We start from the raw sequence: 129,398 nt of genomic DNA on the forward strand, positions 1-129,398 counted from the left end.
GGGCACACGGGCCATGGTGGCCGTAGGACGTACAATTATTTTCGGGGCTTCACGGCCAGACCGCCGTGAAAATCCTACCCTGGTGCACTCGCAGAACTCACGTTCTATGACTGAGTGACTCTGTATCACGATAGATATATCTCTGAAAAGGCATATCGTGGAGACCTAATATCGTCTCGACGATATATATCGTCATATCGCCCACCCCTACCTTGAATATCCCCCTGTATACTTATATGCTTTCACAAAATACATTAGAGCAAGCAGTGCAAGATTTGCTGATGAAAATTGATTTAAAAGTTTGATTGATTTCTCCTTGATTTTCAAAAGGTACAATTGGAGTCAGAGGGTCACACTGCTGTACAGCCAACCGAGTTCTTCCTTGGTGAGGATTGTCATTCATCTCTACTCATCATCCTCAGGAATGAAGACATTGCAGAGCACATTTGTGAGGTAATTGTTCTGCTTGAGACAAAGATTATGACAGGACTTTTTCAATAAGTATTCACGCATTAATGACTCTGATATTTCAGGTCCCGCATTTGCTTGAGCTCAGGAAGTCCCCAGTTGTGCAGTTCACTGGAATTGACGAACCAGATGATGTTGTGAATCTAACCCATCAAGAGCTTTTCACAAGGGGTGGCTTTATAATGTTCGACAGAGCAGGCCTGGAGCACCTGAACCTTTGTATGTGCACTTTTCACTGAAAAAACAAATGTATTGTTATTTCATATTGTGTTATTTAAGCAGACAATTGTACTCATTATATAAACTTTGTATTAATTTGAAGGCAACATCAAAAAAACGTCAGAGGTTTTGCAAGAGCTAAGCAAAACGGGGAAGTGGAAATGGATGTTGCACTACAGAGACAGCCGTTGGCTAAAAGAAAATGCAAGGTAGAGGTTAACTTTTGAAAATATGTCTACAAAAAACCTCCCTATATAGCAATACACAGATGTTCAAACTTATTTGGGATAATTTATACTATATTTCTGACCTGGCACTAACCATGGTTTTCCATAAATTGAGATATTTAAATTGAGATATTTTTCACAGATTTTCCTAATATTTTCAGATACCATAGTGTCATCATTTTATGAAAGAATAATGCCGAATGCAAAGTTTAAAACCTACTCTCATATGCAGGTTGAGTTTGGAGGGAAAGGAGAAGCAGAACTACCTGAACTGTTGCCAAGAAGCTGGAATATTGGAGGTCTTGCCTTATCATGAGTGCGACCTCATGTCAAGAGATGGGCCAGACTACCTTGCTTGTTTGGTCCGTTTGCAGGTCCAGAATATATCAGCACGTTACCCTGTGTTTATAACCGGTGAGACACTAATCTACAAATACATTATCTGTACCTTTTACATTCAATGAGACTCACGATACTGTCGTTTAATTTTGAAGATGCCGTTTGCAAGAACTCTACAATTAACATCCCAGTAATTGCTTTCAGTGATTCATTTGATTGGACTTTAGAAAAAAAAAAAAGATCCTCAAAAGTCAACCTGTAGAGGTGTTAGTCATTGTGCAGTGCAAAAAAAATGACATGTTTTTCTTATTCTTACAGACACAACGGCAGAAAACGCATTTGGAAAGAAAGGAATATTAACAATGACTTTCGACTCTTTCCTGACGTATTCTCCAAGCTTAACACGTACAGCCTGAACTGGAAAAAGTCAGATGGCGTATCTTAAGTTGTGCTATTCAAGAACACAACAATAACAAAAACTCACTCGATGCGAGTAATTTACCTTATTATGGTGATTTCAAACCTACTACATTTTATTATTTATTTTTTGATGAGGCCTTCAGCAGTTAATCTCTTTTGTATGAAGCAATTTATTTGTTATTTGACATTATTTTTCTATAATGGTTTGCAATTTATCGTTATCAGTTAATGGATAGAGCTACACACATATTGAAATAAAGGCAGGTGTAGTGTATATACTATATGCATTTTGTATATTTTGTAAATTGTATTTTTACAGTGTATACTAAGTTGTGTTGTGTTAAATGTTGACTTCATTCAAGGAGATGATACTGAATGTTCAGTCTGCTTTGGTTAGGCAGGGTTTTTGTATGAGCATGGCTCAAAGAAGAACCTTCAGATACAGCCATGACATTAGTGTTTCAGGCGGTTTCAAATATTTTATATATTTAAGTATTCTGACACTGATTCTTAATTATTGACTTATATATAGTTGAAGCTAAGCAATTTATCATGTTGACTATGCACTTGTGTTCAAATTCATGACTGTATAGAGATATTTTACTGAGAATAAAGTGGTTTGTTTGTTTTGCTTTAAGGAAAAAAAAAATGTTTCAATAACAATGTAAGCTTTGGGGGAAGACTCAGGTTTTAAGTTACTTTCAGTCCATTCACACATTGGCAATACAAAGCCACTCATAAATGAAAAATATTACATTTCAATATCAGTAGACAAAATTAGGATGTGCAAATCTATCCAAAGTGCTTTTACCCGATCCTTAGCATGTTATACTATTTGTGGAGTTTAAGTCTAAAATTAGGTCTTCTGAAGATGTAATCAAATTAAGTTATTGAATAATACTGCATAATAATGCCGGAGGAATTCTGAGGTGAGGGAGGTGTGAAGGTAATGTAAAAAAAGAAAATGTCTGACTGCACATTGTGGCACATGCCTGAGTTCTGCTGATTTATTCTCCAGCTCATAGCCTCATCCATTCAAGCCTCCAGGAAGTGTGCCGGACTCTGATGAAAATAATAGGCTTGTTTGAGACGCGTTGCGGCTCGCCTCGAAAGTAGAGAATAGCCGATCGCTGCCGGGAAAGTTCTCAAAAAGCTCGCCTGAAGTCGGACAGCTCCGAGTCGGCTTCTTCTTCTTCTTCTTCTTCTTCTTCTTCTTCTTCTTCTCCTCCTCTCAGTTTTTTGGCGGATTGCAAACAACTTTAAGGTGCATCCCTCCACCTCCGGAGTCGGCTTGACTAAGTTTGCATTTATAAAGAGAATGCACACATGTGTTTAATCGTTAATGTCAGATATGTATTAAGTAAATACATTTGTTCCTGCTCAAGATTAGATTCAACTCTATTGTTATTGCACATATTACAGGTACTGAGACAACGAAATGCAGTTTAGCTTCTAACCAGGAATGCAACAAGCAGTAAAGTGAAAAGTAATGTACACAATCTACAGAATAAAAGATAGAATGAAGTGAATGATGAATAAACAGTGAGGGGTGTGAATCGTATGAATACACTAGATATACACTGCAGCCTGTGAGCAGTATGAATATGCTAAGATATATAAAGTATAAAAACGGTAAGCAGTGCAAGTATAGTATAACATATATAGATATTAATTTCATGATGATAAACATTGTGGAACAATGATGAAAAATGTGAATGGAAGTGGCGACGTAAAACAGACACCAAACAACAACACATTTTTGCCGAGCCAATTGGAGAGTTTCATCAGCAGCACGGGGTAAAAACCACCAATGAGCGCTCAGCTCGAGATAACAGCGAGTCGTTTCCCATCAAGCATTTCGCTTCCGCAGCCCGTGGAGAGGAACTGCGCCGCCTCGCCGCTCCTCGCTCTCAAGGCTGCGGGCGTCTTTGTCCCGCGAGATTTCAACGTCTCATGTGAGCGAGCCTCCAGAGCAAGTCGGACAAAATGACTAACCATCATGCAACGCGCAGGTCTCGCTTGTCTCTGTCACTACCCGATTCGTCCCCCTTCCCGATCGGTACTGCGCATGTGCGAGATGGTCAGCCATATTGGAGAACTCACGACGGCAACCCAGGAAGGACATCTGACACAGTGGCTTTTGGCAAAGCTGAAAAATAAAACGAGATAGAGATGAGTTATTGTTATTACAACGTGACTTCACTTTTATTTAACAACTCTTGTTATGGGGTTCTTTTATTTGGGGTTAAGTACATTGTCAGAATAAGTGAGAAATGGATTTAACTTCTGCTAGACAGCCATATGCCATACATGTTTGCATAAATTCACAGTAAATATTTATTCAGTATGATAGCTCTCTAACAGAAGTTAAATTCATTTCTCACTTATTCTGACAATGTACTTAACTCCAAATAAAATAACCCAATAAAAAGAGTTGTTAAATAATAGTGAAGTCACGTTGTAATAACAATAACTAATTTCGCTCTCGTTTTATTTTTGAGCTTTGCTAAAAGCCACTGTGTCAAGTGTCCATCTTGGGTTGCCGTCCGGAGTTGTCCATCTCGCACATGCGCGGTACCGATCGGGCAGGGGGACGCATGGTTATGGCTAGAAAGGATCCGTCTTGTGTAAATATGACGTCACGTTCTCGTTGTAACTCTCGTTGGAGCGGCTCGGAAACACATCTACAGAAGTAACATGATGCAACATACACATTAATGCAGCAGGATAATAGTAAAACACTGAAAGGGAACATTTTATTGCACCAGGAGCTATCTTGGGACTTTTACTGCGACAACGTTGACTTGCCTGTGAATAAAAAATAAACCATAGTGTTGGTGATCTACAGTGTTGTCATTCTTCTTTGAACAGCAAGACCGCTAACACCCTATTTCAACAATCACACTCCCTGTCATTGACATAATTAATAGATAGTTTAGCTTCTCACGATCATTTGCTGGGCCCACTGATGTTAACGATCGTAACTGAAAGGCTGCCTGCCAAACGTAAACATTCAGCCACGTGACTTGCGAGAGTTTTACAGACGGATCCTTTCTAGCCATAACCGGGATGGATCGGGTAGTGACAGTCTCAAACAAGCCTAATCATTTGTCCAAACGGCGGTACTACAATTTCCTTATCAGTCCTTGACGACACTGGGCCCAGAAAGACTTTTCCCCATTGCCTAAAATGAGGAAAGAGACGTCTGTAAATCAGCGGATACTTTTTATTAAACTAATTAAACTACCCAGTATGAACTATTGTATAGCCCTTATTAGAATCATTCTGTCCTTAAAGTTGTAAAATGCAGCCGAATCTAGATTTATTTTCTGTCTCCATTCATTCTACTGTGAGCGTCCATACCATATACGGGTTCTTCTGCTCTGACAGCTAGGCATGATGGGTAATTTGTTACGTTTCGCTCTCTGAAAATGTGGGCCATTCTGTCCTCATCCGCCAAGGAGCAGCTGTCATAGGAAATAACTAGACCCCGCCTCCGATGCTGTATCCAGTTCTTATTATACATCCATGCATCCAACTCTGTTCCCTTCTCTTTCTGAATCTTTTGGAGGTGGGGATTCACCGGGCCGTAACTCTGCCTGATAAAGCTTGTTCTGCCAGTTTTTCTGTATTTTTCAAGCTGTTTGCAACCTCGGTGTGTCCCCTCCTTTTTTTAGCTGATCAATGTGCTTCTTAAAAACGTATTTGTGTGCATTACACCCTTTCTTTTTTTCTTGGTCCATCTGTAACGAAGCATCTGTGACTTTTTGATGAAGCAGCCAGGAGCTTCAACAAAAGTATTTTGGATCTAGATTAGTACTTTATTGATTCTAAATTGGGGAATTATTTTCGAGCCACTCCCCCCTAGAAAAGAAGAAGGCAAAAGGTGTCTACATCGCTAGATTATGTAACAGAACAACACAGCATAAATAGTAAGACACAGTAAATCTATGGAATTAAAATAAAGTATGTGACTGTGACTAAGCAAGAAAGATTCAGTGTCATAAAATCCGGAAATGAAATTGAACCGACTCTCCTTAAAAAAACATGTATATCCGTAGGCTAGTATCTTCCGAGCACTCCTTCACAACATTCACCCTAAAAAAAAAAGCTGAAGTCAACAGTTTATACATCGATGCAGGAAAAAGCGCTGTCGGTGTTTTCTCCAAATTCAGCATGACACAGCGGTTGTGAAGTAAAAACCGAAACTGACCGTCGGTGTGAGACGTTAAAACCTCCCACTTAAATCGCTTGTAAATCGTTTTGATCCAGTTCCGTTCAGCCACATCTAAAGTAATTCATTAACCAATCCAACAGATTACCTGCCCCGGTTTGTGATTCATATCATGAACAACATGTATTGGACTAACGCATGGATGTATAAAGGGAAGCGGATTCGGAAGCGGAGCACCGTACATTCCTAAAAATTGCTCGCTGGCGCATGAAACTCAAAATGTAGCGACTGCTTCAGAAAGTACCCGGATCATCCGGGGCATTTTGCTTATGGAGCATGCGCACTTGAGTTTTCCTTAAGCCCCGCCTCCGATATCTTGCTCTCGGCTCAGTCAAATTAATGGAGATGAATTATTTAAACAAGGGCTAAATAAGGGTTCGTGATGGGTCGTTTATTCGCAAAAAAATAAGTATTGTTGTTAGTTGTTATTGTTATTGTTGTAATTGTTGTTATTGTTGTTAGCCATTGGGGAAATGGTCTTAGGGGAAATGGTTGAACTGACGTCAAGGACGCTGTCACGACAGTTGCACTGTTTGGCAACTTCAAAAAATCCGCTTCAGAGGCCGTTGCACTTCCTGGGGTTTGGATTATGACAAACGAAGTCGTTGCTGCGCAACTTCAGCCGTTGGTGAGCCGCTCGAACACAGCGGAGCCGCGGAGGCGGACACTGATTTCTGCGCATGCCCAGTCTGAATTTCGGGGATGGGTCTATCGATGGAATCAAGATGGCGACTCTGGCGAAAGCGCCAATATATTTACTGAAGTAGATGTTCAAAATCAACCGCAGTGGCGTGTTTTCTCAAGCCCCCGAGGGGTTCCGTGAAACATGAAGACTGAGAACATGTTTTGGGAGAGGAACTGACCGGGATTAATACCGTAACAAAGTCAGCAAGATGTGTGAGAGCTATGCCCGCTCGCTGCTGCGTGTTTCAGTGGCGCAGATCTGCCAGGCTCTGGGCTGGGATGCGGTTCAGCTCACTGCATGCGATCAGCTGTCCGATGTGCTGCATCGATACATCCAGCAGCTGGCCAAAGTCTGCCACCGGTACTCTGAACTCTGTAAGTGCTCGGTTTAGTCCCCAGATTACTTTTAGTAAGCCGTAAACCTGAAGAAGTCGATCACGTTGTTGTTGACTGGTTCTGTGGCTGGCGCCCCCTAGCAAAGGTTGATGTGTCAAAAAGTACAGTAGCTACAGAGCTAAATAGCCTTCATGTGTTGTTATTATTATGGCTATGATGCCCTTCAGCTGTGTTCCTCAATGTGTTAGTCGATTAGTTACCTAAGTATATTGTACCTATCAGTAAAATGATTCACTCCTCTAACCTGTTGAGTGCTTGGCTACTTCTTGCTTCAAAGATTCAAGATTCAAAGGTTGTATTGTCATATTCACAGTAGTTACAGTGTAATTATGGCAATTCAACTCTTAAGTCCCAGGCACCTCCAACAATGCGAAAATAAATAATATATACAAGATATAAAACACATTTTAAATACACAATACAAACAGTGCAAGAAGAAACAGATTAGAAATAGAATAGTGCAAGACCAATGTCCAAGTAATGCAGAAGAAGTACACTTCATACATGTCAAATGAAATACAATAAGTTACATGTTGTAAGTGACCAATTAAATGCAGGAGTCTATATACATGCAAATAGAATAAGATAAACAAGAACAGCATGTCAAATTAAATACTGTGCAGTGAAATTAATATGGCTTATTGAAGTATGTAGATGCAAACAGTTGAATGCTATATGTTGAATGTTGTTATATGTTGAATGTCAACATCACTCAGTGCACCTCGTTGTATGTGCAGCACAATCACTAGTATATAATCAATCTTTTGTCCAAGGCTATCATCAACCCTAACAGAATAGTTAAGTGAACCAGATGCATTTAGAGTGTGTTTGCAGTGGTTTCATGTCTTGTTGTGGGCTGCTGCATTTCAGATGGAAGAACAGATCCTGTCCTGGATGATGTCAGCCAGGCCTTCAGACTGCTGGGGGTGAGTCTGAGTGAACTGGAGGACTACGTCCACAACCTGGAGCCTGTGGCCTTCGCCCAACAAACGCCACTCTTTCCTGTCAGCAAAAACAACGTCTTGCAGTTTCCCCAGCCTGGAGCCCGAGATGCTGAGGAAAGGAAGGAATACATTCCAGATCACATGCCACCCCTGGTGTCCTTAGAAGATGGTCAGTTCATATAATGACAATACAAATGTGCACATCTGTGATTGTTTTAATGGCTATTTTTCGCTGTTCTATTAGTTGTTTTCAATATTTGATTCACTTCATTTCTATCAATAATTGTGGACTCAATATTCTGTCAACTCTGCGCATAACATTTTGCAAAAGCACCAAACTACATCCTCTAAAAGATTCCTCTAAGATCTTTAGTAATAGCTAAATATACCAAGGTTATAACATGACAATCATACATTTTATTTTCATACGGAATAATAATTGTAGTAACCATCAACATTAACAGCATCAACATCAAAAGCTAAACCAGGCAAAATTATATATTTTTTAACTACTATCACTATTATTATATATTTATATATAGATCAAGAAGAAAGAGCGGCCGGTACAGTTTTATTGGTACATTATTATCCAGTGTATAAAACCATATTTTTGGTTTGAGTCAAATCAGTTTGGATTTGTCTTTAACATATCCTGTATATGTGTTAGAACATGGCTGTGTTAGTGAGAATCCTTGGACTTAAAATTGAAAATGCTCAACTCTTTTTTTGTCCTTTTCCTCTCCAGAAGAGGAGGAGGAGGAGGTCCTTCCTGACATGGGCACCTCAGCCGAAGCTATGCAGGTGGCACTGGAAGAGGACGACGAGGAAATAGACGAAGATGAGACGGTCAACGATGAGAACCACCCACTGAAGAGGCACCGGGACCTGGACAGTCCGGATGCAGCTTTGGGCATGATGCCTACTAAGAGACCCCGCATGTACCCCGGCCTCAGCCCAGAATGGGGGGTTGAGCCCAGGGAGCCTCTTACCTCTCTCAACACTCAACGTGTTCCCCCAGGCATGCTGCCTTCTCATGATAGCCTTGACCCCATGTCTCCTGAAACACCTTCTGGAGCCCTGCCTTCCTTCAGACCTCAGCCAGTAGTACCAAAACACTCTGATCAAAAGGGCCTCACCACTCCAGGAAGAAAGTCTAAGGTCTCGTCACCTGGCAGACAACGGACTAAGTCCCCAAAAGGGGTCCTTCCTGTTCCGGTGGGAGGTAGTCCCCTCCATTCACCTAAAACGTCTAAGGAAAGAAAGAAATCCCCGGGGAGAACGAAGAGTCCTAAAAGCCCCAAGAGCCCAAAGACGGGTTCAGCCAAAGCACCCCAACCCCAGAGCAAGTCGGATGTTGTGCACAAGCTCCCGATGTCTGCGCTGAGCGAGAGGATGGGCAAGGAGAACATCCATATGCGTCAAAATATAGAGGACAGGGAGTTAGATGAGGTCCCCTTCAAGACACTAGAGCCTGAAAGTGCAGACATCGAGGACTCCATCGATGCTGTGATTGCAAGAGCGTGTGCTGAGCGGGAGCCGGATCCTTTTGCTTTCTCCTCGGGCTCTGATTCGGATAGCAATGGAATCTCCAGTCCAAGGAGGCTGACCATCATGGAGCCAACTACGCCTAAACTCCAGATTGGGATCTCTGCGAAAGACACATCAACACCGCTTCACCTACAGGCACACGCAGGACCCGGAAAATGGACTATGGATGATTCGATCAATGAGGTGATCCGAAAGGTCAACCAGGGGGGTCCTTCTGCACCCCAACAAAGCCAAGGGGAGTACGTCTCGTCGGGATCAGCTTCACCGCCTACACCTGAACCTTTACTCAAGGTGTTTGAGGAGAAGAACAAGATGGTGCCATCAGTAGATGTGAAGAAAAAGCTGAAAAAGGAGCTCAAGACTAAAATGAAGAAGAAGGAGAAGGACAAGCCGAAAGACAAAGATCGGGAAAAGGATAAGGGCAAGCTGAAAGAGAAGAACAAGGATAAGAACCGGGATAAAAACAAGGACTTTTTCAAGGATGGAAAGATGCCCTGGAAGGAGTTTGGAATGAAGGATGACGAGCACTTCCTTCAGCGAGACTTCACTCTTCCTGAGGGCTCCATCAAGATAAAAACCAGAGATGTAGATGTCCCTAAGAAGGAGAAGGAGAAACACAAAGACAAAAAGAAGGATAAAGAAAAGAGTAAAAAGGACAAAGATAAAAGGGACAAGGGTAAAGACAGGAACAAGGAGGACCGGCAGAAACAGTCTGCGTTAGCGCCCTTTGCTCTGGGTGAAATCCCCCAACTGTTCAGCGCCGCTTCCTGCCTGCGCATCCCCTCTATGCTCCCTCCTCTGGCCCCGATCCTCCAGGATAAGGAGATAAAGATCAAGGAGAAGGACAAGAAGAAGGACAAGAAGGAGAAGAAGAAAAAGAAAGACAAGGAGAAGGATAAGGAGCGAGAGAAGGCCAAAGAAAAGGAGAGAGAGAAAGAGGAGAAGAGGAAAGAAAAGGAGAGGGAAAAAGAAAAGCGGGAGAAGGAGAAGGAAAAAGAGAGAATTCGGTTGGAGAAGGTAATTTTATTTGCTTGATATGTCATGATGTGTTTGTTTTAGAGCAGGGGTGTCAAACTCAAGGCCCGGGGTCCAAATCCGGCCCGCGACTTCATTTTATGTGGCCCCACAAGTAGGGCCGCTCGATTATGGCAAAAATCATAATCTCGATTATTTGGGTCAATAATTGATATCACGATTATCCATTTACTTTGAAAACATCAATTTTTTGAAAAAATATATTCAAAAATTGAACAGTATGTTTTTAACAGTGGATTACCCTGAACTTTAAGTGTAATTCAACTGGAGAAAAAAAAGTTTTATTTTGATTATGTTGTTTTCCTAAGCGTTGCTAGCCAAAATCGTAATTGCGATTAAATATGATTAATTGAGCAGCCCTACCCACAAGAGCTTGCAAAGAATATAATATGTTTGTTATACGGTTACATGGCGATTTACAGAAGCACGTTGCCCATAAACTACATGTCCCACAATGCATCTCTCATTTTACTTTTTTCTCAGATTTGCCTTTTTTTCTTCTAAATATGCCTTTTTTCTCACAGAATTTGCCCCTCAGATTTGACTTTTTTTCTTCTAAATATGCCTTTTTTCTCACAGAATTTGCCCTCAGAATTGACTTTTTTTTTTAAATGTTTTTTTTTTTTTGTGCTTTTCTTTCAAAATCATTTTTGAGTTTCACTGATTGAACAGACTTACAATTATTTGCCCTAGATTTCTGCTTTCAGACCGAGTTGATTATGAAGTTATTACCCTATCCGAGAATAATCCAATGCAGAGGCAATGATGTAATATAATACATTATTTTATATATATTAAATATTTATATATGTAGACTATATATTTATATAGTCTTAAAGTTACAACCGGCCCTTTGAGTGCAACCATAATGTGAATGTGGCCCGTGATGAAATTGAGTTTGACCCCCCTGTTTTCGAGTGTCATTGATGTTTACCACGTCCTTCGTGTATCCTCAGGTGAAAATAGAGACTCCAGTAGTTCTGCCTTCTCCAGTGATCCCCAGACTGACGCTCAGGGTGGGAGCAGGCCAGGACAAAATGTAAGCACTCAATGAATGTTCCTGGAGATATTTCTAATCATGTTTCTTCCATCATCTCTTTTCATGTATCGTGATCTCCTCTCTTCTCTTTTTTGTTTTTAAATGTAAATTGTGTTTATCTGCAGCAGTATAATTATGACACATTTTATTAGTATTATTTATTGTTCCAATTTTACAAAGTTTCCTTAAAGTGCCTTTTCATTTTCACAAGTTTAAATACAAATACTACATGTTTCATTGCCTTTGTGCTTCAAATGACACATTTAGTTATATCATTATCATCATTTGTCTTTCTAGATTCTCTTGACTGTAACATCTCAGTTCAGACTAGAATGTACAATATTCAGTACAGTATGCCATTTACATTTGGTATAATGATCTTGGATTCATGTAATCCTGACATGAATGTTTTTCATTTATCTTCAACAAAAACTATACAGATCTACACAGTGACTCTCAATAGACCGAGATAGCTACACAAAAAACACGCACTTTTTTTTCATTTGACTGAAACAAAAGTTATGCTCATCAGGAAAAGTGGATTTTCACCAAAATAAAAGCCCAATAAATACTAAAAAGTTAAATCTTTTAAATCTCACCTTTTAACTTTTCCTCACTATTAATATAAATTGATCTTTAATTTTTGTGTGATTTTGCAAGACACATGGCCTTAAAATGGGGTTAAATTGTACGGCTTACACAGAGAGAAAAGTCTCATATCATAGCCGTATAATCATGACATACTTTATTATTATTATTATTATTATTATTAAAGTTATTATTTATTATTCCAGTATTGACATTTTCCTTAAAATGCCTCTTCAGATTCATAGTCTTTTTTTATTCTTTTCATACAGTACTTCCTTACTTTTCAAAATGTTGTTGTTAGGATCAGGAAAAAAATATCAGTAGTCAATAATCCAATAAAAACAAAGAAATTCATTAAAAATAGGTGCTATTACTACGTGCTACATTGCCTTTGTGGCTAAATAATTCTGACATTGAGTTATATTCTTTAAATTGTACAACTTACACAGAGTAAAGTCTCCTAATATTATTAATGATGACATATTATTATACTATTATTACCTTTTCTAAATACCAGAATTATTATCATTGTGCTAACTAGTATCTATCTTAATGGGTTTCCAGTGTCATCAGCAAGGTGGTTCCGAACTCGGAGCCCAGGACGCCGGTACCCAGGACCCCCGCTTCCAAGTCTGGACCAGGGAACCGCCCTCGGACGCCGCCTCCAGTCCTCGCGCCAGTCATCCCCATCCTGCCTCCAGCGCCCTCTCCTCTTCCACCAGCTCCTGCCACTTCATCGCTGCTCTCCGCGGCCCCGATACTCTCCCCCGCCGCATCCTTCAAGACGCCGGTCCGGAGCGTAGTAACAGAGACGGTCAGTACATACGTGGTGAGTGCTTGTACGTTATTGTTAATTGTGCATAGTATAACAGTCTATGCATATGAAACACGACTACATGCATTTCCTATCATCACTTTTCTTGACTCTTAAGGTGGGCAGTCAATTAAAACACCTAAGAGATACTAACTATATGGTTATTCAAGATTTATTCTACTATTGTGTCATGGAGCAGTGTGTTACTTTTGTTTCCTGTTGTTTGCATTTCCGGTAGATACGAGATGAATGGGGAAACCAGATCTGGATTTGTCCTGGCTGCAACAAAGCTGACGATGGCAGTCCCATGATAGGATGTGATGACTGTGATGAATGGTATCATTGGTAAGAGACCTACTTCAGTTTTATCTTCAGGCCTTATGACTCCCTTCATTGTGTTTTGAAATAACATCGTTCTGCATAGTGGACAATTAGGCTTGACTTTAACCAATTACAGATTTATAATTCACTGAATTGCACAATTGGGTGCTAACGATAGACAAAAATAGTGGGATGATATGTTTTCAGTACAACAGAGAAAACATTTTGGTGTAAAATGATGACTGATTGGCAATTAAAGGCCGGAAAAAGGTTAGTAGCAAAAAGTGAAACATATGTCAGTAATCCACTATTACATTACACTATAAACACTAAACATGTGCACTAGGGCAGCACGATATTGGAAAAAACTGATATTGCGATCAGGGTGTCCGCGGGGTCTTAAAAAGTATTAAAAGTTGATAAATCAATCAGCAGCTGTCAGAAGAGGGGGAGGAAAAGAGAGGCAGTCACCGTTTATTAAATATTATTATATTATTATACAGAGAACAGAGTCGTTATTAATTTGTTTTAAAGCTCAATAAATAATAAAGAAGACCTCTGACCGGCACTTTTCTAATTTTGTACGGAAGATTTAAACTTTAACGGACATGTTGACCGGCGGAACATTTTTTTTACGGAAACTGTCGCACGGTCCCCTCGTTCCTTGGAAGAGGCGGAGAGGTGGGTGTTTTTCATCTGCTGGTGGACTACCTGAGAGATACAGCAGGAGAACACGCCGTCCACCGCAGAGAATAAACAGAAGGGCAACCATGGCAACCATGCTTCGGGGTCTTCTTCGCTGCTTTTGGTGTATTTCGGGCGGCAGCATCGCCACTTACAGGCCTGACATATGTACTACATCGTTTCCAGCATTTCCAGCGGTCTAGTGTGAACGGACACGTTAATGAATCGAATGCGTGTGAACGGAAGCCTTTTTTGCGCTTGCGTATGCGTTTTACCGTATGCGTCCTTGTGGGGCCGGGGTCTAAGCCAAACTATATCCGGTCACAGAGATCTGCTATTTTAAAGTAAAGTCAACACATATAGACCCTAAATATAGTCTATATTAAGAACGAGAAAAATCTTAACATATATATCCTTTTTTGTAAACATATGACAAATGTGTGAGGGTGATGACGTCAGAGCATCGTCCTATGTGCCAGGGCTTAGCCCCGGACAGCCCCAGCCCAATTTAACCCCTGGGTATTTGTGAGGGAGCTCCTATATGGCATTACCCCGCTGAAGCTCACCAAAGTTTAACATATTTCATAGTTCAAAGTTTTGTCAATTGTTTTGTTTATTGGTCAAATACTGGTTTCTAATGGTCTCTGAGGAGTTTTACTGGAATGAAAGAGCACAGAGTCTACAGAAGCAACAAAGCAGCATACTGCATTAAACCTGACCTTCACAGACAGGTTGAAGTTCATGTGGAAAGGAGGCTTCAGTAGTCTGTCTGCACTCTGTTTAGTTTTGCTATCTTACAATCAATATAGTAAATGTGAGGTGAAGTGCGTTGCCAACGTAACCGGTTAGAACTCAAAGTTGCGATGAGGTCTTAAAATGTATGGAAAGGGTCTTAAAAAAGGTCTTAAAAGGTATTCAATTTGACTTCAGGATTCCTGCATATACCCTGTGCGATATATATATATATTTTCCCTGCGATATATATATAGCGATATGAACAAAATACAGGAATTGAAGAAAAGACAGTTTTTTTTGTCCGCAAACCATCCTTTCTTGAACTTTAATGCTATACAATTGGTATTTTTTAAACTATATTTAACCGGATGAAGGATTTTAGTCACGGACGTCTGGATCTTAAGTTATCAGAGCAACAAGCAGAGCTAGCTCGGTTAGCAGCACCGAACTGCCCTGGAGAAACACATGAAACGACTTTATTCAGTGTTTTTACCTTTAATCACCGGGTCTGTTTGCTTTAGAGATTTGATTGTGATTGGTGGTTTGCTGTGCATGCAGAGCCTGCATGTCACTCACTCAAGTACCCCTGACATGAGAGCCGCGCAAGTTTTCCTTCAGTAGCAAGCAGCAAAAGAATTGTAACATGACGTGTTTGAGCTAATTTGCCTACTTAATATCGCACGTCGTAAAAAAATGTACGTCCTGCGATGTGAATATCGCGCATGCGCATATCGCGATTATCGTCACGACACGATATATCGTGCAGCCCTAATGTGCACATTTATTAGCAATGTCCTCTTTACATATTTACATAGAAATATCTGATGTTCATTTTATTTTAGATGTATATATCTAGATTCTATAGCAAAATTAACAACATGTTTGGAAAATATTCACTTTTCTTTTGAACTCAACAACAATGCTGTTCATCATGTGTAGGCTTAGCTCTATGTGTATTACTGAAACTGATCAACAGACATCTTTTTAGCCTGCTTACTTTTTGTGGTTGTAAATTGAAATTTCAGCCCTAATTTTATTCCGCCCCCCCTCATTGTAGCAATTCACAGCAAGGAGGACGTCAGGGACACTCAGCGAGAGAGAGAGACAGAGACAGTCAGAAAGAAAGAAAGTGAAAGAGAGAGATGACACAGCATAAAGTTCAGTTCAGTTCAGTTTTCCTTTGAATAAATGTATTCTCTGATACAGATTGTTTTTCAGCTTTTCTATCTCCAACATGTTACTGCAACTTGTTCTATATGTTGATTCATTCACACACGCTGAGGACATTATACAGGAGTTATTTTCACATTTTATTTACAATATTATGATATTAAATCATAACTAGGGAGAGACAAAGCAAATATTTGTAAAATCAACACTCAGTAGCCACATATATACATGTAGTAGAGGAATAGATGGTGTTGCCAACCCTTTAGTTTGTTTTGAGTTTGCAGAGACATAACGTCACCAAACAGTAACAGGATGCCACACAGCTTTCATCCTTTCTACTCTTTGTCCAGTTGAATTCTGTATGTTCATGCTATTCAAACTATGAACAGCAACTTACACATTGAAGAATGTTTAGCTAGTGCCTCGTTTCTTTATTCAATAGAAAACATCACAATACTCAGGGCTGCACATAACTGGTGCGCAGGTCATTTGAAAAAAGGAGCATTTGCGTACCAACATTGAGAGAAGAGAAAAGAGAGGAGAGAGAGAGAGAGAAAGATATATGTGAGTTGCATGAACTCGGGGCCGGCCCCGTAGCACTGGCGTTGATGTTCGCCTAGGGCGCCAGATCTGGGGGGGCACTGCGCTGGCAGTTCTGGGAGGGAAAAAAACATTTTTGACCGTTGGTGCTCATCCTAATTTTCGGCCTTGATGTAGCAATATTCATAATTAAGTAAATGTAACACCCTTTTCACCCCGGTTACACTTTTCATTTGCCCTGTACGATGGGCGCTGTAAGTGATGAAAATGGGGGATGTTGGCTTATCTGGCGCCCGCAGCTCACAGCCAAAGTGCGAGTGAGCATGGGAGAGAGGGAGGGTGCACCGGTACCGGCGATGTTGTTATTAGAATATGGTGCTAGCTGCTCTAACGGATATAAGAAGAAGATGTTTCTACAATAATGTGGAGTGAGAGTCCTCTCCAGTCAGACTGAGAGGCTGATAACTACAGCTCAGTGAGGTAAAGGACTCTTGAGTGTTTAGATACTTCACTTTAGTCTAAGTTCAAGCGGTTTGGTCACAATTTATGTAAACACATATTTCCAAGGCACTCCTTTATAATTATTGGGATAAACAGGTTTGAAATCATTCCAATGTATACTAGGACAGTAACCAAAAATATCCTTTAAAACTGGAGAGATTTAAAAAAATGCATAAATAAATAAATGTTAACTAGGTCGAATAAGATATGAATGAACCACACAAATAAAATAAGTTACATTCATTTGCTATTGGCTACGGTAGGTTATTGGTTATGTTCACATACTTATTTGATTACATCCACTTGTCTAAGATGACAACAGAGACTTTCGACCCAAAACCAGCAGCTAATCGCAGACTCAACCAGAGAGAAGGTAGTAGGCCTACATCATCAGCTACCATGTCTGACAGAGAGGAAGACAGTGAGGAGAACAGTGAGGAGGGTAGTGATGACAGCTTGTAGGATTACTGGTCGTGCTAATGTTGTCTTGTGTTCACCTCTGCATGTGTGTTCTGTGTTCACCTCTGCACGTGTGTTCAGTGCCGTGTGTCTGGCAAATAAAGCCAAGACCCCCTCAAAAGTTACGGTTTATTTCATTTTAAGGATGAGCACCAAGCAACATCTCCAGGTGCTCCTTTGAGAACCAGGGCAAAAAAGTTATGTGCACCCCTGAATATAATCAAAGACTCTACCCACTAGTAGAGATCGACATATTTGTCCTTTTTCATCAATTGTCCTGCTGTCAAAGCTTTAATCCTTTAGTCACATGTGTTAGCCTTTCCTGGCTAGACAACTTCATGGACTCTTCAGACGTTGATGAACAGTTGGTCTGTCCGTTTTTTCCATTTAAGAGCAAGTGTTATAGGGATTGTTTGCATTTTTGAAGTGGGGTTGTAGGAGGTGCCTTCCCATAGTCAGTGCCTAACTTTAACAAAAGTGGTTGGCAGTCAGTACAGCCCCATTTATGGTCCTGAGCTATGCAATGTATTGCTGTGGAAGGGGGAACTATATTACAAACTATATTTTAGCCACGCCTAAAAAAGCAATATCAACTTAATTGTTCACTTCATTTAGAGCATTTTCACCGCTTTACCTTGCCGTCATTCTGCCTTTTCCGTTGGAGAAATTCAGCTGTTATCTATGTTCTGCCACAAGTCTATATTTAACACAAACAGTCATTTTGGCCTCCAGAGCATAGAGTTTCTGGTCTACAGCTGCCTCGATCAGTTAGTTTGTGTTATTGCGTGACTTTGGGGAATCCAAACTTATATTCTTATCTTATATACCCTTAATCGTCCCACAGAGGGGACATTTACATTCTGCATTTGACCGATCCTAGTGTTAGGCGCAGTGGGCTGCCATTATGTACAGCGCCGGGGAGAAACCAAACTAACCAATGTTACACAATAACAAACAAAAGCAGCAGATTCTTCCAAGGAAATTCTGTGCACACATTCCTGTCTGTCATCTACTTTCAGTAATGCATTCCACATTGGTACCTCATACAACACACTACCCTTAAAGAAATATCCCTTTAAGCTTATGTAACAGTTATTATTCAGTTAACTGGGCATATCCAAACTCAATAACTGTTGGGGACTATTGCTCTTCCTTTTAAATCCCTGCTAGAGAAATATGTGTTTCTTTCATTAACCTGAACCCTCTTCTATTTTTTTCTGCTCAGGCCTTGTGTTGGGATCCTTACCGCTCCTCCTGAGGACCAGCAGTGGTTCTGTGTTAAATGTTCCAGCAAAAAGAAGGACAAAAAACACAAGAAAAGGAAACACAAACTGCATTGAGACTATGCAAAAAGCACATTTTTGAACTTTTTTGGACTTGAAGCCATCACTGAACACTCGTGGCACTGCTGTAAAATAAAAAAAGAAAGTTTAAAATTGAGGCTGTTACTAACATCTGATAATTTTTAATAATGATGTCAGCCATTATGCGTTGTAAGTTGGAAGGAAGAAAAAAGGCTTTAACCAGCACATATCCAGCCTTAGTTCTCGTGTGGACTCCGTGGGTTTCTCTTTTCACCTGTACACTGTTTGCTTGTTGTTTTGGTTATCCAGTCGTAGGAGATCCTGACAATTACGTCCGTATAAGGTGACCATGACAATTTGATGAGAGCTCAAAAAAGCAGAAAACCAGAGAACAACTTAACATCATCGTCTTTTTTTCTGTTTCCTTTGTCGCCACAAAATGAATGACCACCAAGTCAGACCTTTCCCCAGTGTCCTGCAGTATCATTGACCTGTCATGTATATAATGATGATGGAATCAGGTGTGTATAAATGTGTCTACCAACTTCCAAGCAAAGTGCATTTTGTTCTTAGGATTTCTGACTTGTTAAATCCATTTTCAGATATTGGTTTTTAACTTGAGTGATTTTCTGTAATTTCTGTACATTTTTTAAATTTAAAGTTTGTATTTTTATTATTTCTTCACATGGATATGTCCTGGAGTTAATACTGTAGCTGTGCTTGTAATGTAATTCATTTAGCTGATATTTCAATATTAAAGTTGATCGGTCTGTGTACTCACAGACTTTACGATGTAAATCTCAATACAATCAAAAGTGTATGCTAAATTTCCTTTCAACCACTTCTGTGTATCCTTGTTTAATTACATTTTAAACAACACTGCACTGAATATACTTTCCAGTAGCTGATTGTTTGAATTTGCTTGGAAAATATATCAGATAGGAAATCTTTTTAAAAAACTACATTTCAGATGTTGAATTTATTTCCTACTAATTTTAGACTTTTTTTTTTGTCAGCAGTCAAATTTTGATCGTGACTTGCAGCAGTCTGTGCAACACATTAGCCCAGATTTAGGGCTTTTTTTGTCTAGTTATCATCTTGCACTTAACCTACATAAGATATTTAAAAGAGTGCTTGGCAGTCACATTGCACAGGGTGGCGTTAAAAGATATGTTGTGGATTGTAAGCAAATATTTTCTTATGTCTTTAGAAGTCTGTCTGATGATGCCTCCTGTTCAGTCAATATGCAGCAGAGCAGTTTTTGCTTTCCCCTCAATGTCCACATGGTGTCATTCTTTATACACGCACACTAGCATGCGGCTCATGACATGTACAGACTCCACAGCAGGCTCACACAGAAAAGGACCTCACAAACCACTTTATGAATGTAAGAAATGTGACAGGTGTCTCTAAGTTGATGCATGTGGAATCCATATCTCACAAGTAAAACCAGCTCCAGGAGGGCCCTCCCTCACTAGAGTACATATAGCTGACTTAGATTGCAAACAGGATTTACGGCCTCTCATAGATATATATATATATATATAAAGAGACTGAGATAGTTGTGTCTTTCGGAGTTATCATTTTTTACGAGGAAGGTTTTGCTTTCGGGTCAAAAGTACCAGTGAACGATTTGCAACTGTTATGTCTACCGTAGAAGGTTTTATAACCACAATTATAACTTCACATACTGAACTCTGAAAGGTTGAGATGTTTATTAGATTCTGTGCTTCTATTTCTGGCAACAATCAGCTGACAGATGCTGTCTGGAACTACTATAGCATTACTTTATCTTGGTGGAAAACTATTTAATGATTTATAAACTGTAGCAGTACTTTAAAATCAATTAGTTGACAGAGTGGTGTGATGTGCAGAGCAGCATTGATCTGAATAAGATGTCAGAGAGCTCTTAGGAAAACCTGAGGAAAGCACATTAAAGTCGTTCAACCTACAAAAGGGTAAAAGCATGGCTTACTCTAATTCAATCTTGTTCAGTTAATTATGTTCTAATGCTGTTATATTTTTTGGGTGATAGGCAGATTTTTGTCTGTATTGTTATTAAAAAACGTGTTCTTAATCATGACTTAACCCGAATGTCTTTCAGTCTTTCTACCAAGGAAATGGTGGCACACCCACTCACTGACTTTTTTGGTGAGTTCAGTCACAGAGGACACTCATAGTTTAGTAATATAAAGGACTTCAACTCCTTCGAAGGCCTTCATTATATATGAATGCTTTACATTATCTGCAGCTGAGAAGTACACCTGCCTCACTCATTCCCTTCTTGAAATTGAACTTTTCCTCTTACTTATTCATCTCTTTCTCTCATTTGGTGTGACGCTCCCATAGATGGCGTTGACGGAAATCTGCTCAGTGTCTTCCGATAACACAAAATTAAAGAGGAAGTGGAAAAAATGATGTGTGACTGAAGAGAAATGAGGAAGTTAAATGAATTCTGCCCATGCAAAACAAGCAGACACTTCAGTGTGGTGTTGCTTTTTATCATATGAGATGCATTCACTCGTGCAAGCACACATGAGCAGTCATTTTACACAGAATGAATTCACCAAAAGGTTATTAAGTATGAATTAAAATGTCAAGAAGTTCATTTATAGCAGTCTCCTCTAATGCTAAAAGTCTCTCATGCTGTCTGCCCCTCTCTTCAGTCACACATGCTGGTGTCAGGTCTCGTACAGTCGAAGCTTGTTGCTAGCATCTGTTGGCTCATAAATTTCACCTCCTAGTGCCGGTGAAGATAGAGCTCTGCCATGTCTGACATTAAAAGGATTAAGTCTTTATTTATGACTAAGTACAACATGTTTTCACCTTGTCCAGACACATCTTAACTCCCCCATACACAGGATATACATATGATGTAAAAGCATAGTATTCATTCTTCAATGTTAAAACACACGTGCAGCACTGCGCATTGGTACAAGCTGCAGGACACGGTGTGCACCGAGCTGTGATAGTTTCAGTGTTAATCCACCAAAACACAGATATTATTTGTTTGTGCAATCAGGTGTTAAATGTGGCAAAAAGGGAAAGCTGATGGTTGCTTTCACTCATCACGAGGCCACCTGCAGGGCTGTAAATATGTGCTGCTATTTAACTTGAGTGTGTTTTTGTCACGCACTAAGACACACTAAGGCACCAGCTTTCTCTTCACTGTGGATGCGAACAGGATGTGGTGGGTTTCTCTTAGTGATGCATCATTGCCGCATTTACTTACAGCTTTCACAAGATGCTTTTAATGTCATATTCCTACGCCATTTTGTGTTTTGTTATTTTTCTTCTTCAACCTCTTTTGAATGAGGTTTCAACTGGAAAGCATTGAGCGCACACTGTTATCATACTGAGCGTTTTCTGGTGCACTTACATGTTGGTAGATCATAGCTCTGTAAGATTCTGTGCTCTACATGACGCCCGTGGCACTGACAGTCATACTAAGCAGCAACACATCATACAGAACTGGATTTCAGCATCAGTGTTTAAATATTCATATCAGCAGAAAAGAGCAGGGCTGGAATGAAGAAGGTTTTGTGCCATGATCAGAGGAAGTGGAGCCCTTTCATGCTGATCTACTCAGTTAGATACCAGCACACCGACATGACCCTGTTTCAGATGACTTTCCTACTTAATGTCACGTTCTACTAACAGAACACAACACCTATGGGAGAATGAGACCTAGATTTTATATCTCCTGGGTTTTGCGTAAATAATATTTTGACAAATTGCTTTCAAATGTTTAATCTACTGGCAAAGTGAGAGCAAAACATGATTAAAGTGTGTTTGTTACGAATATGTGTACTGCAGCTTTAAAAACTGCACTGCTTTCAACATATTTTCAGTTTATGGCTCAGAACAATGGTTCCCAACCTGGAGGAGGCACCAAAGATCGTAGGGGGGGCGCCAGGCCTCAGATGATTTGAGGCCAAATATCATATTTAGACTTTTTCTTTCTTCTGCCCGTAAAGTGTCCAAACCAGGCTTTTCTGGATAAGCGCAAAAAAGGTTGGGAACCCCTGGCTCAGAAGAACACAGTCAAATGAGCTTTACTCAATGCAAATACATGCAAGGAGTTTTTAAAAGCACCATGTTGTTGAGCACCACCCAGTTGATGGTAAGGGCTTTTAGTGGTTAGATTTTAATGAAGAAACATTTTCTATCGTAAGATATCTTTACAGAAATATATGCATCCAGGTCGATTTCATGATAAAATATGCTCTTTGGTAGGCCTATTGTGAGCCTGAAGTAGAGTCTCAGGCAGTATTTGCATGTATTTGAGTAGTGGATTGACTGCAGTCTGAAATGGTGAACAATGGGGATTGCACTGTGACCTGTCCTTGTTAAACAAGTATTCATGCTGACAATGTATGCTTATATTCTAGCAGGCTATCTTTATCCTTACCCACTCCAGAATAATAATGACATTAGGTTGTCAGCTTTCAGCTCTCTACCTGTCACCCACTGGTTAATCATCAGCCAGCTCACGGAGGGACAGTCATCCACATCCCCACAGGAGCTGAATATAGAATGGCTGTAATATTTACCTACAACATGTACAGGTGCTCAGTGAGGAGTTGAATTATGAATGTTAAAAAAACGTAATGGGAACAGTTTTTAGGGAAGCAGGCTTACATGTGTGTAGGCCTACTTTGCCTTGGCCTTTATTTGGAGCAATTCACTGAATCATACATGCCGACACTTACAGAATGATGCCACAAAACCAGGACTATGGATGAGATACTGAGGCAACTGTTTCCATGTTTCCTCTAATCTATCCCAATCTGACAGTGGGAATAAATCATCCATGTCCAATTTGCTGAAGTTTTCCTAATATGGGTGTCAATTAGTGCAAGAGTGCTACTGTGGCCACAGCTTTTCAGGCAGCAAACTGGGCTGCCGCAGGCAGCACAATGCATTAGCGCACGATGAGCTGTCAGAGAGGATTATTTCAGCCACGCCAGTCAGCGAAGGGGGTGGGCGCCGCTCTGCTGCACTAAACCAAGGAGAAAGAGTGGGCGGGAGACAGAGAAAGGGAGAGAAACACATAGAGGAAAGAGGGAAAGAAAAGAAAGTGTCCATTTCACCGGTTGGATTTTTCCAGAGCACCGAACACCGATGTTGGAACACTCTTCTGAGCTGGCCCTGGTGCAGAGTTTGTATGCCAACAGCATGCGTTGTCCCCCCTCTGCAGCCGGGATCTCTGTCAGGAATGAGGACCTGCCTATGAGGTACGTTTGGGTTGGCCCCTCATTCAAATCTGGGCTAGCTTTTGTGGAGCAGCCCGTATTTGGACTGCTTCTTTGTCTGGGCTGAATATTGTCATAGGATGTATTGTTTCCAGCTGAGGCGTTCTCTCATGCTGTGTCTGTGTGACTGTGGGCAGGGTGGTGTTCCTCTGCTGTCCCAGTGTGGTTTCCCCCCCAGGATTCCCGAAACCATCAATTTTATTGTTTGAATATGGCCATTCATATAAATCCAATTTTCCCTCGTCAAAGAAGTGGATTAGTTTTAAGTTGTATTGGAATATAACAATGAATATACAGATTCTCATGTCATTGAATTTCCTTTCTCCTCTCAACAAGGACTCAGATACTTGCATTAACTGTTAATAAAGAAAGAGACACAAATGTGTCTGTGATGCAGGTGTTTGTCTCTGAATTGAAAAGGACAAAAACCCATGTAAAAAATATATCTACTGAAACCAACCCCAGCCTGTACTCTATCAGTCAAGAAACAACAAAATATGTAATTTATGTTTAAAAGAACAAGAAAGAACATCTTGTAATTTGCATAAATTGAGAGGAACTGATAAGGCAGTGTTATCATTATTAGCCTAGGACATGTTGACCCAGTAGATTTCCTCTGAAAGGATGATAAGATGAAGTTCTCTCCATTTTGAGAGCCCTTTAGTTGGTCGCCATTCTGCAGCTTTTAGGAAAGGCTGAGCTGAAAAAAAGTGTGACTTCAAGTTTGAGGCAACGTTTTCAAACAGACATGATGTGACCCATTTGGGTTTCAAGTTGGCCTATTTTTACACTGTGCAGTTTTTCACGAAGGGGTGCAAAATTAAATTTGATGATGATGATGATGATAATGATGATGATGGGGGAGTGGAGCTTCAGCTCTACTGCATGAAAGCAAATCAAACAAAAAATGGATCACAGCGGTAATAATACTAATCTAAGATTAAGAATAGGAGGCTATTATTAGAAGATGCAAGCAACCAGCCATCATCTCTTAGAAAGGACAAGGAGATGCATAAACTGGTGCGAAGGCATTATGAATTATACAAAGCTGTGTATATTTTACATACTCACGAAAGAAAGGAGCTGCTCTTTAAAAGAATGCTGCTTCTTTTAAAACAAATCTCTTCAACAAGATCCCCTGAGATCTAATTGAGTCAAAGGAAATATGTGGTTGCTGAGGATGGGATGACATTATTGTCTTTTTCCTCCATTTTAATGAAACCTGATTCTCCAGAGAGGTTTACTTTATCTTTTTATAGCAGGCCCTCAAGCTTAATGGTAATGCATGTTGCATATAGTGGGCTTGTATGCATGTATGGCAAAATAGGTCGCATATCACATTATGCATACAAACCTCTTTTAGGCACTGTTTAATAAAGCATGATCTGCACTGGTGCCAAGTTGCCTTGAAATTGCTATGGATACAAGGATTACATTGGATTCCATGAATAGGATGTTTCTTAACACTCGCTATGAATAATATTTTTGGATTTTGCAGCTGCTGGAGCAATAATGAATGATTTGATAATTAGGATAGGCCCCAACCTCTATGCTAAGGCAAACACTACTTGACAGCAGCCCCCCTACTGTTCCCCTCCAAGTTAGGAGGCCTCGCCCTGCAAGTCTAGCACAACAAAAGAAGATAAGCCTCCCCTCCCCCAGGGAAACAACAGCCCAGCACAAAGGGGAACATGACCTATGACCCAGGGGGAAAGCATGACTGAAGACAGCAGAATGAAACTGCATTTTAACTATTTGATTTGAAAAGATCTATGGACATTTGCGCCATGTAGGGCATTAAAAAAGCTGGAAATAGTCTTACTTATTCTCATAATCCAATAATATAAAATACAGGTTCCTCATTTGGACTCTTGATGAAATATGGAAACAGGGGCAGCACCATTAAGCTTCATGATAATATCCTGGGTTTATATTTAAACAGTTTAAATGGCCCTCTAATCAGGATCATTAGTCCCTGACTCACCCATGAAAAAAAAAAAACACTGGACATGATCTGATTCTTATAATGTGCCTTTTTTCCTAAAGAGTCTACGTGATATCAGTCATTATACGAATACAAACAGGGATGTCACAGCAGATAAAACATAATAAACTACAAATAGGTCACTACAGTCTTTATAGAATACCACGTGCAGGCCCTGTGGGACATTACAGTAATTTTACATCAGGGGGTAGGGGCTCGTGAGGCAGCAGAATCAGCAGGCAGCATGCTTTCAGACTTTTGTTGAAAAGGCCACGCCTCTGGTTTGCTGCAGCTCAGTGTGACAGCGGCTTGCCTGAATTTATTTCAGTCGGAGACGAGAGAGAAATTAGGAGGAAGGAATAAAGGCGGATACCGGTTCCCTCTCTCTCTCGTGCAGTTTTGAAGAAGACGCCCCCCCCCCTCCCTGCACCTGTTCTGCTCCGTCTTGTCTCGCAGGAGTTGAGCCTCTTGCGAGTGAAAGTCGCTTCTCATTGTTAGATAGACGTTGTTTTGAGCATGACTTCGGCGTACAACCTGGATTTCCACCCTCTGGCCGAAAGTCGGTTAATGGCTTCGAGCGACTCAATGTAAGTAAACCAGCTATCGATGTGCATTGTGTTCCCGTCTCTTTGTGGACAGATTTGTGAGTGTTTTTTTCAAAGATACAACAGTTCAGGGCGAATTAGCTACCGTTAGCTTACGATGCTAACGTTGCTAATCATACGAGCAGTGACGGTACGCTCACCTGGAGTTCAAGTAGTTTGTCTAACTTCGATAATAAGGGGACGTAACCTCAACTGAAGTCAAGTTAAAGTGAATGTAACACGACTCCCAAACACGACACGGTTTGGTGGTAACGTCAAATTACTGGAAGTTGCTGGCCGAAGAAAACGCAGTTTGCTAGCTATCGGATACTAGGCGCGCTACATTAGTCAAGTGACATGTGCTTCCGGAGATCACAAGCTTCGGTATCGTATCTAAAAACTGCATTTATTAGGTTTTAACAACAAGAAGCTGCCGAGTGTGTGTGTAAGTTAACTTGTAGGGACACGGCACCACCTTCAGAGTTAGGTGAATAAGTTTACTTTGAGGTGTGCGGGATCGAAACGGTAAGTTTGGTGTAAAAACGGTCAGTTATTAACGGTTAATGGGAAGTGCGTTGAAGGCAGTTAACGCGATAGTTTGTGAAAAATATGTAGTGTTGCACACCTGATACGTGATTTGCTTTTTGGTTTAAGCTGAACAGCAGAAGTGCAGCTTGTTTGTAGGCAGCACACGGGCTCTGCTTTGCCTGGCGCACAACCAGACCCTCCCTGCTTCTCTGCTAGCTCTCAAGCTAGCTAACCCCCTCCCCGTCCATGTTGAATGCAGAGTGCTTACTTAAAAACACGTGGTTTGCTACATTATTGAGCCATTAATGGACATCTTGTGACAGGGCATGTACACACAAGGGAGAAGAGACATTCACCAAGCACATATGGTTGCATATCTTGTTTATATTTATTTCATTTTAGTACTGTCAGTCCTGCACAACCATCCGAATATTTTTGCACATTTGTACACAAAGTCACCTCTTTTAATATCTGCACATGTTTATTTTGTCATATTATACCGTACGTAGTGTTTTGGTATCTCTATATTACCCTATATTTTCAATATTACAATAGATTTAGAAATAGAATTTTTTTTATTTGTTTTAGATAACTGTTTATTTATACACCAAGGCACATTCATGTATTTGTAAACCTTCTTGGCAATAAACCTGTTTCTGATATTGTATCGGCACTTCTTAAGGGCGTTAAGAACATAGTATTTGTACTTTAACTTTAATTTGTAAAGGATCTGAGTACTTCTTCTTCTTCTGAAATATAACACCTTCTCTAAATGACGCCAGCTAATCCTGTTTGACAAAAACCCAAATCCTTCTTTACATTTAAAACAGTCTTTTTGACTGTCTAAAATTTAAATACGTAACACTTTTAAAGAGTGCTATATTTATTTAGCAATAAAATAATCCGATTCTTGTCTTGCTTTGTGTCTTTCACTTCTGTAAATGTCATGACCTAACTGTTATTTTGTAACAGTATGTCTTCAGACTGTTTTTTTGCAGTCTTATCATTAACGAATGTCAGTGTGGTTGGCTGCAAGGCCAGTTCTTGATTTGTATTTTTGATCTTTTGTACCACATTTTGTTCTACTGTGATTTATAGCTGAATACATTCCCTCAAGACAACAATAATGGACATGGGTTTTGTCATTTTTCCATTTATAAATAATAACAGTACCTGGTTCCATCTCCTAAAATGTGATGGGTTAATGCTTTTCTTTTTCTAATGGGATAATAGATTCTATGTCTTTTTAAGGTTAATGTATTTTAGTTGGACAAAGCAAGCCATTTTAAAATATGACCTTAGGCTGACGGAAATTGAGAAAATAATTGGTTGAATAATTTCTCAAGAAAAAAAGTTTTTCGAGGCCATAACTTGCCTTAATAGGCCAAATTGAGGAAAGCTTGTGGAAATAATAGGGTGTTTATATCTATGACAGGTTAAATTGTGTATACTATTTCCCATTTGGGACTAAGGATATTCTTTGAACAGTATCTCATCGATCGGACATGGAGATGGTAAGGTGCTGATTAGATCCTGTCCCAGCTGTATTTGATTGATTTATGTTGTTCATTGTTGACATTGAGAGAGACTATTTGGGCTTAAGTGTGATCCTTTGGCAGCCAACACGGCCATAGTGCTATGTCAGTAAGCTAAGCGTCACAGTGATCCCCTTTTGTTGTGGTCGGGACGCTGTTGATCTGTGCAAAGTGTAGGATCTTGGCACAGAGTCTGGGGGCTGCCCCGGCCAGCTGTTCTGCTCTCTGAGGGTGGTGGCGGCGGCGGTTTGAGAGTGCCATGCAGCCAGATGTTGAAGGCCAAGTGTGGGAGGGCTGTGATCCGGCCTGTCACCTGTTTCTGTGCTCCTGCTGCTTGCTTGGCGCTGCAATAATTACACGACTGGCTGTCCTGGAGCTAGGTGTACACAGCCGTGGAACGCTCATAATCACGTCCCCTATGTAGGGTGGTGAGATCGAAGGTTGAGCAAATTACTGTGCATGCTTTGCAAACAAAAGATAGTGTGGGACAGGGTTGCATAGCACCAGATAATCCCACCATGTCCATGAAATTGTCATTACTGTGCGTCTGTTTAGTTATAAACAAAGCCTGTACCAGAGGCATATCAAATCAGCAAAATAGTGTATGGTACTATTAAATAGATGGATATAAATTAGCACATATTTTTTCATATTATGCACTGTTCGGGTCAGCATGCTTCTGACCTTGAATTCAGAAGCGTGTCTGTAGTCCACATGAATTGAAAAGAAAAAGCACTTCTTGAGAGGACAAGTCCAGAGTAGCAGTAATCGAATTCGGATTGGATCGAAGGCATGTGATGTGACAACAAGAGAACCTCTCGTTTGGATTGATGGCTTTGTGGGGCAGAAAGCTTCTGTCAGAAATTCGTTTTTTTTTATCATATGAAGTATTTGTCTGCTATTTTATTAGTTTGACTTGTATGGATTATATATTGCCCTTTTTTAAAAATACAGGCAATGCAATCAAGCATATTATTAACGCTACTTTCAGCTTATACTCAGAACAATGCACTTTTTCTATTATGGTTGCGATACAAAAGTGTTAAAAATGTGATTAAACATACTTTACTGGCTCACTATATTGTAAACTGTTATATTTTTTTAACATAGGAATTACCCCCAGTTTCCACTGGGTCCGTCTGCGCTGCGCCGCGGTTTTGGTCTAGCGACATAACCCACCGGACGCGTCCCAGAAGCGTTTCAGAAGCGTAGCGTCGTGCGTGCAGGCTCGCAGTTTTGTTATGGATTCTGGTTTAATTTGGGTATTAATTAACTTTAAAACATTAATATGTAGTTGTTACCTTCCACTCCACAAACTGCAGCGACTAAAAACCAGGCCTTGTCCTTTCTGATGTTGTCCTTGTAGTAAGCATTGGTTACATCATATAAAATATTGTGTTTTTCCACTTCCATGATGAAAACCTCGTCGTCCATTGTGCGTATCGTAGTGGAGGTGTTATGATGAAGGTGGGGGTTTTGCTAAATTAGTATATGTGGGGGATGGGCCTGGCCCGGATGCTCACCTTTCCACTTCCTGCGAGGGGGGGCTGTCTGCCCGACCTTACGTTACGGCTGCGCCGCGGCGAAAATAGGATTCATCCTAATTTTAGAGAAGCGCTGCGCCGAGCCGCTTCTGGGATGCTTCTGGACGCGGCGCATGTGGTGGAATAGTACCCATTGACTTGAGTGGCCGCGATTCTAATGACCGCCACGGCGCAGCGCGGCGCAGACGGACCCGGTAGAAACTGGGGGTTAGGGCTGCACGATATCGAAAAAAACGGACATTGCGATTATTATTATTTATTTTTTCCCCTGCGATATATATTGCGATATGAAAACATACAGGAATTGAAGAAAATACCGTTTTTTCCCCCCGCAAACCATCCTTTGTTTTGAACTTTAATTTGTATTTTTTAAACTATATTTAACCGGATGAAGGATTTTAGTCACGGACGTCTGGATCTTAAGTTATCAGAGCAACAAGCAGAGCTTGCTCGGTTAGCAGTGCCGAACTGCCCTGGAGAAACACATGAAACTACTTTATTCAGTGTTTTTACCTTTAATCACCAGGTCTGTTTGCTTTAGAGATTTGATTGTGATTGGTGGTTTGCTGTGCATGCAGAGCCTGCTCACTCAAATACCCCTGACATGAGAGCCGCACAAGTTTTCCTTTAGTAGCAAGCAGCAAAATGATTGTAACATGACGTGTTTGAGTTAATTTGCCTACTTAATATCGCAAGTCCTAAAAAAATTATAATAAAAATCGCACGTCCTGCGATGTGAATATCGCGATTATCGTCACAACACGATATATATCGTGCAGCCTTAATAGGAATCAATAAGCAAAGGAGTTCTTTTGGACACAGCCACATACAATGATATGGTATTTGTAAACATTACCTAAAAGCACAAAATTACATGTTAGATGGGGAGTTTTTTATTAAAATTGCTCTATTGCTTATCACGGGTTATGCTAATGGATGCCAAACTAAGTCAGGGCAGTAAGCACACTCTGTCAAGGTAATCAAGTGTAATTGCAGCGTTTAGTTTGTCTCTTCATTTGTGATGCATTAGTAAAGCTTCTGCCTGTTCGTTTGAGCTCCACCTGAAGATTTTAATTCAAGCTCCACCTGACACAAACAGAGGTGTGAGCATTGTTTATTTAGTTGGATGTGTTTGTTTGTTCACAGAAGCTTCGCTTTAGCAACGTCATCCGTATCCGCCAGGGATGCTTGTTGTGAGTATGGAGCTAATGGGGCGGGCCTTGTCATCAGATGCTGGCCGTCTGTTAACATGAGGCCCATTCAGAGGCTGATTGAACATGTCTGTCTTCATCATGGAGAATGCAACAGTGAAATCAGGCCATATTGAGCTGAATTGGAGTTAATGCCAGGAGGAAATATCATAATGACTTCTCATCAGAACCACAATGTGCTGATTAGGGTCGACCACTTGGTATGGAAATCGAATAACACACAGCCTCCTGTTTCTGCTTTTTAGCCTCAAGCGACATCCGTCCAGAGTTGTCATTTGTTTTTTCAAACCTGGGCCACGAGTCTGACTGGTTTTTCCTTAGGGGTCCTACAGCAAAGTTATGTAAATCCTGCTGCTGTCTTCTGTGACCAGTTTTGAAGTTGCAACTCAAAGCCTGTGCCGAAGATATTTTTATGCCAATCTTTTTGAAAACTACTTCAACGTGTCAAATAATATTCTGCCTCTTTTTGTAGTAGAGGAGAAAATAGATGGAGCTAAAAGAGTGAGCCCTCATGTTGACAGCTGTCAAAGATATTACCAAGTCATTAGAGGCATTCTGTGTCTCGTTTAATCGGCTTATAAGGCCGCTTGTTTCCTGAAAGAAAAGCAACTCAGGATTTTTCTGAGGGTATTGCAAGCAAACAGCTGTTTCAGTTGACTGATTTTCCTCTTTTCTCTGAAGCATTACGTTTGCCCATGTGATCTCTGACTTTCCTTTTATCCTGAATAAAGCTTGACAGCCAAAACAGCCCAGGGCTAATGAGTTTTATTTTATTACTCCAAACAAGAAGAGGCTCAACCTTATGTGTAGCATTGCCCTAACAGGACTTGTTCATTTAATATTTTAATTAAAGAAACATTGGGGGTTGAATACCAAATAACCATGACAGTATTAATATAAATACATTTAGATTATGTTTGTGTTGGTTTATTTTAATATAAGTGACCACAACAATTGCTTTCCGTCAGCTGTGGGTGCAAAACAAAATCATGTGATGAGACATGTGCTACTGCTGTGACCCCTGACGGTTTAGGGATGAGTAACGTAACACAATGCTGAGCTTTCAAAAAAGCTTTTCGAAATCTTGTGCATTACCAGTCAAATTGGCCGGCTTTCTATTATGGGCACAGCAAAGGTGTCGCTGGCATACTTGCGTGGTCAGAGGGAGCTCACCAACAGGACAGACACATGGTCCAAATAAATCACCTGTTTTTTTTATGGGTGGTGCAGCAGTAAGCATGCAACTGTCGTGGCTCTGAATGACTTGTCAGCTGCTGCAGGGTGTCTCGGGCTCCACGAGCTGCCACATCGCATGGCTGTTCGTGGACGCTCAGCAAAAGACCTCATTCCTGTCTGAAGCACCCTGCTGGGCTGGTAGAGAGCAGAGCCGGGTCGTATTGATAGAATCAACTATAATCTTTTTTTTGTTAGTACCGTTATCAATGATTTGCTAACATTTATTGTGTGTCTGTTAGTACTTTTTCCTTATAGAATATATATAATCTGCAGTAGGTATGACTGATTTAGCGTCTTGCCACTCCAGTTCTGCTGATGGACACTACTTAATGTCAGCAGGTGTCACTTCAAACTGATATGCTACTAGCAGATGCTATTTGGTTTCTTACAGAGAGTTGGATTTTACAGCATGGCTATTTCTTGGCCTGTACCAAGTTTAAGTGGTGCTAATTAAATGGATTGTGTAACATTTGGACAGAGCCAGGCTAGCTGTTTGTGTCTATTTCCAATCTTTGTGCTAAGTTAACTGGCCACTTTCTTAAGCTTCATATAACCTACTGATATGAGAATGGTTACAATGGGTCTCACAGTTAGGAAACACCCTGCGATATTTGTTTTTAAGCGACCCAACGGCCATATCTCCGGCTAGGAAGGTCGTATCAACGTGCTCCCGTCTCTAGCACCCCCGCAGGCCGAGCTACAAGTGAAAGAACTAAACTTACATGAAACTTCCGTTGGGTTGCTTAAAAGTCAAGCTTCAGTTTAAGATTCACCCTGTAATAGATGTAAAACATGTGATGGAGCATTACTAACCTGACTCAGATGGTTTGTTTCACCAAACCATCTAGGAAAGCTCCATTGGAAGCCATTTGAAAAGGGCAGACACAAAATACTTGGCAGGTGATTGGATCAATATGTCTATCACCTTCAATCATGGGCCACTTCTGATTGGTTAACAATGGCTGGTACATGTGGAGCACATCACTTCTGATTGGTGTGGATGAATGACACACAAGAAGAACAAAAAAAAAAAGTATAAAAAAAAAACGTTTTTAAAAATCGCACGCTTTGTGATTTGATAATCGCATAATTTAAAATCGCGATTTTGATTTAAAATCGATTCAGTCCTAGAACAAAACCTATACTCTAGAGCAGGGGTTCCCAAACTTTGCCATGCCAATGACCCCCATATAGAATTATCCTCTGGCGGGGACTCCCCCGTTGCAATTTGTATAAATGATGAGTACATTATAATGGAAAATATGACAAACATTTTTGTATTTATCTTTTGTTTGTCATTCATTACATTCATTGTGTCTTCTGTTAAAAACATTCTTAACACAATATTAAACAGTAATATCAACAGTAAAAATGTTTTTAAAGCATTTTTAAAGTGATTTCTGTCTTTTTAATATTAGATCATTTTGAACAGTAATATTAACAATTAACATATATTTGTAGCATTTTTGAAAGCTACTTATGCCTTAATAATATTATATATAATATTCAACAGTAATATTAACAATAAATATATTTATATTCATATAAACAACAATATTTGCTACATCCGTGCTCTCATCCAGCTGCAGAGCAAAATATTCACTAGCTCTCACTTGCTCCAAAAGCTGAGCAGATACTCAGTTTCACTCTCAGTAGCGGCAGCTCGATTCTGATTGGCTTGAAGGGCGGTCGTGTGATTTAAATGTTTTATAAATACAAAATATTAAAAGATTGGCATCAAAGGGCACATAGATTGATTGATATGCAGTTATTAATAACATCAACAAAAAAAAAAGTAACGGGGCCCCCACTTTGAAAAACACTGCTCTAGAGCACATTTACACACACATTTGAATCTTGAAATGTTCACCCAAAAAGTTGGTAATTGCTTGTTTTCCTCGTTCACAATTTGTATGATGTAGGATTTTTAAAGTTCCAAAAATATTTGTTTAAATTAATTTAGGGCTGTCAAACGATTACAATTTTTTATCAGATTAATCACAGCTTAAAAAAAATTAATCATGATTAATCACCATTCGAACTATGTCCAAAATATGCCATTTCTTTATGTATATTGTTGTGGGAGCGGAAAGATAAATGAAAGAAGGCGGATATATCCATTTAACATACAGTATGTTTGTTTATTATAAAATGTTTCTGTGTGTCAAAATGAAAGACAGCCCACACACTTATCAATCATCAAACCGTGGGGTCTTTAGTGGAGCACGCGCGTGAACTGCGAGCACCAGAGCCTCGCAGCGGCGAAACTGAGGCTCCGTGGTAAACTGTGGTAACATGAAGAGCTGTTTGGGAGCCGAAACAGCCTGTGTTTTAAGAGAGCCGAGCCAAATGATCCGGCTCACTAACGTAAAAAGACAGTATCTATAAGGGACGGCTCAAGTCAAACCCCCCTCCCGCTCTCGGGGTGGACACCCTCTCAGCCCTGGTCTGGCGGAAACACTGGTGGCTGGCGTTTCCCTTAGGGATAAGGTGAGAAGTTCAGTCATCCGAGAGGGACTCGGAGTTGAACCGCTCCTCCTTCGCGTCAAAAGGAGCCAGTTGAGCTGGTTCAGGCACCTAGTTAGGATGCCACCTGAGCGCCTCCCTAGGGAGGTGTTCCAGGCACGTCCAGCTGGGAAGAGACCAAGGGGTAGACCTAGGACCAGGTGGAGGGATTATATCTCTTCGCTGGCCTGGGAGCGCCTTGGGATCCCCCAGTCAGAGCTGGTTGATGTGGCCAGGGAAAGGGAACTTTGGGGCTCTCTGCTGGAACTGCTACCCCCGCGACCCGACCACGGATAAGCGGGAGAAGATGGATGGATGGATTATTAACAAATCAGTATGGTCTTTTAAAATAAACAAACAACATACTAACTTTAACATTAAAATATTAATATTATCAAGTGCATTTTTTTTGGTGATACGTTATATCCCCTACTGACGCTACTACAGTTCTTTAAGGCTAGTTCAGCCGCATTGGTACTTTTAAAGTGTAATGCTCTTATATATCTTTTTTTTTTTTTTACTTTCTCTCTGTTGCCCTTTATTCGTTCCTTTCAACTTAAGCGGTCAATACAGCTCTTAGTGTGACTGTGCTCTCTGGTACACTTGTCCACTTTAAAATATTGTTCCACAAGGTTACAACACTTTGAGGCAGACAATTTGAATCAACTATTTTATTTACTTGTGATTTAAAAAATAGATGTTTTGTGTTGCTGCAGTTAAGCTGTCAACTTTGAGCGGGTTGGTAGGAAGGCCAAAGATCTTAGCAGTCTCTCAAGCTGAAGATACAATGCACAGCTGCAGGGGGCTTGTGCGTTTAATGAATGCTAAGGAGAGCCAGTCAAAAGAGCTCATTTTGAGCCTTAATGTTTTTGAATGCTGTGACACATTTCCAGTTTTTTTTTTCTAGTGAGGTTTGCTGTTTCTACAGCGGGATTTCATTTCAAAGGGCCCTCAGCAAAATGGCGTCAGAGTGCCACTGGCAATACTGAATAAATGGTGTCACCCACCAGTGCTGTGGCCTAAGCAGACATAGCTGTTGATGTGTTCCAAAGCATCTCTCTGACTTGGCCCATTGTGCTGTGGAGGAACGGTGAATAGTGTTCTCCAGCAGGGCGAACAATATGTGATTGTTCCCCCTGCTGTGGGAAGAAGCTGTAGGTTACTCTCTGTACCATCGCCAAAGAGCCTGAGGAGGAGATGTAACGCAAAATCTCTGTCTGCTAACCAGTGATTCTCTCAGGTTTAGCGCTCTGCAGTGCTGCTTACCTTTAGCTGTCGGAGCTGGTGGGAGGGGGGCACCCACCCCTTTTTGGTGGAGAGAGGCTTTTGTTTCACTGGAGCATTTCTTTTTTACCGTTTGTGTGTCAGCGTTCAAATGTATTGACAGCCGCCAGGGCATAAAGAAAACATTCGTACAGAGGTGTGGAGCTGGATTTCAGAAGAACAAGAACTTAAGTGTAATTTGTTAGCATGTCATTTAGGTCCCTCAAGGAGTTTGGTGTTTCTGCGGAACGGTTGGGCACAATTTGTAAAAAATGGATGGCTCGCGTCCAAAGGTCTGTGTGTGACATTGTTCTTACATTAACGTATCTTAAACAGTTTTTAAAATGTTGGTTGTGTGTGTGCTAGACATCTTTTGTACTATAGTCTACATCTATTGACTTGTGATCCTCTGTGGTACTACATAATTGGGAGTGATGCTTCATATTTGCATGATTTGTCTACGCCCATGAAGGTAGCTCCGGGACGAGACTTTTGCACCCGTCAGGAAATGTGTTTTTGCGTCCGAGTGAGACAAAGTTGCTGTAGTCGTAGATACACTGGTGGGTATTGATTCTCTGTCCCAAGGCTTGCCTCAAAGGAAAATGGCACGATTTAGTACTTCACTCATCTTCATCATTGCTCTACTACCCCGAACACCCAGATTGTTATTCGATATGTTGTTGACTATGCAATCCATTGCTGTTGGACCATCCATTATTGTAAACAGTATATTGTTTAAGGAACTACTTCAGTATACACATCAGCTGGTGACAATGCCAAGGATTAATGCTTTAGAAACAAGACTCCTAGTATTTTTTTAAAATATATAAAACTTATCAAAGCACAATAATAAACCTAATTTTAGGTGACAATCATTCTCCAAGCTGGCCTGATAGCAAACAATCCAACAAGAGCATTGTTCAAACTGTGAAATAATTTAGTATGTTGTGTTGCCATGTGGAGCTGTTACTTATATTGCTAGATCGCAATTGGTTCACGCAGGCACTTGTTTTTTGATTTTTGTATTTGAAAACCCTTTCTGTGGTTTCTAGCCAAGTACTTGACAGCGTGCAACACAGCGTATCATATTTGAATCTTTCAAATGATAATATTTGAAGACCCTTGTGTACTTAAAACCAATCTATTTTGTTTCTCTCAGCAACGGCAACGGCAGCAACATGAACGGTTCGCTGGAGCAGTTAGATCAGCCGGATCCAGACTCCATCAAGATGTTTGTGGGCCAAATCCCAAGATCCTGGACAGAAACAGAACTCAAAGAGCTGTTTGAGCCATTCGGAGCTGTGCACCAGATCAACATCCTCCGTGATCGCACCCAGAATCCACCTCAAAGCAAAGGTATGTTCCACTCTTTGGTTTACTCGTTTTACCATTTACTCGGGATGTTACTAGATGTCTTTTTTAAGATAGTGTTGAGCCTTCTGTTTAATTTAAAACCTACATTCTTTTCAGTATTTTGTTTTTGAAACCCATAATAAATTGTCATATCTAAGCATGGGTCAGTACAGAGAAACGTAGCCCTTTGTCAAATGCTCGCCGTTGTCCTCCACCTGGATTTGCATGGGTTTAGTGGTCAAGCCCTATACACAAAACCCTGTTATAGCCACGTCATCAGCACAATCCCCCTTAGGCAGTGCACAGCATTGCCTGTCTACACACGCAATGCAGCCGTTAGTGCAAACGGATGAGATGATTCAATAGTCTTTTTGTTTCTGGGTAAAAAAGCAAGACTTTTTTTAATAACCCTGCCATTATAGGAATATATTTTCTATTGTACTTTGCCATTTGGCTTAAAAGCACAATTTTATGAAGAAAGTGTTACTCGACTGCTATTTTCCATTAAGACGTCTATCGATGCGCTCACCTTTTTATAAATGGTGCTCGAGTTGAGCGGTTCAGTTTCAGTTCCAATTAGTAGAGACGGTGAAGTGCAGGCCTGCTGCCTCCACCTTCTGCAGAGAGCTGCAAAGTGCCACTGAAAGGGCTCAGTCTCCTGTAACTAACTGCAGGTGAATAAAGAAAGCGACAGTTTCACTGATGTAACTGTCCTCGTTTTACGACAACACCCACATTTCAAATGAGTTGATGGTTGGATTGCTAAAGGCACTAATCCACTCTGGCGGGATATTCTTTGATGCTGTATTCTGCGTCTAAATGGAGTTTTGAGATACCAATGCTGTACCGAGCTGCCTGGCTATCATTAAAGAGCTCTGGCCGACTGTCGCTGGTGGTCTTTAAAGGTGTTATTGGCCTTTAGAGCCACTGTTCCACTGGTTAAGCCTGTAACAGTGTTGGTGGAGGCAGACTGAGGGAGAGTGTTGCTCGACTGGCTGTTCAGCCAAGTGAATAAGTGATTTGATCCATTTAGCACAGTAAATCCTCATGTTTTTGCCTCCGCCCTTTTTCTTTTCAAGTGAAAGACAGACATGCTGACAACAACGCTGCTACTTGGAGGCGGACGTATTGCCTTTCTGCTGTTGTATTCTCCATCTCTCTTTTTTTTTCAACATTCATTCAAACGTCATTTGTGAGGCAGTACATTATAAAGTGATGACTGTTGGCTGTGCAGATAAGTTATTTGCCTTTTTTAAATGATTAGCAGTATAAATGTTTTGATTTTCATGGAAAAAAGGAATTTCTTAACTGTCCTATTAACTGTAACTATTTGGTCCAAAAGAACCTTTAGCATGGATTGTAAAATATCTTGACATTTTGGAAATAGTTTATTTTAAATCATTTTTCTTTTGAAGGTTAGTTTTATGCTATAATTTGAATATACTCCTCGTAAATCCTCGTTATATTTGTTGTCTGGTGGCGTCTCACAGCAGACGTGGACCCAACCAGAGCGGCTATGCATTAAATATTCATGATAAAAACATACAATCAAAGTTAATATGCATAGCTGGAAAAATAAACAAAATGGAAATGCACATTGATTGCTGTGTGTATAATTTGTTTAATTTCTCAGCACTGCATTTATGGTAATTACAATATTATCATTTAGTGATTTCGTTTTTTTTAGCTACCTTTTTTTAAAAGTGTAAAAAATCTATGCAACAACCCTAATTGCAGCACATCATGTGACCTGGACAGCACTTAATTCACATGATCTTTTTAACAAGATATACACACCCAACAAGGCCAGCATATCCTACATGTGTTCAAAGTTACCCCAGCAAAATCTCAGGGGTAATTATAATTCTGTGTATAAAGAGATATCCAGCCAACACTGCAGTTCATTGAGAGGATGGATAGTTCAAAGCCTCCTTTTCTTTCTTTTTTTTTTAAGCAAAGACCTCCCCTGTTCTATGTGGAGTGTCAGCTGTGATGGCCTATTGACATGTTAATGCAATGTTAATGTATTCTAATAGATCATCTGGCCTGATCACAGCGGCCTTTGGCTCACTCAGACTGTGTGAGGTGAATATGGTGCAGACCCACGCCCATTAATTTTCTCTGCCTTCCTCCTTCCCCTTTCCCCAGTAGTCTGGATGGCAGTTTCATTAAAGCAGGATGGCCTGATGATATTTGCCTTATGTTTATTTGCATGGCAAATAATCCACCGTTCAGTCACACCCTTCCTATGTTATCAATCTTCCCATTTGTTAGTTGAAATTGCTGTAATCCCTCCTTCATTTGGGTTGTTTACTTTGCCACGGATCTATGGAGGATCCATCCGATTTTGAAGGGTTTTTTGGGTCACGTCTACTGCAGGTCATGAAAAAATCATCTGATAACCATCACGCCTCTCTAGATGGTTTATTTAGCCCCAGTAAATGGGAGGCAGGGCTAAGCAGCAGAGAAAGAGAGGCAGAGCTCAGCTGGTTGTGAGAGAGAGACGAGAGCAGCTCGATGCATATTAGAGTTCAACAGCCCTCCCCGCGGCCTGGGAGCTCCAGTAACAGCATAATACACACTATGTAGGTCAGAGACGCTGCAGTGCTCCACTTCCCCAACCCAGTGAAACTGACAGGCTGGAACGCCGCTGGCGGTCTGCTGGGACGGAAGGATGAGAGGCTTTTTTTGTTCTCCCTCCCCCGCTCTTCTTTTCTTCATCCCCCTCCCCCATCTCCTACCTCCTCCCATGATTCCTCTTCCTTGTTCTCACTCCTTTTCCGACTTGTCTCTTTGTGCTGTTTTTATGCCTCCTGTATGTATGTTTGTATGCGATTGGATTCTTATGTAATGCAGCACCACTCTCTATGATGTGTTGGTGTGTTGGTACTGTGCCCTGGCATGCCTGGGTTTTGTTGACCTGTGGACAGTGCATCAGTGCCTCCTGACAGCTATCTGAACCCTGTGGTCATCTCTATGGCCCAGTCACACGGCAGCCTTCAGCTATCATTACTCAAGTGTCCCCGCTACAAGCTCCTACATGCTCTGTGTGCAGCATCGAACAGTTAGTGCTAAGAATAACCTGTCACATGCTTTAAACATGTCATATGAGGAGAACAGCACTCATACGACTAGCTCCTTTTCTGCGCTGCAGTTGTTGTGGTATTAGATTCACTGCCTGTATGCGCTGTGTTTCTAATGCTGTTTTTGTGTCCTTCCCCCCGCCCATTGTTTGTCCCTGTTTTTCCTCTCTCTGCAGGATGCTGTTTTGTAACTTTTTATACAAGAAAAGCTGCACTGGAGGCCCAGAATGCACTGCACAACATAAAGACTTTAAGTGGGGTGAGTAAGCACAGTATGGTCTGCATTTAGCTGCTTGAGCCCTTCTACAGCACGGCTGCAGCCTGTGAGCTTTTTGCTGGCTGATAATGAGCTCTCGGCTCACTGAACGCAAGTTTGCCCTGAAAAATATCTGGTCCCCACTATGCACTGACATCCAGGGAGGACTGCCGCTGAATCTCAACACACTGAACTGATAAGCCCGCTGAACACGCACACGCACACACACACGTGAAGTGTGAAGTGTGCTTGACCAGGCAGCAGGTTATTCACTGAGGCACGGAACCTGATTGCCACAAAGTGGAACAAAATATGAATACTTGTCTTCATGAATCATTGATGCACATCTACATTTTTATGTCCTAAAGTTGGAGGAATAAAGAGAAAAGGGATGAAGTCTCTTTTAACAATGACGCCTTGTTAGAGTGAATGTTGTCTCCCCTCCCCTATTTCCCCTCCTGATTTATCTACAGATTAAAGCCCAGTCAACCGGAATAAGTGCAATTTCTTGTTAAACCACCACAAATCTGTCCCTCCTGTACGCCGTTCTAAATTACTCTCTTACCATCAATAAAATCTATAACAAACAACTCCAGCAGTCAATTTAATCAATAGCACAGTCTATTCGAAATGCTGCCCCTGTCAGTGAGTTTACAGGTAAATATTGAGCTGGGTTGATAAATGAGTGAAGCAGGGTATATGGGTCTAGCTCTTTCTACTGGAGGACTATCAATCAGCCCGACATTTCAAATAAAGTGTGGTCTAACAGCTCAGCTCTCGAACCCCAGTCCCAGATCATACTGTGACTGGCATCGACTGCAGGTTGGGTTTGCGTGACTGTGGAAAAGCTTGTTTCTGTTCCTGTTTTTTCTCCCTTCTGTGCCTCCCTCTCTCCCTGGTCAGTGACGCTAGCCAGTACCCATACTGAGCAGGCCATCTGTTGGCTTCTCTTTAGTGCTTGTCAAAAACAAACACACCACTTTTCATAAGCGCCACCTGCACCCGCATCATGCAGCTAGATTCATTTTCTTTTCTTTTTGGCATCACATGACAGTTAAAATATGCTAAAAATATATACACTTGAAGTTCTGCGAATGGCTTCGAAAAAATGTGTTAAATGGCATGAAATGACGGATCCTTAGGCAATTTCTCACTTAACAAACACGGCTTTGGAAAGGGCATTTTTTTCCGAGATGTTAGGCTGACTCAAATGAGATTTATCACAGCCCACATTTGCCACACATTTTTCTGTTTATGTGATTCAATATATAGTCACAACCAAAAACTCACTGTACAGTTGAAAGCAAAATAGTACTACTAAAAGTAATGCTGCCTTGCTTGTCACCCCTCCTTGTAAAATTGTTGTAAAGAAAATGAGGGATGTTGACAGGAAGAATCGATAAGTTCAATCACAAGTCTACACTACAGCAAGAAGTGAAATTGGATACCAGAGAATTTGATCCCCGCCATTAACTCGTAGACATTTCCTCCTGAATCTTGCCGTGGTGAGGGAGGATGGTGGTTTTAGAACGAAACACGAGGCAGAGAGAGATGCCTGAAGATGGAGGGCATGAGTGTGAAAATATGAGCCTCTTGTGATGACGGATAACAAGGCCAGACACCTGCATATTTCAAAATGGTGACGGATACGGTGTTAACCATTTCCCTCTGCTATTTTTTTATAGATGCATCATCCTGTCCAGATGAAACCCGCTGACAGTGAGAAAACAAGCGGTACGTGGATTCATGTGAAATGCAGGGTGACATGAGGACAGGAGGGTACACAGATAATGAAAAAAAAAAAATCTTTTTAGATTTAGTCAATTGAGTCAAGAGATTTGAAAAGAAGACCAGTGAAAGATCTAGTGTCCGGGGTTAGGAGGATTAAGGGCTTTAAAAGGCACCGAGGGAGAAGAGTAGAGCAGGTAGAGAGGATATGGTGAGCACAAATGAATGACAGTCATCTGTCTCTAAGTAGACGAAAACAAAGCGGCAAATTGTACAAGAGGCTGCCACCTCGAGTGAGAGGCAGAACATGTGTCAGCGAGACGAGGGAGCTTATAAAAAGAGAAGTGCAAGATTTAGCGCCCGATGTGACTGCCGCTTCCATAGCTCCATAATTGTTTGTCTGAATAGCTTTCCTCTTTTCAACCTTCTTGCAGCGGTAGAAGACAGAAAACTCTTCATCGGGATGATTGCAAAGAAATACGGCGAGAACGAGATCAGAATGATGTTCTCGTCTTTCGGACAGACCGAAGAGTGCCGAATTCTCCGGGGACCAGATGGTCAGAGCAGAGGTAGGTGTGCTTTCAGCGTAGGCACAGTGTTATCTGCCTCACAGCCGCCATCTTCAGCGAGTACAAGCTGTAATCATGTCTTTATACAGGCCCCACCCTACTTCTTTATTTCCACCCCCTCCAAACCCTCCAAAACAAGTGCTATTCACCTCCAGTGGCACCCATTCCATCCCCACAGTCCCATCCCTGTTACACTCAGCCTCCACATCTCACTTGCCGTCCGGCACAATGGGCCGTCTCCTTGGCAACCGCTGGCTGCCGGTGTTCGTGGGCTCAGCTGGCAGGCGGCTCGGCTCCTCCTTTACCGCCTCCTTCATCCCACTCTACAAAGGCTGGAATTAGCTTGTCGTCGCTTCTCCTACATAGCCCTCGACTGCATGAAGCCTCAGATAGCAGGCGGCTCGAGGCTCTCAAGTTGATATATACGATAAAACAGAGAGAGCTGGCCATGAATTTCTTCTTCTCTTTTAGTAAATTGACACAGTCTCCACAATTTAATGAAATTAACCTTAAAACACCCGTTGATGTGAGCAGATCTTACACATTTTAGCAAATCAAAGCCTTTCAATGTGTAGTTATGTGTACATTTTATGTGTTTTTTTTAATAATCATTGAGTGTTTCACCATGACACCACCTAGTCAAGCCTCTTCGAGTGCCCAATGTAATCTGTCAATCACTGTGCTCATGTGACATGTGTTACTGTTCTCCTTGTTGTGTTCTTTCTCTGTGTGCTAACAGTGAGGGTGGTTCTGTGTGCTTGGGAGTTGCCATTCTTTGTACTGTAAAGTGTTTTTTGGGGTTCATAACGAGTTGTCCAAACCTTTTTGTCTTGTTTTGTTTCTTCTTGTCCCTCCCTCCCTCCCTCCCCCCTCTCCTATTGTTCTACAGGCTGTGCGTTTGTCACATTTACTACCAGGGCACAGGCACAGAATGCAATCAAAACCATGCATCACGCTCAGACTATGGAGGTACTGTACCCCTTAGCACCTATTTCTCATTTCCCCCCTATCCCCTCATACATTCTGCTGCCCCCTTGTGTTGAAAAGCTGAAGAACATGTCCAGGCAGATGGCGTCCATTCATCATAGAGCATGAGTCATTTCCAAAACCACTCTTGTTAATTACAAAATTACATTGTCGTCTGAAAAATAATTGAATAAAACGTGAAACATTGCCTCTCTCATAGCTGCTAAATTCAGGGTTAACGTGAAACGACAGGAATTGCCATCATCTCCAATTTTTGGACTGAACTAAAAGCATCTAATTTGTTGATTCTGATTAATATTTTAGAGCCTAGCCATCAAAGTCTGCCATAATCAATCTATAGTTTAGACCACAGGGACAAGAGCTGCCACCATCAAATATAGGTTAACAAAGAATTAACCCAGACTGGATCAGCTACTCTACTAGATTTCTTCAAAAACTGGGTCCATGTCATCATGTAGCCGATGGTATGTTTGTGGAAGTGGAGCAGCAGTAATTTGACAGCTAGCAGGTCAGAGGCTCCCCAGTGGAGCAGCAGACCAAGTCTAATTAGGAGCCCGACCAAACATAACACTCCTCCTACCAGATTAAACACAGGCCCCAGTGGTGCTGCCACCTATTTCCCCGCATTTCATAACCTCCCCAATTCTCAGCTGCCATGGGAAGTGCGGCTGGTTCAAAAGCCATTTCCCCTGTCCAGCCTGGTCCCTTTATGGCGCTCAACTCTGAAAATACTTAAGCACAGCATGCCAAATGTCCAAGCGTCTTTCTGAACAGTATGGGACTGTCTGTTTGTGAGATTGTGTGCATTTGTAATGCCTTTTTTCTGTTAATGTCTGCTGACAAATCCTCGTTTGTCTGTTTTTTTTTAAGTGTTGTCTCCATCTGTCGTCTGCTTGTCTGTGGACTCAATTACGCTCAGTGCTAAAAAAGAATCACTGTCTGCAATTTTGTCCTGTGCCCCTTTTGGAATGTGGCCTGGCTCAGCTATGCATGGAAGATGTACTCTGTGTTGGATATGAATGCAACAGGCTTAAATCAAACTGTCTTGAGGCATAGAAGATACCCTTTTTAAAGAAAGTCCTTGTAATGACTGCTTCCTTACATTGATAAATCAACTGGATTCTTCTGTGTGCTTCTGAGTCTATCTAACGTCTCTGACCTCTACATCGCTTCAGGGCTGCTCCTCACCTTTGGTGGTGAAGTTTGCCGACACGCAGAGAGATAAGGAGCAGCGGCGCCTGCAGCAGCAGTTGGTGCAGCAGATTCAGCAGCTGAACAGCGCCTCCACTTGGGGAAACATTGCCGGCCTGGGGACCCTCACACCGCAGTACCTGGCAGTAAGTGTTGCTCAAACACGCAGAGCTGCACAAGCCTGCCTCGTGAATTGATATACGGCACGGTTTAAGTTTCAAAATGTATTTATAGTTAAGCCATATGTTAACCATATGGGCCGCTTGACAAAGTACAAGTTAAATAAACTAAGCTACATACAATATAAAGGAATACACTTATACATAATAAAGGGTCTTTATAAGACAATACATTGTACATGTGAAGTGTTGGTTGTAAATTAATTTGTAGATGGAGCCAAAAAAGGACTTGCTTTGATCTTAATTCTTGAGGTTTTGCAGTTGTACCGGTTGTCATATTGATGGGGTTAGGTTTATCTTTGAACAGCCTCTCAACAAAACTGCCTGGGATATGTTGTAATTAATTGTATTGTCAGGTGATCTTGTGTTGTTATCTTGTATGTTTAACAGTGACTGACTATTCTGAAAAGAAATGCAGCAGCCATTTTGTCTGCAATACACAGCCTCTTAAGCTTAACCCTTTGAACAATATTTTTATTACATTTTCTAAATTAATTAACTTGATAAAGGCAACACTTGAATTGTCAATACTGTTCTGAAAAAAAACAGCTTTGTTAAGCTATGTTATTATATTGTTGATAAATGATGAGATGTGTCCCTTATTAGTTTCTGATATCAATTCCTTCCTTTCTCTTTGTCCTCAACAGTTGCTCCAGCAGGCCACGACCCCCACCAACCAAGGCACTTACAATAATATGCAGCGGCTAGGAGGTGAGTGCAGCCTCTCACTGCTCTGAAGTCCTTCTTCTGTAAATGAACAAGCTGCCACTTCTCATGTCAAAAACCTTGTGACTCAGTGCCTGACGCCCACCTGGCTCTAACTATCGTAAACCACATGACTCTTTCAGATCAGTGGCGTATTAGTAATGGATACCTGTGTAGGCTGCTTAAAGGCACATAACCATTACTTACTCAAATTTTCCGTGTTTTTAAAGACGAAACGGCAAACAGTATAACTATGGAGGGGCACTGTATGTGAAGCTCTAACACTCTAAACGACTACTGCACTTCCTTTTGGTTTTGAATACAGTAATCTTTCTATTAAAGTCCTCTAAACCAGCGATAACAAACACTGTTTGGATTTATTTTGGTACAGTCATGCTACCATATGAAATGGCTTTATGAATCAGCTTAGACACCGGAAGCGCTCAAAAGTTAGTGTGAGTTTATCAAATTTAGAAGTGATTCCATGTCAGCCACAGCTTGCCACAAAAAATCTGACTGATAGTGTATTCAACAAACTTAAACTAGCTTTATTAAATGTCAGGTCTTTGGCAGGTAAAACATTTTTAATCAATGATTTTATCACTGAGATGTTTTTAACGGAAACATAGATTGAACAAAATAACAGTGCAGCTGTTCTTATCGAATCAACCCCTCCCAACTTTAGTTTTATGAGTCAGGAAAGAATGCATAAGAAGGGAGGTGGAGTTGCTATTTTGTACAATGATTCCCTTCAATGCAGGAAGACATCTTATGGGAACTTTGCTTCTTTTGAATATGTGGCCCTTCAGCTGAAATGCTCCTCTCGAGCTCTGTTCCTAAATATCTATAGACCACCCAAATACTGTGCAAGCTTTTTTGATGACTACTGAACTGCTGTCTATAGTGTGTATTGACTTTGACCGTCTAGTCATTGTTGGTGATTTTAACATCCATGTTGACAACCCCCAGGACAGAGGGGTTAAAGAACTGTTTTGTGTTCTTGATAACTATGGACTGACTCAGCATGTGGCGGAGCCCACCCACAATAAGGGGCACACTCTGGACTTAATTTTCTCAAAGGGTCTGACTATCTCTAAGGTTGTGGTGACTGATGTTGCACTCTCTGATCATTCCTGGGTTTTCTTTGAGAGCTCTATTTCTGTTCACAAAAACGTTCAAAAAGAGTTCAAAGCGATATTTAACTGAAAATACTAGGGAAATGTTTACTCAGAATTTTTCTTCCACACTTGCCCCTGCTAACATCTCAGTAAATGAGCTAGTATTTAATTCATAAATAAAAAATGTTATAGATGCCATTGCTCCAACTAAGGTAAAGGAAGTGCCTGGGAAGAAAATATCTCCATGGAGAAAGGCCATGACCGTGAGAACAGAGAAAAAAAGAGTGTCGAAAAGCTGAACACAGGTGGCGAAAAACAAATCTCCAGGTGCACTTTGAAATCTATAAAGAGAGACTTGGCCTTTATAATTTGGAATTGAAATTTGCACGACAGTCTTTCTTCTGACATAATTGCCGAAAACAACGCACGTGCCTTGTTTGCTACCGTCGACAGACTAACTAACCCCCCAGTGTCAGTAGCCTCTGATTTTCTATCCATCAGGGCGTGCAATGAATTTGCCTCCTTCGTCACTGACAAAATTCAGAAAATCAGACAAGCAGTCAGTGCCTCTGCATCAGTTACAGCAAATGTTGTGTCCACTTAAAATCAATTCAAACACCATGACCAGTGATGCAAATTAGTCGCTTTTCGGCGCCTCCCGCTTTTTTAAGGCTGCTTTGGGTGACTTGTTTAATTCGTGGAGAACCGAAGAGTTTTCGTTTTGGGGGGGGGGATCCGTCCGTTAGTCCGTCCGTTAGTCCGTCCGACTGACGGACAACTTCTCACTTCAAAAAAGAAGAAGAAATCTAGATCGCAAAATAATTAAACAAGCGAGTGCCTGTTTTTCCTGGTCAAGGACAGGTTCCTTGAACACAACACGAGCGTAACGTGTCTTCACGTGGTTATGTCTCGTCTGAAAGGAGTGTAGACTAGAGTGCTTACGGAGAGCACCGGAACGCCGCTCCAGCTCTTCAAATATTGCAGTACCCATAAGGAGCCGTACAAATGCCGCAGTGTTTGCGTGGCTGTGTCTTTAGTTGTGAGCACAGTGGCGATCTGTTATTAGCATCTGGTTAGTTAGCTATGCTAACGAATTTAAAGAGCTTTTCTACAACCAGGCGGAAGAGAGCTCTCTCCTGAGAGGCTCAAATAACCTCAGCTCAGTGAGGTTAAGGCACACCTTGATATGATCATTCCAATTATTAATGAGACATTAGAGACTAAATTAAAAACAGGTATAAAATACTATATGACAGTAACAAAAAAGTTGTTAAAAATAACAAGAATAGAGTTTAAAAGGGGAGTGATTTGTAAAATATCCAAAAAGAAAAATCTGCTTACAGTTCTGTTTCAAATGGGTGTTGAAAGATGTACTCATAGATCTCCTAATTTTGCTCTCAAAGTGCACCAGATTGATGCTTTTAACTTCAATATTTAAAAATAAATCTTCCCGGGGGAGCATGCCCCCGAACCCCCCAAGAGGAGGTTAGGTCCCCCCCACTTAAATCATGTTCACATGGATACTAAATACATTTGCACACATCTTGTGTCCATATCTTTCTTTTTTTGATGCTCATGCCACACCGTGCACATGCATGCGCGAGTCGTGGTAAGATATCTGGATTAAGAGGTTGCTTTTTCTTTGCACAGCATGAAAGAAAGGCCAAATGAATTGGCTGTGATTTTAGTTTTTTTAAGCAGAGGTTGAGTTCAATAATTTGTACGGCCCTTGGAGGATGTTGTAAAAATTGAAAGGAAAAAGGTTCCCCACCCCTGCTGTAAATAATAATAAAAACCCTTGATTTATAACTTAACATCTCTGTCTCCTATTGATCTGAGTATATTATAAAGAATAGCCAGTTAATTGAAGCATTATAGCACAGGCCTTTGTCAGATGGTATATTACGCTGTTTTTTTCCTGCTTCGAATAGTTCTCTCTTTTTTCACCATACCTGTGTTTGCATCACTGCATGACACAATTCCATCAGATTAATGATAAAAACCTAGAGGACATTATACAACTTCTGAAATCCTCCTCCTGCTGCCTTAATATTATTCCAACAGGGTTTTTCAAAAATGTTTTTCCTTGCATGGCCTCAGATCTACTTCATATAGTAAACAAGTCTCTTCACTCTGGTGTTTTTCCACAGGCCCTGAAAACTGCAGTGATTAAACCGCTCTTAAAAAAAGCATAATCTAGATGCTTCAGTAATGAACAATTAGAGGCCAATATCAAACCTGCCATTTCTAGGTAAAATCATAGAAAAAGTTGTTTTTCAACAGTTGAGTAATTTCTTGCATTTAAATAACCGTTTGGATTTTGTCAGGATTTCGTCCACAGCACTGAGACTGCTCTTGATATCCACTTAAACACAGACAGTGGCAGAACTTCAGTGTTATGCTGCGTTCACACCGGACGCGATGCGTTGTTTGGGGGCAGCGTGATTACATGTAAAGTCAATGCAGAGACGCGGACAGTCGCTCCGACGGCGAGCATGAAGCGGTGCGAATCACGCGATTGAACTGTGCCGCGTCAAACGCGAAAGTTCAATTTTTTTCAACTCGAGCGTCAAATTCACGTGACTCGTTCTCGCGGAAGCCAATCAGCGGTGAGGATCTCAGCCTGCCGTTACTGACGTTCAACCAGAAAACATCAGCCATTAGCTGTTAGCAGTTAGCACACAGAGATCAAAGCTCCTCATATCTGTTCAGAAGCTGTACAAAAGTTAAACAAGTACAAACCACAGACTGTCTGTGTCATGGCAAATTCTAGTCGCTGGTTTATTTATGTCTGTAGGCCGTTGTTATGAGTGTGGAGTGAGCATATACAACGTTAGCTTAGCCTGGTCGACCCAATCTCCATTCAGAAAACAAGCATTTTAAAAGGTTTTTCGCCTGCCTTCTTGTCGAGCATTAATTCATGGTTTTTACTAACCGGTATCAGTATGTTACGTCGGCATCATTTAGAAACGTGTATTACAATTTAATCAAAGTAAAATATGTTCATTTTGTTGTAGTTGTAGCTCCCGAGCCACCGCGTCTTGTTTGAATGATGCGAGTAAACACAGCTGGCTGCCGCGGTGAAACTCGAGCGATTAGAGAAGCAAATATTCACATCGCGTCCGGTGTGAATGCAGCATTAGTATTATTAGATCTCAGTGCTGCATTTGACACTGTTAACCACAACATATTACTAGACCGATTGGGACTTTCATCAACAGTTCTAAATTGGTTTGAATCTTACTTAAAGGACAGAAACAACTTTGTTTCTATAGGTAAATACAAGTCTGAGTTGACAAATATGACATGTGGGGTTCCTCAAGGCTCCATCTTGGGGCCTCTTCTCTTGAACCTGTTGAACCCCATCCCCCCGGTGGAAAAACGCATCATCTGCAGGAAACGGCGTCTGAGGGCTAATTAATATTGAATAAACTATGAATGTTTTATATCCATGTAACGGGAAGAAACTCAGCTAACTGATTTTTTTTTTTGTGTGCAAATAACCACAAAGCTAACGCTGAGCCTCTGAATGAACCACGAGCAAAAAAATGCTAACGGCGAATGCACAGAAAACACGGTATAACACCCTTATTATTTATCGTAACTGCAAATCCAATCCATCGTGAGAGTACACAGAATCGATAGGTGTATATATATCATCACTCCATGATAAGAACTCGCGACTTTATAAACAAAAACAGACATCACAACACGTGGCGCTAGGTAGCCAAAAAGGCATTATGGTTTAGCTTTGTCGTTGTTTGGTCAAAAGTTGTCTTCAATGGCATTAAAACGATAAAAACGCTGCTGAAGGTTAATCCAATGTGTCTGTGTCACTTTGAAATTATTTCTGATAATCCATAAGCAATAAACCACTTATTATATGTTGTGCTTTGGATTCCTAAAGCTTTTAGTCTACCATCCCATCATTCAAGGGTGGTTTTCACTAAGTAAAAAATAATTTTTGGACAGACACTATAATTTACAGTTTTTTTTACTATGTTCAATCTGAATGCTTTCAAATAAAAAAACATCTATATTGATTCTGACTTTTCTACATCCAACTCACAGGTTTATCATTACTTTGAGAAACAAGATTATTAATTTTCCCCTTTTTAGAAGTTTAGTTATGGTCATTTGTTCTGGAAATGTCATTTTCGAGACCTGAAAAACAGGTTTGGGGTTTAACAGGTTAACGTCTACAATGCTTCCGCTGGCTCAGATAATGAAAAACAACAAAATAAGTTACAATCGTTATGCGGAAGACACACACATTTACATAACCATTTCACCAGGAGACTATGCTCCAAATCAAACACTGAGTAAGTGCATTGAACAAATCAATGACTGGATTTGTCAGAACTTTCTCCAATTAAACAAAGACAAAACTGAGGTAAGGGTTTTTGGAGCCAAGGCAGTCACATTAAAACAATTACTAAATCAGCCTACTATCACCTAAAGAACATATCTAGGATTAAAGGACTAATGTCACAGCAGGGTTTGGAAAAACGTGTCTATGCTTTTATCTTCAGTAGACTGGACTACTGTAATGGTGTCTTCACAGGTCTCACTAAAACATCTATTAGAAAGCTGCAGCTGATTAAGAACGCCGCTGCTCGAGTCCTCACTAACACTAAGAAAGTTGATCACATCACTCCTGTTCTGAAGTCGTTACACTGGCTTCCTGTGTGTCAAAGAATAGATTTCAAAAATACTGCTGCTGGTTTATAAAGCACTGAATGGTTTAGGCCCAAAATACATTTCTGACCTCCTGCTAAATTATGAACCATCCAGATCTCTCAGGTCTTCAGGGACTGGTCAGCTTTTTGTCCCCAGAGTCAGAACTAAACATGGAGAAGCAGCGTTCAGTTATTATGCTCCAAACATCTGGAACAAACTCCCAGAAACCTGCAGGTCCGCTCTAACTCGTACTACTTTTAAATCCAGGCTGAAGACTTTTATTTTTGCCGCTGCTTTTAATTCAAACTGAGCGGTTGTGTTTCGTTTTTGGTTAATGAACATTTGGGGCTAGTAACCCCAGGGAATCAGTGTCTGGGGACTCTGTCCTGGCTGGTTTTCTCTGTGTATACTGCTCGGGACGTATGTGCCATACAAGCGTACACAGCTCATGTTCGGAGAAACCTTAAAGAAAGGCATCAGTAAAGTGGAACTTCTGTGTGAACTATTCATATCTTCATTCATAACTGTACTGTAACTTTTTATTCATGAATTTTTATTCATGTATTTTTCTTTTAATGTTTCTTTTATTATCTTTTCTTTTTAATGATTGTTTTTAAATGCCTTTGTCTGAATGTCTTTCCTTTTTTGTAAAGCACCTTGAATTGCCTTGTGTTGAAAGGTGCTATATAAATAAACTTGCCTTGCCTTGATTTATGAAATAAAATAATGTCGGAAGATAAAAGATAACTTTCCAAGGATGGGTTACATGGTAACGTGACCAGAGTGAATGCAAAGCAGCATCTTAATAACATGAATCCCAATCAATGTTAAATGGAGGAGGCTGAGAAAAAACTATTCTTTTTAATTGAAGACATAGTTTCAAAGTCACTTCCCAACTTAAACTGTAAACATGTATTTTCCAAACATGTATTTTCCATTTATTCTCGAGAAAGCTTTTTGTGACGATTTGAGCATAACTTTGGAAGACCTTGACGTTCACCTCTGTTTCTCGGTTCTAGCAGCAGGTGTGAACCCCCTCCAGCTGCAGAACTTCGCCACATTAGCGGCTGCTGCGGCCGCAGCGCAGAGCTCTGGCAGCTCAAATTCCAGCAACGCTATGTCTGCAAACAGCGCAGCCCTGGGAGCCCTGGCTAGTCCAGGTAATTAAATACTGGCATGAAGTGTAGAATTTGCATGAAATGCAGTAGTGGAAGAAATACAAGTGTCTTTCACTTAAGTCATAGAAGCAACACTTTATTGTGATGAAAATATTCCACAAGTAAGAGCCCTGCATTCAGAATCTTACTTGTGTAGAAGTAATTTTAGTTCATTTATGGCGCATTTCCACTGCAAGGCCTCGCACGGCTTAATACGGTATAGTTAGGCCTTGGTAGGCCAGGTTTACTTTATGCTGCGTTTCCATTACAGTTTAGTAGCTGGGGCAGTAACTATAGTAACGCAGTGTAGGCGGAGCCGTGATGTCATCTTCAATGCGAACCACAAAACCAAACATCAGCCGTTAGCACTCAGAGCTCACAGCTCCTCATATCTGTTCAGAAACGAGACAAAAGTTAAACAAGTACAAACCACAGACTGTCTGTGTCATCGAGAATACATTCGCTGGTCTATTTATGTCTGTAGGCTGTTGTTGTGTGTGTGGACGGTCGGAGCATATACCACGTTAGCTTAGCCGATCTCCGTTCAGAAAACACACATTTTAAAAGGTTTTACGCCTGCCGTCTGGCTGCAGACTTGTCAAAGCATTAATTCATGGTTTTTACTAACCGGTATAAGCATGTTGCTACTTCTGCATCATTTTGAAACGTGTATTACAATTTAAATCACTGTAAAATATGTTGTGTTGTAGTTGTAGCCCCTCAAGTCACTAGTTTAGCATATTCAGCCCGGTTGGCCCGGAACTACCCCTAGAGGAAACGCAACAAAAACGGGCCAGGTTTGGCACGGCATGCTTAAACCATGCTACGCGCTGCAGTGGAAATGCGCCATTAGAGTAGTTTATTGGAGTGTTTAGCTTGCTATTTTTGCCCTTGTTGGCTGGTTTCCCCCGTGTTCGTTACCCTAGTTTATCTTCACGCAAAACATTTATATCGAAGTGTAAATAAAAATACCTTCCCGACTGAGATGAGTGTACACGTTCACAGACAGCCCCCCTGCTGTGGCAGTATCAACAACTGCTCTACAACCCTCCCTCCTCCCCATTTCCCTAACGGCCCCTCAGCCATTCCTCATGTGTTTTTATGGGAGTTAATCAGCCCCATATAACATTTTATGGGAGCCCCATTTCCCTTTTAATCTGTGTAAATATACATTGGCTCCATCTGTCTGAGTTTGGCATATTGCTGCTGCGGTAATCACCTCTCCTCGTTAAGAGACATTTGAACGACCCCCTTGCTGCTGTGTCATCCTCTCATAACCAAGTCATATGAGGTGTTCTGAGCGTGAGCTAATCACCCTTGTGGTAACCCATATGTCCTTTTATCGTGTTTTTCAGTTGGATCATCTGCATCCAGTGCCGGAGCTGCCATGAACACTTTGGCCTCTCTGGGCTCCCTGCAGGGTCTCACTGGGACCTCAATGGGCCTCAACCTCAACGCTCTCTCCAACAGCGTCAGTGGTAAGAAGGACCTTTTTAATTGCAGCTAGCTTCTTTTTTAGCATTTTTAACATTAGTTGTTTTGTTTTTTATATGGAGCCAAAAAAAAAAAAGAAGCTCCTGGGCTGTTCAGTTTTATTGACTAGTTGTCCACTTTTTAATGAATTGTCAGAAAGAAAGACAGACTTATTTATTCACTACAATGTAATAGTAATAGCCCTAAATGCTGAACTGTTGCTCTGTATCTGTCGCATGTTGTACATAAACCCACTGGCCACATTATTAGGTTCCTTTGTAAGAATTTAATCCAATAAAAGGCCTCAGCCATAAATTCTACCGTTGCCAGTATACCTCAGTAATCAAGAAAAAAGTGATTTAATGCCTCTTGGAAGGTTTCATAACAAAACTGGCCATTATAAACTTTGTAAAGAATGACTGAGGGAGAGCACTACTGACCTGCATTAGATAGAGGTGACCCTAATAAAGTTGTTATAGTGGTGTAACTTGACAAGCAAAGTATGTAAAAGTTGTTTTTTCTGCCCCCTGGTGGCCAGAAAAGCCGAATTCCCTCCTAATGATTGTCAATCTGTGTTTTCAGTGCGTGATCCGTTCGCTTCTCTCGGTTTGACAGGTATGGGGGGCATGAATGGCCTGGCAGCCTCAATGGCCAACGGATCAGCCGCCAGCTCCATGGACGCTCTGACCCAGGCCTACTCAGGGATGCAGCAGTACACGGCCTCCCTGCCCTCCCTCTACGGACAGTCCCTCCTGCAGCAGCAGAACATTGCTGCAGGGGGTCAGAAGGAAGGTGAGCATTATCACAACGCACTGCTGCAGGGGTTATGTGTTTTCATAGACCAACCCTGGTTCATTCTACAATCGCCAATGTGTGTGATTTTGCCTTCAGATTATTGCAGGAAAATAAATCTTTGATTAGATGTTTTTGTTCAGCATAACTATCTTAACAAATAAACACCAATTTAAGGAGAGCTAATGCAACTGGCAGGAATAGAAAGACAATTTTACTCCATAAATGACTTTCATGCTCTCCCACAGCTTCAACACCACTAAGGCAAAAGTGGAGTAGCCCCTTGTTAGCAAACTCCATTTAAGAGACACGTAAAAGCTACATAAAAATGGCAAGTGGGATATACTGAGTTTTTTGGAAATTATTCTTAAAGCACCTTTTGTTGCGGTCAGTTTTCTCATCAATATATTAATGCATTTTTAAAAGAAAATCTGTTTTATTTATAGAAGATTTACTTATGGATTATTTGAGTGTGTGTGTGTGTGTGTATCTTGATGCCTCTTGATCCCATCTAATTGGAATGCCTGTTTTTTCTTTCTCTTTTTACCAAATGGAGTAGGGCCAGAGGGCGCCAACCTGTTCATCTACCACCTGCCCCAGGAGTTTGGTGATCAGGATCTTCTGCAGATGTTTGTGCCTTTCGGAAATGTGGTCTCTGCCAAAGTCTTCGTTGATAAACAGACCAATCTGAGCAAGTGCTTTGGTAAGTGTGTTGTCTTTACAGCCCTTTTGATTATATCTTAAATACGTGCTTTGTTGTGTGGTTGAAATTAGATTGTCATGTATGTATACAGTAAGCACACCTACCTGCACATGTTTTATTTTCAATACAAATTCATTAAAAAAAAAACTTTATTGTGAAGTTGTGTCAGGAGAAATAGCCAACGATAATAACAAAGCTTGTCTTGGCTTTCTCTGGTGGGAAAGTTATTCTGTCCTGTTGACCGAGAGGTCTATGGGGAAAAGCCTTGATTTTGCCTTTAATACATTGCCCTTGAGGTAAAGGGCAATGTCGCCCTAACCTTCGTCTGAAGCTGTATTTTAAAAAGTAGTTGAGTTTGGTGCATTTAGTTAAGATTTAAAGGGCTCAATGTGAAATGGTGTATTATATTTCCTTTAAATGTTTGTAACACGGGTCCTCCACATTTTTTTGTTCTCAGGGTTCGTCAGCTATGACAATCCCGTGTCTGCGCAAGCTGCCATCCAGGCCATGAATGGTTTCCAGATCGGCATGAAGAGGCTGAAGGTTCAGCTGAAGCGCTCCAAGAACGACAGCAAACCCTACTGATCCTCGCCCCGGGGCCCCCCCCTCCCCAGCTCTATGCTAGCACTGCTAGGGTAAGTTCACCCTCCAGCCAAGGTCACCACAGCAGAGACTCAGTGGGGCAGGGGGAAAGGAGCCCGCCACAGGAGGGAGAAAAATTGGTTGCAATGATCTTTCTACATTTTACTGTATTTCATTCCTGCGGTTTTATCATGTAATTTGAGTCGGATTTAATATTTTAATGTATATGATTATTTATGACTATCACTGGAGTCGGTGTTCGCTGGAGGTATTTTTGTGTCACTGTAATTAGTGGAGAGCATCAGGTGTGTTCCCATGCCATTTCATTGCCTTCAGGTCAAGCTAGAACAGGTTGACTAAGGATCAGTTGTCGTTGACACCAGGCCACGCAGACCCCGAGCTTCAACCTGTGTTTGGCTTTTTACATTTAGTCTGTCCGTTTTTCATCCTTAATGTTAAACTCTTTTGCACTCTAGCCCCGCCCCCCCTCGCCCATCTTTCCTCTCTCCATCTGCCACCTTTCCCTCATTATCTAAGCCATGTTGAGCTAGGCTACCTCTCTTTTTTCTATTAACCACCTCTTCCAGTCATTCCATCCATCCATCCTCCGTCTGCCTCAGGGCGACGGGCTCTCCATGGATCTCTTTGGGTGCCAAGTATTCAGTCTGCATGTTTGAGTCTCTGCCATATGTCGTAGTGGTGTCACTTCCGTACATCCGTGTATCGTTTTTGTGTGTCGGGTCTGTGGGGGGGAGGAGGGGGGGAAATGTTTGTGTCCTTTACTGTACGTGGTGATTGGCATTGTTTTTGTTGGTTTTTGTGCCTCATGGCTAAACGATTCTTGTGCTGTGGCCCTAACTTTCTCTCCTCTTTGTCCTCTCTCTCTCTCTCTCTCTCTCTCTCTCTCTCTCTTCCTGTCGTGTTTTTGTTCCTTTTTTAGAACAAATCTCCATGCCTGTTTGCTCATCATTAGCCTAGCATGTCTTCATGATGTTGAAAGCCAAGCCAAACTCCTGGCCTCATCATCCCACCATTGTCTGTGATGTCTCTCTAAGCTCGCCTGACCAATACCTGGCCACCCACTGACCCTTGACCTTAGCTCAACCTGATTTCTCTGCATGTATATTCATTTTGTCTTTTCTTTCTGTATAGAAATGTGACAGGTGGGAGAGAGGTCAAGCAAATCAATGTGAAAACGTACCTGCGTTGAATTCATTTAAGATACCTTTTTGTTTTTGCGAATGTTTTAAAAACCTGTGGGATTTCTTATTTTTAATTTAGCTTTTTGGTTTCTTTTTACCTCTCTCAGTAAAGTTCACTTGAAAGTTGAATACAGGGATTGGCACACAGCTGTGCTATTTGGTGCCATTAGCAATATGTTGGCTTATTTAAAAAAATAATAAAAAAATGAAATGCTTCAGACCACTTTCCAACGCTTTTGAAAGTCTGGCCAGTAAAACCCCTCTCAGTGCTCTGTGATCTCTACATTTTGCGGGCAGTGTGAAGATTTACACCAAGGCTATTTCAAAAATATATTTTCACTTAATTTACAAAAATATCCAGTGTATTTACCTTTTTTTTGAACTATGACGGCACAATAAAAGGTACATTTGCTCTGTTTAGAGAAATGACTACCTACATGAGTCAACTTTTTTAGAACTGATTCACAAATAGACAATCTGTGGTTTAAATGCACACTTAGATTACCTATATTTTATACCATTGAATCTATAGAAGATTAACAGAACCCAGGCAAAACTTTGGGTTTTTTGTAGATTATGTTGTAATGTCATCTGTGTCGTGGGGGGGAGGGGGGGGGGGTCTTCAGTGTATTACATTTCTAAAGAGGATTAAAAAATCTGTTTGATCAGAGGGTCATTTCTATTCAATTAAAAACACTTTAAGTCAAATTTCTCTGCATTAATTGTAATTTCAACTTCTTGGTAAAAAGTAACTTTTTTTCTTCCTTAAGGGTCACAGTATGTTGACTATTTTTTTTTCCTGCGTTAAAGACATTTAGTGTTCAACTTCCACGGTACGTGTCGTTGGCTTTCTGTGAATTTGTCATTAAACATTTAATTAATGGATGTTTCACTTTGGTTTAGTTTGGATGCCTGAAATATGATGATTTACAATGTCTGTTAATCATACAGATGCCAGACAATGTGTGTTTTTGTTTTAATTTGTTGTTAAAGTGCCCATGTGTCAAACTTAAGTGTTTTTGAATTCACATGTTTTTTTTCTTGATATAACCTAGTTTTCTTTACACACACACACACACACACACACACACACACACACACACACACACACACACACACACACACACACACACACACACACACACACACACTTTCTGTGGTTGCAAATGTGGGAGCCCCTGAAGAAGAGATCACTTGGACACGACCTGTGGGTCTCTGCACATTTGATAGACACACCTACTTTTTTTTAAATTTACGTTTTTTGCTAATTGTTCTTTTAAGTGACTTCTAGTGTCACGTTTCAGTCGTACACGATGCACAGCACATAGATATTACTGAATCCACCACGACTAGTGTTGGTTTACAAGTACATTCCATTTTTTCAGCACAAAGTTTACACTTGTTTTTACCGGGTGGTGTTATGTCTGTTGTACTACACGTTTTTAAGACGACCCTGGTAAAATAAAAAACCACTTCACCCCCAAAGAAGGGTTCCCTAAAACTGCGTACCTGATGGCGCCAAAGAGCTGTCAACTCAGGGGCTTTTTTGTGTGTGAAACTAGACACTCACGCAGGAATACGACACAAAATGCACAATTATCACCAATTGACCTTTTCAGTTTTGGGTTTTTATTTTATTTTAGTTAATCAAAATACATTAATATTCCAAAAAATATACAAAGAGGAACCAAATTTGAAACAGTGCTCGAAGGAAAGTGTTGGGAGTTTTGTAAGGAAGAGTTAAGCACAATTGTGGGAGCTAATCACTTTTGCAGAATGTTGTGTGTGTGATTATGATCCCCAAATGTTCAAGGTACCACTGATTTCACTTTTTAATATGGGCATGTGCTTTTTACAGTGTGTTTTTTCTATCCAAATGCAATACAATATTCAAAGTGCCATATATACGTCTAGAAACTGCCTACACATCCTTATCAGGCCTTGGGTTAGAGATTGCTGCAGTTCGCCTTTTTTGTCTATTTATGCTAGTGTCATGAACGCTCGTGTCACCTGCTCATGTCCCCCCCCCTCTTTTTCTTCCCCAGTCTGTTGAGTCATTGGTAAATATGCATTGTGATGTACTCAATTTGAACAGTTGGTTTAAAAAAAAAAATTGTAGATAAACAATAAACTTCCCTATACATTTGAAGGTTAAACCTCTTTCTTAGTGTGAACATGTGTACTGTAACACTTTGCGATACAAACGATCGGTAAACCAGATGTGAGGGTATTTGTGAAGTCAATAAAGTTAAAAAGAAAAAAACAAGGTCAAACTCATTTAAATAACTTTTTAAATGATCCAATCGTGTGTCAAACACTGAAATGATTGCAGATCTGTGGTCGGTATGCAGTGTATGGTGAAGTGTTAATGTGAAAAAGCACAATGTACAGTCCACCGGTCCGAACAGGGGCTTGACTCACTTCAGGGGCTTCCATCACAAATCCCGCTCTAACAATCACTTTCTTTCTTTTGTTGTGTTCATATTCTCAAGTGCTATTTTTTTTTTTTGACAAGTGTGGTAGCTTTGCATCTCTATAGATATTGTCTTGATCCAAAAGAAAATAGGAAAAAAAAAAAACTTTTCCTGTGTTATTCTTGTCTGATAATCGGTAGGACTTTGTTCACGTTCCACCAATCATTTAATAGATGTTTTATCTTGTCTTGATGAAAGCCAAAGGGGGTGCATCTTGATGTGATCTGTATTATACATACAGTCGTTTTTTCTGTTCAGTCAATATCAATTTTTTGGAAAACTGGGTGGGATTTGAGAAAAAAAAGACATACACAGGCTTTCCAATTTCTACAACTGGTTGTTCATATGTATTTTGTACCAGTGAAGCTTTTTATATTGGAAATTAAAGAAAAAAAAATCTATATTGGAAAAAAAATTGTCTGGCCTCTCAATGTGGCCTCGCCTTGACCTGGTCTCGAGTTTGGCCTCTTGGTGGTGTCAAGCAATTTTTTTGTTTTTGTTTTTTTGTCTCTAAAAAAGATGCCTGATTTTGATTTTACTCGGATCTCTTCATGTTACTCACTTCGTTAATTTCAGTTTTCGGGGGGGGGGGGGGGGTTGGGATCCTCTTAGTCGTGGTAAGTTTCATGTTAGTATTTGTGCTGTCCACATAGTTTAATGGTCATCAGGATATTGACAACTTGTGTGGTTAATTGTCTTAGTTGAAGAGTTAAGTATCCGTTTAGTTTGAGCCTTGCTTTTTACCTGTGTAGAGGTTTCTGTTTTTCCCCATAGTGGAGTGTGTAGCCGAAAGACTCAGTTCTTTTTTGGTCAATGTTTGTTCATGTGTGGTGTGTTTCTTTGCCTCTGTCTCCAAATTAAACCATTTCCCCTAATATGGACTGTGAGTCTTTGTGTGTTGTGCTTGTCCAGTGTTGTAAAGACATTTTACAAACCACCCCCCCTCCCCCCCCCTCCCTCCCCCAGTGTGTCATGTCTCGCTAACTTGTTTCTCTTCGTTGTGCTTCTCTTTGCTTACTTTGAGCAGTAACAGACAGCTGGTTTATCTTAATGTTAACCTTTAGAGGTCTGATGGGGGAAGATGGATCTACAGCCACACTGAACAAAATATAAATGCTACACAATTAGTTTTGCTCCAATACTTTTTCTATAATTTAAAAAGTTATTTATTTCAAAAATGATGGTTGAAAAAAAAAAAAATCTATTATGTATAACATTTTATTATACGTGATTATAACACAGGTGTGCCTTAGCTGGTCTTAAAACAAGACCAGTCTAATGGATTAGGAAGTCCTGAATCTATTTTATGTGAGAAAAATGGGAGTTTTTGTTATTTGGGTGTCTTATCCTTGAAGCTGCACCCGAAGGTGTTTCTAGAAACAATTTAGTGCGCACAAACAAATATAAAGTTGAATTAAAATGTGCAAAGACCTTGAGTTTAGACTTTTCAGTGGTAGTGAATGGATTGATCAATTAGTTAGGGAACAGAAGGCTAACGTTTTTACACGACCAGATGTAAGCGGGTGATCAGCAAGTTGAATGTTTTAAACTGCATCTGCAAAATTGGTAAGAGAAATCTTTACATTTCATAAACCGAAGAATACATTTTTAAAAAAAAAGACCCTACATTTGTTGGTTCTTAATTTTCAAATACAAGGATTTGCTTTTTATTTATGTATGGCATGAGCTCCCCATTGACATCAGGACAGCAGAAAGCTTACACATCTTCCGGCGCAGACTGAAAACTCTTCTCTTTCGTCTCCACTTCGAGCGATAAAATGACTAACGCAGCACTTCTATACTAATAAAGGACTGGATTATCTAAAGCCTGTTGAGTAGCACTTGAAATGTTTTAACTCTATGAAACCTGATATGATTCTGTTTTCAAGTTTGTATCTTCTTGTTCGAATGCACTTATTGTAAGTCGCTCTGGATAAAAGCGTAAGCTAAATGCAATGTAATGTAATATATCAATGTAGATAGATTTTAAACAGTTGGTTGCACAAAACAATACATTTGAACAGTGTGTTTTCTCCATGTTGTGTTTTGTTATCCAGGCATAACAAAGTATAGTGAAATGATTAACCAAATGATTAGTTGCAACCTAAATTCATAGAAAAGCTCCAAAAGCTAACCATTAAAAAAAAAATCTTGAATATTTTCAAAATTTGAAATTAATCACTTCAATAAATCAGGAAATGCAGCTTTCTGATGCAACTGCTTGTTATAAAGTAAAAAGACTACATTTTGTAAGTTAAGCTGCTTCAGCTACTTCAGACTGTTTTTCTCTGTTTCTGTTTCTCTATCTTTAAGTCGAGAGAAGGATAGCTGTAGTAGAATTGTAATTATACTATTTATGTGCAAACATTACAGAAAAGCAGAAAAGTGTCAGACTGTCCCTAAATGCAGACAAAACTAAGTTGTTGCTGGTCTCAAGAAATGGAAAATAAATATCATCCTGTATCAGGCAACATATAGCAGGATAAGAGAAATACATAATGATTATTTTTAACGTATGAAAAGCTGCTACATGTACTTTTTAAATTCCACATGCCTTGTGGAGAAGAAAAAAATGACCTTAGAAAATCACGTGGAGACTTGCTATACAACTTTGAAATGTAGAGAATGGAGTTTACAAGCAGCACTTGAACACAGCATCGATCTCTTCCTTTACACTTGTTTCGCTACGTCACGGGGGATACTTCAGGTACTTCGGAATTGTTTAAAACTAGCTCAAACACAAGAAGAATTTGTTTTAAAGTATAGAGCCTTGAACTAAAACTACTAACTCGATGTTTTCAAGAAATCCGGGACAAATAAAGTAGTTAAAAACTAAAGGTGAAGGTTTGCCTCGTGACGGTGTTGTGAGACGAGTAGATGACACTCAGCCAATCAGCTTCCGATGCGGCGCCTCCTCCTCTCCCTCTCTGACGCTGAAGTGAGCTTCCGGTTCGACAGTTGAGGGGAAACTTAAGGTAAACTTATATTTTACAAGTCTAAGTTTAGCCTAATGGGTGTTTGACCTGCACCTTGTCAAGTGATTTCGATGTGGAAAAATCAGCTTTCAAATGTAATGTTTTCTCTTGTTTGATGTTTAATATGCCTGGCCCCCTTTATATGACACAAGGTAATTCATACAGTATTTGTTCCATAAAATACTTATTTTTTGCCTTTGCAGTCTTTCTTCTCTGGAATAACTGAGTACAGATTTGAACAGTCCTTGAACTGTTCAAATCTGAACCCTGTCCACTCCGGTCTGGATATAAATAATAATGGAATCCCCCTTTTCTAGATGTGAAAATCTACCTTCAAAAATGATAAAAGTTTTCACAAATTTGAAAGAGTTTCAGAAAACAATATCGAGAAGGACTAACATGATTTTGCAACATATCTACAATGAATAAAGTGGACAATCGGTCTCCGAGGTTTATGTCCGACTCATTCCCATTGCACCAGCGCGTTCCTACGAGTATTTTTAGCACTACCACTCTTAAAACGGCACATCTCTTCCACTATAACATTCTGATATACTTTAAATGTTTTTACGGTAATGTCATTATCTCACAATTTCTTTTTTGTAAAACATTTTTATTTTATTTTTTATTCTAAATCTTATTAATGGAATATTTAAAATAATGTTCTAATGTTATCTTATTTTATAACTTAATGTGTCTGTGACTATGTATGGTAATAGTATAGTAAATACTGTTATATTCTACAATATTTTTTATTATTTTTTATATTTTTTCTAGTTCTCTACCTGTGTTTTTAATGATTGTTTTACTTTAATGTATGCACCACGACACCAATTCAAATTCCTCGTACGTGTCAACCTACCTGGTAATAAACCTGTTTCTGATAATACCCTAAAACAAACTCCTTGATGTGTAAATCTACTTAGTAAATACCTGATTTGGATTCCCCTTAACTTTCCCCTTAGCTCTGACGAATGTGAGTCTAACTTCAGCCTCCTCGTCCTCTCGGCAGTATGGCTGCCGTCCTGTAGCAGCTTCTGTGTGCAGACATAAGATTACAGCTTTGGCACTTTACAACATGTCGGCGGTACTTTTCCTGAAGAAGTCTCTGAGCAGACTCCCTCCGGCTGTGGCTCGGCAGCTGGTCCGGTGCTGCTATCACACGGAGAGAGGGGTGTTCGGGTACCGACCCAAACAGACCGAGAGCCGACATGAGTTACTGAAGGACCGCATCGCAGCGCTGAACCAAGGTCAGTAAAGGGTTCATTTAAGGGGTTGAATAAGGTTTTTATTACAGTATAAACTACTTTAAGACACCCTATAGCTGTGAACTAATCTCTAATGATGACAAAGTTTAACTTCCTGTTTGTAACGTTATTTTAATCAAGTATTCCAGTTTGTTTGTACGTGTTTAAATACCTGTGGTGGAAAGTAACATTTACTGAAGAATTGTACTTAAGTAAAACATTTAGGTACTTTTACTTTACTTGAGTATTTAAATGTCATTCTACTTTATACTTTTACTCCACTATAATTTGTTGATACATGTTGTACTACATTAATTTAGCAGATTTAGTTACTTTGTAGATGTATGTTATTGATACTAAATATTAATCAACATACATTATCATATATTATTGAAGGTTAAGCCACCCAGTAGTAATAAAGCAATTCAAATATACCCCAAATGTATCAAGTGCAACATTGAAGTGATGAAGACATTAATTCACCAATAAGTATAATACAATAATTAAAAATATATGCTGCATTTTGATGCTAATACTTTTTTGCTTACTTGAGTACAAGTTTGCATGCAGAACTTTTACTTGTAGCATTTCAGTATTTCTAAACTGTAGTGTTGCTCCTTTTAATGACTAAATCACCTGAATACTTCTTCCACCTCCTTCCCTCTAAAGTTGTCTCATTGTTTATCAGACGATGTTGCTGTTGTTAGCCAAGGTCGCTATTTCACCTCACTAACTTATCGCCCTGTTTTCTTGCAGATCATGGTCTGTCCCGTCTGGTGGAGGCATACAGAGCACATGGTCACAAGGCTGCTAAAATCGACCCGTTACAGCCCGATAAACCTGTTGCTGACAGCGTCCCGGAGATAACCATGCTGACCGACACCGTCACAGGAACACTCCACACCTCAGGTACAGGACAGCGTGCAGGGAGTCCTGCAGAAGGCATCCAGAAGTTTGTCTCATCTTTTAAAAGCTTTCAACTCGAGTATTGTATAATTTAGAGGAAATGTATGCAAATCATTCCAGTTTCTTTATACTTTTACAGGACAACATTCAAAAGGGAAATACTGTACTTTTTAGTTACTAGTTACTTTACATATTCAGATTATTAATGCAAAGTTCAATCAATTACAAATTCTACGGTATTTTTTCGAATTCATATCTGAGATTAATACTCTAGTTAAAGACAATTTCAAATAAGCTCCACCTTTTAGCACCGGCAACATTAAAATAATTAGCGCATTGTTGCATAAATTAATACAATAATAAAATATCAGCATTTTGAAATGTCCCATTCTGCATAATTAATGCTTTTACATGAATTTCTGGGATATCGCTACTTTTACTCAAATCAAAGGTCTGCATTCACCATTTACCAGGGAGTATAACATAATCATGAGTGAGATAAAGTTGGAATCAAAGACAGTGGTGCTTTGAATGTGTTAATTTTGAGGTGTGAAGCATGAAAAACACCAAAACAATGCCCTCCTCTGCTCATAAGTCACTTATCGATGTTCTCATGAATCATTTATTGTATTTCTGAAGGTCTACGGCATTTTGGCAAAGCAGAGGCTTCAGTGGAAGAGGTGCAGGCCTACCTGGAAGGAGCGTACTGCGGCCACCTGTCAGTGGAGACCAGCCAGCTGAGCAGCCTGGAGGAGAGGGAGTGGTTCGCCGACCGCTTTGAGGAACTCAAGAAGAAGAGTTTCTCTACTGCGGAGAGGAAGCAGCTGGCCAAGGTCATGCTGGAGTCTCAGGTAGGCTAAAAAAAACTTCACATCAAATCATGTTTCGTGTAGATTTACGTTTTTCTTGGTATATTCTGACGGAAGTAGAAGTGTGACCAATTTAAAATAAGATATTTATTTCAAATAATAACTGCAAATGATAGCATATTCAAATATCTTTGTAGTTGAGAGTTAGGAAGTTAGCGACCCCAGGCTGTTGGCAGAACAGCCGATTTCTGAATATATTTCACACTTTTTCTCTGAGGGCCTTAATAAGTCGCTAAATTGGTCCCATTTAAAAAAAAAAGTTGCTAAGAGGGTCTCACTTGTTTGGTGCATCTAGCAGGAACGACCCAAAGGTACAGTGTGTGTGTGATGCTGTGACAGAAGTCCAGTTTTATTTGTGCTTCTTAGACTTAGACTTTATTGTCATTTCAACAAGACACAGTGTACTATTAAAAGGTTTGAAACCCCTGCTCTACATGAACCCTTGTCCTCTGCGGACGTGGTAATTGAGAAAATGTACAATTTCTTAGACTGATGGCATAACAAGCTCGAAATTGTCTGATTCTGCCCGTCGGCTGATTAATCATCTCTACTTTCGTATAGCAAAGTCATTTATTTATTGTCCATCTGTTTCTTTACTTTTCTCTCACCAACTGTAGGAATTCGACCACTTCCTCGCCACCAAGTTTGCTACTGTGAAGCGTTATGGAGGAGAAGGAGCAGAGAGCATGATGGGATTCTTCCACGAGCTATTCCGTCACTCGGCCTTCAGCGGAATCACTGACATCGTGATTGGCATGCCGCACAGAGGCCGACTCAACCTGCTGTCCGGCCTGCTGAAGTTCCCTCCAGAGGTTAATCTGCACGACACAGCCACATCTAATGAGACATGTACAATTATCTGTGACTTGACAAGATAAGATTGTTTACTTTGCACCACTGTAATCAGCAGCACGAGTAAACAGGAAGTCACAGCCTGCTGCCAAAGGGTAAACAAGGGTAACTTCAAACTACGTTTTCCCTGCAGCTCATGTTCCGTAAGATGCGCGGCCTCAGTGAGTTCCCAGAGACGTCCTCTGCCACCGGGGACGTCCTCTCCCACCTCACCGCGTCATTAGAGTTGGATTTCGGAGCTGCGCGTCCTGTCCATGTGACCATGCTGCCCAACCCCTCCCACCTTGAGGCCATCAACCCCGTGGCTCAGGGCAAAACTCGAGCCAGGCAGCAGCTCAGGCAGGAAGGAGACTATTCCCCTGAAGACAACGCACAGCCAGGGGACCAGGTCGTCTGTCTGCAGGTACAACTAACACACACTAAACTCTTGTATGTTACGAGGGACATTTTTTGTCTTTTTAATTTAACATTTTGCAATCATTTTGGCATATGGCGTACATTCTTTTTTTTTTTTGTTTGTTGGAAGTTCAACCTCAGCTTTAATGGTGAGTCTCTAATAAACTATGTTACCAAAATACAGACACTCAGACCCTTCAGTACAAATGTCCCCATTGAAACCCATAAAAAACACAATTGTTGATACCATGGCCATTGGAGCATAAATGTATGCATTCTTTTATTTAACGCTTTCATTTTTAATTGGTTGCACAACGGGAGCTCTTCCTTGTTCTTTCTTATGAAGCAATAGACTTAGTAAAACAAAGACAATGTGACCCATGGTAGATGCTCACTACATGGATTTTGTTGCAGATCAACGTCCAGAATCCAGATTACACATTTAAAAAAATAAATAAAAAAAAATGATATGGATTTCACAGCTTGGTAGATGTTAGGCTGCACAGGGTATTTCTCAATGTTCAAGGATGTTTTCAAATGTTTTCATGTCTGTCTTTAAATAACTGTCAGACGCCCATATAAAAAAATAAAACTTATTTTATGTCAAATATGATTCTTAGTTCCATCGAGAAAAAAAGTGTCCACAGACACTTAAATAATAGACATCTGAAAGTCTTCTTTGCTTTTCTCTTCTGGTCCACCATTACAAAGCCCTCTAGGCCTTGTACAATATTGAATCAATAATCCCTCCTGCAGTGTTACTAAAACGTACAGACCATCCCTCTCCTCCTCTCCTAGGTCCACGGTGACGGCGCTTTCACTGGACAGGGGATCGTTCCAGAAACGCTGACCCTTTCCAACCTCCCTCACTACAGAGTGGGTGGGAGTATCCACCTCATCGTCAACAACCAAGTGGGTTTCACCACTCCATCCGAGAGGGGGAGGTCGTCTCTGTACTGTAGCGACGTCGGTCAGTAAAAAATATTAAACATTTGTAATATTTGCTACTATTTGAATTGCAAAGTTTGGTCAAAACCCAAAATACATTTTAAAATATGACTCTACCAGGTCATGTATTCTTTTATAACCAGAAGCTAATGCCCACCTTTGTGCCCCAGGCAAGATGGTGAACTGTGCTGTGATCCACGTGAACGGCGATGATCCAGACGAGGTGCTGCGGGCCACTCAGCTGGCTGTGGACTACCAGCGTGTTTTCAGGAAGGACATCATCGTGGACCTGGTCTGCTACCGTCAGTGGGGCCACAACGAGCTGGACGAGCCCTTCTTCACCAACCCGGCCATGTACAAGATCATCAAGTCAGTTAAATTAGCCTTAAAGACTTTATATCACAACGCATATCACCTCAGATTTTAGTGTAGAAGACCCTTCGTATTTCTAAGGCCTCTTAAGCAGATGATAAACTGTTATATTTCAGCAGGTATTAGCTAGTATTGAAATACTTAGGAAAGGGGTCATAGTAGTGTTTTTAAAATCTAAGTACCGATACATTAACAATGACAGTGTTCAAACAATATAACACAAAGACATTTAGGAGTTGTATCAATGTTATGCACAAAGCAAAATATGGCACTACATTTCTCTAGCTGAGGCTTATGAGTTACACTTACACTTGTAAGTTCCCAAAAGCACTAAAAACAGCAGTAATCAAGCCTTTTTAAAAAAACAAAAAACCTAGACGGCTCAATCATGCAGAATTATAGGCCAATTTCAAACCTACCCTTCTTGGGTAAAATTATAGAAAAAGCTGTTTTCCATCAACTCTTGGCACTTTTTGGGCACAAAATAACTGCTGACATTCAGAGCCCATCACAGCACTGAGACCGCACTTATGAGGGTCTTAAACGACATATATTTAAATACAGACAAGGGACAAATCACTATTTTGGTACTGCTGGACCTCAGTGCCGCTTTGATACAGTGGACCACAAAATATTACTGGACAGACTAGAAAACTGTGTTGGTTTATCTGGCAAAGCACTTCATTGGTTCAAATCGTATCTGCAGGAAAGGGACTTCTTTGTGTCTGTTCGTTCTTTTAAATCGCAACAAACTGCAATGACTTGTGGAGTTCCCCAAGGGTCGATTCTTGATCCAATTCTATTTAACATATACATGCTTCCACTAGCCCAGATCCTAAAAGTTAACAAAAATGTCATACCACAATTATGCGGATGACACTCAGTTATACATTACAATAAAGCCTGGCGACTACGGACCATTACAATCCCTCACCAACTGCATGGAACAAATCAGTGGCTGGATGAGCAGCAATTTCCTACAATTTAGAGACAATTATCTTTGGTGCCGAAAGGGAGGAACGGGCTGAAGTAAGCGCTAAACTAGAAGCCCTACTGCTAAATACATCGGAAAAGGTGAGAAATCTAGGCGTAGTTCTGGACCCCGACCTCAGTTTCAAATCCCACATCAACACAATTACTAAATCAGCATACCTGAAAAACATAGCCAGACTTAGAACATTCATGTCTCAACAAGACCTTGAAAAACTAGTTCACGCCCTTGTTTCTAGCAGGCTTGATTACTGTAATAGTGTATTTACAGGTCTCTGTAAAAAAACGGTTAGAAAACTACAACTAATCCAGAACGCCGCTGCCAGAGTCCTGACCCAAACAAAAAGAGTAGAACACGTCACCCCAGTACTCAGGTCTCTGCACTGGCTACCAGTAGCTTACAGAGTCGATTTTAAAATGATATTGTTAACTTATAAAGCATTAAATGGTTTGGGACCTCAATATATGTCTGACATGTTGCCGTGTTACGAGCCCCCCAGAGCTCTGAGATCAGCAGGCTTACTCATTGTTCCCCGGTTCAGAACCAAACACGCCGAAGCTGCTTTTAGTTTTTATGCTCCCCACAAATGGAATAAACTTCCAGAAAACCTGAGGTCTTCACCAACGCCGAGTTCTTTTAAGTCGAGGCTAAAAACACTGCTTTTTACAGCTGCTTACCCAGAAGCCTTTTAACTTGTTTTAGCAGTTACCGTATTTCCAATGTCGTTTTTAAACTATTTTATATCTCATTAATGCATGGTTTTTATGAAACTGTTATTCCATTATTTTTATTTATTGTGTTCCTCTTTGTTCCATTATCCTGTGTTAATGATCATGTAAAGCACTTTGAATTGCCTCTGCGTCTGAAATGTGCTATATAAATAAACGTACCTTACCTTGTTAAGGTATGATTAAACCAGTGGCTCCATTCAGCTCAACTTAAAGAAATAAGCTTCACTCACTGTTTTTACCTTTCTTAATAAAAGTCCTACAAATATATACAGTATACTGTATCACTGCTTGACCAGAGGGAAGCTAAATCTAACATAAAGGCCATTTCGCTGAGAAGCAACTCAACAAAGAGACATTGCTTATTGCTTTCATTGTTTCCAAATGCCATTTTAATATGATTTGTATTTAATTAAAACCCACGAGCATTCGTTAAGTAGTTTCTGTAGATTTACTAAATGTTTTATTTCCTTACAGGTATATTACTATTTGTACATTGTGTTCTTGAAAATATACTGTGTAATAAAACATTGTGTCATTGTCGGTCCTCACAGAACTCGTCAGAGCGTCCCTGACTGTTACTCAGAGAAGCTTATCTCCGAGGGTCTGATGACCGAGGCGGAGCGGGACGAGATCAAGTCCCAACACTACAGCATGCTCAACGACAAGCTGTCCAACATGACCCTGTACACCCCCCCACTCACCAACCTGCAGGGCCGCTGGGGGGATCTGGGCGAACCCCAGGCCAAAGTCACCACCTGGGACACGGGCGTCCCCGTCCCCCTGCTGCAGTACGTAGGGGCCAAATCTGTGGACATCCCCGATGAAATCCAGGTCCACAGCCACCTGAGGAAGACCCATGTCCAGGTGCTGCTATGTCTCATTTAATCCAGGAGTGTGTACATACTAGTGTGTGTGTGTGTGTGTGTGTGTGTGTGTGTGTGTGTGTGTTTGTTAGTCCGTCTTTCCGCAGCTCATCTTGCCACTGACCCACCTGCCTAATATCTTTGTGGTCGTATACGACTATATGCGCAAAGACCTCTTGTATTTGCAGTGATTCAACTTTTTTGAAAAGCCTATTTTTTGGACCGTTTTATGTCGTAATTTATGCCTGAATCTTAACCTCTTGGGAGTAAGCAACAACTGCTTCAGAAGAAAAATACTTTCAGGCAATCAGCGAGTCCAAACACAAGCCTTTTCTATTTTAAATCTGCCTTTTTTGTAGCTCCAAAACTGAGAATAAAACAGAAAGTTGCAAGCAGCTATTGTCTGAGATCGCAGGATATAGTCTAGTTAGATGTGCCAAGAGTAAGTACTGTCATAGGTAAGACAGCTTCTATGTGCGCAGCTCCACTTGCTTTGAACAGTCTACAGGCAAAATTGAAATTGAGCATTTTTATTTCTCTGAATGTATTTAAGGCACGTCTAAATGAAATGCTTTCTGACACTCTGGGTATTTGTAAATGTTGAATATGTAAATATGATATCCTCTGTTGTTTGTTTGTATGTTGTTTTTATGTTTCATGTGGAACTAAATGATGCAGGTCTCCCTTGTAAATGAGATCGATGATCTCAAGGGACCAATCTGTCTAAATAAAGGTTTGAAATGAAATGAAATGAAAGAAGCATAGAAAATGTTGACCTTTATTTTGAACTGGAGCATCTGTAGATTGATATGCCCAATATGTTATGGTCCACTGAAGCTAAACACTAAACAAGATGAATAAATCCCCTTTTGACTTTGTTACCTACACTTCTTGACTGTAAAGGAGTGGGAAAGGTCAACTCTTATTTGTTTAATGTGATGACTGAGGGGAGAGGGAGACAGACTTTGTGTAGTGCTGTACTCTATTGAGCAAACCTTTCTAGTTACTATTGGATTGTCTTTTGTTGAAATAGCAGCAGCTCAATTCCGTTTTTTTTTCTTTGTGAACTCAGGCTCGTTTGCAGAAGCTGGAAGAAGGAAACAAACTGGACTGGTCGACAGCAGAGGCTTTGGCTTTCGGCTCGCTCCTCTCCCAGGGTCAGTGTAACGGAGAAAACACATCAGATCAAATATGAATCATTTCTTTCTATCAGTGACAAAAATTGGATTTGGAGAAAATGTTAAATGATTGTTGTTACAGGCTTTAATATCAGAATCAGCGGACAGGACGTGGGAAGAGGAACGTTCAGCCATCGACACGCCATGGTGGTGTGTCAGGAAACCAACGACATGTACATCCCTCTGAACCACATCAGCCCTCAGCAGGCTGGCTTCCTGGAGGTAAAGGACTTATAAACCTGATAAACACAATCCGTCCTAATCGTGAGATATTTCAAAGCTTAATTCTTTAATAGTATCAAAATGTGTTATCCTTTCATGTGTTGTATTGTGATGACTTTGTGTCTTTGTGTGTGTGTGTGTTCAGGTGTGTAACAGCCCGCTGTCTGAGGAGGCGGTGCTGGGATTTGAGTACGGTATGAGCATCGCTCAGCCGAAGCTCCTTCCCATCTGGGAGGCTCAGTTTGGAGATTTCTTCAACGGAGCGCAGATCATCTTCGATACCTTCCTCACTGGAGGTAAGCTCCTGACTACACTGGTGCTATGAACATGTCACACTTACTCTCACTATCTTAAACTCTCCTCATCAGCTGTGTAACTCTTGTGTCTGCAGGTGAAGCGAAGTGGCTGCTGCAGTGTGGGATGGTGATCCTGCTGCCTCACGGCTACGACGGAGCCGGACCCGAACACTCCTCCTGCCGCATGGAGCGCTTCCTCCAGGTCTGTGTGGCGGGAATGTAATCCATGTCAGACCAACTTACCAGTTTTTAATTTCTGTAAATAATGTCCATGTTAACACCAAGTTTGAAAGAGAACTTGGATTTGATATGCACTTAAATGTAGGATAATAGTGGAGTCACTTTGCAGCATACTGCAGGAAGTAGAGTTTAAGAAGTAGTGTTCAACCACAGAAAGGTTTTAAATGTATGCAAAACACACAATTATATTTTTCAAACATTCCAAGTAATTTAAATGTTGCTGGTTTTGAAACCTCCACAGACTAAGACACTCTTGCTTTATAGGATTTCAAAGCACTGCTCTATCGCTGCTGTTATGTGTTAACTGGTTTACAGCTGGATGTTTCTAAACTGAATGTTCAACTAGCAGCTTTTCCATTGGTTTGAGTTATGTTACTCATTAGCTGAATGAGTGCTAACTGCCCCTGTCTCTCAGATGTGTGACAGTAAAGAGGAGGGTGTGGATGATGACCGCGTGAACATGGCTGTGGTCAACCCCACCACGTCCGCTCAGTACTTCCACCTGCTGAGGAGGCAGATGATCCGTAACTTCCGCAAACCTCTCATTGTGGTTGGACCCAAGACCCTGCTCCGATTTTCTGTAAGTGCTAACAGAACATTTCCAAATCCTTTTAAACTAATGTTTCTATGCAAGTGTCTGAATGATGTGTGTTGTTTCCACAGGGCGCAGCGTCCAGTCTGACTGAGCTGGCTCCAGGAACATCCTTCAGACCAGTGTTAGGTGATACCTCAGTCTCTGCAGCAAGGTACAGAAGTAGCTAAATGTATATTATTGAAGACGTAAAACACAATTCAAATGTTAATGTGTCCTTTAACAAATGGGGAAAATCCTGTTTGGATTGTTGCTAGAGTTCCCCGATAATACAGACACTTTTCTTTCTTTATATTCGACAAGCAGCATCAGTTCGGAATTTCTGAAATGATTAAACGTTCCTTTGACTTTTTGACTTGACAACACTGGAACTACTGGATTACTCAAGTCAGAAACAGTGTTATGCACGAAACACTAGACTATAATATGCAAAAAAAAATGCTGAATCCAATGTCTATTTTAAAAATGTCAATATTATGAAAAAACCCTCAAATTATTGGTTACAGCCAAAAACAAATATTACAATTCATAATTTTTCAATGTTTCTTTGTCCTTTTGATTGAAAATTGCTGATTCGTGGAATATTCACACATTAAGCCCATCTCATTGTACTTCCATGCAGTGTCCAGAAGGTGGTGCTGTGCTCAGGGAAACATTACTATGCCCTGCTGAAACAGAGAGAAACATCAGCAGCCAATCAGAACACAGCACTGATCCGTGTGGAGGAGCTCTGTCCGTTCCCACTGGACGCCCTGCAGCAGGAGTTCAAAAAATACCCCAACGCCAAAGGTATGTGTGAGACCCCCACCCCCATACCGACTGTGCTAGTGCCATAGGAACATCTTATTTAATATGAGTCAGATCATTGAGGAAAAGTTCATTACTGTATGTTTAATCAGGTCTTTGAATACACTGTTGTATTGCAGGCAAACAAGTGCTCACTATGAATATTATAAACTCAAGTCAGCATGAAGGGCTTGACTATATCTCATAACAATTGTTATCATAACTGGCCCTTATATCACTTTGATGAATAAAAAGACAGTAGAGGACAAACTCACAGCCACTACAAGAACCTCACTGCACACACAATCTATAAATAGTGCTATATATATATATATATACATTTTAACATGATAGATCTATATCAAACTTTTCCGAACAGATGTTACAGTGTTTCACAAGACAACAAAGGCAGATACATCAAGCAAAAGGAATAACAATAAGATGTCCATTTAAAAAGTACATTCAATGACAATATAAAAAGGTAAAGTAGTGATAAAAAGAAATGAATACTTAAACGTGATGGTGTAAGTGGACTCTTTGCTGACATGCTTGCTGCGTTTTGCATAATACTCATGAGTTTCTGAGGCACTTCCCACATTATGTAATACTGCAGTCTTGACTGACTGATGCACAAGAGGCAACACAATTTATAAAGAGCTTTTTAAACACAAAAGCACCGTGTAGCTGTTTACTTCAAGTTTTAAAAAATGCATTCAAGCAACATTTAAAAGCCCGAAGTTAATGAAGATAAATAATGTGAAATGAAACTACACATAAAGACAAATAATACATAATCAAATAAGTATTTTATTAAAGTTACAGGGCAGGAATAAAACCCCAAAATGTAATAAAAACAACTGATGCAGACACGGATCTTCTGAAAAATTGTTCCAGGAATGAATGTACCGTACTGCAGAGAAACTGAAAGTGCTAAAGGTGGGGTAGGTTATTTTGGAGAAACCAGCTCGAGTGCGCAAGAATTTGAAAATACACAGCCGGTAAAGATCTACCACTTCCTTACAGAGCCCCTCCTCCAACACACACGAACGCGCACATGACCAATGAAGGCACGAGATAAGTTTGTGCACAGGTGGAAGGCTGACAGGCAGGTAGGCCATCCAGTTATTTTAGCCGGGCCGGCTCAGATGATTGGTCGTGCTTTTTTTTGTCAAAGCACTTAAGATATTCATTGCTATCGGGATGTTAAGAGCATTCCATGGAATATAACAAAAAGTGTATCTCGAGCCGGTTTCTCCAACTTACCTACCCCACCTTTAATCTCTTAATTGTAATACAAAAAAAGCATAGGTAGATGATAGTCATTTCAGTTTTATCATTCCATACTTTATGGAAAGAGTTTTTGTCTTCGATACTTTCAGGATCCAGAGTCCGTATGTGATACAGCCATCTATATTTGAGTTTCGGACAGAAAAACAATTTTGACAGCATCTCTCTTTGTGAGTCACAGGAAGTTGAATGGCATTCAGCGACTTGAATAGAAGTCTGACAGTCTCCACTTTAATTACAGTCCTGAGGAGAACATCACTGACAAAGAAACCATTAATCTAAAACAAAAATCCAAAGTATGAGCTACAGCAGACTGGTTTTCACTGCACGGCCCATTGTGTAAGGTGTTTCTATTATTTTGTCCACCCTGTGTCGCTGAATGAGTGTCACTCTCTGACTGATTGGTTCATTTCGTTAAGAAAGACTTTGTGAGCATGAGGAACTAGAGGCTGTTCCTGTTCTTGTTTTCTGTTCAACATTGGCCGATGTAATCATTTCCCAAATTCACGATATGTATATCTCAAAAAATCCTTAGTCTTATCTAAATCATTTGCTTTTCTGTCTTTATATCTTAAGAACAGGTAAAAAAGTGTTATGAGGTGAATTTAATTTTGGTCATTGTGTTGGTTCTTGTTGTAATGCTTATTTCAATCACAAAATAATAAAGTGCACCACTATCAGTGAATATACAATATCTTATATATCGGACTAAAAGCATGTTTTCTACCATGTGAGTTTTATTCCTCCATTTATTCTAAGCATGTCTCTCTTTAGGCTAGAAATACATTTAGAAACGTTGTTACATAACTTGCCAACACACACTAATTGGAGATCAAACTTAGAAAATGATCACCAGATTTTTCTTTCCCACTTGCCTCTTGAGGCTCATGTTACTGTATGGCTGCCAAGGGTGGATTTTGTGTTGGTCTCATTATAACAAAGTGACATTTGAAAGCTCAGGTTTCACTTCAGCTCTCAATCGTGTTGTTCTCACCTCCACAAAAACACCCACAGAGAAAGTCCAGTTTCAGTTGGATACTGCCTGAACTACATGAACCAGTCGCAGGTTTATTGAAATCACTGAGCCATTTGCTCTTTTACTTCCAATGTAATAAATATTTAACAAATCCCCCCGCAGAGTTTACTTGGAGTCAGGAGGAGCCACAGAACATGGGCCCCTGGTCGTATGTAGCCCCCAGGTTTGAGAAGCAGCTGGCCTGCAAGGTGAGCCCTGATTCAAATAATAAAGTACACAATATCATGGTTCTGAAATGACACACACGTAACCGTCTCATCTTGTTTCTCAGCTCCGGTTAGTGAGCCGCCCTGCTCTGCCCGCGCCTGCTGTCGGCATCGGGATCCTCCATCAGCAGCAGCAGGAGGCCATCCTCTCCGCCACCTTCTCCTAAAACACGCAGCAACACTGACAACAGTAAACAAGCATCAAGACTACACTACATACTGGCATCTGCTCTAATCCTTCAAAGCAGCGTCAGTAAATGTGCTTCACGGGAGATACATGGGACCTTTTTAGATGATAAGGATGTACGGTTCAAATTAATAGTTATTATACAGAGCAAATAAAAGGAAGACAATAGAGTTTTTTTAAAGAGGTTTTTAATTATTACCAGGAATGGCCTGAATTTGTTCTCCTCTTTCTTGTTTTGACTTTGCTTGTATTGTTTATGCGTTCAGTGTCAAGGCACTGTGGAAAGGGAAAAAATACATATGTGGGTGGGATCTGACTCGAGGCCTTAGAGACATTGTCTACAGTGCAACTGAATTAAAGGAGCACTATCAGCTGACAGTCAGATTTCCAGCACTGGAGATTGTTTCTCTTGATACAACCTCTTAAACCAGGAAAACTGTTAAAAAACAAACACAGTTAGAACCGATATGCTAAAACTAAGAGTATGGAGAGACAGACTCACCATGGTTGGTTTACACTCTTATTGTCTATTCTAAAGGACTTGCATTCATCTCGACTCTAGCATCAGCGGTACATTGATCCATTGACTCTGTTGCTGCTCGCCTCATGCATTCAGTCTCCACTAGTTGTCCGTTGTTCTGAACAGAAAACATTAGAAGTTGTTGGAAATATCTTTGAAATATTTATGTAAGAACAGGGAGTACTTTAAATGGATTTCTGAAGAAAGAAAAAAGACTGTTGAATGTTTACGCAGCCTTGAGTAAGATGTATTTGGACATTTTATGCTACAAATTAATATTTAATCATGCTTCTAAGACTTGAAAAAATAAAAGCATTAAAGGGCTAATGTAAATAAAAGAAACAAGATGGATTTCAAATGGAAATATTTTCAAATAAATCAATTTTCACCTTATGCATTCTGCTGTTTTTGTTCCCGAATCTAATGATTGGTTAAGAATCTGTTACTTGAGTTGAAATATGAGCGATGTGATTCTAGAGATCATAATATCTCTGTACATTAGCTCCTCTGATCGACAACCGTGATAAGACTCATAATCAAATGTACAATCAGTAGCTGCTGGGAGAAGCAGGCTTGATATGGAGAAAATTATTCAAATTTGTGACATTGTTTAAGTTAGCTCATTGTGACCTAAAAGACATAAAGTTAGAATCTGGGACACAATGGAGGACAAAATAAAGTTTACAGCTTCTAAAGAATACTTATCTGGGTAAGGATAGACTGGTTCAAGAATAAGAGGTCAACACACTGGACTTCAAAGATGAGCACAGGCAAATCCTTATAAATACGTTCTTTAATGAATACAACTCGTGAGTTTCCTCAACATAAATACATGTATGTGCGGACTGAGCAAAGCTGCGCTCGCTTTGTGTGTTTGAGAGATGAAGATGGGCTTTCGCACATGTTAGTGTAAGTTATTAATAACGCTGCTTTGTCACCCACTCAAACCTCTATTATTTTCTTGTAAGCTCTCCAAACCTGCTCATAACGCAATTCACAATTGGAACTTAATTACAAACAGCACCATAATTATAATATTCATTTGGCCTTATCCCATCTTTGCTCAGTGTCAGGGTTTAGACAGAATGGGGCATGCAACCAAAAAGCTGCGCATCCTATGATAAGAGTTTAAATGTCAACATTATGAATACATCTTTGAACTATTCAGTGTACACCCTTAGTACATGCATGCACATTTTAGGTAGCAGTTTGACATCTGCACAGTGACAAACATACAAAACATGAATGAAAGTTAAGAGGGGGCGAGGGTTCACCTGCTGTGCATTGGCCCCCAATACTCCTGGCTACGCCCCTGCCCTTTAAATCTCACCTCCTGTCAAAATGAAAGTATGTATATATGCATCAACCTAACACAAAACACGAGATGTAAAACACAGACTGGGGTCAGGGCAGGAGAGTTTGAACCGGGCCGGTGATTTGGTGCAATGCGAACACTTAAATGGCTCAGTGTGTGCAGGCTGTCAGACAGACAGGCAGAGCAGCAGCCTCCCACTCCTGCTGCTGGAGGAACACAGCAAGGTCGGTGTTACACAGCGCACTCAGCAGTTCGGATGTGAAGTGTCTTCCTCCTGCAAGCAGCCCGACCTCAGATCACCACATCCCCGCGTTGCCACTGACTGAATCCCGCCTGACAAAGGGAGGGTGGGGGGGAGGAGGAGGAGTGTTTCCCCGTCAAAGGGATCTGAACAGCGGGGAAGCTCAAAGTCGGGATCCGCTACGTCAAACAGATTATTCAAATAACCTCTCGTGGCAGGACATACCTCCTTCCTTTGGGCTTGCCTGGCTGCATGCATGGGCTGAGGAAGCTATATAGTCTGACAAATAGCCAGGAAGCCCTTAGCTAAATACACAAGTACTTTTTCTTTTTCTTTTTTCTCTGGGGCTGGCTGTGCTTGGTCCTCCAGCGGCGTCTCTTCTTATTCTCCTCCTCTCCCCACCCCTGGTGCGAAATGGCGAAAGAAAACGGCGAGTCCAGCAGCGATGGGTCCTGGAAAAAGCATGTCGATGATATCAAGCAGATATTTGACTTTAAGGAAGTCCTTGGGACGTGAGTAACACGATAACACACAAACTTTGTATCCAGTTGTGCAAATTAGCGGCAGACAACAATGACACATTCCTTTTCATTTCCGTTGAATCGGTGCTGACAGCTGTTGAATATTTGTTGAATTCACTGAGAACTGCTCGATGGAAAAGAGGAAAAGGCCTTTTTAACTTAAATCCCTAAACAACGAGACATTTTAAAGATATCTAACGGTGAATTAATTGTTCAGGGAGCGGAAATGATGTTTCATGAGACACAATGTTTGTCAGAATCACAGTTCATTCAAAAAGCTGCGTGTTTTTATTCTACCATGTACATGGGGATACACAGATCAGGCAGCCATTTATTTTAGGGTCGTTTTATACAACATGACAACTATGAAAAAGACATCAGGGCCTTTTTTCACACATAAGTCAGCTCCTCAATTAAGGGACCATCTGTATTGACTTCTAGTGCTCAGTGTCTTTCTTCTCCAAACAGAAAGGCAGATTTAAGCAGAGACACATCATGTCTGGGTTAACATACACTTGTTTGCACAGTAAATGTTCAGTTTCATTTGTGTCAAGGGACCATTTTGGATGAAGTAATGCTCTTTCCCTTGGACTACAGAGCAGCCAAATTCCAGTTTATTTTTGTCCCCTGTTAGTGCTGCTTGACTTCATGTTTTTTCCCTGTTTTTGAATAAGTTCTGCCGCAGACAGACAGCCTAATTGTTACCCTGAGTGGAAGACCCCAAACTGAAGAGGTCAGTGAGTCACTCTTGTGGCTGACTGTGGTTCTCATTTATCCTGCTGGTCTTTAGCCCCTGAAGACATGACCATCCTCCTCCCATGGCTCAGAGGAATGTAATGACGTGTGTATTGTTGGGGATTCGGGAGGGGGCCTTGGCGAGAAAGGGGTTTCCCTGGGGAAATATGCTTGTTTTTTTAAATTTGGAAACAGAAACTGGTGTGAATATGAGGGAAGAAATGGCCTTGAGTCACCATGTTTGTAGCTAAACTGGAATATTTCACGGATGATAAAACACACACTTTGTGGTTTGTAATACATGCAACCTCATCTCCTGCAAACGTAATAATCTATCTTCTCATTTTATGCTGTTTGGCATGACAGCCAGGTTTTTTTTATTTGTCTTTACTGAGGAACAGGATCATACAATTTCTCATCCAGATTGGTGATTCATAAAGCTCACTCGACACTTCATCTGTTGTACTAAACAGTCAGACGCTGCTACCTGGAAGCTGTTCTGATTTCCCCAAGGCTTTCATTTATGTGTGAAGCGCCTCTGAACAACACGCAGTGAATCATCCTGATTTACTGTCCACACAATGGCCAGGTTGGAGGAACACACATCCCTCGCCCACGACATTAACAAACATCTCCGAGGCCAGTTTGTCACTATTCAGCCTCTTATGTTACGTCTGATATTATAGGCTACTGTGTGTACTCGCCCTGATTCACTAAAGGAATCAGGAACGCCTTGTTTCTGCACAGAGAGCTTCAAAACAGGTCAGCTTAGGGCGAGAAGCCTTGCTGCTTTGCTTCAGGATTAAAAATGGACGAAAAGGAAGTGTTGGCCAGAGGAAGAGACTTAGATTATCCTCCTTTTCCTCCCACTCCTCTTCATCCTCCCCCTCATACTGCTCCACCTTCAACCGGAGCTTTCTCCTCAGGTTTTCCCTGTCAATCCTCAATAATTTCCCTCTACACAGCCGTGGAAGTATATGTACTCAAGTACAATACAAAGAGGTACTTTACTTGAGTATTTATATGACATACTTACTTATTCTCTACTTCATAAGACCATGTCATACTTCACAAAAATATGATGCAATGTTATAAATAAAAGCTACCTTCATTCTACTGTAGTCAACATTAGCTTAACTCCACCTGCTACAACAATAAAATCAATCATGATAATCAAATATTTAACAATCCATAATTCACCTGAGCACTTTTGCTGCATATTCTTTATTTTGAGAACTTTATTTGTGTATTCTTGCATTTTCCTTGTTACCTAGTATTTCTACATTGTGTTATGTCTACTTTACTTAAGTTTAGGATACATTTTCCACAGCGGCTGCACAGAGATCTGATTTCAGCAGCCGCTGGAGGCCGGCGTGTGAACGTTGTGACTGATTACATATTGACAAGAGTTGGTGGAGTACAAAGCCTGCGGTGGTGACAGTAGAGCTTTGGTCACACTTCTTCTCCGTGTTTCCTTGCAATAGCTGTTTGTACGCTAATGAGAACTTTGACACTGAAGCCAGTCCTCACACCTTGCCGCCACATTGCCTTGTGGCTAATTTGTCTGCTGAAACTCTGTGGAAGCAAATTAAGTAACCTGAGCACCTTCCAGACCCCGGTAACAACTTAGACGAAAAAGAACCAAGGTCGATATCAAAAAAGTATTCCGTCCACACGGAATCGGCACAAGAACCGTGTCCATCCACACGAGACCGCTCGACCCGCTGGAGACACTGTAGTACATATGCCCAGACATTTGGAGGGGGCTATTGCTCTAAACTGGAAAAAGGGCCTCCCCCCGATAAAAAAACACAAGACCTTTTGAAAATTGTAACTTGTTTTTAATGTAAAAGAAACCAAACGATTATTACATCAACTAAATTGAACAGTAATTCACATCTCATAACAAAATAAGCTTAGGCGACTACTTGCATTAGGCAACTTGATTTAAAAAATGAAAACCAGAGACATTTTCTGTTTTGCGGTCCATATCTCATCAAAAATATCTAATGTCAACTATTAAAGACAAAATGGGGACAATTCTGTTCTAATGTAGTTTGACCAGACCAGTATAACTGCTGTGCAGTCCAGACATACTGATAAAATAGGGCCTCTAACTAATTACCTTAAATAAACTCACGAATTAATGAAACCCGTTCAATACGCATTATTCTTATTCTTATCATTCTTTATGAGTGCAGTAAACGTAAGGTATCGAATTACTTATTTATTTAGTATTCCATAACTTAGTAACAGAGATGGTCAAACTAAAGTGGTAGAGACATGGCAGAAATCCTACAATGACGCGGGACATTGAACTGTTCACCCGTGAAATGGCGATCAAGAAAAGAGAGCGAGCGGCCCCATTGAGGGAGTTCACAGATCAAAAGACACAGAAAGACAGAAGCACAATAACATATAGGCTATAGTTAGTTGTTTTTTTGTAAATCACCGACGGTATCAAGAGGAAGTTAAGTCCCCTGGTTTGTCCCTTATACCCTAACTGCTATTTGACAACTCAAAATCAAGTTTCCAAAATCCGACACTGAGGTGGTCTTAACGCACCGGCAGATGACAGCGCTGACAAAATGTGTTTCCCGCAGCGAGACGCTACAATACTAATTGTGGGCTCATCATGTTGATTCGGCCACAACAGAAAAAAGAAAAACAAACTCTTGGTCTCTCCAGAGGGACAGGTCAGCCAAAAAGGCCAATTGGGCCATTGCCCGGGCAACATTAGCCCGTGCCTGTGCACGTCCTGTACTTCCGCCACAAAATACACCAAAAGCACCCACTTTGGGATGCGTAATCGTTTGAGGGCTTCCTTTACGGCCTCGTGTGGACGAACCGTCCATACGACAAAGAACTTTAGCGGATACCACCCGTTTCGTGTCCATGTGGACGGGGCCTTACTGTAGCCGACTGATTAATGAGGATGCACTAATTATGTTCCCTCTGCTAAAAATGCACGGTAACAAGCTTTCCCTAAATTTAAAATCGGTGTCCTTTTTATGTGGCACGCATCAGCATTATTCTGATAACATGCAGCATGGAGATTGCTGTGGCTCTAAAGTCTGCGTCAGTGGGGCCGTCACGACTCACAAATGTAACAAAAGATTTTGGAAACACAACACTGTCAAGGAAACTGTATTTTAATGTGGGTGAGTCACATCATGGCCAATACTCCCATCTGCTTAAAAAGGTCTGTAACTCTGTGGATACTGAGAATATATCAGATCGGTGCCTCTATAATGATAATTGAACACGCTGATATATGCGCTTTTCACCAGCTTATATATGTATTTTGTTAAAAAAAATAAGACTAATATGCTAATTTCCAGGTTCATATTTACATGTTGCGCCTTTACTGTGACATGTTTACATGCTTTAAAGTTCAAAAAGCTCTTTATTTTTTCTCAGACTGCCTGTGCTGCAGCACCTCTTTTCACCCTCTGTCTGAAACCAGAGCCCAGTGTGCTCTGATTGGTTAGCTGGCCGACTCTGTTGTGATTGGTTAACCGCTTAGAAATGTTCCGCCCCTTAGCCTACCTCGTACAATGCTGTATAAGTGTGTTACAAAGTGACTTCCCTACGTAGAAATATTTATTATCGCCCCTTAGTTGAATGAGGCAATCCTTGTGTTCATTTAGGAAAAATAATATTGGCTGTGATATAATCTCATATAAATACATCTTGTAGGTTTTGTTGTCATGTTTTTCCTAGAATCTGAGATTACAATGCCAAAATTAATCTCTGTTAGCTAAACCGACACTCTCATGTCACTTATTGCCACCTAAAGCCACATCTTCATGGTTATCTTTGCCACCAAACGGAAAATATCAGTGAAACAAAATGAAGAACTGTTAAATGTACACATCCTACAGTCTCTTAAATAACTAATCTTATTCCCTTTTAGCTGTCGCACTTCTGTTTTTAACATCTATCTTTACCCTTATTCCAAACATGTAATTTCCCCTGAGTTTAATATTAATGAAATAACAGGCTTTCGTGTTAGACATTAAACTGCCCCCTGATCTCTATGACCCATGATGCATTTGGGTGACTACCTTCATGCATTGATCATTTTCTGAACTGCAGCTTCTGTAGAGACTAGTTTGGTCATTGATGCAGGAAAATGGCAGCTAGGCAACTAGCAGCATGGACGTCCTTGGTTGCTCCCCCTCCAAAGAAGACTACCCACCACCGTCCTCCAGCCACAGTCACTGTGGGTGGAGATACTTTGACGTTGACAGTAATGATGGAGAGTCAAATAAGATAATGCGTACTATGTTGCATGATTCTGAGTTTTCATTAGTATTCATGTCTCTCACCACAGTGTCCTACACGCTGCGTTCAGTGTGTTAAGGTGTAGCACACCGCCCTGTTTCAAAGCACAGGAAGCTATAATCACCCTCATTTCAATTACGGCTGGGCGGTATGGTTTAAATCCAATATCACAATCATTTTTGACCAAATACCCCAGACTAAGGTATACAAAGCAATTTCATAAAATAGTTTTTTGATACATAATGATCAGTATTGTGGATATAATGACTAAGTGGCTTAAAACAAATATTACAAAGTAGAATATGATATCACGTTGCTATGATGAGCCTTTAAAACCAGGTGAAAGACAACACTTCTGCCATATTAGAATATGACGTTATCCCAAATGCAAGCTGATATCTAGTCTCGTTTCACAAAATCCATTTATATTGACAGGCATATTATTTAGGTCTTATTTAAATATTTCATCCTCTCTCCGACCACACTCAGTTTCTTTCCCAAACATTTTCCATCGATAGATGTGTTTCCTTTTGAGTTGTTTTATGAGTCCCATTACCCGTTATCATGCTGTAAACTTACCATCAGTCTGAATTGCAGATTCCTGGAAAGCAGCCTCAGGTGCAGTCAGTGTGTTTTGGGTCGTTTGGACTGTGAGAGCCTCTGGGTTTCATTCAAATCATATTATTGGAGTTTTATTTCATTTGCAGCATCAGATCAGTTCTGTTTACTACCTGGCATCCCATAAACTAGTGGTGGTTAGTCTGGCAGGCAGCGATGAGAAGCCAAACTGATCTGATGACGTCAGCTCTGCAGCGATAGAAAGTAACTCGGGGTGATTTGAGGTGTTTGTACTTTACTTGAGTCGTACCATTTTATGCAGCTTGTGCTTCTTCCTCTCTCCTACATTTACTTCAAAGGGTTAACAAATATTCTAAGAATTATTTTCATATTCAAGTATATTTGCAATGATCAATCGATCAATGCAAGTTGATCGACAGAATCACATTTGCCAACTATTTTAATAATTGATTAAGTAATCTTTTATGCAGAAATGTAGTTTTCAGTCTTTAAAAAATGGAACTGTTTACTTTACTCTGTTTTGTATAATTTAAATGTAATATTTGAGGGATTTTACACTGACAAAACCAGACAATTTAAGACATCAACTTAATTTGTATTTTAAACTTTGGAATTGGCCTTAAAACCCATTATTAGCCTAACTATCAACAGCATATTTACATTGTTCTGTCACTAATATTAAACATACCTATTAACTGTTTTTTTAAACTTCAACTACTGCCCTTTCTTAAAAAGATTATTCACAGCACACACAAAAAACTATTATAAAGAGAGATATACATCGTCCATTACTGGTGTACTGGACGATGATATGTTAATAAACATAGTGCCTGTTGGTTGGAAACATTGTTATTTTCCCGTAGTTTGTCCAGCTGACTCTGCATTTTGGAAAACTCTGAGTCGACAGAGTAGCATATCAGAGCTGAGCAGATGGTGCTGTTAAAAATAAGGAGTGCTTGTTGTAACTGTAGATCTGCTGCCAATATAACTTCTATTAACAATTCTGAAAGCTGCAATCTGGCGATAACCATGATAAATATACAGTACTGCTTAAGCCTTAAGTGAACCAATTGAACTGAACACAACAGGGACCAATGAAATGAATTATAATGACCCTTTTTAAAATGCAATTTTCTATATAACTATTGTGTCGCCCTAGATCTTAGCTACAATTACAGGATGTTTATTGTTCATGAGTCTGATGACATCTGTTTTATATGCATGCACAGTTCTTATGCTTAGGAGAATCAGTAATTATCCACTGTCAGTCTTGCTTGCTTATATTATACCATCTGTCATGTCTTCGCTGGACATCGAACGCAGAAGGTCACTCTGCTGATCCCTTCACCTGGATTATCAGGCATGCTTTTTCCATCCCATGTGTTGCGTAACGGTTTGCTGTAATGCATCTTACACAAGATGATTCTGGGTGATTACTCAGCAGTGACACAGTACAGCCACTGTTAATAAGCCAGACGTCGAGACCCCCTCCATTTCGAAAAAGAAAACAAAAACCCTCTAACATTAACAGTGACGCTTTCTTTTCTTGATCTTTAAAGGACAACCAGCTGAGGTCACAGCCCGGGAAAGTTTCTGATGTTTGATGCACGGCTTCACTTTGCATCTGAGGCATCAGTTTCACACAGAGCACAGCCCACATTCACATTTCACATTAGTCAACCTTGATTCACACACACACACACACACACACACACACACACACACACACACACACACACACACACACACACACACACACACACACACACACACACACACACACACCTCTCTCATACTGTCACACAAGAGGTGGCTCAGTGTCTCTAGGAAGAATTTAAAATTCTAATATTATTATTCATCCCGGTGACTCAGTACTGCTGGGGCAGAACAACATGTTTGGCTCGTAGTTATCTCTCAGGATAGATTGAGATGAGTTTCAATAAAGGGTTCACTTCAAATAGAGGATTGCTCTCATCACATAACGCTCATCTCCAACAGCTGGATTATGCCAGAGATTAATTAAGTGCTGGTTGTCACATCGGTTGTTGCAACTAACCATTATTTAGTTGCACCATTTAAGTGTTTTAGTAGTATTGTATAACGGGCAAAGGGGCATCTTCTTATTTTCTAGTTTTCCCAACCAATTTACTACCATATAGGACAAAAATAATCAACAAATTGTCCCATTTTCAAAAGCTGGATCCAGAAATTGTTTGGCATTTTGTGTGAACATTTTCAACACACTGACACCGAGGAGGCAGGTGCGGCTCACTTTATTTAACAACTGTTAAATTACTTAAATTACTTCCCTGTCGAATCCCATCTATCCACCTCCAGTTACTCACCTGGTAAAGCCATACACACCTCCAGTTTACAGAGGAGAAACTGCCTAAGGTGCCAGGTTGTGCCACTTTGGTTGTGTGTGTGGAGGTGTTACTGTATCTTTGTGTGTATGTGCAAATGGAGCATGTGGGTAGTGCAATCACCATATGTCTCCAACAGACATCGCACCTTCTCTTTCCTGTGAATTAGGAATAAATAGATTGAGCGCTCGCAGCCCATTTCTCAAGCTTAGTGTATTGACAGAGGGAGATTCTGTCATTCACAGGAAGTGATGTTGCTGCCTGTTAATGTGGTGAGCAGGGGGGGGGGGGGGGGGCAGGCAGAGACAGTGCTACGCTCTCTGAACGCCGTCTCAGTGAGCTCACATGCTTCCTGTGGTTTTCATCAGCCTGTGTCTCCTGCTGCAGAAAGCATGCTCTGAAAAAAGAAGAAGCTTGCAACAGAGGCGTTTGACAGTGGAGGATTTTATTTTCCTGCTAATGTCCACACAGCTGGGGAAATGGGTTGCATGCGCTGAATGGAAATGATGCTCATTGTCCTCACGGCAACAGCTGCGGTGGGAAAGATAGAGCTGTAACACGCCATCAAATAAAGCACCAACTTCCTCACTTGCACCATTTGCATATTGTCCCACATCATGTAAGAACCAGGTCAAAGTCAGAAGGGCGTACGCTCAAAGCCCCCGCCATGACACCCGGGGCAGCATTGTGTCCAGGTAGTGTGTTTGTGTGCAGTCTGTGTTTATGTGCTCTGACTGACCCTCCCCCCCCACCCCGTGATAGGCTGGAGTGGTGAGGGATTAGCGTGGATTTGAAGGCCTCGCTGGGATTTAATGCAGCGAGTGGTGCTGCGGTTAGAGCCCGGAGGGAGAAACTGATTACGCTCTGAGAACATAACGGACCTTTTTGATGTTGGCCGTCTTGCTTTTTAAAGGTCACTTAAGGTGTTTTTCTCAACGTCGCTTTCATCCCAATGTTATTTCTGCAATTAAACCTTTATGTCAGAGAGCGAGATCCCCAGCTTTGTCCTTTTTCATCTTGGCAGGAGATTACTAAAGAGATGCTGGATTAGAAGTGGATTGCTCCTTTGTAACATGAAGCTAGCTAGAAAAATACATCAAACTGAAATGTATACTAGCAAACACTAGAATGGATCCTTCAATACAAAGATATAAACACTATGGATAAATGGACCTTCATTCGAAGAGTGTAATGTGCAATAAATGTGCAATATTGTAAATAATGGACTTTATAAAATGATTTAGTAGGCTATATGTGGCTGAATGGCATTTTAGTGAGTATTGTGTCAAGATAAAAAAAAAAAAAACTTTTATTTAAACTATTATAGATTTAAACCACTGAGGGGAAAGAAGGATTATAAGATAATGTAAAACCACAGAGCTTTATTTATTTGAGTATAACACAATGAAGTATTGCCCGGCTTGGTAAGCAGTTTATCAAGAATTTATGAATTGAAAGAAGACGGAAGCTATAAAAACACAGAGAATCTCACGGCTTTAGCCTAGGGCTCAGATTCCGATTTTATTTCTTTTGACGCGCTGCAGCGAACAAGCCTTCATCAGAGCCCTGAGCTCATGAGTGGATCTTATTTGTGTCTTTTTAGATTTTAACTCATGTTCAGTAGAGGAAAACAACAAACAGTCCTTATTTAAAAACATTCTCACATTCTTCTAAAGGTGCATTGAGGAGAGGAACGCCTGTGAAGATGGAAACAAAAAAGGATGAGGGGGGGGGGGAAGCAATCACGCTGCCGGCTCAGCGAGATTTATTAAGGTGGAATGGATCTGGTATCATAGCAACAGATACAGATTGCTCGAGCAAATATTCCCTTAATTCTGTATTTGCTTTGTAAAGGCTCTCATGTATGGAGACAGATGGTCCTGAGGAGCACACGCTATCTGCCGTCCTAAATGGGTGTTTTTTAGAGGTTTTAAAAGTGTTTGCCGTGCTTTTGGCTGCACACGAGCAGCGAGCTTAAGCCAACAGACGGCTGTCGGCCATAGTCAGGGACTCTGGCAGTTCTCAGTAAATATTCCCAATATGCTGTTTGTGTACTCTGGCTTGAGTGCCGTCTATCTACTCACTGACGATGAGTCAATATTGACTAGGCCGCATATAAAGCAGGACTAACGCAGTGAAGTAAAGCAGTAGGCCTACTGTACTTAAGTACCATTTTGAGCAGCTTTAGCTACTTTCAAACAAATGCATTTCTATTACTTGATGCAACAATATTATCTAGAAATGTGGCACATATAAATGTAGTTAAATACACACATCAAGTGCATTTAGCTGATAATACTGTTGTGCCTATTACTTAAGTAATTGTATTGGACTTTTACTTATAATGAAGTATTTTGACAATCATGTTTGGGTACTTTAACTCAAGTAAAGCATCTGAATACTTCTTCCAGCAGTGCTAACGTATTTCTCTGTCTCTCTTGCAGCGGTGCGTTTTCTGAAGTGGTGATGGCTCGGGAGAAGGCCACAGGAAAGATGGTCGCAATCAAGTGCATCCCGAAAAAAGCACTGAAGGGGAAGGAGACGAGCATCGAAAACGAAATCGCCGTTCTTAGGAAGTAGGTACCGCCTGAGTGAGCCGTGGGGGAGTGTGCAGAAGAACAGTACTTCAGAAAGGGTCAGCACCTCGCGGCGTCCTCAGGGAAGCTTGTGTGTGTCTGAGTGATGACTCAGAGCCAGGAGGCTGGTGCCGATCACTTTATTTAACAACTGTTGTCGGCCTTAAATGACTTCCCTGTCGAATCCCATCTACCCACCCTGAAAGATCACCTGGTGGAGGCATATGCAGCTCCAGTATACAGAGGAGTCAGTATGTGACCAGTTATGTCACATTTTCAGGTGCTTTACAGTCAAAGAAGAAAGAATGAGTGAATATATATAACAATAACTAACCTAAATTGTTTTATCGATAAAAGTCACTGAGTTGGATTCAAACAAGGAGCTTTTTAAAGAGTTTTGGACATTAATGCTCTCACCACCAATCACCTTTTTAATTTTAAGGCTAAATCTGAGAATTATGGTGCAGGACTGAGGGTTAAGTGCAGGAGAAGGAGACATGTCTCTCTCTTCCTCTCTCGTCTTAAGGTATACAATTATTAAAAGCAATGAAAATGTACCACTAATGTCACATTAAAGTGCTTTACAGTCAAAAAAAGAGGAAAGAATAGGTGAATATATTATAACAATAACTTACCAAATGTATTCAGACAATGCGAAGTGTTTTAAGGAGCAGTATCAAGGTGGTTAATTTAGGGTTTTGGACATTAATGCAGGGTCACCTTACATTTTGAGGCTAAATCAGGAATTTTTAGGGTTGAGTGAGGTCATTTCTGTCTCTTCTTCTTTTATTATCTTAAAGGTGGGGTAGATAAGAAACCGGCTCGAGATACACTTTTTGTTATATTCCAAGGAATGCTCTTAACTTCCCGATAGAAGCAATGAATATCTGAAGTGCTTTGATAAAAAATCCATTAAAAAATGTCAGTGCCGTAGCGCTGTAAAAAGCTCGACCAATCATCTGAGCCGGCCCGGCTAAAATAACTGGATGGCCTACCTGCCTGTCAGCCTTCCATCTGTGCACAAACTTATCTCGTGCCCTCATTGGTCATGTTCGTGTGTGTTGGAGGAGGGACTCTGTAAGGAAGTGGCAGATTTGTTTCGGTTGTGTATTTTCAAATTCTTGCGCACTCGAGCTGGTTTCTCCAAAATTACCTACCCCACCTTTAAGCTATAACATTTTAAAGGCAATAAGAGCAAAAAATGATCTTGCTGTTTTGAATTTGTATAATCTGGTCTGATTATTGATATTGAAAAAAGCAACGGAAAAATATAAAATATCCACCATTTTGGGTCTTCACAGTGTAAACTTGTATGATAGGATTGCACTGACACCAGGCGATCCTCCTACAGGGCCTGATGGGTAATCCCTCAGAGGAGCTCGGTTATCACTCACTGGGTGCGTCTCACTTCTCTTATTTTTTATTTCCTTGCTCCTCTGGCTCTGTTTCACCGGAAGTAGATTTGTCTGCGCCATCTTGAGTACCGTCCCAGTGGTCTTATTTTTTGCCGGAGGATCGAGGAGTGATAATCGAGGAACCACCAGACCATCCTCCGGTGAAATCCTCAGACACTCGCCCCGCCCCCTTACTGTATATCGCTCATTGATTGGAGGATGCAGCGCATGCACTGATCTGGCTGCTGTCAAACGATCAGCTGTGCGGCGTCATCACAAACGGACGTCGCTTCACGTGATGCTCCGGAGGAAACAACGTCCCAATGCTCTTAAAACTCATTTCCCTGCTTCTCGTGGTTTCCTTGCGTCTCTCCATGCTTCCCTGGTGGGAGGGACTAGTCGCAGGGAAACGACGCAAGTGAGGGACGCAAGGAATCCATTTAACCGAAGTGAGATGCAGCTACTGTGGAAACGAGCACGCCAGTTGTTGGGTGTAGTTGCCTGGTTACAGTTGCTATCCTTTGACTTCCACCCTGTTTGGATTCCTCATCCCTCTCTTCAATCCTTTTTACACGACTCAGTTTGACAAACTGCACACCTCATTTTCATTCTGGACTTGGTATTGAAAAGGAAGTTGTTGAAGGTTGTTTATTCCTTTCAGCCTCCCCTCCTCCTCCTCCTCCTCCACCTCCTCCTTTTCCTCCCCCACTTTTTCCTTTTCAGCCACCTGCCCTTGCGAACACGCTCTGTCATCTGCATATTTCCTCACAGAGGTTTTATAAAAACCTTGTATGTTTGGTTGCCTGGACACAGACTCCCAGCATCTTGATCCCCCCCCTGTATCATTATTTCTTTCAGGTGCTCCTGCTGACGGGGGTTGCCGCTTCATGAGTCATGTAGCATGCATGCATGTAGAATCCTTCCCTCCCCCCCTCGCCTCACCTCACCTCCCCTCCCCCTGCTCTCCATCACACACACACAAGCTTTCTCCCCTGGGTGAATGCTACACTTTGTTTTCAACACGTGCACAAACACACCGAGTGTAATTACAGACAAAGTGCTGCGAACGAATAGCAACAAAATGTTGGTTTTCGGTTGGCAGGGCATCATTTTAGCAAAAGAAAAGTCTAATTGCACCTCATTAATGGACTGTGCTGAAATGAACAGAGGCTGACAGCTAGCAATGTGCATTTCTTTGTCCTCCCTCTGCAGGATAAAGCATGAGAATATCGTGGCGCTGGAGGATATCTACGAGAGTTCGAACCACCTGTACCTCATCATGCAGCTGTAAGTAGAACAACCCATCACATCGTCCGTTTAGGTCTTTGTCTCCAGGGTTGATAATGTCTAGGTTTTTTAGGAATAGGTGTCTGTAATGTACCTAAGGCCCTTTTTTCCATACCCGTTTTCCACCTCAGATGAACGTCTGGGTGAATGCAGCGAGGCTGTAAAGATGAGTGAGATGATATGAGGGATAGGTTTGTCTGAGGGTTAGATAAGAAGATTGATACCACCCTCATATCTGTCTGTGTGGAGCAGTAAGCCCCCTTCGTTCCTGTCCAGTATGATTATTTTATCATTATATTCGAGTCACTGAGCTAAGCACCTGTTTTGAAAAAAATAAACCCATAATCTGTGCAAATAACTCAAAAGGTCATTTAAAATCTCTGAAGGTATTTCCAGGATCCTCAAAGGCTCCTCTGGCCATCTGGGTGTAAAATCATTTGATGCATGATGCAAAAGGTTGTTATCCAGATAGCCAGACGTAACAAATGATTATTTGAAGGAAATATGAACATGTTCAAATAAAAGCATGGACAGAAACAGTAATATTGGAAACTGACATTAGAGTGGATGTCATATTGTTTTATACACAGCGTCAAAGGGAATAAGCATATTACCTTTTTTAAGATCATACCTTCCAAGCATTAGCTTTTGTTGAGGCTTTCACAAATTGCCAGGATGTAGTTTAAAGTGTTGCAATTATCTTGTGAAATGCTTTTCGGTCAGTGTTTTTGAAAGTTAATGTGTGAAAACCTCTGGGCTGCTTTCCTGTGTGCCATATATCGTCATGATTTCAGAGACCTTTCCCCTCACCACATCATTTCACAGTGTTTGTGACTAATGTACCAGCAATTCAGGCAGCCATTATCTGCCCTCCTTGTGCCTCTGAAAGGTGTGTGATGTGGCATTGTATCCAGAGGCATATTCCCCTCATTATTTCTCAACTTAATGAGTCACTTGTGTCTTTGCCTTTTGTTAATGCGCTTTAAAGTAGTTTAGATGAAATTGCTGGCACATCCGTTGCAAGCACTTCAAAGTTACATAATGTGACAAAGGGACAAAAGTAACGATGACACATGATGAAAGTGCATTTTGAAAAGTAAAGTGTATATAATCAACACCGACTGATTTAAACACACCGTTTGAACAACCGCAGTTAAATGACAATTACGCTTAATCATCCATTTTAATTCTGGTAATGAACTGAACAAGGCATTTTTTTTATATTTGTCTCATTGGGTTTCCCACTTATAATTTTCATTCAGATTTCAAGTGCTGCAATCCAACAATTTACCCCAGAAATGCAGGTTTGGGAAATGAAATGTTATCACAGAAAAAACTCACTGGTTTCATTCCAACAAGGAGGCTGTTACCTTAAATGTTTAAGCCTGAATCAGGAAACTTTGGTGCAGGATCAAGGGTTAAGTAAAGAAGTAAGAATACATTGTATTTTAAAGGGGACTGAAAAGAGAGCCAAATGGGCATCAACATATCATTTTTACTGCAGATGTATTCGGTTATGGGTATGTAGGTTAACCTGGCAGCTACACATGGCAAAACACTCACGCCTTTAAGAGGAAGTCAATAATTTGTTATTAAAATAATAATATTACAATGGTCATACCAGTTAAAAGTATGTTGTATGAAATAAACCTGTCTCTTGTGCTGACAGGGTGTCTGGAGGCGAGCTGTTCGACCGCATCGTAGAGAAAGGCTTCTACACAGAGATGGACGCCAGTCGCCTCATTCGACAGGTTTTGGATGCAGTCAACTATCTGCACAATATGGGCATCGTGCACAGAGACTTGAAGGTATAGCAGGGTCTTTTATTTCTAGTTAAACATAGGTCCTCATGAAATCTACTACAGGAGCTGGAAATGTTTTGCCACTCATCGAGGAGGACCCTTCAGTCGTAGTGAGAGGGAAATCCCTTCAATTTAACCTTTGAGGGATGATATTATGTGAGAGCTTCACGAGGCATCACCCACGGAGGTTAAATGTCGGGGATTTTCCTTCTCGCTGAAAGTGATGAAGCCTCTTGGTTGAACTGTAAAACTCCCCCGCTTCTTAAATGATAAATCCGGGGGATTTAGTTTCATATTTCATGATATGGTACTGCCTGGATGACTGAAATTAATCCATACCGACTGTGCATGAGGTCCCATGAACACACACAATATATTCTCAACTACTTTTTATTTGGTATTCTTCTAAAGACCACAGATAAACTAAAGGGGTATATTCAAATTCTCCTTGGCCATTAAAATCTATGGAATATACTAAAATGATTTGGCTGTTTAGAAACTAATGTGCTTTCAGGATTCTTGCTTTTTTAAATTTGTATCCTTATAGTTGATTGTACTTATATTAAGTCAAATTGGAGAAATAAAACATCGGCCAAATGCATTTCAAGTACCATACATATGGCCAATCCTCTCTCAAAACACACTTGGAATATAAAGTTTAAAGCAAAATAAAATAAAATAGAACTGTATTGATCCCAATTTGGGAAATGTTTGTGTTGCAGCAGCGTAAAAAGCTTGAGGACGGCTATCTTAAAGATCCCATGTCATGGCCATTTTTACTGATCATAATTCTGTGGTTGAGGTTTACTAAAAATAGATTTATATTGTGCAATTTTCCAAACTCAATTGGTTTCTCATACAGCATCTCTGTATAGTATGTTTATTCACTCTCTGTCCTAAACGGCTTGTTGGAGCTCCTGCCCCCCCCTCCCTGTGAGCCCAGTGTGCTCTGATTGGTCGGGACGTTGCGAGGCTTGCTGCTCAGTGAGCTGGCTTACTGGTGTGGTTTCCGGGTCGGCGATACAGCGAGACAGCGTGAAACTCATCCTGAGCACACACAAACACTCACAGCCGAAGTAAAAACAATAAGTGTGGCTTGATATTGAGTAAGAAAAAGGTTTATAAACGCTGTGAGAATGGGTCTGCAGAGAGCATTTCTCCGCGATCCCAACTCGTCTATTACCAAACAGGGAGCTCTATGCAAGTCATTGTTCTGGTGTGTGAGGAGCTCCGCGGATTGGTCCATTTTGAACCGCATGACGTCATGCGGTTCCCGGAAGAAACAAATGGAAAAAGAGAAATCTCCAACGAGGCGTTCTGGGGCAGCATAGACAGGTCTTCTCTGTGTTAGAGTTTTACTCGCTACAGGGTGTACTTTGAGGGTTTCTGACTCTGCAGACCCTTTACATGCATAAAAACCTTAATAACACACAAGGGGACGGGTAATAACCAGAAAAGCATGACATGGGCCCTTTTTAAATAAACAATGAAATATATATACATTCATGACTCCATAGATGTTTATATTATATCAACAACCCATAATGGTTCTGCCCTTGTAGGAAAAATAAAACTATATTTTAAATGGTATTTATGCTGTTTAAAATCAATACATATAGTTGACTCATGGGTTAGCCTCTGAGCAATTTGTTTTCTATTGATAAATGGATTGATAAACTAAGTCCATCCCATCATGTATGATTGGTTTCACAGACACATTTCTTAAAACTCTTTCCTGTTTATTTGCAGCCGGAGAACCTGCTGTACTTCAGCCCCCACGATGAGTCAAAGATCATGATCAGTGACTTTGGCCTGTCGAAGATGGAGGGAACAGGTGACGTGATGGCCACGGCCTGCGGGACTCCAGGATACGTGGGTGAGGACGCCCTCTGATCTCTGGAAACTTCCCAGAGATAATTAGATCCACCAGACGGCTAAGCCTGATCTAATCTGATCAGGCAGTAGCCACAGGTTGACCTTAGCCATCTGCTGCAGGAAAACAACAAGCATTTACATTCTCCCCCCCCCCCCCCCCTCTGTCATGATGAATGTTCAAAAAACTGTCTGCATTATTTCACTAGATGTCTGAATATCTGATCATCTTTTGAAATATTTTCTTGTCGCAGCTCCTGAAGTTTTAGCTCAGAAGCCGTACAGTAAAGCAGTGGACTGCTGGTCCATTGGGGTCATCGCTTATATTCTGTAAGTGCTCATGTTCAAATAGATGATTATTAACTGAACTGAATTGTGTGTTTCCTAGCTTTATTTTCATGGATTTGTTAACATTTACTTACATAGGGAAGCCCATGAATAACAAGCGGCAAAATCATTGAGATTAAAACCCTCTTTATACAATGTGATACCAAGATAGGGGGCAAAGTTAAACCTACAGACAATGCTACATAGGCTACATAGGCTACATAGGCACAATTCTCACGTTAGCATGGACACAATCATGCTTTTATATATCTTTCGCTATGTTTTATTCATTTCGTAGGTTACATTTAAAAAATAATGTCAGAGAACATAAAATCCATAACACGGTTAGAATAAAAAAAACTAGAGTCTTCAGAAATGCTGTCTCTGTGAAATCCTCACGTTAGCATGCTAGCATGAATATGTTTACAGCCCCGTCGATTAATTATTCTCATCAAATAGATTCATATATTTTAGTCTATGTATTCATTTAGAAGAAAACAGCCCTATGTGTATGAGATATTTCACAACAAAACAGAATCACGAATCTCGTGCTGGCGCTAAATCAAAAGTCAAATAATCTCATCAAACATTTCATCTGATAGTTTACATATTTTAGTCTGTGGTGAAGTGATTGAATTACCAACAGTTTGATAAAGTCATTAAAAGAGGAACATAGCAGCTAAATGGAAATACTAAACACACCAATAAATATAACATAAAAGGTCCCCTCCCAAAAACGTGTTCACTTTAAGACTATACCCAAAAGAGGCTGAAACTATTAAACCTGAAATAAATTCAGATTCTAATAGATACACCATTTGCTCTGGCTACTATTTTAAAGCTTACAGTGGAAAGTGTTTTGCTTGAAGCTGTTAAATGAATTAAATGGTGTTTTTCGTTAACAAAGTGAAAATCTCTGATGTCGTTAACCATTCAATAGGTGTGAGGAAATGTTAATTGATGCAGTGTTTCTGTAGTCAGCTTCCGCCAGGTGGTTCTTATGGAATAATGTAAACTAATGAACAATATTGATCACAATTTAAATATACGAGAGGAATTTACTTAGTAGATTTGGCATTATTTCCCCCCGTCATATAATAATGGACTGCTTTTGTCCCTAGCCTCGCTCTCTGTGACCTCCCTGAACCGTCTCCTGTTGGATGCCAAATGAAAAAGCAAAATGCCAGTGAATGCGATTAGGCCACAGCTAATCCTTTTTAGAATTGGGTTAAAGTTTTTAACATCAGCTTGATGACGGCACTCACGCAGACTGTTGTTGTGTAATCCTCCATCTTCTTTCTCCCAGGCTGTGTGGTTATCCTCCTTTCTACGACGAGAACGATTCGAAGCTCTTTGAGCAGATTCTCAAAGCAGACTACGAGTTTGACGCTCCGTACTGGGATGACATATCAGACTCTGGTGAGATGCCAAGTGTCTCTCTCTCTCTCTATCTCTCTCTGTGTGCATACACTGTGTTTTTACATTTTAAGAAGTAACATTTTATTTATCAGGTCCCATCCTTTTTGTACATTTCTCAATAAAGGAACAGATGTCATCCAATTTTGGTCTTGACACACATTTTAATAATTTATCTAATCCCTATCATATCAATATTTTGTAACATAGTATGTGTGTTTAACAAGATTTCATTATTTATATTTCTTTTAAAAGTTTAAGTAGGTGTACGTTGTATGTATTCAGCTTCAAGAAATATAGGGACTATTGTTTACAAAAGTTAATTAATAATTTCTTAAGTTGAATAAAAGTTGTCTTTAAGGGACATTTTAAGGAAACTCAGAATAATGTCTGTAACATGTGCTGGTTCCTATTTCAAATCTAAAGTAAACAAACTGATATTAAGTATGTGTTTCGTCTCTTTTATCCTAAAATCACTACTAAAATGCATTAAGTTCAGAAGTTGGAAAAAACATGTTTTCAGCTCTACATGTTTTTGACCCTGTCATGTCGCTCCTCAGCCAAAGACTTCATCAGCTCCCTGATGGAGAAGGACCCGGAGAAGAGGTTCGTCTGTGACCAGGCTCTGGAGCATCCATGGTGAGAGACAAACCCCCGGCACCCTGCGCCCAAAACCAGACAATCACTGGGAGCCACATGCACATTTTGGTGCGATCAAACAGCAGTATGACGCAGATTGCCAGGCTTACGCATTTGTCATGGAAAGCATGTCCTCCCTCTGTCATCTGTCGCCATGGCTGCGAGCCGGGAACCCACCTCTGCTCGGCACCGCCAGCCGTCGGAGAAAAAATCTGCTGAATAAATGGCCGCCAATTAGTAGCTGGCGTCCTGAAGGATCCTTGAAGAATGTGGACGCTTTAATGAACAATTAGGATGTCTTCCCAGGCCTGAGCTGCAGCTAACGAGAGCGAGCGAGCGAGCGAGCGAGCGTGGGCTGCTGTCTCCGGCTGAGCGGCTCATGCGGAAAGTTCTGTTAGCCATTAACGGTGCTGGGCAGGTGGCCTCTCTGGAAAATAGGAGGTTTGTGACACCGGTAACAGGTGTCGTAACCGAGAGAAATGGCTTTCATTGACAAGGTCTCATGCAGAGATATTATGATGAATGTGACAGAAAGTGATGCAAATATCGCCCCCATCAATCACAGATGTTTTAGCAGAATGAAAATAAATGATCCGAGCAGATAGGAAAACAACATTAGGATGAATCCCAGAGGCATTACTGATACAAAAATAATCTATTTAGGTAATGCTGTGTTTGTGTGTGTGGACTGTCAGCTACTTATCTCCTCTTTTTAAAATTGGAATTACGGAAGATACAATCTCATTTTGCAGGACTTTTTGTATTTCATTACTCCCAAAGTTTTCTACACCTTCTGCAGGGGGATACCTAGCGAGTGATCTTAAGCTTCCAATCTGATAACACTGAATGGTTTTAGGTTATGATCAAATGTATCTGGTCCAGGCTGTCGATGTGAAAATGTTTAATCTGATCATTTGTTATGCTATTCATATCTATTGGCTTTAATGTTATTGGTTTGACGTAAAAGGTTGGTGGTTTAGGCTAATTAAAACACAAACACAAACATGTACATGATATTAAAGGACTTGACTTATATTTCCAGGATTGCTGGAGACACGGCTCTCTGCAAGAACATACACGAGTCAGTCAGTCGACAGATGCGGAAAAACTTTGCCAAAAGCAAATGGAGGGTGAGCACTCAAGACTTATCAGATGTTACTAAAAACAGAATATGTTCTATCTTTGCGAATAGCCAATGATTTGTCTGTACTTGGTTTACATATGTCTGTTTACATCCTCTCTTCACAGCAAGCCTTTAATGCGACGGCTGTGATCCGCCACATGCGGCGCCTGCAGCTGGGCACCAGCTTCGGCGGAAGCAGCATCCACAACGCCAACTCCAACCCGCAGAGCCGCGCTCCAGCCAAGAGCCAGTCTGTGGACTGCGACCCGCCGTCCCTGAAGGACTGTGAGTGACACTTCAGCTTCTCCGTAGACTCAAACGTGTCCAAGTTTAGAGCCGCTGTCAGCTGGCCTCTGTTCACTCTGCTAACCTCAACACTGGGAGATTGGATACTGTTTATGAGTTTTTAATTAAACAGACTAAACGTATTTGACATGAGACATTTGATGTAACGTAAGATTTATTTATAAGAAGAATACATTTCTGTTTATTGCTCACGATAGATATATAGATGGATAGATTGATAGATAGATATTACTTTAGGGATTCCAGGATATTTTAGACTCTACTCCTTCTCCTGAGGAATGTTTTCAAGATCGATAACTGAAATATTCCTGATTAAACTTATTTTTTCAAGCAGCATACTGACGTCATATGTAATAATCAAATCATAGAACATTTCCAGACCTATCCTTTAGCCTTTATTTTCCCTGCCTGTCAAACAAAACTTAGTTAATGACTTGCAACACTTTACTGAAACTATATTTTCTCCCACAGGTCCTCCGATAGCACCTCTGCCCTCCACAGTTAAAGTGTACAATCAGGACTCTGAAGCCCCGACCCCTATCCGAGAGGAGCCCTCCGCGGTGGCCGAGGCCTCTCGACCCCGACCCTCCACCGTCACGGTCATCCACACTGGGACTAAATGACGCCAGGTGCCGCGGGAGGTGAGCTGGGAGACCACAGAGCTTTGAGACGGGAAACGACCATCCCAGGCCTCAATGTCCTCGCCCAGTTTGCTCATCCCGCAACCTCCCATCTGATTCTGCCAACCAGGGGGGAATTTGAGGAGCGTTGGCTCCATTTACCACGGCTCAGCACGACACCGCTGCTGCTCCCCTTCCCTCTGTCATACAGACCTGGAGGTACAGAGGGGAAGATGCTCACCAGAAGTTGTTTTTGAGGAAGCTGCGTTCAGGATCACGGTTGTCTGGCAGGTGAAAAAGCAGCTGGGGAAGTGCCACACTAAAGGGAACTCTTTATTGAAGCTGCTATCAGTTTTGACTGCGAGCGTCTTGAGAGAAGGACGCTCCTCTGTATGCCTTGTGTAAATATCCTGCGTGGAAATGTTGAGTGGAGTCATGTTATGCAAGTGAAATATAACTGTGGTAAATAATCGTGACATCATCTGCACTCTGAACTTTTTTCTTGTGGTTTTGACAGCTTTGGTTAATGTGTGGTGGTATTTGCTACAATGGCTCCAAACTGTGTGTGTGTGTGTGTGTGTGTGTGTGTGTGTGTGTGTGTGTGTGTGTGTGTGTGTGTGTGTGTGTGTGTGTGTGTGTGTGTGTGTGTGTGTGTGTGTGTGTGTGTGTGTGTGTGTGTGTGTGTGTGTGTGTGTGTGTGTGTGTGTGTGTGTGTGTGTGTGTGTGTGTGTGTGTGTGTGTGTGTGTGTGTTTTTCTTTAAAGTGTTTGGACAGGACGGCGTGCTTCACTCACGGCTGTGATCGCTGAGAGGGCCGGTGCATTGCACTAATGTATTGGATTATTTATTTTCTTACAACATATTCTGACTTTTTTGTAAGTACCGTGGTATTAGACTGGACTGAAACGCTATTGAATTGAATGATAAAAAAACACAGTATCTAATATAGTTGTTAGTTTATAGTTTCTGTCATGTTTTGACTGCGAAGTCCTCCTCGACCACAGGAGGGCGACCTCGTGTTGTTTCTGTGTGACCAGCTCTCAGGGATGTGCTCGACATTAAGCCAACCAAACCCTCTCACTGCAGATGAGGACGTTGAAAAGTAAAAAACTCCACATACTGCATATTATTCTAATGTGCCATTGGGAGAGTATGACAGATGTTTTATATTTCTTTAAATCCATAATTATTGAGAGTATAATGTAACTGAATGGATTGTTTTCCCCTTTAAGAAAGTATATTTGGATTTAAAGAAAGTGTTTATCAGTGCAAAAATGACAAATGAATGCAAACGTATCTCATCGTCGAATCGTCTAGTAGTGTACAGATCAGTAGGTGTAATATATTGCTACCTGCTTGCGCTCAAGAGGAGGCTGGTCTGAAAACATCTCCTTCTCTCTGTGTTTAATCACTGTGCTTTCATACCAGCCTGTTGAATTTAGCAGAAACACTCTTTCTCCCTCCTTCTTTCTCCCGTCGCTCTCTGGAGACTTTCACACGGGGAGGAGACGGGATCTGTCTTTGTATTTTCTCTGTGCCACATCTATTTAATTTTTAAATCATTCAACATGAACGATGTAAAAACAACACTCCACCAGAATATGCCCAATATCCAGGGCTTTGCCATATTAAATTATCTCAAAATGTTGTGGTGAATATTGACTTCTACTTACTGTAAATACAAAATCTCAACAACAGTTAGCTTTGGTCTTGAGTGTTTTATTTTTGTCTTCCCTATATATTTGTTCTCCAAAAAGAAACATCAACAGAAAGCAAAAGTTATGAAGCATTGAGAGCCCCTCGGTTTGCATGTATTACGTATTGTGGCAGAAATGTGCTTTAGAGTTGTAGATTCATGTATTAAAAAAAGAGACTGTTCTGCATGGGTTGTTGATTCTTTGAGAGTAAATATCAGGTTAGTTAGTTTGTACATATTTCTTACGGTAAGATTATAGATCAATACATCAAAACTACTACGTTAAAAGATTTAACTGTCAGCACAATGGATTATATATAGTAATTGCAGTATATGGTTAGTACAATATATACGAGTAAATACAGTTTATTCACACGCATTAATCTTCTGGTAATGTAGCATGAAATCATTGCACATCTATTAACCCAGGCCCTCCATTATTTAAACATACTTAACATTATTTCAAAAACTTTATGGCTTTTCTTTTGAAAATTAAAAATAATCTTTAGTTCATCCACAGCCCATTCAATATAAAACATTATATATTCTCTCTGCATTAACTCAGTTTAATGGTTATTTCTGTATCGTGTCTCCTTCGTTAAATATGTAAGGCCAGTTTGTGGAAATGACAAAGGTACTTCAATACCTACATATTTGCTTTTTTTATTAAAAAGTTGAAAAGAAAAACAATGCAATAATTATTTGCGTTATTACTTTTACACATACCTTATGAGAGTCTGTGGGAATACTAAACAATGAGGATGTAAAGCTAGCATCAAAAACAAAATCCTGACTAAAACCAACAGATCCAGAGACAGTTTCATCCCACAGGCGATAAGGCTGTTAAAACACCTGAACTGCTGTAACAACATCCATAACTTCTGCTACTTAGTAATCATTTAACTATAGTATTTAATATATCATTCAAATAGCTTGCATATAGTTCTTATTTCACTATTTCACTTTTTTTTTGAACTATTCCTTTCTTTTTGCAGTTACTTTTAATATTTAATATTTACTTGCACTATATTCTTCTGTTTTTCTGTATTATTGTGTTGCACTGTTGACTTAAGAATTTCATCGGCATAACTATTCTGAAGCTATGTTCGTATGACTAATAAAGAACCTTGAACCTTGAAAAGGGTGAAAACAAGAAGCTGTTATCTCAACCGTCAGTGTCAGAGGAGAAAAGTCTCATTGTGTTTTTAAAGTTGTTTCTCTAAAAGCTCACATCTCTCCTCTCTTCAGCCCTGGGCCTCAGATGGACTGGCGGTTGTACTCCTGAGGAGGATGCATCCCGTCGTAGTGAAACTCCCTCCACTGCTCCGTGCCCTCTCGGCTCCTCTCGTTTTGTTCTGGGAAGATATGGAGGATGTTAGTGGATGAATGAGCTGCTGGAGTGAAAGAACTCACGCTTCTCCAGACCTACCATCATCCTCTTCTTCAGCGAAGTTCTCGTGCCGGGTCCTCTTCTCCTCGTTAAACTCTCTCATTCGTTCATCTGCAGCTCGAATCTGCCTCTGCTCAGCTGGAGCACAGAGGAGGAGGAATTACATAGTGTACAAATCATAAACATCTGTGATACAGTAGTGTATTGTCATAACAACTAACAAAGAAGGAGGATTAGTTTATTTACTAATTATTTTATTTCTTCACATTTTTTGAATAACAAAGGATTTTTTTCCATTTTTTTTATTTATTCTGCATTTTCTTTCAATTCAATTAAATTCAAAACCTTTATTTATCCAGGTGAAATCCCATTGTGATCAATGATCTCTTTTTCAAGGGAGACCTGTAGCAGTAGGTTCCACATGAAGACATAAAAACATAAACAACAGAACAACAAAAGGACATCATACAGCAACACTTACAGGGATTACAATTGACATATCTATCCACATGTACAGGTACCAACAGCATCTGTCTGTGTAGCATCCAACCAAGCTTTAAAAACATGTCGGTACCAGATTGGTAATTTTCCATTCTTTTTGCAGACTGTTCCAAGTTAGTGGAGCTGCACATCTAAAAGCTTTCTTCCCTAAGACAGTCCTAGCACTTGGCACATTTAATAAAACCACAGCATGCAATCTCAAGCAATAAGTACTTTCAATTTGCCGAGAGATCAGGGAGCAGATATAAGATGGTACTTTAACCAACATGGCTTTGTAAATGAAAATGTACCAGTGACTGAGCCTCCGTACAGTAAGTGATGGCAAAACCGCCTTGGTTTACAGTGTACAGTGATGCGTAAGTGCTTTACAATTTGTCAAAAGAAATTGAATTACAAAGAACAATAGTTGTTTAACTACTTTTGATAAATCATTATCAATATTAGCAGCGTTGCCTTGTATGGCTTGATAAGTAACTTTTATCATTTAAAACATTTAGCATATTGATTAAAAAAAACATTGTATTTTAGAAGAAAAAAAAGAAAATTAAGTACACACACACACACACACACACACACACACACACACACACACACACACACACACACACACACACACACACACACACACACACACACACACACACACACACACACACACACACACACACACATTCATTCACACAATGACTGTTGAACATCACAAAACTACACTTTCAAATAAGGAAGACCATGGAGGTGAATCATCAAGTCTGAACAAAAGCTGCTTTTTGTGAACTTCTGAAAGCTGGTATTTAATGTGATTCACAGAAAGCTGCGTGTTGCCAAGGCTGACGCTGAAAAATAAACAACCCTCGACCCCCTGGTGACGGAAGAAAATAATGAGTAATGTCTCACCCGTAGATGTGTGGGGAAAGCAGTGGTGGAATATTACTTGGTACATTTTCTCAAGTACTTAAGTTAAATATTTGCATCGTTTATACCTTTACTCCTCTACATCTCAGACATAAATAAGGTGCTTTTTTTAATAAGTGTATTTTGTAAGACAAGATAACAATGTGAACTTAGTAAAGAAGAAACCAAGATGTTGAGTATCAGAAATGGTTCCTCTGCTCAGAGATTTTATGTTTAGTCTGATTACATCTTTTTTTAATGTTTTTTTTTTTTTATCCCTGCCGAGTCGATGCACAACTGTTGACTGGGGTCAGTGCCAGAAACACTTTTTAAGAGCAATGCGCTCATGGTATAGACGTGGCGCAAACATCTTAGTTCCCACTCTTTTCCCTCACCCTATCTTAAGGGAGTGCATGTTCGTACTGTAGACACGTTGTGCCTCTCCACCTCTGTTCCTTACTTCTTACTTGCTACCCCTTTCCCTCAACCTATCCTAAGGGAGTCCATGTACGTAGACACGTTAGTTTAGCTGCTATAGGCTTAGACTGTCGGGGGACACTTTACTTCTTCCTTCTGTCTGTCTGTACCAGTGTACTCTCATGTTCCGAATAACCCAGCTTCCCCCAAATTTCTTTTTGGTGTCTATCTACCCCGGGATCCTGAGTCGAGGTCCTGAGTCGTGGTCCATAATCCTGAGTCCTGGATCCTGAATCCTGAGTCCTGGATCCTGTGTCCTGGATCCTTTATCCTGAGTTCTGGATTTGAGTCCTGGACTTCGAGTCGTTGCTGAACCCATTGCTGCGGTCCTGCCTGACTCTCATCATACTACTTCCCTGATGGCTCCCACAGGATTGTTGACACACTCGTGGATTCATCTTCTTATTATAGACACATGCATTTCCAAACATTTGGTCTACCTACTGTACGCTGTAAAATGTATTATCTCTTCGATTTATACACGGCATCTATTGCACGTCTGTCCCTCATGGGAGAGGGATCCCTCCTCTGTTGCTCTCCCTGAGGTTTCTCCCATGTTCCCCTTTAAACTGTGGGGTTTTCTCCGGAAGTTTTTCCTTGTACGATGTGAGGGTCTAAGGACAGAGGGTGTCGTATTGGCATACTGATATTCTTTACAAACTGTGAAGTCCACTGAGACAAATGTAACATTTGTGATATTGGGCTATATAAATAAACATTGATTGATTAATGTAACTGTAAGGGAATACAGTTACATTTTTTGGTATCCTGATTATGTAATCCCGTTACACGTAATCCATTACTCCCCAAGCCTGCTTACAAGCATATACAATATGTCGGCCTACATTGAAGTCGGTGGTTCAGCAGAAGCTATAAAAAGATTTTAGCAGTCTGATTTTGTCACAACATTACAGTCTCTTTAGTAGGGATGGTTTCCATTTTGGATCCGGTTGCAAAGTTGTTACTAATATGGATGCAGAGAGGCGACCTGCATGTGCCCTCTGAGAACATTAAAGTCCTCGTCTGTCATTTCAGTTTCAGTGAAGCTCGCATACTGACAGCAGTGACATTAGAGAGAGCCGTTAGCTGAGATAAGAGAGGGCTGGGATAGTCGTGCTGACCTTTCAAAAATCAGGTCACAACCTTTGACCTTTTAACAGGATTCCCAGCATGAGCCTGTGCATCCAATGAGAGCAGGAAGCACGGGTGGAATGTAGGGAAGAACATTTACTAAGTATTGTACTCGAGTACAATTCTCAGGTACTTGTACTTTACCTGAGTATTTTAGTTACATCATACTACTGCTCCATTACATTCTATAAGCCAATATTGTACTTTTTACTGCGCTACATGTACTGTTTATGGGGTTGTATTGTTTTTATTTAAGTTTTTTGTTAAAGGCTTGTTAAACACTTGGTGTTACCTTTTGTGTAGCAAAAGTGCTATATAAATAAAGACGATTTATGAGGAGCTTTAGTTACTTTACAAATTCAGATTACTAATTTATGCAAAATATAAATCAACAAATAAATATTTATATATAATCTTGGGGTCAAAACATCCATTAGCAGTATAGAAAGCAGTTTTATTAGCTCCACTTTTACCAGCTGTGATTAATGCATCGATAATCTTAATCCAGTAATTTCATATAAGTGATTTTAAAATTAGCCATTACGCCCAAGGAACATTCTCACTCTTTGCAAAACCCCAGAAAGAATAACAGGGCCCCTTTAAGTATTGCTACTTTCACTAAGGTATCAAATCTGGGTTACTTCCTCCACTACTGACTGGAACTAATGCTGGGAAGTGAAGTTACTTAGTTACAGTATATTTTACAGAGTTTAATATTTTAACAAATTAAGTGCATATTATTAAAGATTTGAAGATGAAAAGATTTGATGGCAACTACAGTACCTGCTAATATGGATTTATTTTTCTCTTTCAGACATTGCAGAGCAGACTTGTTTCTTCTGACTCACCTGCTCCCACAAATGTCAAACCGCAGCATTCGTTGAGAGTCTGATGTCTCTGTTTGATGTTTCCACTTTGCTTAAAACCTACTTCATCCACCATCTGCAACACGTAACACATTCATCAAATATCTTTATTAGAGCATTTATCGGACTGCAAGCAAGAAGATGTGCTTTTATGCCGTAGTGCAGCAGGAGAGGCTATTCAAAGTTAGCACAATTTGTTTGTGTTACTTTTGAACCTGTGTTTTTTCTCTGAAGCCTTTCTGCCTGTGTGTCGGCACATTCCTCATTCAACTCACAGCCGCTCACCCACTCACTCCATCTTAGTCTCCTCGGCGTGTTTACTGCTTTGTGTTCACTTTATCCCCGCTTTTAACTGCATAACGTGTCTTTTTGTTGCTGGTACACACACAGACCCACAGCATGTTACACAACGTCACATTGAGAGCAGCAGCCTCAGTGTGTGCTCTCACCTTCCTGTTGGCAGAACGGTACATAACAGCGGCTTTGAATCACTCGAGGATGTCAAACATGGTACAGTATGTGAATTTTCACAACCCTTGTAAGGAGAATATTGACAGATTTACGCTTGAGGTGAGGGTGTGTGTGTGTGTGTGTGTGTGTGTGTGTGTGTGTGTGTGTGTGTGTGTGTGTGTGTGTGTGTGTGTGTGTGTGTGTGTGTGTGTGTGTGTGTGTGTGTGTGTGTGTGTGTGTGTGTGTGTGTGTGTGTGTGTGTGGGTGGGTGGGTGGGCGGGCGGGCGGGCGGGCGGGCGGGCGGGCGGGCGGGCGTGCGTGTGTGTGTGTTCTCCATGGATCGCCACCTTGTGTGTTCCAATGAACCTAAGAGCGATGCCGTCGGGAGCTTTTTAGCTCCTGGTAGGGTCACCCATGGCGGTAAGGTCGAGAGGGAGGTCCCAGACAAAGTGCGATCCAAAGACCTCAACGGCGGAAGTGGCGAAGGATGATACTCTAAGTCACAACGGCACTGAAGGCGGATGAAGACTGCAACAGAGGGTGGTCTCCATTCGTCATGGATTCCATGCCATTGGATTCAGGCCCCTCTCTGCCAAGGACCGTGTGGTGGCTGCAGGCGCATCAGTCTCCCCACATTAAAAGACGTCACGCGCAGGCGTCCTCCCGAAGGGAACCTACCCATTTTACATCCTGGAAGACAAAGTCCTGTGGCGTTGAGGAAGTGGTAACGGGGGCAGGACAGTGAAGTCTGGTAGTTCCTAGTCACAACCTGGCACACAGGCGATGGGTGTTTGATTCAGTCGCTAAGCTCTTGGACTGAGGCAGATAGAGCTTCTCGGCAGCTGCACCCATGACTGAGCAGCCCCTATTCAGGGTCCACTCTGCTCACCCCAGTAGGGGAGGGGGTTAGAAAAGTTACCCCAAACATAGCCTGCCTCACAAAATCCTGTCTGGAATACCGCATCCAGAGGGATCACCATTACGCTCTCAGAAACAAAAAATAAAATAAAAACATTTACGTATTGGAGCCTGGAATGTGCGGACCCTCACGGACAACCAAGCCAGCGATCGACCTGAAAGGCGAACTGCCATCATCTCCAGAGAGCTAAGGAAGTTCCAGATCGACATTGCAGCGCTCTCCGAGACCTGACTGGCTGATGAAGGGCAGCTGAAGGAGGAAAAAGGCGGATACACTTTCTTTTGGAAAGGAAAGCCTGCAAATGAGCCACGAATCCATGGTGTGGGTTTTGCTATTAAGAACTGCCTCATCAACCACCTCCATGAACTCCCTGTGGGCATCAACGAGCGCCTAATGACCAGCGTTATTAGTGCCTACGCCCCAACGCTTGATACACAGGATGAAGTAAAGGAGGCCTTCTATGCTGACCTGGACAAAACTCTATCTGAAGTCCCCAAGGAGGACAAGTTAATCCTGCTTGGAGATTTCAATGCCAGAGTGGGACGAAACCACCACCTATGGAGAGGCACGCTGGGGAGAGAAGGGGTTGGAAACACAAACTCCAATGGCATACTACTGCTAACCAAGTGCTCAGAGCACAACCTGGACATCACCAACACACTTTTCCATCAAAAAAACAAGTTCAAAACATCATGGATGCATCCTCGCTCCAAACTATGGCATCTCATTGACTACGTCATTGTCCGCTCCAAAGACCGCCGTGATGTTCTTAACACCAGAGCAATGACCAGTGCAGACGACTGCTGGACTGACCACCGCCTCATTCGCTCCATCATGTCTATCCGCTTAATGCGGAAAAGAAGGATGCAGAAAAGACAGAGCCGGCCAAAGCTTAACATCGACCTGTTGGGTGACACCACCTAGCTGCAGGATGCTCTTAGCGCAGCCTTGCCCAAACAGTATCCGGAGGATACTGAAAAACACTGGAGCACACTTTCTACTGCCATCATGAACTCCTGCAAAAACATCCTTGGTCAAAAAAAGCTGAGACATCAAGACTGGTATGATGAGAATGACACAGAGATTCAGCAACTCATTGACATCAAGCGGCAAACTTTTATCAACTGGCAAAATAACATCCACTGCAAGGTGAAAAGAGCAGCCCATGCCAAAGCGAAGGCAGCCGTCCAAACGAAAGTTAGGAAACTGAAGAACCAGTGGTGGACAAAGAAGGCAATGGAGATCCAGCAGTTTGCCGACTCTGGTGATACAAGAGGATTCTTTGATGCCACAAGAGCGTATGGTCCCAGCTATCGCCGCCTAACCCCCCTTCGCTCTAAAGATGGGCTCTTGCTTCTGAAGGACAAGGATACAATAGCAAACAGGTGGAAAGAGCACAATAAGGACCTCTTAAACAGGGACACCATTCCTGAGATGGAGGCTCTTGACCAACTCCCTCAACAGCCCATAGTTGAAAGCATGGGAGAACAACCCAGCTTGGGTGAGGTGAAGGATGCCATTAAGAATATGAAAAACAACAAGGCTGCTGGGCCCGACGGCATCCCAGCAGAAGTCCTGAAGAAAGGCGGACCTGATCTTCTTAAGCACATCCATGCCCTGCTTCTCAAAATCTGGGAAGAAGAGGAAATCCCTGCTCATCTTAGGGATGCCTTAATTGTCTCCATATTTAAGAAGGGAGACAGGGCAGACTGCGGAAATTACCGTGGCATTTCTCTCTTGTCCACCATAGGGAAAGCCCTAGCTCGGGTGTTGGCCAACAGACTCACCCCCCTGTCAGAAAGCATCCTTCCTGAGTCTCAGAGTGGATTTCGCCCAAACAGAGGCACTCCAGACATGATTTTCACTACTCGCCAACTGCAAGAAAAATGCAGAGAACAAAATCAACCATTATACATGGCCTTCATCGACCTCACCAAAGCCTTCGACTCAGTGAGCCGTCAGGCCCTCTGGCTGGTACTGGCAAATTGGCAGCCCAGAAAAATAGGTCCGGGTACTGAGACTGCTGCATGACAATATGTCAGCCACGGTATTCAGTGGCAGTGGAGACGAAACTGAACCCTTCCGGGTCGACACAGGAGTCAAACAAGGATGTGTCATCGCTCCAACGCTATTCTCCATCTTTGTTGCTGCTATCCTACATCTCACAAGCAAGCATCTGCCCCTGGGAGTCAACATAATGTACAGAACTGACGGCCAACTCCTCAACATCAACCATTTCAGGGCTAAAGGTCAAACCACCACCATATCGATCATGGAGCTGCAGTATGCGGACGACAACGCCCTTGTAGCCCTCTCAGAAGAGGACCTACAGGGTATCCTATCAACCTTTGCGAAACAGCTTGGTCTAGCCATCAACATAAAAAAGACCCAAATCCTCCACCAACCACCACCAAACAGCAGTACGCCTGTCCTACCCCCAAACATCTCCATTGACAACATCAGAATGGAAAATGTGGACCACTTCCCATACCTTGGCAGCCTCCTATCATCAAAAGCTGTTATTGAGGATGAAATACACCATCGCCTCAGCTGTGCCAGTGGAGCTTTCTCAAGGCTAAGGAAGAGAGTCTTTGAGAACCGTGACCTCCAAGCAAAGACCAAAATCTTGGTCTATAAAGCTGTGGTGCTCCCCACTCTTCTGTATGGATCAGAAGCCTGGACCACATACAGCAGGCACTTAAAGGCACTTGAGGCATACCATCAGAGATCCCTCCGAAAAATCCTTAGGATTAGCTGGGAGGATCGGCGCACTAACAGTAGCATCCTGGAGGAGGCTGACATTCCCACCATCACTGCCACCATTGCCCAAAACCAGCTCAGATGGACTGGCCATGTTTTCCGCATGCCTGACTCTCGCCTCCCAAAACAAGTCCTTTATTCCCAACTTGCTAAAGGGAAACGGGCCCCTGGAGGCCAAAAGAAGAGGTACAAAGATAACATAAAAACAAACCTAAAGAAGTGCCACATAGACCTAAAAGCTTGGGAAGACTTGGCAACAGACAGGGCGACCTGGAGAAACCTTGTCCGTGAGGGTGCTGCACTATACAATGATGACCTCTGCCATGCTGCACAAGACAAGCGCAAACTCAGGAAGGAGAGAGCAACCACCAAACAGGTCCAACCCAAACCCTCCACCACTACATTCCCATGTCCTCACTGCACAAGGATAATCGGGTCCAGAATTGGCCTCTATGCCCACCTGAAGACCCTCAAGGACCAAGACGGAGGACAGTCATACTCGACTACGAGTGACCGCCGATGATGATGGTGTGTGTGTGTGTGTGTGTGTGTGTGTGTGTGTGTGTGTGTGTGTGTGTGTGTGTGTGTGTGTGTGTGTGTGTGTGTGTGTGTGTGTGTGTGTGTGTGTGTGTGTGTGTGTGTGTGTGTGTGTGTGTGTGTGTGTGTGTGTGTGTGTGTGTGTGTGTGTGTGTGTGTGTGTGTTAGAGCTCCATGCTGCCCTGTGGTTCCTGCTGCAGACTCCAGCAGAGAAGTTAACAGCTGCTGGCTGCCATAAAAACATCCAGGCTGTCATTAACATTCGCTCCCTGTCAATTAAACTGAACATGAAAAAGTGATCGAGAGTCATTTCCCCCATCACTACATTTACCTAAAACAAGAGGACATATGTCATTGTGATTGTACTGTACAAAGTGAATTGGATTATTACAATACAGTGCCTGTTTATGGTCAGGATGGGGATCAAGAGACATTATCGCTTTATTTCACAAATTATTTAGAGCTTGGACTTTTTTACGTTGTTAATATGAGGCTTTGTTTGGTCGTTGTCGAGCATATTAGTTTTTTTTTTACTAGTTATGTGCTTTATGGTTTGTAATGTTTTTGTTGAGGTCTATACTTTTTCAAGGCACTTTTGTGCAAGATGATTTATTTTACTGGCAAAAATATTGAATTCACATCAATTCACTTAGATTCAATTAACTTAAAAAAAACATTGAATTCTGAAAATGTTCAGAACTAACTTATAGACACATGTTTGTAATCTTATCACCAATGTGGATTGAACGATATGACTTCCATTGTGGCATAAAAGTAAGGAATTGAGTGTAAGTAAACCTCTGCTGCAACAAGTTCTTGTATAAGGAGTCACGGATGCCATCAATTAACACAAACACACAACAAACACACACCTGGTCGGCTGACCAGACCTCTGTCCAAACTGTGAACTCACCATTAATCTCATCCTGAGACTTTGAGGCTCGTCTGCTGCGTTTTCTGAAGAAGGTTGCTGCATCTGCCTCTTTCATGAAGATCTTCTTCATTGAACCTGCGGTGGGGAGCAGCAGGGGGTTCAGCTCACAACACAAAGAGATAAAGAGAGGGGATGAAGAACAGGTGCAGCGCCTCACCTTTAGGCTCTTTAACGTTGCCTTTGCTGCCGGGCACAGCTGCAGAGTCGGCCTCTGGAGACACTGGGGCAGAGGGAAACACATAAAGGGTTACAATGATTACAACACAGAGAATCTAGACTCACATTCTTACCCCTGCATTAAAAATACAGACAGATTTCATCACATTGATTCTCCTGCATCAGACTCACAGGAAAGTGCCACAAGCACAGCGACGAGGGCCAGCAGGGTTGCATACGTCCAGGACATCTTCAGCTTTGTGTCTGAATGTGTGGAGAGAAATGAGTAATGTGGCAAACCACGATGAGAGGTGGGTTTTTGAGGGAGGTGAGGGAGGGAGCCTGGAGGAATATTGACTGCTGGACAGAGGAGAGGGAGGGAGTGACCTGAGCATCTGATAAAGCTGAATTCAAGAAAAAGCAGACAGAAAGGGGCTGAAGGTTAATTAAAAGTTGGTGTGTGCTCTTTTAACCACTCATTTTTAAAGTACAAGTGGCCTGTGAGGGTCTATTTCTTAAGTCATAGAAGAGAAAACGTATAGGCTTTGCTGTAGAAATTACCCTACAGGCTAAATATGCAAGACTTGTCGGATTGATACCCGCACAAAAGAAATTCGATGACTTAAAACAAAAACAGACGTTTCTGGAAAATAAATACAAAAACAAACCGAGGCCCAGGGTTGAAGGGGTTTTCTTGCCAAATGTCTCCTTTGCAGATGCAGCTGAAAGAGGCCCCTCAACAAGGCCGCTCTCTCTGCTCCTTGCATAATGTCTTGTCGGAAAGTATGCAGACTTCTGTTTGCTAGAGTTTTTTTACACACCTGAATTCTGGCTGTGCACCAGAAAATACTGAATGTTATAATTGTTTTGTGGGGGAATCAACGATGGAGCAGGATTGTTGCTCAGGGAAGTGAGAGGAAATCGGAAGGAGCGTTTCAAAATTCGGTCGTGAGTTTATTCAGGTAAGTGCTGAAAGCATATTGAGGATGACAAATCATAAGTAAATAAGGACATTGAATTCAAGAAAGAGGCTGTGAGTTTTAAATTCAGGGAAAAAGCTACACAGTGTTATTGTGTTTATTTTCCCCGCACAAAACCTATAAAGTCAAAATAACATGTGTTTTTTAAAATAAATTAAACTACTCTTTAATGTTTTAAATAAGCTTAATGAATGAAAAAGTATCACTTCTTCCGTGTAATTGTGACGTGATTTCTCATTATTTTCAGAAGGCTCCACCTAAACCAAGAATAACAGTAACATCTGTTGTTATTATTACAGATTATTATAATCATTATAATTATTTATGCATGAATATGTATGTTACCAAAGCTGGTTAAAGTGCAGCATTAATTACTTTGTATGGGTAGCGTGGGGATTTTAAACCAGGATAAACTAAACATTATTAATCCAAACCTGCAAAGTAAAGGTAGGCTATTAATTAAATGTAGTGGAGTCAAAGTACACGATTTGCCTCTGAATTGTAGTGGAGTAGAAGTACAAAGTAACACTAAATTGAAATATTCAAGTCAAGTAGCCTACCTCAAAATTGTACTTAAACTCAGTAGCCTACTAAATTACTTTACCCCTGCATTCCTCCACTGATTAGTGGCCCAGGTTTATTTTTGTTTAAAGGCAGCATTTCCTCCACTAAGAGCCGCTGTGGGCCCGCTGTCTCCGGGCCTCTCTGCCTCTCCTCGCTGCGGCAGTAGGGGGCTCTGTTTCCCGCAGACACCTCGATGACACGGCGGTGTGGCAGCGTCAGCAGGCAGAGGACACACTTGGATCAACCAGTAATCACCATCGTCACTCACACTGCCATGGTCGAAAAAACCAACAACAGCGCTTCCTATTTTTTTTACCGGGAGTGAAACTTTAAAAGGCTGGAAAACAGACATGCTGCTAGACGCCATAACCCCGAGGATATAGGCGACATTAAAGAGCGGAAAGTAGCCTCCACCACACCGAAGCCACAAAGAAGGTTCTTTTTTTTCACGCTCGGAGGGAAAGACGGCATCCGGCCTGAGAAGAAGCTCCGAGGTCGGGGACTCCGGTCGGAGCAACGCTCATCGTTTCTGGTGAGAGTCGCACACATTTTCAGTTTAGTTTCTATGAATTTACCGATGGGTTTAGCCCCTGGTTATACCCGAGGTGATCTAAGAAACATTCACACCGCCCTGCGTTGACTCTAAACGGGCTTAACAATGTTTACTTCACATCCCTCACAGTGTGTGTGTGAATGCAGTCGTTTGTCCCATTCAGCGTTGAATGGCCGCATTTAACTAAAAAACAAAATGTGAGGTTAAAAACATGCTGCAGACATGAATAGTAAAGTCAGTTAAGACTGGTAAATGCTTCACTATGTGTGTCCTCATGGTTGCACGTTTGTGTCAGGTTTGTAGTTAAATACACAGCAATTAAAAAGAACTGGTTATTTGTCGGTACATTCTGTGAGGTTTGCTTGTAAGAGGGGAGGGCTTTGCTGCTCTGCGTGTATCGTCTTGCATAGATGTCACCAAAACATTCACTGACCCATATTTTAAAGATGGATTGTTTTCCAGACCATATTTTTTCTCACTTGGAAAGCACCGTGCAAACTGTACCAGCCTCTGATCTCTCTCTCTCTCTCTCTCTCTCTCTCTCTCTCTCTCTCTCTCTCTCTCTCTCTCTCTCTCTCTCTCTCTCTCTCTCTCTCTCTCTCTCTCTCTCTCTCTCTCTCTCTCATACACAGTCAGTATTAACAGCTTTAAGCCTTCTCAGCTGTTTGTGGGAAGGCCAGCAGCAGACATGGGAAACAGTTTAAGAGACACTTCTGCAACTTCTAGGAATTTCACCTCAGCTTTCATTGAATTCCCGTACTTATCTCTTCTTCCTGACCTAACCTGCGAACTGTGTGTGGATTAATGGTGGATGTGAAGTTGGCAGGATGTCCATAAAGGAAGACATCATTGTTCTGGAGGGGGAGGGATGCTCATGGCAAACTCCCGAGGAAGTTCATTTTAGTGTAAAAACACCCAGGAGCCTATGTGGTTATACATTAGTTGCCACATTTATTGTTCTCGTGTTGTTAACACTTTTGTACAAATACTTAGAAAGCTGGTAAATCTTCTGTGTTGTGCAACTATGTTACATTGTTGTGCATATGGGACCAAACTCTTCATATTTGTACAATAGTGACTTTAAGAGTTATGTTTTTTACCTTTTCATTATAGCATGATCAGAAACCAAAAGTGGGAAGACATATCAATAACTTTTTCTTATTGTCATATTAATTATTTTGCAGAATAGTTTCCTCTATTGATTAATTCGGTTTTTTTTCAATTATCAGAATTTCCTTAAGCCCAACTTTAAGTCATCACAAGTCCAAAAACGAAATATTCTGTTTACCTTCAGACTAAGAAAACCACTTGAAAAGACTTAAAACCAGTATGTTTTTTGCCATTTTACTTAAAAAACATTACTTATCTATAATTTTAACACATTTCTGATTATCTGTTGATCAACTAATGGATTAATAAACTCATGTTTCAGCCAATGTTACAAGTTTAAAAACAAATATTAGATTCTGCTGATATTCAGAAATTGGTAATATTGAATATTGTCACCCTGCCTATACATTTGATCAGAAAATACATGCTCTTACACTAATTTGTTTTTGTTTACTAGTGCAATACCTGTAAAAAAAAACGTCATTATACAAGTCAAGAAGATAAGTGGTTTTCTACAGACCCCTTTGTTTCTTTAGCTAAACCAAACTCCAAAAATGTAAAGGCACAACACGCCTAAATAAATACCTTGGAAAATATATTTCAAACCAGAAACATTGTGATAATTTAAGCTGGAAGGAAAGCTTTATACACTTTCTGTACTATGGAAACATTGTGGTCAGTATAAAAACATCTTGAGGTTTCATAATCATTCTTGTCAGTCTTTACAGTTTATATGGTTCTCATATAGAAAGAGCCATCAGAGCACTTCCTGTCATTGAATAGGTTTCAGTTTTACAGACGCCGTTGAGCTTCCTCGATGTGCATCATGTATCTTCAGGAGGTGTGTCAGTGTTATGGGCTGAAAATACCTCGTGGTATCCTGGTACCTGCAGGATGGCATCGGGCTGTTGGGGGACAGTGTGCCCGTGTGTTGGTTTGACGTGGGGTCGTTCCCTTGGTGAGGGCCTTGGGGATGGTGGTGGCAGGGAAACCTGACACGCTGTCAAACAGCTGTAGCCACGCGGTGCTGATCCCTCGAGTTCCAGTGCAGATCAGATGATAGGCTAGTATGGGTGTGTGTGAGAATGTGTGTGGGAGCATACACATGAGTGTGTCTTTGCCAGGGATCCATTCTCTATTCAACACACAATCATACACATTGATTTTAAATCCAGACATCAAAGACTTTTTTTGGGCAATTTAAGCAAGGTGTGTCTAGCACTGTGTGCGATCTCTGGCTGTTTGTTTGAGAGCTCATGTTTAAGCGGCAGGCCAGGACAGCTGGCTGAAGGTTAATGTGTCACTGCTCTCTGGAGAGCAGCTGCTATGTCACAGGCACCACTCCTTTCTATAGATAGCCGTGAATACCAACTCTTCCTCTTTACTTTGCTGCATTAACACAAGAACTCTGGCCCCGGCATGCAGCTCAGGCCTCTCACATGCGGTCGCCCCACAAAACAAATGCTGTGGCTTGCAAGTTTGTCCGCCTCCACTCCCTGAATCCCTATCTCCGTTTGAATCTGGGAAGTAAAGACTCCTGCAGCCTCAGAGCCAGCTGGCCAGAGAACCTGTTTGATCAAGTTTTACTGTAATACCTTGCACCACATATCTGGATCGCCATCTGATCTATTAATGTCTGAAACAGGTGAGGGACAAATATTGCCCTTTTTACCGTCATTCTTGGCAGGATCTGCGGGAGCTGTCTGAACACTTCTGTCTGGTCTTTATTTGGAAGCAGACACACACACACACAACTTTTATCCAAAACAACATTATTACAGCCAGCACTGCTTCACATATTTTAAAAATGTACCGCAGTGTTCATAATTAAGTTCTTACTGGTTTAACAAAATACCATGTTTAATCCATGGCTTAGGTTTTTAATTAGCTGAATTTAGAAACCCTCAGGCCCACTCTACCTGGGCTCAGTAGGTTTTTCTAATCAGGGATTGAGAAAGGAGACCAATGTTCAACAGCTAAAAATAAGATCCTCCGTAATGAAATCTGTCCATTCTCCATTTAATTCAAAGCGTTGTGTGTGTCGCAGCACTCACAAGGGGATAAGAAAAGGGTTTCCTCAATACATTTTTTAAATTCAAATGGAGTTATCAATTCAATATTAGTTGATAAAGGATTAATTAATAACAATTTTGATAATCAATCATCCCGAATATTAGCTTCTCAAATGTCACGATTAGCTTTGTTTTCGTTTCAATAAAATTAATATCTTTTGTGTTTTCTGACTTTAGGCTCTTAAATATATAAGTAGTTTTTAATAAGTTAAATCTGATTACTATTATTCAATTTGTAAATTTGAAAAAAGTCATGCAGCCATAACAAGATACCAGCTTTACTCTCTGCAGGGTTTTCACCAAAGTGTAAGAATCAACTGTGCCTGGCAGACAGACTGAATTTATTACAAAGGCGGCTGAGAGCCGTTCGTGTTTGCAGTTTGATACTGAAACTGATATTCTGATAACCCCGTCCTGCCGCCTGCCCTCAGATAGCCGCCTGGCCTGTTGCTCCCCCTCTCACAGCCATGAAAAGCTATCAGGAGCTGCTGGGGGTGCAGAGGAGGGGGGCTAATTGTCGCTCTCTCTGATGCTAATGTGATGCTCACAATCGTACGCCAGGTGACTTGACTCAAATCAGATGATTATTTCCATAATGAGCCAAACAAGCGTGTGATAATCATGCTGCTTTTTATCCAGAGTAAATTAGGAGAATCAATCTTAATATATGTTTTTATGAGGAGAGAATAACACAATCTATTAGTGGTAAACCTTCCAGGGCCTTTTCTGAAAATGTTTTATTTGATCCTCCTCATTGTATCCGCAAATTATTCCAAACACAAAACCTTTTGAGCATTTACAAAAAAGACAGTTGTTTTGCATTGTAGTAACACAAGTGTGCTGCCTGCCAGATGATATCAGGCTCTTTCTGGCGATCTCAGCTGTGTCAACAGCGCTTATCTGCCACAATCATGCAGGCTTTTTATCCCATTCATAAGCTTTTATCATGTGAAGTATAAGTGGTGCTTTAAATGGATCGTTTCATATGAATAGTCTAATTTCAAGCTATTCATCACATTTTTTTTTTATTTCAGAATTTGCCCACACAAATATGTGAGCGTACATTTATTTATAAAATGAAATAGTCAAAGTAATTTTTCTGTGTATTTAAATAATTAAAATGTATTAATAGAGCACTTCGAAAGGAAGTCCAAAGTGTCGCTGCTAGAAAAATCAGACGGCATTATCTCTGTGGACCGATCCAAAGCCTCTGGTCTTGATTGCAAATTCTCTGTCCCTCTTAGTTTCCAGCGTTAAAGACATAGAAGACCTCTACAAGGATATGATCATTTGCAAAGGCTCATAAGGGATTAAAAGGTATCAGAGTCTGGAGCCAGGTTGGGAAGAGCTGTAAAGGTAATCAAAAGGACCTTGAAATCAATCTTAAAACAAACAGGGAGCCACTGTAAAGAAGCTAAAACTGGTGTGTATCTGGTTCTGGTTTACCCAGGATTCATGGGTCATTTATTGTCAATAAGCAACAAAGGGTTGCTCAACCAAAATGCAGTTGTAGCTTAGTCCATTATGCTAAGCAAGACATCATGACAAAACAAACAGAACAAAGAGTAGTGCATTCCTGTAGGTCTAGTACTTTGGTGGAATTTGCATTTAAAGGAATGTAAACGGCAGTAACAAAAACACTGGTCTCAGGGAGATAACATAACCTACATTTTGACTTAACAATTCAAACTCGGGGAAACAATTCCCATCCATTGTGACGTTTTCACACCATTCATTGAAACATAGTGTCCGCATCATCTAATATCATGTCCTGCGGTCGCTCCTCAAGTGCAACAGCGTGATCTGGAGTCCTGATGGAGCCAGAGGCCTGTACTACGAAGCAGGATTTTCGCTTAGCGAGGTAACTTCAGGGTAAACTCTGGGTTTCCGGTCCTACGACGCTGGTTCTCTTCTTACCGGGGTAGATCTCCATGGTAACTTATGCTGAATGGTAAACCTGCTCCGGAGCAGGTTTGGTTCCAGGATAAGAGATCAACTCAGTGAAAGCACTGCCTGCTGACCAATCAGAGCTCAGAGCTATCAAGTCATATTACAGGATAAAGGAAAGAAAAACTGCCGTTGCAGGAAAGACGGCCGGCAAAAATCAACTGACTGTTTGAATGTGAAAATTAATATAATACCATCTTCAGAGCAATCTGACTAATATAACATTAGCGTTAAGAAAGCTTACTTAAATATCTGCCACAACATAAGTAACCGGATCAGACTAACATTGCATACAGTCCGCAGCACTGTGAGTGCAGACGTCGATGTGTCCCATTATCATTCATATCACATCATAATGTATCATATATTTCCTTATCTGAGTCAGCTTCTTGAGCCGTATCTGGCCGTGCAACACTTACAGTGTCACATACTGTATGCAGAAGTATTATTTTAAGCAACACATTAAGTTGACGAAACACTCGAGTCAAATATAATTAAAGTCAGATCCACTCTTGTCTTAGACGGGGCAGTGATATCATAAACCTGTTAATGTACGCATTCGAAAACACTTTTTCTTTTACCAGCTGTATTCACCTTGCAGGTGCAGCTATGTGGCTTTTATCCTGGATACAGTGTTTAAGTTGTGGATGTTTAAAGTTTAACTTCTTCATATTTGTCTAATATTATAGTTTTATTTTCATTCAGGAAGTATGACGCTGCGCTGTCAGTATGCGTGTCCATGTTTGTGATTGGTCAAATGTTGCTGACCCCGCCCCTTTCATGTGAACGAGCACTCAGCCGGACAGAGAAACCCTGGCTTGAGTTACCGAGTTGATAACCAGCGTCATAGGACCGCTTGGCGAGATCGAGTTTGTTTTTGGATTAGTTAAGCCAGATAACTCAAACATATCCAGGGTATGTTGAACTGGATTCGTAGTACAGGCCTCTGGTCTCTGTAAAGATGTTTGCACAACATTCTCCAACGTTGCTAGGTTAGCTAGAGTCTTCATTTAGCTATCTTACGGCCCGTCCACACTACAGCTTCGACAGCTTCAAAAACTGTTTCCAACGCGTCTGCCCATTCACTTTGAATGGGGTGACGTCACGTTGCCTCGCTTTTCGCCGAACTGAATTGTGGGTAGCAGAGCGGAGCTTTCCTGGCGTTTCAGGCTGCAAACGTTGAGCAATGTTCAACTTTTGAAGCTTCTGAAGCTTTCGGTGGAAGCGTCAGCCAATCAAATCATATGCCAGTACAAGCTCTAGCCAATCAAACCGCTGCTTGTGTGTCAGGGGCGGGAGATTCATGTGATTGGTTGTTGGTCGAGCTTCAGACACGCCTGCCGGCAAGCTTTTTTTGAAGCTGTAGTGTGGACGGGCCATTATACTCCTGAGACCACATTGACCCTTAGCAGACTGGGTAGAGGGATACATTTAAGTCCTAGCTTTTTTAGCTTTGCTTCCATTTCAGCTCTTATTCCCCTAATCCTGGTGGTCCATTTACTCTTGGTGGTGTTTGGTACGGTAGGTCTTGCTCACTGCCACTGTGCTCAGAAGATGTTGTAGACGGCACTCGTCCCAAGATTTTTGGTTTATTGCTTAATAAGGTCAGTGGTTAACAGTAACACAAGCTTGAGACATTTAAATGTTCTCTCCCTCAACATAAAACACTTCAGTGTATGCCCTACTTGTGAATTTTGAAGCTTCGATTAGAATGGGGTTGCTAACAAGTTACTTGAGGACACTACTAAATGTTATCACCGGAACAATATATTCCGACCTTAGCTTAGTAGTGTTTATGGTAGTTATGCTATTGTGATGCAGATCATTAATAGCCTAACCTTAGTTACTTTCTTTCTAGTGATTGCATTTGCGCCAGAACATTTAAAAAAATGGGGTTCATTTAAAAAGACTGTTTTGCAGAGTTTTATTATGCACTAATACAAAAGCCAATGGAAACTTGACTTTAGTATTCATTGTAAACTTTAAAGAGGCCCTATTATGCTTTTTTGGGGGTTTCCATTTCCTGTATCGGTTCTATAGGTTTTCGTGCATGTTAATGGTCTGCAAAGGCTAATATCCCAAAGTTTCCTACAGATGGAGTTTCTCTCCCACACCCCAAATATGAAACCTGAAAATTAGCATAACGGCCCGTCTACACTACAGGCATCGAAAAATGCTTTCAACGCTTCGCCCATTCACTTGAATGGGGTGACGTAGAAGATTTTTAATCTTCGCCGACCTGCATTGTGGGGAGCATGGCATGGCTTTGCAAGCATCACGAGCATCTATCGACATCAACAGTTGAACAATGTTCAACTTTTGAGGCTCGATGCTTGGCATCAGCCAATCAAATCCCGTTTATGCCAATCCCGCCAGTGCAAGCGCTAGCCAATCAAACCGCGTGCAAGCTGGGAGAGCCAGACCGCAGTTCATTTCCTCATATTCCAAACGAGATATTACGGAAGCAAATCACCCGGTTCTTTACGACCAGAACTATTTACCGGGATACAAACCGGAGGAGCCGGGCATGGAGGGAGGTGGCAGAGACAGTGGGTGAAACTGGTAGGTTTTCGCCTGTTTGGGGAGTTTATATCCAGTTTACTTCGTTTTAACATTGCTATTGCTTTGTATGTCGGGGGTGGGAGATTCATGTGATTGGTTGTTGGTCGCGTTGCTCGCAAAAAATCGCCAAGCTTCAGACACGCCCAGCATCAAGATTTTTCAGGATTTTTTGATGCCTGTAGTGTAGACGGGCCGTAACAGGGCCTCTTTAAGGTTGGCCTACAAAAACACATCATATCTGCTATACTCCATAAGCATGTGACCTGTTTTGACCCCCTCAAAGGATCTACAACGATACACGACCCAAGCTACGTACCTGCAGTATTGAACATGTTCATCTGCTGTGTACTGCAGGCAGTATTGGGCCACAGGAAGCTTAAAGAGGAGCAGGCCTGTCACTCAAGCAGCTGTTACCATGGTAGCAGTGTTAATCAGCTGGTGTTGAATCTTATTGCCAGTGAGATCTGTGGCTGTGCGTCACTGGTTTGGCCTCCTCCTTCGACCAAGGGCTCTGGGTAAGACTTCTGTTGACACACACACACACACACACACACACACACACACACACACACACACACACACACAGTCCTGTCTGTCAGCACCACTGAGCCCTGCAGACACGGGTGACACGTGTGACGAGTGTGAATGCAGCAGGGTGAGGAAAGAGTGTGTGTCAGTGGGGCTGGGAAAGAGCAACGAAAAGACGAGAATCTGATGAGACTTGTTGGTGTACCTGCTCTTCGACACATCTTTCTGTAGAATTAATGCCTCACCTGCTGCAGTGCGTAGGGGGAGCCTGGTTGTCAAGCTCAGCACCACGCAGCACAACAGCTACCTCCTGCGTCTCTCGAAAATGAGCCAACTTTTTACTGCGCACAATGCAGCCTTTATATAACGGCCCTATAATGGAGCCAGCTCCTTCAATCATGTCCTCATTGTCTTGGCTGGGATGAGAAAAGGCTGCTCTTTAGAAATTCTAGGCTGAGCTCACCCGTGAATCATGCCAACAGTCACGCTTGTTCTCTGTGTGCGAGGGCAGAGGAGCAGACGTTTTTCTAGGACCCTCGTTCTCCCAAAGGCAGTGACGTTAGCTGGTTTACTGAACCCTGTAGGGGGTCACACAGAGGTTGCGACCTTGCTCTTCCTGTTTCTGTTTTTGTGGGTGGCCCAGACAGCAGGCACCCTGTGGCAGCGATGGTGGCCGTGGTGTGATTGGTTCTTGTAGCAGAAGTGGAACAAAAGCTCAGACCTCAGCAGTGGTGGTGGCTCGTGGAGTTTGGCATTACAGAGCGGCCATGGGGGGTTGGTTGTTCCGCACAGTGGGACCTCTTACCCTTTTAAGGAGCCCGCAGTTCACCATCAGCGCAGTCGCTGTTTGCTCACAGACAGAATCCATACGGAGCATATGTTTACTGTCACCACTGCAGCCTGTATAGTGCTCCTCCTCTACATATACAGCTGGAGATGTCGGTTTGTCTCTGAGGGGAGACTTGTATTATGGTGGGTATTGATGGCTGGTTTAAGGGGGATAAAAATGCAGACAGTCGGGAGTGGGGGGTGGGGTTTGGGGTCGCTATATGGTGGGAGACAGAAAATCAGCATGCATTCAGTCTCCTGCCGTGCTCTGCATTTCCAACAACATGGGAAAAGCAATGGGGCTGCCATGGGAACAAACCCAGAATCAGCGCAGTACTCGGACCCCTCTGCTGTAACCCCCCCCAACACACCCCCATCTCCCCCCTGTATCCCCTCCTCCTCCCTGTATCCCCTCCCAGATCTGCAGCTCAGACCTCAGACCGGCCTACTTATGGGAGCAGGGATAAGGCTCGGGACAGGGATCATGTCCAAAGCTTACCACTGGATCCCAGAGCAGGAACGACAGCCAGCGTATATGGGTGCACACTAAAAGGACCCCCCCCCCCCCCCCCCCCATCCTCCTCCTCTAAACTGCTGCCATTAATTCTCCATTAAAACTCCCAGAAAGTGATTTGTATCCGGTCTGCCGGATAGTAGGTCATATCCCGGTTATTTATGAGATGTTAATGTGCCCCCTCATATCCCCACCATATACATTTATAATTCAAGAGGGTATTCTGGATATTGCCATGGAAACTAAAGAGAGATTTACTGCAAAAACCAACAGTGAATGTCCTGTACATTTTGAAAAAAATCTGGAGCCAGATAATCCTGATTTATTTGCGCTTCCCAAAGTTTGGAAACACATTTTAGTGAATTTGTATCGGAGCTACAACGAATGACTGTTCAGTTTTGATTGATTTGTCCATTATTTTTTTTATTATTCCATTAAACCCACACCCTAGTTCTTTCTAAGAGTCTTAGGTGAGTTCAAAATGTTGTCCAAGTAACAGTCCAAACATTTTTGACACTTGATTAAATGACTGGAACATGACTTGATCAGAATAGTAGCTGATTTATTTAGTGTTGACTAATACGTTAAAATCAAGTGGGTTGCTTGTTTTGGAAAGAAAAGCAGGAAACAGCTTTTTGCAAACTCATAACTCTGAGCTCTGACAAACTTGTCTCTGTCAGAGCACCCTTCCACAGTTAGACTAGGGAGTCATTGCAAAATATATTACGATGATAAATGATGAGCTGGTATTAGGAAATATATTTTGTCCACAATGAAATTGCAGCCAATATATTATCAGCAGATAAAATAAATCCACATTGCCTTCATAGACTTAATAAGCATGGCATCTAAACTCTAGAGTAGAGAAAACCACACGGGGTCACCCGACAACACGATTGAAATATGCACAAGATGCTAATAATCTTCTCAATTTAATTTTTTACAAGTGAGCAAATCTGTTCTTTTCTTTGTTGTTGTGTTGTTGGTCGTAGCCAGTTCAGAGCAATGGAGTATATCATTAGCCATCTTTGCTCATTACATCTTAACCCTCAAGTGTGCATAAACATACATGTTATGTTTAAAATACAAAAGGTGGAATAATCAGTCAAGTTATGGGTTGAAAAAACCAGATTACGTTGACTTTTCTTATGCTCTGCACATGTTGCAGGCTGTGTGAAACACACACTGCAGCAGGAGTGTGGGTAGGAAACCCAGCGAGCTGTTCTTGAGACGACAGACTGCTCCTCACGCTGCAGCTGATGTGTCATGAGGTGACTGATGTGAAGCTGCTCTGACAGTCCGCTTCACGTTCTGCCTCGTCGCAGCTTCTGGGATAATTACATTGATTCTTTCTTCACTTCGCGCACACAAGGGCAGTATGTAGAAAGAAACACAAGACGATTTCTCCATCTCTTGTACTGATCCCCTGTGACTCTTTTTGCCACATTAATCTTTGATGTTGTCACATTGTTGGCAGAATCAAACCAGAAATGTTGCATACATGGTACTCCGCCAAGAACACTCACCCAACAAGATGCCCCTGGATGCATTTCAAGGTCATGTTACATGATTGTTGGGTGTTCAAGTCAGACTGCTATCTGAAGCTGTGAATTTCTGAAGTTTTAGTTTAAGTTCTCATGATCGAAGGTATAATATTTAGCTTTGCACTGTCCCAGTTTGCTTTGGCCTTATGCCACGTGGCTGCTATTTGCTGTGTGAAGGAATGGGGGCAGACTTTTGGACAATTAAAACTCTGTTTGCAAACGTTTGCTCTAAACGTAGAGTTTCTGGGGTGTGAAATAGTCCGTGCCTCTGTCGAATCCTTTTAACAAGCAGATGTATAACGTCTGTTTATGTCAAATTTAAAGATTTCAATTCATGACGCCATGTACTTTATGATTGGTGGCCGATGTTGTCATGTTTTCTGACTTTTCCACCAATCTTCAGGTCAAATCTGATTTGCCTGTTTGGGCTGATGCTTCTCCCATTCCCACTGCAACAATCAACAAAAAGCTTTTAACCATTGAAGTTGTTTTTGAAGCAAAAATCTTTCTTTTCCAGCTTCTCAAAAGTGAGGACCTGCTTTTCTCCATTTTAATATTTTGTAATGTGTTTTGGGTTGTGAGCTATTCATTGACATGACCCTGAGCTCTGGGATCTAGTTTGCTATTTTGTGAAATGTGTTATTGTAAGAAAGAACCCAACAGATACAGCAATGTTGCTTGTAGCCTTGATGGTAAAATGTTTTTGTCTGTCTTGCTCTTATCCTGTTTTGTTGTTTGTTTTTGGCTTTTGTGACAAATAGATTCCTACCCACTGCAATTCCAATGGAAGTGATGAGGAACAGTACTCTCTCGTTGCAAAAATAAATTCTTACGTTAAGCTGAAGATTATATGAGGATTTCACTTTCTTAGTTACAAACATTAACTAGGTATTTTACTTTTTAGTTTGAGATGAGCTATGCTACAAAATGTGCCGTGAAGCACAAAGAGGGAATTTCTTTTGATAAAGGCTGTGACTTTGGAAGTTCCCAACTTGATTTGTCATGTATCCCTAGTTGAACTTTGAATGCACTTTTTCACAGATGGAGGACGGTGGATTTTATCCTCCATCACTGATATTTACATCATACATCTTTTTGTAGCCAGTAAGAACAGAAAGCAAAACGACAGCGACCAAAAACTATTGCATAGCCATGAAATAATTCTTTTAAAGTTATTAACTTCCGTTTACCTGATGAGTCAAGCATTTAAGGGCAGTCTTTAATTTCAAGCCGTACCCTGTTCCGGTATATGTTGTCATTATTTGTTGTTGCGTCTCTGGACAGAATTCAGGTTATGAAAGCTATTTGGAAAACAAAAGGCTGTCAGTAGGGAAATGCCCTGAGGAGCTACTCATGTGTTGTCATGTCTGGCTTTACTCATCGTCGTCTCAGACTGACACATGTCCAGATCTGCAGGAGTAGACGAGTCATGATCTCTCTGTATCGAGGTTACAGGGAGAGGCTGCTTGTAATCTGCCAAACATTCAGATATATGTTGATGTCTTGATTTGACATACTTTAAGTTTTGATGATGAATTCTCCCTCACACACACACACACACACACACACACACACTGTCTGAGGCTCTCATCAGAGGTTACTCTCATGTACACAGTGAATGCGGCTGGAATGTGTAATGTGGACTCAATGCGGCCCGAGCTCGTCCTGCTCCATTCAGCAGCAAATCCCCCGGGTTTAGGATTTGCTTTTACAGTCCGCTGTGCCAAAGACCGTACTCACCCGTAAGAATCTCTCACCAGCTTGTCATGTTTTCACAGGGGCAGGAATGTAAAGCAATGTGCCCAAATGAGCGGAGTCATAATTAGTGTCAGAGTGCGAA

General features: G+C 41.2%; 6 protein-coding genes across 20 annotated transcripts in view; 5 read left to right on the top strand and 1 right to left on the bottom strand.

The window, feature by feature from the left end:
* The window catches only part of tasor2 (transcription activation suppressor family member 2), a 20,082-nt gene extending 18,130 nt beyond the window's left edge, over positions 1 to 1,952 (top strand). For all 3 annotated transcript variants that reach the window (XM_079685113.1, XM_079685114.1, XM_079685115.1), the window contains 5 exons: positions 331 to 453; positions 534 to 687; positions 791 to 896; positions 1,147 to 1,328; positions 1,572 to 1,952. In XM_079685113.1, coding sequence (XP_079541239.1) covers positions 331 to 453; positions 534 to 687; positions 791 to 896; positions 1,147 to 1,328; positions 1,572 to 1,669 — 663 coding nt within the window. In that variant the 3' untranslated portion in view covers positions 1,670 to 1,952. The remainder of the gene's footprint in view (positions 1 to 330; positions 454 to 533; positions 688 to 790; positions 897 to 1,146; positions 1,329 to 1,571) is intronic.
* A 4,250-nt stretch (positions 1,953 to 6,202) lies between these two features.
* taf3 (TAF3 RNA polymerase II, TATA box binding protein (TBP)-associated facto) lies at positions 6,203 to 20,752 on the top strand. 2 transcript variants are annotated; one of them, XM_079685118.1, is made up of 8 exons: positions 6,203 to 6,966; positions 7,858 to 8,100; positions 8,677 to 10,496; positions 11,471 to 11,553; positions 12,706 to 12,955; positions 13,194 to 13,300; positions 15,753 to 15,852; positions 18,591 to 20,752. In XM_079685118.1, the coding sequence occupies exons 1-7, from the start codon at positions 6,801 to 6,803 to the stop codon at positions 15,826 to 15,828; spliced, it is 2,745 nt and encodes a 914-aa protein (XP_079541244.1). In that variant the 5' UTR covers positions 6,203 to 6,800; the 3' UTR covers positions 15,829 to 15,852; positions 18,591 to 20,752. The 2 variants fall into 2 exon arrangements, with proteins under 2 accessions (XP_079541244.1, XP_079541243.1); XM_079685117.1 differs by lacking the exon at positions 15,753 to 15,852 and having other exon boundaries at positions 6,209 to 6,966.
* A 2,932-nt stretch (positions 20,753 to 23,684) lies between these two features.
* Positions 23,685 to 61,421, top strand: LOC307041666 (CUGBP Elav-like family member 2). 12 transcript variants are annotated; one of them, XM_079685131.1, is made up of 14 exons: positions 23,685 to 23,906; positions 37,474 to 37,670; positions 40,927 to 41,009; positions 42,692 to 42,740; positions 43,169 to 43,303; positions 44,193 to 44,272; positions 45,466 to 45,627; positions 46,308 to 46,371; positions 53,186 to 53,323; positions 54,676 to 54,798; positions 55,409 to 55,585; positions 56,142 to 56,288; positions 56,746 to 56,923; positions 57,811 to 61,421. In XM_079685131.1, exons 1-13 carry the CDS (start codon positions 23,794 to 23,796, stop codon positions 56,871 to 56,873), a joined length of 1,596 nt encoding a protein of 531 aa, XP_079541257.1. In that variant the 5' UTR covers positions 23,685 to 23,793; the 3' UTR covers positions 56,874 to 56,923; positions 57,811 to 61,421. The 12 variants fall into 12 exon arrangements, with proteins under 12 accessions (XP_079541257.1, XP_079541251.1, XP_079541255.1 ...); XM_079685129.1 differs by having other exon boundaries at positions 23,687 to 23,906; positions 53,183 to 53,323; XM_079685127.1 differs by having other exon boundaries at positions 23,687 to 23,906; positions 55,376 to 55,585.
* Positions 61,422 to 64,319: 2,898 nt separating this feature from the next.
* dhtkd1 (dehydrogenase E1 and transketolase domain containing 1) lies at positions 64,320 to 78,639 on the top strand. Its single transcript, XM_079685116.1, has 18 exons — positions 64,320 to 64,386; positions 64,487 to 64,771; positions 65,525 to 65,677; positions 66,314 to 66,525; positions 67,161 to 67,355; positions 67,529 to 67,798; positions 68,590 to 68,761; positions 68,910 to 69,108; positions 71,385 to 71,697; positions 72,769 to 72,853; positions 72,957 to 73,096; positions 73,242 to 73,392; positions 73,488 to 73,594; positions 74,048 to 74,212; positions 74,296 to 74,378; positions 74,847 to 75,013; positions 77,436 to 77,521; positions 77,605 to 78,639. The coding sequence occupies exons 1-18, from the start codon at positions 64,335 to 64,337 to the stop codon at positions 77,704 to 77,706; spliced, it is 2,937 nt and encodes a 978-aa protein (XP_079541242.1). The 5' UTR covers positions 64,320 to 64,334; the 3' UTR covers positions 77,707 to 78,639.
* Positions 78,640 to 79,625: 986 nt separating this feature from the next.
* camk1db (calcium/calmodulin-dependent protein kinase 1Db) lies at positions 79,626 to 103,531 on the top strand. Its single transcript, XM_079685135.1, has 11 exons — positions 79,626 to 80,314; positions 90,732 to 90,863; positions 93,470 to 93,544; positions 95,214 to 95,352; positions 97,096 to 97,222; positions 97,473 to 97,548; positions 98,852 to 98,964; positions 99,522 to 99,600; positions 100,643 to 100,730; positions 100,849 to 101,008; positions 101,501 to 103,531. Exons 1-11 carry the CDS (start codon positions 80,217 to 80,219, stop codon positions 101,650 to 101,652), a joined length of 1,239 nt encoding a protein of 412 aa, XP_079541261.1. The 5' UTR covers positions 79,626 to 80,216; the 3' UTR covers positions 101,653 to 103,531.
* On the bottom strand, positions 103,216 to 119,070 carry LOC307041671 (putative cartilage matrix-associated protein). Its single transcript, XM_079685138.1, has 6 exons — positions 118,433 to 119,070; positions 114,549 to 114,620; positions 114,358 to 114,420; positions 114,180 to 114,275; positions 104,774 to 104,872; positions 103,216 to 104,699 (listed from the first exon to the last, which is right to left on the bottom strand). The coding sequence occupies exons 1-6, from the start codon at positions 118,740 to 118,742 to the stop codon at positions 104,602 to 104,604; spliced, it is 738 nt and encodes a 245-aa protein (XP_079541264.1). The 5' UTR covers positions 118,743 to 119,070; the 3' UTR covers positions 103,216 to 104,601.
* Positions 119,071 to 129,398: the final 10,328 nt, after the last annotated feature.

The sequence above is a fragment of the Notothenia rossii genome, assembly GCF_949606895.1.
Source record: "Notothenia rossii genome assembly, chromosome: 5".
Taxonomy (NCBI): Eukaryota; Metazoa; Chordata; class Actinopteri; order Perciformes; family Nototheniidae; genus Notothenia; species Notothenia rossii.

Bases quoted from the DNA above. Each gene is read 5' to 3' on its own strand.
- taf3 (XM_079685117.1), top strand. From the start codon at position 6,801: ATGTGTGAGAGCTATGCCCGCTCGCTGCTGCGTGTTTCAGTGGCGCAG. The intron at 6,967-7,857 runs GTAAGTGCTCGG...GCTGCATTTCAG, and splicing joins CCACCGGTACTCTGAACTCT to ATGGAAGAACAGATCCTGTC. The intron at 10,497-11,470 runs GTAATTTTATTT...GTGTATCCTCAG, and splicing joins AGAGAATTCGGTTGGAGAAG to GTGAAAATAGAGACTCCAGT.
- LOC307041666 (XM_079685125.1), top strand. From the start codon at position 23,794: ATGTTGGAACACTCTTCTGAGCTGGCCCTGGTGCAGAGTTTGTATGCC. The intron at 41,010-42,691 runs GTGAGTAAGCAC...ATTTTTTTATAG, and splicing joins ACATAAAGACTTTAAGTGGG to ATGCATCATCCTGTCCAGAT. The intron at 45,628-46,307 runs GTAAGTGTTGCT...TGTCCTCAACAG, and splicing joins TCACACCGCAGTACCTGGCA to TTGCTCCAGCAGGCCACGAC.
- dhtkd1 (XM_079685116.1), top strand. From the start codon at position 64,335: ATGTATGCACCACGACACCAATTCAAATTCCTCGTACGTGTCAACCTA. The intron at 67,799-68,589 runs GTACAACTAACA...CTCCTCTCCTAG, and splicing joins ACCAGGTCGTCTGTCTGCAG to GTCCACGGTGACGGCGCTTT. The intron at 77,522-77,604 runs GTGAGCCCTGAT...CTTGTTTCTCAG, and splicing joins AGAAGCAGCTGGCCTGCAAG to CTCCGGTTAGTGAGCCGCCC.
- camk1db (XM_079685135.1), top strand. From the start codon at position 80,217: ATGGCGAAAGAAAACGGCGAGTCCAGCAGCGATGGGTCCTGGAAAAAG. The intron at 80,315-90,731 runs GTGAGTAACACG...TCTCTCTTGCAG, and splicing joins TTTAAGGAAGTCCTTGGGAC to CGGTGCGTTTTCTGAAGTGG. The intron at 95,353-97,095 runs GTATAGCAGGGT...GTTTATTTGCAG, and splicing joins TCGTGCACAGAGACTTGAAG to CCGGAGAACCTGCTGTACTT.
- LOC307041671 (XM_079685138.1), bottom strand. From the start codon at position 118,742: ATGTCTGGATTTAAAATCAATGTGTATGATTGTGTGTTGAATAGAGAA. The intron at 114,621-118,432 runs GTATTTTCAGCC...CCACACATTCAG, and splicing joins AGGTACCAGGATACCACGAG to ACACAAAGCTGAAGATGTCC. The intron at 104,700-104,773 runs GTAGGTCTGGAG...ATATCTTCCCAG, and splicing joins CGCTGAAGAAGAGGATGATG to AACAAAACGAGAGGAGCCGA.